The 112,065-nt window shown below is 43.3% G+C and overlaps 2 protein-coding genes across 9 annotated transcripts; both read right to left on the bottom strand.

Annotated features, from left to right (window-relative positions):
• Nucleotides 1–1,366: 1,366 nt before the first annotated feature.
• si:dkey-205h13.2 lies at nucleotides 1,367–6,543 on the bottom strand. The gene is made up of 11 exons (XM_037104389.1): nucleotides 5,525–6,543; nucleotides 5,269–5,299; nucleotides 5,128–5,157; nucleotides 4,854–5,025; nucleotides 4,513–4,616; nucleotides 4,259–4,430; nucleotides 4,063–4,166; nucleotides 3,417–3,597; nucleotides 3,209–3,312; nucleotides 2,914–3,085; nucleotides 1,367–2,456 (listed from the first exon to the last, which is right to left on the bottom strand). The coding sequence occupies exons 1-11, from the start codon at nucleotides 5,537–5,539 to the stop codon at nucleotides 2,345–2,347; spliced, it is 1,197 nt and encodes a 398-aa protein (XP_036960284.1). The 5' UTR covers nucleotides 5,540–6,543; the 3' UTR covers nucleotides 1,367–2,344.
• A 3,638-nt stretch (nucleotides 6,544–10,181) lies between these two features.
• Nucleotides 10,182–106,893, bottom strand: hspg2 (heparan sulfate proteoglycan 2). Of its 8 annotated transcripts, XM_037104097.1 has the most exons (87): nucleotides 106,367–106,893; nucleotides 77,249–77,378; nucleotides 76,890–76,949; nucleotides 65,149–65,258; nucleotides 64,929–64,987; nucleotides 64,011–64,183; nucleotides 62,821–62,946; nucleotides 62,487–62,684; nucleotides 62,288–62,407; nucleotides 61,055–61,186; nucleotides 60,496–60,640; nucleotides 59,715–59,872; nucleotides 59,476–59,616; nucleotides 59,209–59,372; nucleotides 58,932–59,111; nucleotides 58,616–58,812; nucleotides 58,111–58,258; nucleotides 57,091–57,218; nucleotides 56,761–56,847; nucleotides 56,264–56,322; nucleotides 55,904–55,965; nucleotides 55,557–55,697; nucleotides 55,171–55,344; nucleotides 54,721–54,900; nucleotides 54,512–54,630; nucleotides 54,289–54,400; nucleotides 53,132–53,245; nucleotides 52,809–52,936; nucleotides 52,523–52,609; nucleotides 47,526–47,596; nucleotides 47,307–47,371; nucleotides 47,084–47,224; nucleotides 45,614–45,805; nucleotides 45,219–45,257; nucleotides 43,849–44,142; nucleotides 43,691–43,744; nucleotides 42,290–42,373; nucleotides 40,913–41,005; nucleotides 40,736–40,828; nucleotides 40,384–40,614; nucleotides 40,179–40,292; nucleotides 39,953–40,080; nucleotides 39,391–39,477; nucleotides 39,152–39,210; nucleotides 38,233–38,397; nucleotides 37,940–38,050; nucleotides 37,250–37,350; nucleotides 36,700–36,880; nucleotides 34,181–34,240; nucleotides 31,482–31,604; nucleotides 31,232–31,384; nucleotides 30,269–30,429; nucleotides 29,931–30,008; nucleotides 28,142–28,277; nucleotides 27,602–27,753; nucleotides 26,408–26,552; nucleotides 25,700–25,843; nucleotides 24,881–25,015; nucleotides 24,578–24,759; nucleotides 24,182–24,377; nucleotides 23,836–24,015; nucleotides 23,493–23,753; nucleotides 23,200–23,362; nucleotides 22,979–23,076; nucleotides 22,624–22,890; nucleotides 22,410–22,522; nucleotides 22,163–22,310; nucleotides 21,947–22,063; nucleotides 21,723–21,740; nucleotides 20,039–20,123; nucleotides 19,813–19,957; nucleotides 19,615–19,717; nucleotides 19,420–19,529; nucleotides 19,212–19,320; nucleotides 18,378–18,476; nucleotides 18,021–18,242; nucleotides 17,600–17,844; nucleotides 17,324–17,495; nucleotides 17,081–17,203; nucleotides 16,654–16,710; nucleotides 15,117–15,192; nucleotides 14,942–15,020; nucleotides 14,496–14,543; nucleotides 14,140–14,210; nucleotides 13,945–14,028; nucleotides 13,600–13,703; nucleotides 10,182–13,028 (listed from the first exon to the last, which is right to left on the bottom strand). In XM_037104097.1, exons 1-87 carry the CDS (start codon nucleotides 106,433–106,435, stop codon nucleotides 12,856–12,858), a joined length of 11,139 nt encoding a protein of 3,712 aa, XP_036959992.1. In that variant the 5' UTR covers nucleotides 106,436–106,893; the 3' UTR covers nucleotides 10,182–12,855. The 8 variants fall into 8 exon arrangements, with proteins under 8 accessions (XP_036959992.1, XP_036959997.1, XP_036959993.1 ...); XM_037104102.1 differs by lacking the exon at nucleotides 34,181–34,240; XM_037104098.1 differs by lacking the exon at nucleotides 21,723–21,740.
• Nucleotides 106,894–112,065: the final 5,172 nt, after the last annotated feature.

Raw genomic sequence — 112,065 nt, forward strand, 5'->3', positions numbered from 1 at the left:
ACCAATTGGGACAAGTAGGCGGTTATGGAGAACAGACTTTAAAAAAGGCCCCCACACCAGAGAAAGGGGGGTGGCACTTGGTAGAATTCCTAAGAGCGAAGGCGTAGGAGTTCCGATAGGGCAAGAAGGGGCAAAAACGTTTGGCATTACTTTGCCCTAGATTGGAGAATATCAGAGGTGTGGCCGCACTCTGTTCGGATGCTAGGCTCAAGTCTGTTTTAATAAAGATTGCTCTATCATTCCACCCAGCCTTGCCTCCGCAGAATTTTTTATCAACATACTACACGCCGACACCTTTGAGGAAGACAGCCCAGAAACTACAATGCAAATACTGTCGAGCACCTGACAAAGGAAAACAGTAAACCTGAAATTCACTGAAATTAGCAGTATTTTTATTAGTATTATTATTATTTGAAAGTTCAGACCATACAGGTAGCTGTGACTTAACATCACTGCAAGTCTCTATGAAATAAATAAATGATGTATTGTTATTTAGTGTTTTCATGCCAGCAACATTTCCTCCTTTACATGAATATTTACAAATGACAGTGCGCTGTACTTGAGCACTAATAATAAGCTGTTGTCAGCTACTATGGAGGATGATTATAAAATATGCCTGACTGACTTTCATTATTGTCAGAGTGTAATATGGTGTGTGAGAGTAAGGAAAAGGGCCCAAACGCACATAGGTGTCATTTGCACCACTTTTTTGGAAATAACCAGTTTTGTCGCCATCACTTCACACAAATCATTAAACATGTGCTAAATAATATCTTGCACCAGAAAATGTTAGCAAACAAATGGGATCCACTGAATTTTGATGCATTATGCATCTTTCTGCATTGCTTTTTTACGCATTTTCTTTTCTTCTTTTTATGTATGTTGGTTTGTTTGGTCAGCACCATCAGCCTTGAAATCATAACACTGTGTTTGGTTTCCAGGTATTGGGTGCATAATGAAGGAACATATTGGGGCCCCTCAACAAACTGTTGGGGAACATGTATGTGTCCACAATAAATTAAGAAGACTTGTGAAATCTAAATCTAAATCCAAGAAAAGACTAAGTAAATGCTAGTAACTGAAACACGGCCTGTGATTCCACATTTTGATAGAGTCTCTGCGGCTGTCAGCACAACCTACATGGAGTTTGTGTTTGATAATCAGTCATGATGATCACTTAATTTTATTTTAACCATGTTTTGTAGAGAGAGTAAAACTGTTGTGGCCCAGATATCAGTGGAATGACAGCACTCACACATGACTGATCTGCAGGAGAGAGGTTTATTTTGTCCACATGTAGAATCTCCTCTATGAATGAATCACATGACCCGATGCTTACAGTAACCACATTGTGTTGATACTCCGTTATTCAATGACATTTCAGATCTCTGAAGTATGCGGACACGCAGGCTGCTTCTCCTCCAGCCCACAGTAGATTCAAAGCTGTTGTTACTGGAGTGGTTTTGGGCTCTTTTGAAAGGTTAAAAGCAGTTTTTTTTCCCCAAAAAATACTGACTGAGTCATATATTTATTTTACCCTCACCTAAAGTGTGTCCTGCGAAAAATGATCCTGCAGGTGACCTTTAGCTGCCAACACGTGATTTTCTGAAGAAATATCCAGGCACCTGGTGAAAAATGCCATTTTACAACCTAAAACTACCCCTGCTTGACCATAACAAAGGCAAACACTTGATATAGCTCTTACTTCCTTATTTATATTAACTTTATTCATATCAAATATTCAGAAATAAGCACTTAGGTGAAAACACAGACTAAGAATGAATTGCATAAAACTACACAAACTTCAGCATCAAGTTTGTGGCTTTACAAATTGATCAGTACATGGTGCATTAATCATCTTAAGACTGGCTTGTAAGTGGCTCAGGAAGAAGAGAGAGTGAATCACTTGTCCACATGATCACTCATTGACTGTTGCAGGATCTAGGGAGGGCATATGAGCTCATATCTACTCAAGAAAGTCGTCAATCAAACGACTGCATGCATGTCAAGAAAATAGATGCTGCAACCCTATTTGTAATTAAACCAGACGTCCTGTTTTCTAAGAAAGATGGCTGGAGACTAAATATATGTATTAACTTTGTAAAGACATGAACACATGAAGACCCTGTTACAAGAAAATGCGTGTGTTTGCTCTCTTCTCCATGTCCCGAGGAGAGACTGGCACTTACTTGGAACGATATTAAATAGGTTCCACTAAATGAGAAATTTACAAGACAGCACACTGCACAGTAACAAACACTAAGAATGATACAGGTTGATGGTTTCACGTACTGACATCATGCATTAACAGTAAATCCTCGAAAACATGTTGACTGCTGAGTCTTCACACTGAGCAGAAAGCCAGTGGGCATGTAAATCGGACCTTGTAGTCCTGGCAGCGATTTCCACCGGGCTGCTCAGCGTTCACACAGGAGAAGCCACGAGCTGCGTCGTATCTGCAAAATATACAGCATGTAAACATTAAAGGGATGCTCCACCAATTTAATACATGAATGTCAGCTCACACATCATGGGGAAAACTACTGAGCTTGTGAAAACGTCAGTGCAATACTAAATAATTCGAGTACCATTTAAAGGAATAGTTCAACATTATTGGGAACAGTGTTGCAGCATTCTCCTAAACAAAGGAGGTTGGTGTGGACTTTAAAACACACGCAAAGCCCACAAACCCTGACAAAGTTTTTAATAGACAAGATTTACACCCTCGACGCGAGGCAGAGTTTGGGCTCCCTCTATGGACGTGGTGCAAGCTGACACTTATAGTTTTGCAGCTTTCAGTCCAGATTTCAGTTTTAAAGAGGGTAATAATGTCTGTCAGTGTCTGACCTCAGAGACACTTTGTTTGATATCACCGTATAACTCTTTAACGTTTGTGTCTGTCCTCACACTCACACTTGAAAGATGTCACCCGTCCGGTGCGCAGGGACACCGGACACCGTCATGGCTTCGATGGCCACAGGCTGGGAGCAGACCTGACCAGGATATAGCGTCTGCACCCGGAGGAGGGTCTCGTAGTCCCCCCGCCTTGTGGGGTCGTCCAAGTCGAACCAGCGTGTCCTGCAGCCTGTCAGTGAGAAAACTGTTAAATTTTGTTTTTCCTTTTTGTCATTTTAGACATCTCTGTATACCAGCTTAACAGGTTTACAAGATACAGTTGTAGCGAAATGATTCCTGTGTGAAAACTCACCCTGACAGAAATCTGAGGGACAGGTCAGTATCACCTGATAATCCTCACACTGCTTGCTCTTCTGTTTGCCATTGATGCATGCAAACCCAAAGGTGACATCGTAGCTGGGAAAACAAAAGAGCAGAATGAAGCACCCGTAGTGAAAGGTCATGTGACTGCCAAACAAAAGCCACATCGAACCTGCATGATGACATAATAATGTGTTTACGAGAGGAAAGTGTCTCCGGTGTGCTTGGCAGAGATTCCACTGGCCGTCTGGGCTTCGATGCTGATCGGGTTCCTGCAGACTTGACCCGGGAAAGTTTTCAGCAACTGAAGTATGGACTCCACATCGCCCTCCTCTGACGGGTTATCACCGTTCAGCCACCGTGTTCGACACTGATCCGACACTTACAGATGGATATGTGTTGGTTAAAAATTGATTTCAACAAAAAAGAGAATGTTTGAAAAGTACGAGAAGTATGAGAAGAGGAGCAACATTGTTCTTACCCCATATTTATATTAGCTTTTGTCCTTAAAACATTACGTTTGCTAGATAATTTGTTAATACATGTTTTTTTTAAAGCATTTTAATTGTTTGATAACTATTGATTGAAGTTTATTAGACAGTTACCATCTGTTAATGATTGTAGTTATAAAGTGTTACCCTGAAATTTAATTTGTGCTGTACTTGAATAAATACTTCACACTGCAAAAATAGAAAATATGTAAACTTCCTTTACACTTCTCCCAATGTAAACTGCATGTTTTTGTGAATATTTGGAAAATAAATGATGATATTACTTTCTTGGGAATCAGACAGCAAATTATTTTCACTTGAACATGTTCAGTTCAAAGGAAATGAAGATATTTACCTTGGCAGAATTCTTTCGGACAGGTAAATCTGACTTTGTAATCCTCACAGCTCCTGCTCCCCTGATCTGCGTTCGCACAGGCAAACCCATAGGTGGCATCGTAGCTGCATCAGAGAGGAGAGAAAGGTGATGAGAGGAAGCCAAACATCCCCTCCTCCTCTTCTTCATGTGATCAGCCCGACGCTGTTAAACTCACTTTAAGAAGGTGTCAGAGGTGTTGGAGGCGGGCTCCCCAGAGACGGTCTGGACCTCGATGGCCATCGGCTGCTGGCAGATTTCTCCCGGGTATATTTTTTGGAGGTCACTGAGGACCTCGTAGTCTCCGTTTCTTGTTGGGTCGTCGTGATCAAACCAACGAGTCTTGCACTCTGAGGGATCAAGAGAAACCCACATTCGAAATCTCAACTCTCTGAGTGTGTGTCATGTTGTGTTATGATTGGTTATACATACCTGAGCAGAACTGTCCGCTGCAGGTGAACTTGACCTTGTAGTCTTCACACTGTCCTATTTTCTGCTCTGAGTTGAGGCATAAAAGGCCCTCTGATGCACTGTGACTGCAAAATATGAGCATCCCATCCTATTACACCATAAATAGAATCTAATCAATCTACAATGTCTGAAATATAAGTATGTTTTATACCTTAAAGTCATTGAGTACAATGAGCATTTTTCAGTGGTAAAACATGATGATTAGACTCGAGGAAATGAAACAGTTTTTGAATCAGACTTTGTGTCGCATCATCAATCATCGATCATAGCTTCATGAAGTACTGTGAAAGTGTCGTCTTTACGTGTGGAAGGTGTTCCTCGTGTACTGAGACTTGACTCCAGAAACCGTCTGAGCTTCCATGTCCACAGGGTTCGAGCAGATCCTCGTCCGATGTTTCCTCCTCAAGTCGCTCAAGAGCTCCGAGTCTCCTGCGCTGGAAACATCCCCCTCATCAAACCAGGCTGTCGTACAGGCTGCAGAGAGGGAGGGTCAACCTTAACAATGTGCTTTATTTTTTTGTTAATTCATCATTTCTCAAAAGATTCAGGCAATAATAATTATAATGTCGATCTTACTTTCCAGTGCAGTGGCAAATAACTGAAGGTCTGGAAAAAGAAAACGTCTTTGATCAGTTAAAAATGTTGTTTTTTGTTTTTCACATATAATTGTTTGTATGAAAAAAAAAAGAAATCAGTCTATAATTTTTATTATATTACCTGATGCCAGAAGACACCAAACTGCAAAGCTCTAAAAAAACAAAGTTCAAGAGAAAACAAACAACCAATTGAATAATATATCATAAAACATACATTTATTCTGATCATTAATGTGGAATATCATGTCTATATTATGGTATGTTCTTTGTTTTTTTTATGTTTCAGGACAAAGTAAGTTTGTATCAATGAGAAGAAATGACATGCATGGATGAAATTAGTTAAATAAAAAGTATAAAGAAGTCTAAAATCAAATTACCTGTAAGACCAGCATGATTTCTTTATCCAGTAATCCTCAGGAGAGACAATACAAACATCCACTCAAGTTCCTCATTCAAGCTGAAATACAACGAATGTTTCTCACGAAGTTCATGTGAAGAGGAGTCTGTTGATGGAGGGTGATGTGTGTGATCATCCTGTGGCGTATCAATATCTCTGTGTTGCTGCTCCTCCCACAGAGGCCGAGCCTCACAGTGCTCCTCAGTTATCACTTACAGGTAATCGAGGAGTTAGCACGACCACAAACCCACTGTTGCTCCAATTGTTCATGTTTTTTCATCAAAATGTGCCATACTTTCAGTTTTTATTTGAGGAGAAATTGTCATTTGTTTCAAAAGCTTCCATGTCATTTCATTCATTGACTCGAAATCAGTGGCCAAATGGTTAAATGAGACACGCCCCTCTTTATGGGGTTAAAGTGCTTTTTTTATTTTCCCTGATGATGACCCAAACCCAAAACACTGCTGCAGGCATGTTTTAAGTCATTGCAAGAATTCTAGTTTAAAGTCATTAAAAATGAACTGAAAAGTATCAACATTAAGTGAGGAAGTACATGTGTTGACATTCTGTCTTTTCAGAGGCATCTATGTATTGTGTTGTAGAGATATCTACTTAAGTTAGCATGCTAACCATCAAGCCCCTGGCCAGTGTGAACCTCAGAAGGTGATTGTTCAATAATTAACACCAGCAACTCTCCCCTGGTGCTCTGAGCTCCAGTTAGCAGTCAGCTAACATGACCGCTACCTGCACGGTTAATGAGCTTACTAGCTAAAGGTAGCTGCAGTTAGCGGCTGTTAGCAGTTTCTCTGGTGATACACTGCCTCTTTATTTGTTTGCAGTATGAATTCATCACGTGGCCAGTTCTTACGAATAATGCGAGCTCTGATGATAAGCTGATGGGCAAAAGGGGGCCAAAAACTAAATGAAGCGCCAACCAGGATTGCAAAAGCAAGAGGTGCAAATGAGGCGCAAACACGAAGCAGGAGTGACAAGAGAAAAACACAGGCTAACTGAGAGAGACTGGGAGAGAAGCACAGGCTTAAATATACAGGGACTAATTAACAAATGAAATGCAGGTGACCACACAGAGGGGGGATGAGACAAAAGGCAGGAAGTGGAAAGTCACAACAAGACACATGAGGACGGAATCTCCAAAATAAAACAACGGTTCCCCTTCATTCATGTCCGTCTTTAAAAACGATATTCAGGGTCTCATGTTTACTGGAGCAGTTTCTGCCTCCTGTAATCTCATTCCTCCGTCATCATGGCCATTATGTTAGAAGCACATTAGGTTATGCATTTAAAAATAGGTTATCCTACTTTGTTTTCATGATGTTCAGTGTCCGAAAAACATACTTGTATTATATTCCCCTCCTCAGTGGTATGTAGTGTTCAGGGAACGTGATACTTCCTTCTGTAAGTCTAGACTTCATCATGGTTTTTTGGGCGGGAGGATTTTATCACAATCCCTGAGGTTCAGAAAGAGAGAGAGAGAGAGACTTGACCACGCTCCTCCTCCTGTGTGACCTTGACAGCCATGTTTATGAATATCTAATATTTAAAGGTGCACTATGTAGATCTGATTGGTAGATTTCTAAGTCAGAGGAGAAAGATCTGCATTGACTGATTTTGTGAATGCCTGAACAAACTAAATAAACAAAATGTCCTTCAGTGATGACACAATTTCAGACTGTTCTACTTGGTTTATATGTGGCGGACCCTGCCACCTTTCTAGCTTCAAACAGTTTTCTGGGGGCCTTATTGTCCTCTTAGTACAGCTTGTTTACACAGTTTGTTTTATTGCCTTACTTGTATTGTAAATAATCAAATTCTTAGTTTGAATTTCTTCACCAAAAAAACTATGTGGTGCCCTTCAATCTATACAGTCACCTAATAGATTCATTCCCGTGTGCTAAAACAATAAAAATATAACCTATGAACCAAAAATAGACATATTTCCGGTGTCTGATACTCAACTTGAAGACTTGTGTCTCGCTGCCATTCACTGGAAAAGGTCAGAGTGTCACAGCCAGTCTGTCTTTATCTTCCTCTGGGATGGTTGTACTGTAACTTGCACAATGAGGGTTGAAAGCTTATCTCTGGAAAGTGACTATGGAGTGTGTATGGATAACAATTGAGGTGTTGACCAAATAGCGAAGCCCCGGGGTTCCTGCCATTAAATGTCACCTAGAGAAAGGCGTAAAATAACCCGGATCAGTGTAGAATAACTGCGACCTGCACGACGCTGTGACACAACACACCCAGAGGCAGGAGAGTGAAGCGTCTCTGACAAGAAGTGACCGCAGGGCTTCACTGTGATGGAGATTTGATATCAGGCAGCGTAACATGAATGATTCAGGTTTTCAGATTGTGTTTATTTGCAGTTATGTTGCTAAATGTTGGCAGCGTATCTCACGGGATCTTATTTCTGCTGTGAGGTTGATTTTGTAATGACACAGCATCCCAGACACACGAGGGAAACGTTAACACAGCTGTTAAAGAAAGGAGGTCAGAGAGATGATGGTGGTTCAGTCTGTCAAGTAAAGGTTTGCTTAATACCTGAATCAGACCCAGTGCTCCGATGCTTTCAGTCTAGAAATCAGCAGGTTCCTTAATTTAATATTAATGCATTTGAGGGGAATCATTGATAATTTACAACACAAATCCTGCAGATTCTTCCTTTAAGTTTAATAGTTTTTGAATTATTACCATGACATGTGGTTCATGTAGAAATGTCTGTGCAAGGGAAACCTTTAACTTACTTTATGAGAACATTTCAGAGCCTGTACTTTCTTACTTGAGATAAGAATCTGTTTTTATACAAGTATCTGTACTTCTACTTGAGTAATAAATGTGTGTTTTTCCACCTCTGCTGCACTTCCAGTTTAATTTGTTGGACTTGCGGGACACAGGTTACTAAATGACGGACCAAAAATCAGAGCAGTGGAGAACGTGATAGTCTGACTTTTACTCTCTGGTATGGGTGTAGCTATAGATTTGCTGGATCTTGCAACAGTCAAAAAAACATACAAACACAAGACACAACATGACAACAGGAGATGTTAGTTTTTAATATAATGAGACACTGAAACATCGACTAAAACCACACTAAGAGACTCTTTTTTTCATGGAAGCTTCCTAGTGATCTGCATCTAATAGTCTCTTGATAATTTAGTAATATAGGTGCAAATATAATTCAGAGTGAGGAATTTCTTTGACGTGTAATTGTGTGAATTGTTAATTCTGACGTATGACAGGTCTGTGAATCCACGTGTATACGATCAGGATCCGCTGTTTATGATGAAGTGACATTCTGTTACGTAAAGTCACAAAAGTTTGTCTGTGAGTGTGAAAACTAAGACACCACAAGCCCACCTGTCTCCTGAAAGAAAATCAGTTGTCATGTTTACGTACAGGTGTCGCCCCCTCTGGCTCTGAGGGGGGTCTCTGTGATCTGATTACACAACTGCAACCTGCTGACGGAGCTCACGTTGTTCATTTTGCTTCAGGATGAAGTGTCAACAGTCACTCAGGGATTCTTCAACTATAAACTTTTGTATTATTAAGTTATGTGTACCTCTTGTATAGAATAATCATAGTGTACATGACTGGCATTACTGTTGTTCAGCTGTTTTGTAAATAATTCAGTATTGACGATATAGTTTTTGGTAAAACTTTAACGTTACAACCCAAATAACGTGAGTAGTTACTAAGTTAAGGAGCGAGCGAGGCATTGATCAGGAAAGACCTGATAGTTAGAGCAAGTCCTCATCAGAACTATGGCCTTGTATATGTATATATATATATACATATATATATCTTGACTGTGAAAGCAGCTTATTATGATCCATATTTATGTTTCCCTGCAGTGATTATCACAGCAAGAAAGGAGGAGTTCAGGCAAAGAAGTATAAAGAGCGACGTGTCCACATTAGGAAGAGGTATGGAGATGGACGGGTGGGTCAAGACCACCGTTCATGTCCCGTATGAAAGTGGAGACTTATTTGTTCCTATTTGTAAGAAAAATACATTTTTGAGTCTCACTCGCACAAAATATAACCAACGGTTATTAAGAAATGAACTAGTTTGTGCCAGTCGGCGGCTGGTTCAGAGTAAATCAGGAGCAACTTGTGAAGAAAAGTTGCCAGTGTATCAGTTCAAAGATATTTATGGATGATTTATAAAAAAAAAAAACAGGATCTCGCAGTTTGTAGCAACTCATTGTGCTCGAATATATAGTCCTAAAATCATTGTTATCCAGGAATCAGTCATTAGTGCTTAATTCCTCATTCGTTCATTAGTAATTACTCACCTTTCGTTAACCTACTTACCGGCACTGCTTCATAAGATGCACCTTGTATTCTTCCATTGCCGAGGTAATTTAACTTATAAATACAGTAGACTCTGTAAGATGAGAGTGCTGGAGCCATGGGACAGGTTTATTTAGAAACCTGATTTGGGTGTAGCCTCCACAGGGGAACATTCTTAATAGGCAGTGTAATCGGACCGTGTGCAGGGTTTACCTGCGACAATGGATCGTTTGGGAACAATGAAATGATTTGGTTTAAAAAAGAATTCTCCATCTGGAAATAAAAACATCCCAGCGGAGAGCAGAGCAAGAAAGAAAACTCACGAGATTACAAATAGCACATGAATTTTGTCTTTAATTAAGAAACACCAAGGGGCAGGGGGAGCGTCAGGTCGTCCTGACACGGACAATATTTCATCTGGTACAATTTCATTCATTTAACCGAGTTATTCGCTTTTATTTCTGCCGGTCAGAGATGAAACAGTAAAATGTAAAAAAAAAAAAAAAAGAAAAGAAATCTAAATAAAACTTTCCATCATTACTAAAAGTGCACCTTTCATGTTTTGCAATGGCGGTTTGTTGACAACTTTGCATCGGGCGTGAGTGTACAGTGTGTAAATGAAAATCCAGTTTAAGAGCAGGAGCACAACAAGGTGCGAACACACCATCGTTCTCTGCTTCAGTGTCCTCAACGTGGACCTGCTTCCATGTTCATAACACATGAAACATGAGGATAGCTTTCTGTGGAATTACAAAACTATACTGGTTGCATTTGGAGTCTAAGACTTTTTTTTTTATTGAGTGAATAATAAGACCAGTTTCCAACCGTCTCACCAGGCACTTCCAGTCCAGGCACATATCAAACCTTTGCTGGAACTTCGTTGATGATTTCTGAAGACCTTACCAGGAGGGGTGGTAGGTGGGTGGGTGGGGGGACCGTATTCAAACATGAAGGGGTAAAAACAAAAGGGGGGGATGTGGGAGGCAATACACAATAACCAGAGGAGAGAGAGTAGCAAGCTTCTGTTGATTGCTCTAAAACGGCAGAATAAAGCCTCGAAAGAAAATACACAAGAGCGATGAAAAAAAAAGAGGAAAACAAAAAACAAAAAAAAACATAGAATAAATAAAAATGAAGCAACTCTAAGAGAAAGGATAGTGCTCATTTTTAGGATATTAATACACATATTTTTTTTTAAGCTTACAAAAAAAGAAATGTGGAAAAAGTGATCGTGCCGTTGTGGTTTTTCGTGTGTTTCTTTTTTTTCTTTCTTTTTGGAGTAAAGGTGGGGCGAGCATGCTTTTATCAGAGCGACACGACGTGGTCACAGCACCTGCAGGAGTTTTTCCACTGCACGACCAACAAACACTGTCCTGACTGAGTCCTACTGCTGCTGTTCGATGAGTCTCCCTCTGCAGAGAAAACAACCCACAGAGCCACAGAGCCTTCAGAGTTTTATAGCTTACCGAATGGTCACTAAAGCTACCAAACCTGAAAATTAAGTAACATCTTGAGGCAGTTCTGGGTTGACCCTCCTGAGGAAATTGGATAATGACACACACACACACACACACACACACTCACACACACACAAACACACACCTGAATCCATACTGGGGCTGAAAGAAGAGCATCCGATAAGAAATGGAAGCATGACCAACAGATTTACAAGCATACACACACACACACACACGCATTCTTAACTGATAGAGATATCTACCTGACTGGCAGATAGTTTGTTTGTTTACACATAAAACATTATCTTCAACGACCACACATAAAAAACAAAACAAAATTACACCCCTTTTTTCAGTTCACTGTTTTTTTTTTGAGATCTACTCAATCAGATAAGGCTGCGAAGGCAACAGATCATGCCGTATTCTTATAAAATCAACCTCAAATGCCATGCATATCGACAACATGTGACACTGGCGTGTTACTGCTTCAGATTCATCTTCTAAGTCATTTTCTACGTGTGACAGACAGGAAACCGTATGACTATGTGCTGTATCTTCATGTCTGACTGTAGCACCAAGGTTTCTTTTCTTTTTCATGATGAAAAAAAGAAAAAAGAACGACGACAGACACAGAAGACACAACAGCGCCTGTGAACGACCTGTGGAGCAAAAAAAAAATACAAAAAAAAAACAGCCGAGCCGAAAGCGGCGGCACGTGGAACATTTAGCGGTTGTTCGTTTTGTATCTGACGACCTGAGTTGTGTGTACTGAAGCTGCATGTGACCGTGACCGCGTGTGCTCCTCTCCCATCAATTTTTGTTTGGTTTTTTTTGCAAAAAGAACTGCAAGCATGCTCGCGCGCAACAAAAAAAAAAAGAAGGTTCCTCTACAGAAGTGAAGAAAGAAAGGCCTAAACATCTTCAAGTATTAATACAGTTAGGCCTATAAAAAGCCCTGGACACACAGTATTAGAACCCAGAATAAACTCTAGGAAAAGTTGAAGAGCAGTTATGGTTAGTTTGCATGTTTTCCCCCACAAATATAATATATATATATATTCATATGTATATAAATAAAAATTCAGTGCTGTAAAAACATCTCCAACTCCATAGGATCTGACCCATCGTAGAAGGCCTAATATGTTTAACTCTTACTCTTCTCATGGCTAAAACTACTGCTGGAAGTATGTAAACTGTATTGGTTCTCCGGTGTTAATAGTCCTTCATTGAGAATACAACACTGAAGAAGAGAAGACTTGTTAATATCATTTTTTCTGTTTCTTTTTTTTGGTTTTACTGCACACAGAGAAACATCATATCCTGTTGTGTCATCTTGCTTTTGTTTTTTTGTTTTTTTGGTAGCAGCAAAGCACCAAGTTTGTGTCAGCCTCTTTGTGTGTACGTCTCTCTGTGTGAGTCTGCTGTGCGTGTGTGTGTGTGTGTGTTTGTGTGTGTATGACATCACTCCATAGTCTCTGTGTGTGTGTGTGTGTGTGTGTAGGTGTGTGTGTTCGTGTTATGCGCTTTCATGTGTGCACTGCGATCTATGAGGAGCACGGCTGCACGTTGATGCCGTGGGCTGCGTGGGCTTGCAGGTCGATGGCCTGGGCCGGCTGCTGTCCCGGCCGGGCGTTCATCAGCGTCAGGTTCCTCACGCAGCCCGTCATTCCCGCCGAAAACTTCCCTCCCGTCATGGTGACCATATCTGGGGCACCACCTGTCACAGGACAAAACACACATAATAAGCAACCAGTTAAAAAAAAAAAAAACACTCTTTGGAGATCTGGACCTAGAAAACGGTTTTGAGGAAATGTTATTCTGTGATAAGTTTATTGACCAGATAAATCAGACAGATCAAATAAAAGGTAAAATGTGGAACATTAGTGTCCCTTTTGAGAGAACTGTGTTGATTGCTAATTAAACTGAAAACACTGGAAACAAACTCACTTAACCACCTTCTGTGTTCAGTGAAGAAAAAAAAGACATGCACATGAAGATAATGTCATTAATTTAGAAAGATCAGTGTAGCTAGCTTGATTTGTTAGCATTTAAAAGATGTAGCTGCTGTTGTAAAAGGTTATAAAGTGACTCAACAGCAGTGTGCAGCAGTGGTTTTATGAAGAAAGATGCTAGTTTGCTAAAACGGAGTGTTTCACCACCTGCATTTTCATCTAAATTAGCCAGACGCACAGTCCTCTGAAGACCAAAAAACTATGACTTATTAAATTAACTAACTAAATAAAACTACACTAACTACACTAATCTTGCCACACTTTCAGCCTGCTCACCCAGGTATATACTGCCTTTGGTGTTGACCATGACTTTTCTGCCCTTAGACTGTCCATGAAGCGCAGCTCCTCCATCAACCTGGATGTATCCATCTTTTCCAGTTCTGCGAGAAAAGGAGAAAGGTGAGGAACAGCGGACACCGAACAGGCAGAGGGGTAATATAACAATAACAAAACTACCTTCATCGTCAGAATCCTGGCTAAAGTTTTACCAACCAAAACACTGCAATTACTTTCAGACACACCTGTCATTAAGACTTTAATGGTATGCAAGAACTTCTAATGCTTACTTTGTGAATTTACATACAGTGTGAGACCCAGAGACTACAAGATATCTAATCATACCTGACTGCTGTGATCTTATGCCATCTCCCGTCGTTTATGGACTTCCGGGACAGGATCTCTGCCTCTCCGCTGCCCAACTGGTAACTGATTATCATACAAATCATCTGTGTTACTACAACATTTATACAAGGTTGAAAATAATAACAATACTCATCCAGATGCCAAAAGAAGTACGGGGTTAAAAAGCTGAGTCACCTAAAAACAAGGTGTCCGTTCTGGAGACCGAGGCTGATGAAGTCCTGGCCTTTGCCGTGTGCTCCAAGTTCCTGAAAGTAAATGTGTTTAGTCGGCGGAGGAAAAAGATGTGACTGAAAAACACACTGAACCACCGACCGGTCGCCATGTGGTAATTTTCCACATCAAGTGTTATAATAGCAAACATGAGGCGATGCATACAGATCGCTGTCAACAGAAGTCACGCACATACCTCACATTTCACATCACCTCCAGAAAAATACAACTTAATGGTTCAATATACATATTTGCATGGAAAGCACACGTTATGAAAACATGCCAAATACATAAGGAGTGTCTTGTGTTTGAGTGGATACCTTTTTACTAGCATGCACCTTTCGCAAATTGCGTGCACCACTGGTCTCCTGAGGAAAATGGAGGGCGAGTTAGAGAAGCAACATGCATTTATTTAGTGGTGTCAGATAGAGCCGGGCTGGCAGCCAACATGCCCGACGATGTTACAGCCTCAGTGGCACGAGTATGAATTAAGACAGTGTGATGATGAATGCTGCTCAACAGCCAATGAAACGCTGAAATCAAAGAAAATGCAGTTTCGTGTCAGTGATGTATTATCAGTGACGAGTGTTACGAGAACATCAATGATTGTCACTTTTTTACAGATGAGGTAATGGTGATGATTAAGAGGGCTGAAGTGCAGCAGCAAAGTTATGGTGAGGATGGAAAAAAAGGTGGAAGGGAAGGATGTGAGTGTCAGGATTAAACCGTGGCTCATTCCACAATCAGGACCAGGACCAGGACTCACCACTCCCTGCCACAGGATCAGGCCCTCCGAGGAGTCGGTGTTGATCTCCAGCTCAATGGTCTCTGGCGAGTCATGTGCACTGAAACAGAAAAAATAACAAATTGCACCCTCGATGGATCGTTACATCATGAACTCCTAAGAAGTCAAACAGCATGGAAGAGCAAACTCAAGTTACCTTCTTGGGAAGATGGATTTAGGAAGGGCAATGTATCCATCGTTGTGGAAATGAGCTGCATACTGGTAGGGCGAATCTACAAGAAGTGTAGAAAAAAAAAACAAATCAGAAAGACGTTTGAATAATAGCGAGGCTGCCGTGAGCTTTACTCCCCACTGTTATGGTGCCCTCCAGTGTTGAAAGCATGGAAGAAACCCTGTTAATACAGGCTTGTTAGATGGAACAGTGGAAAGAAATCACCCAGAAAAGGTTTTTGTTGGTGTTGAAAACTTAAACATTTTGTTATAATAAGACATTATTTTTCCTACCTATGAAAAGCTGAGTTCATAAACGATAAAACATACGTATGCTCAGTTAAATACCACCAGAGGGTTTGCTGCTGCAGCCTGACTGCTCTTCTATGAATCACATTGTGGCTTATGTAAGTTAATGTTAGCAGACTTGAAGAGATGAATTCAATAAATACAGTCTTGACTTCTGTTTTTACTTGATACAAAAATCTGTGACATGCTAAAACTAAACGTAGCGTTAGCACAACGGATGAAAGATTGTCTGCAAACTGACTCAGTAATCTCAGTTACAGTTAACATGTTAACTTGAGGATATGATGGATATGTCTGCACATCTCTAGTGTTTTATGCTTAAGTTGTAACGTTTGTTCTAGAGTTACAGTTGTTAATGCTACTGTTGGCTCACAACTGTATATTTCCTTTTATCTAACAATAAGGAGTGGACAGCCCAAATGTCTGGCGATACGCTGCCCCCAAAGCTGATTTGAGTAATACAATTTCAAAACAACATACATCTTGAGTACAACCGAACAAGACTCCATGATGCAAAAACGTACAACAAATCTCAACAACACATGAGCGCGTTTTTTGCCATTCCTCACACACACACACACATTCCCCTTCGCCATCTCTGACCTTTCACTGAGATCAGACCAAACTCGCCATGGGTCCATGCACAAATACCACATAAAGTACAGCATATGCTTGAAAGACATCTCAACTCTCCCACACACCACCACTGTGCTTTCAACAGAAGTTGAAGCTGAAGTTGTTAGTGACAGCGTATTTAATGGTCCGACAGTTTCAGAGAGAAAAAACAAGTGTACTTTTCGTGTGTTTTCTTGTTTTGTACAGGACAGGCATTCTTCAAGGAGACAGAAACAGGATTTTATGTTGTGAGTAGCCGTCTTACAGGCACTGACACGATGGTAGAGGAAAAACAAAAACAAGGGGAATTCCACATTTCAAAAAGGTCCAAAAACATGGAGCACAAATCAGCAGATGTCCCGACTAAAGTCTAACATCCGTCTACCTTTTGATATAGATGCAGAATTCCCCTCTCCCAACTTTCCAGTGGGGATGAGAGCCTCGGTTGAGTGCAGGTTTGTTTTTTTTATGCGCGAACATGTGTTAGGTGATAGACAATCTCAGGTTGAGCTTGGAAGGGACACGGGGCCCCATCGAGCTCAGACGGGCCCCTGTTAGTCACGGTCGGGTCAGGCAGGCTGAGTATTGAGATACTGTACCATTTGCCTCGCTAGCTTCCACATTCCGCAGGGCCTCCGGGAAGCTGGAGACGTGGCCTGTGTGCGCAGGATATAGCCACGAGAGTGCAGGGGTAAGAAAAAATACGTAATCACTCAGGGTTAGACCCTCCCAGCATGCAGTGCAACGCTGGGAGTGAACTGTCTGATGTTAGGAGGGCTTCCCACTGTGGGGAATGTGGGTCACATGGGCTCGTTTTCTGTCTGTATGTTGAGCCTTTCTGCTTTGATTATAAATATCTTTGTCCATACGATACATTAAGTGACATTCAAAACTGCTTTTGCTTCCAAAATTGTATGCTTATATTCAACAATGCAATCAAACCATTTCCCACCACATGTTTTTGCTCTTTCTGGCTTTGATTTGATGTAATACTTGGTGTGACTGGCCATGTAGTGGCTCACTTACTTTCTTCACAGTTCAGGCCCGTGTAGCTGGGCGAGCACACACACTGGCCGTCGACGCAGCTGCCGCCGTTCTGACACTGAAGGTCGCTCTGGCACGCGTCTTTAATCACCTCACAACGCTCACCTGCAGGGTCATGGGGTGAAAGGTTAAGTGTCAAGCTCGCACCAAAGGCTGGGCGAGTTCATAGGGTTCAGTATATAATATAATAATACGTGGAAAATGAGTTCAGGCATGAGCGCTAACCTTCAGATCCGTCCTTACAGAGGCACTGGTACTCATATTCACCATGCGACATGCAGAGACCGCCGTTCAGGCAGGGCCGGCGGTCGCAGGGGCTGTTGTCCACGCACTTGCGGATGGATCTGCTTTCTGTGAAGCTGTAGGACAGATCCACCTTCTTGTTGTTGATGGAAACCTGAGCAGGCGATTGCAGACAAGTTTAAGCCACCACATAGAGGAAAATATCGATTTGCTTTTGTTGTGTTTCTTCAGAGAGAGAGAGAAAGAGGAAAAGCTCACCTCTCCTATACACCCCTTGAACATTTCGCTGACGTTTGCAGGCTTAGGCAGGAGTTCCATGTTGGGGACTCCTCCCAGGTACATGGGGGTGTGGATGTTGAGGCCCTGGGCTTTTCCTGGGGACGTCTTCCTCTCCACTGGGCCCTGGTCCACCCTCAGGTGGCCGGCCCTCTTGTTTCGCTCAGCCACGACTCTGTGCCACTGGCCCAGAGTGACGGGCTCTGGACTGCGAAGGATGGCCTGGCCTGAAAACCAAAAAAAACAAACACAGAGATTTAATTTATACCTTTTTTGCAGCTCTCTCAGTGTTAACCTGAGCCTTTCTTACACATGATATTACTTAAAACACATACAGTAACTAAAGTAGCTGTATATACATGATTCATTCTGAAACCATAATGGATTTGTGGGGATACTTCACCTGTGCCCAGTTCATATCTGAACTCTACAACTCCCTCCACCATGGAGATGGCCACAAAGTCCTCCACCTTCATTTTCTTCCCTCCACAGAAGAACATCAGGCCGTCTCTTTCCAGGGGCTTGAACTCCACCTCGACACGCAGGTCGTCATGGATGTTGGTGAGGGGAGGATACGCTATGTACGACTCGTCACCATCAAACAGCGGAGTGGTCACCAATTCACCTGGAGGAAGTGAGTGGAGAGGAAAATGGATTAACAGATAGAATTTCTTCTTCAGGATCATTCATTACATATTGATACAAATATTGCATGTCTTCCTTAAAATATTGTGGCGACTAGAGTAGCTTCCCGTCTTACCGTCCATGCATTTGTTTCCAAACTTGCCCAGATGGCAGCGGCAGTCGTAGCCCAGGCCGTTAGGCCGGTTGATGCAAGTGGCGTCCGGTCCGCAGGCCTCTGTGGGAGTTCAGGTTACAAACAGAAACAAAAAATAATTATTTTACAAATTTAATTATTCAGTGTGTCTTCAGGTATCAAACACAGAAATCAAAGACATTTCTGAGATTATATTTAACCAAATTTAGGAATGATTCTTTTTGACAAATTATGAAGGAATACAGTTATTAGAGTGAGGTAAAGTAGCGACTTTACATTTTGCCAAAAGGTAAATGCAAATTCACAGTCATGAGTTACATAGTAGGTTTAAAGATGTTAGACAAATGTGGACTTTCACACAGCAAAGCTTGATTCATTTTGATGAGAGAAATTTAAAAAAAGGATAAATTAAATATTTTGAAATGGCTTTTTTTTGGCAATTCAATTAGATTTTTGGCCTCATATTCATGAGACGGAATTTAAAGGGTCATTTTACAAATTAAAGTGTGTTTACAGGTCTTTAGTTAGTGTAAAGCCTTTTACGGTTCCAGCAGAAGCTGCTTGTAATCTGATAAACTCCCTCCAGTGATGTCACTCAGCATCATTGTTGCATTGTGGGCGCCAGGTTTTTGAACAAAGGAAGAAGAATTTAAAAAAAAGGTGTGGACAGCTTTAGAAAAAAAAGAAAAAAGAAAGCCCGCAGAAACCCTGTTATTTAATTATAAAAGCATTAATAAAATTGCTTTGTTATTGATGCAACTGATTTAATAGCAACATCCAGGGTGATGTATTTGAGTGAGCAGGTGGAGCTCGTACCTGAGTGGCAGTGCAGCGACGAGTGGTGCTGGCAGTTGCTGCCTGTGAATCCTCTGGGGCAGCTGCACTTATACAAGCTGGCGTCTGAGTCCTCGCAAGCCCCTCCGTTCTGAATAACAACCGGAAAAATATTAACTGGCTATTAAAGAATTACACACAATCCAAATATTATATATACATTACATTACAGTGGGTGGATGCAACTGACCTGGCACGGTTGGTCCTTGCAGGTGGGGCAGTTTGTGACCCCAGTGGAGCTGCGGTCGAGGTCTTTGAAGATGACTTCATCGCCTTGGATGATCAGCTGACGGATGCAGCCTGCAGAGCAGCAGTATCGAATAAATATAAAGCTTTTTCTCCATCCTAGACTTCGTGTCTTGGTGTAAACTAAGCGATGTCTTACCAACAAAACCAGTCTTAATGCCAGCAGTTTTGGCGAGGGCTGTGTAGTTGGGGTAACCGCCCACATGCAGCTCCTCATTGAGATCCAGGCCCTGGAACTTGCCCTGAGGAAAGGAATTGCACACGTATTGAACATATTACTGACGTAACTAAACTGAAATGCACATGTGAAAGTAGTAGCTAACATTGACAGAAGTACCTGTGAGCTGCCGTTGATGGGCTCCCCTCCATCCACGATGATGTAGCCCAAGGTGTGGTTGCGATACAGCTCGACCGTGTGGAACTCCCCCAGTTTGATGGGGTTGGGGTCGCGTATGGTGGCCATGCCGGATCCCACGTCAAACCTGAGTCAGCATCACATGTGATTAAACAACAAGATCATCGTGCTGTGACTCTTAAAGTTATGAGAGAGAGTTTAAACCGACCTGAACTCCAAGCGGCCGCCCACAAGTCCCAGAGAGATGAAGTCTGCCCCTGTGGTCCTTCTCTGGCCGTTGTAGAGGATCATACCTGCGCCACGAAAACAAAATGAGTGAGTATAAGTAAAACCTTTATCCTCGAAGAATTTTCTACGATAATATCCATCTTAATAAGTCAATAAATCAAGCAATGTTATCTAAATAGGTGGAATCTTAGTGGAACAATATCATTAATTCGTTTAGTCTCAAAATATTACTTTTGCAACGTCCCGGAAATAATCGTCAAATCCCAAAGCTGGAATTTTTCATTAATGAAAACAAAGCTCTTAGATTTAACCTGAGACTGAGTGACTTGTTAGGATGGACATTGTTTTGCGATACACAAGCTCAACAACAGCTTTGAAAGCTGGATGGGGAAAGCAGCATGCCATGGTGAGGCAGGTTTACAGCCAACCAAAGCCAGGTTATAACCTTGTCGCGTCATCCGGGCGTCACTACCGAGTCCTCCTCCTTCTTCTGTCTCCACATGCCAGGAACACATGCTTTACATGAGCCACAGAGGGAAGTGGGGAACATGCCCTCTACCAAGTCTTATCTCTATCACGGGTGATGAAGAGGGGGAGTAGATTGCATAAATGTGCAACACAAACTTGACACATAATAGTTTGTATCACACATTTAAAACAGAAAGAGTCAAGCGTTTATCAAAACAGCATTAGCTGCCATTCACTATGAAGAATAAAAGTTGTGTTATTTATTCATTTTCACCAAATATCCTTCACCAACTTTGGCTATCTGTCTTTACTTTATTAATTAAAAATCACCAACAGAAACACATGTAGCTGTTGCATTATTTACTGTTTTAGCAACAAGTAGACTGGGATGTAAAAGAAGGGTAACACTTCATTTTACAGGTCATGAAATTTCATGGTAAGTAGGAAATAATTACCAAGAAACATATTTGAAATTGACCCCCAAATTACCACAATAGTTACCTCAAGATTTATTGAAACTGACCCTGTAGTTTTTAACAACAACATTCTGCTATTTTTTCAACAAGCAGTTAATAAATATCTGGTGTTATCTAACAGATTTACAGGAGAACTTACGACTGCTTTCTGCTTAAATTCTGCTCATCATTCATTTTAACTTCTGAACTTAACTGCTTAAGAGAGTTATTGCAGCTCAATATACAGATAGTCAACTGAAGTACATCTTTTACACACCTACTTTCACAACAATTAGTCAGTTGAGTGTTGATTGTGATTTGTATCTTTTGTTAATTAGACTTTTTGGCAGATAAAATTATCAAATAATGTAGGTATCATTTCCAATACATTTTGAGGTATTAATTTACAAATACTGTGGAAAAATAAATATCAAATACGTTACCGATAACCACCTGCTTACCATAAAATTTATGGCATTGTAAAATGGAGTGTAACCAAAAGTAGATTTGTAATCAAGCTACTACAGTGTTGTTGACTGACACTAAAGTGCTTTTGTGATCATGACCGAAAAAGCCTGTATGAAAACAAAGGCCATGCACCATCTCGCATCTCTTTCACAGCCTCTGAATAATCATCAGCTCTGAGCTGGATGCATCATGTGAAAGTCTGATGGAGCCAAAAAAGCAGAAGTGCCATCATTCACTCTTGAGTTCCTGTGGTTCTCAAGCACTGAGACTCACCGGCGTACAATATGAGACCTTCCCACCACGCAGGTGAGAGAGGGAGAGGTGAGGGAGAGAGGGGAGGGACAGAAGACGCAGTGAGATTATACATGAAGAAAAATATGACAAACATAGAACACAACATAGTACAGAAAGCATTAAGAGTCAACAGAGAAAACAAGTGTCAAATAATGAACTAGATCATTTAACAGTCAAGCTAATTTGAGGTTGTACTTCCTCACCATCAACATTATCCGGTCTGAAGTTGATCTTAATGCTGAAAGCCTTGTAGGCATTTTTGATGGTGGGCAGAGTGAGGTAGGACAGCGGCTCCTGGGCAAAGTACGGCATCACTCTCTCTGAAAAAGACCAATAATCTCATAGTAAGACACCTGTAAAGTTCAGAATCAAACGTTTTCTTTCATTTATCAGCAGCACTCTTCAGTCTGCAGACTAACCGTGAACCTGAAGCGTAGTAAAGGCTTCCACTTTCCCTTGTTTGTTAGAGGCGGTGCAGACGTACGTCCCAGAATCATCGTGGGTGACCCGAGGAACCGTCAGCACGTTGACGTCCTGGACACACTTCGGAGGAAGCTCGCCTTCCAGCTGAATACAGAAGCAGACGGAAACGAAATCAGCGTCATGAATAAAATCAGCATCAACAAACACTAACTAACAAACATTTATTGAAATGACCTCAGTTACCTTGGACCACTTTATGTCAGGTACAGGGTATCCTGAAGCCACGCAGGGAAGGACTGCGTCCGACCCAACTGTCACCTCCTTCGTCTCGGGCAGCGCAGCAATTTGAGGAAGGGCTGTGCAAACAGAAAGGATTTAAATGACGGTGGAAGGACAGATAATGGATAAGTGTATGTGTTTCTGTGCGTGTGATGTTTTATTTCTCTTGTGTACTCACACTGGACATTAAGGACCACCTGCGACTGGACCGAGCCTACGTCGTTGGTGGCCGTACAGCGGTACTGCCCTGCGTCGGCCTCCGTCACCTGCTCGATCTTCAGCATGCCGCCCTTCACCATGATATGAGCGGGAAGAGACCCACCGACTTTACTCCACTGAACCGTGGGCTCTGGGTCGCCAACGGCTTGGCACTCAAACTCCACAGAGTTGCCGATCATCACCGTCTGCACCGAGGTGCGCACGTTGATCATCACCTTCGGCAGGGCTGCGGTAAGTAAAATAACATAAAATGTGACTTTGGGCTCTGATGAAGCTGGGTATACACTCATGTGTATGCGGTGAACGCAACAGACCTTGGATGGTCAGCCTGGCGGTGTCCTGAGCCTGACCGTACACACCGCTGGCTCTGCAGATGTAAACACCTTCATTGCTCTGCTCAAGGTTCTCAATCCTGCAGAGAAACATTCAATTACATGAATGAAAACAAGCTATGGTTACGTTTTTACTTCACATATTATTAAATGTAACATATTCAAACATTCAAATCTTTTAACATGTGTTGTGTATGACTCACCTGAGCACACCGTCCTTGACGTGGTGGTTCAGTGGCAGGGCTCCTCCTTCCTTCAGCCACTCAATCTTGGTTTCTATACCACCTGCTGCTGAGCAGGTGAACTCTACAGCGCTGCCCTGAGCTTTAACTTCAACCTGGGGTGACACGCGCACTGCCAAGGGGGCTACAGAAAGGACGGATAGGGAGGGGAATTAGGTCATGCTGTGGTGTTTATGTGCTGCATGTCTGTCTTTTAGCTCCCATTTTGAGCTAATCATTATTAATAACATGTCAAACTTCCCCAGCAAACTTACATCTGACCGTGACTTTAGCGACCACTTCGCTGTTGCCCACTTTGTTGCTGGCCACACACTTGTAGCTGCCGGCATCCTCAGCGGTAGCCAGGTTGATCTGAAGATCACCTCCGCTAACCTCAGCCCTCGGGGGCAGGTTTCCATCCAGCTTGGTCCAGGTGTACGTCAGAGGAGGGGTGCCATGGGCCAGGCACTGCAGCCTGATCACCTCCCCGACCCGCACAGCCACGTCATCAGGCACAGAAGTGGCATAAGGAAGAGCTAGAGAAAGGAAAATAATGTTTTTCAGGGGGAAACTGAAACAAAATGAATGCAGTGAAATGGCACAATCCACAGTACTCACTCTCTACATCGAGCATGATGGTGACTTCAGTGGTGCCCATGTTGTTGGTGGCACTGCAGATGTATTCTCCAGAGTCTTGGCGGCCCACGTTGGGCAGCACCAGCGTGTTGTTCACCACCGTGTGTCTCCAGGGCAGAGGAGAGCGCAGCTTGGACCAGGTGATTATCGGGGATGGGAAACCTACAAAGGCAAATTAGAGAACAATATTTAAGTTATATGCTCAGGTATTTTTTTTTTCCATATTTCATTTTTGTAGCCTTCGCATACATGCCGCAGAAACACATAACATATTTAATTTTCCAAAGGAATTTCAGCTGTTTTAATCAGATTCTTTGGCCATCATTACCGTGAGCATCACAGCGCAGCACTGCATTCTGTCCCTCCACCACGATCATCAGCGGCTCGGGAACAGAGGCCCTGGGCACTGTGGGCACCTGAGAGCCTCCCTCGACCACAACCTCCACCCTGGTCTCAGTGGTGCCCTCGTTGTTGCGAGCCGTGCAGACATACGTACCGCTGTCTTCTGGTCGTGCAACCAGTATCTGCAAAATATGAAATAATCGATACATCTCAGCATAAAAAATGAAACACGATTTAAAAAAGGAGCAGAGCAAAGCTGATTTCAGACATCAGCTTCACTCTCGAAATCTTTAAATAGTAACACGTTTCTGGATACTGGACCTGTAATGGATAGCTTAAACTGTTCCCCAGACGCTGACGGTGTTATAAGATGTATCAGTACCTGCATGACCGCGTTGGACTCCATTGGCACAGGGCTGCTCAGCATGGTCTTGCGGTTGCTGTCCAGTCTGTGCCATGACACTGAGGGCCGGGGCTCTCCTGACGCCTGGCATTCCAGGTTAATGGGTTCGCCCACCCTGACACGCACAGGTCCAGCAGGGGTGACGGTGGCCACAGGAGACTCTGAGGGGAACACGTACAAAACACTCACATTGCTCTGTATCTGATCAGCCACTAGAGGGAACACTTCACTCAGAGGTTTGTGAAATGATCCATGTGTATAGCTGATATGTATGTGCCGTACCTTTGACAATCAAAGACACGATGGTGTGGGTGATGCCGAACGGGTTGCTGGCCACACAGCGGTAGGCGCCGTGGTTTATAGAGCGAGCAGTGGTGATGGTGATGACAGAGCCGTCAGGGCTGACTTTAACATTATCTGCAGAGGAAAAGAACAAATCCAACATGTCATCTGATGAAAACACACTCATGAAATTAATGGACAAACAGCAGTATAATGTCTTTTGTCGTCCTGAATGGAGCTCGAAGTTAAAAATAACCTGAATGATGCCATGAGGTTTGATTCAACATGTGCATTAGACTTTTTTCAACAGAAAGTCTGCATATCAAACTGGAATTGTGAGGTTTAAAAGACGGTGGCAGGCATTTAATAAAAGGTGTTATTTAGCTAAATTATGGGAAGTGTGTATGATCCAGTTTTTGTGTCCGCTTTCAGCCAACATGTTTCATGTAAGAGCAAAACTGAAGCACTGGAGAAGCTCTTTAAAAATGTAGAACATAATCATAAATAGGGATGTGAAGTCAAAATAAAATGTCTTCAGGGAAGTTTATGTCATATGAGATCTGAAAAAAAAAAAAAGACTGGATATAACACACAGACACTTCATTTATTTACTGAACACCCCAAAGCACTGACATGTCATGGCAGACTTGAGAAAAAGAGTTTTAAATTAGTCAATAAATGAAGTAACAGAAGAGTAGTTCATGGGTGGATTGCAGCTGCAATTGCTTGTAAATAATGACATCATTAAAATCAGAGCTCATTAAGCAGCTTCACTCCTCAGTATGTGTGTGTGTGTGCGTGTGTGTGTGTGGTTATTACCTGGCAGCGGCTGGTTGCTGGCCAGTTTCCACTCCAGTCTGACAGGCTGGGCTCCGCTGTACACCCTGCACCTGAAGCTGGCCGACTCCCCCACACGCACTGCAGCACTGTGGGGCTCAATGGCGATGATTGGACTCTGAAGACCTGCGGGGCAGAAACCAGCGGTTTGGGCTCCACACAGACTCAATTTGGACATTTCTGTTCACGATCTCACTTCATTTAGCTGACTTATTCCTCGCAGAAACATGAAGTAACAAATTGCTATTCAGTGTGGCTATGAGCTTCACTGGCAGGGACTCAAAGATCGCCGAAGTCCAGGAAGGAGCGACTGAGGATGAGATCATGGGACAGTAGTGAGGAAAATCGTTCAATCTGAGGTCACACTGGGCTCCGCTGGAAAGTACGGCTGGAAAGTTCATTCATGAAGTGAGGCAGTGTTAGTGTGACAACAACACCCTGCCATGTAATGCCTCGCACTAACGCTGCCAAGTGTAATTTCCTCTGTGAGAAAGTATGACTGTCAAGTTTAATCAGACGGACATCAAACAGATCTAAGTACGGGGAAAGATTTGACGACAGATTAAATGTCAAAATGGGCTCTTTGTTATTACTCTGTTCCGAATGTGAAATAAACAATCTTTACTTATTTATCGACAAAGAAAGTAACTACACCCCCTGTATGATACCTGCAAGTGCTGACTAACTTACGTGAAGAAGATGAAGTCACAGACACGGAGACAGAGGCCTGGTGGACATGAGATCCTGGGTTTCCAGGGTTGCCCTGCACCCGACAGATATACTCCCCAGAGTCCTCTGGAGAGGCGGACAGGATCCGCAGCTGACTGCCCAGAACCTGCAGACAGCAGACAACAAGTCACTTCAGCGCAACTTACAACAACAACTCATCATTCAGTCAGTTTAATAAGTGATACATCTGATTCTTCATCTTTTGGGTCGTTTTTTTGTACCTATATTGGATAGAAAAGCCCTCTAATACTGCTCCACTTTTATTGGCAAGTCATATTATGTAATATAAGACTACAGTAATACTCCCTATCAGTGGCAGTTCTCGGGGATGGGGCCAACAGGGGCCAGTGCCCTCGTAACTCTGAGTCTGGACCCCCCTGTGCGCCCCCCAAATGAAGTGTCTGCATCAATAATAAAATGACTGATTTTTTGCTACGATTTTGTACTGAAGGGAAAGGTGGAAATAAAGCATCTCAGCAGTTTTCTACCCAATTCAAAATGTTGAAATAGTAAACACTGTTTTAAGTTTCATTTATCCCTTGTCTGAATGAGGCATTTGTCTTTTTTTCCAGGGTTGTATGCGCACCTCTAACATAAAAACCAGCCCAAACCTGGCCCCCCTGTTAAAACTGGTCTAGAACTGCTACTGCTTCTAACATTGCCTACAAAAAACAATATGAATATGGTATTAAAAGCAACAATACGAAAGTTCCTTGGGAAAGATAGTTGATTGAGTCTCATCCGCATATCCTCAAACACTGACACTTTGTTGGCAGCTCTGGTCGAGACTCAACAATCAACTACATTTCTCCAGGTTACATTTAGTTGCTTTAAAATGTTTCCTCGAAAAAATTACTCATACAAAAACAATCCCTCTCAATCATCACTTATGGTGGCGCCTTGAAGGACCTAGCCCTCTGCCTGTTCCTTCTTATTTCTTAGTACTTTTGCTGTGTTCAGGACATTTCTTTTGTTGATTCTGCAGAAATATTTCTGATGGACGGGTTAGGGTTAGCATCGGCATTTGACGATATAAAATTGGAACTGACTAACAATCAGCGATCTTGCACTTTTGAATGATGAGTTTGCAAATAGCAACTGACAAATCCTGCAGTTTGTCTTTGAGAACTAGCTTCCTTATCTTTATTTGATTACCTGGTGGTTAGAGGAGAGGCGGCCACTGGCTCTCGTCCAGGTGACTTGGGGAGGAGGATTTCCGGGGGCGAAGCAGTTGAGCTCCAGACTTTGGCCTTCCTGGACGTCAGCTATAGATGGCTGGATGCTGACCACTGAAGAGCTATGTTCCGCTGCAAGAGCACAGACAGATGCACCACATATGGCCTTACAGGAAGTACTGATTGTTGACTGCTGACTGGGTCCGATCTGATCTTTGTTGACACAGTGCCAAGCTTGCCCAGGAATGGAACAAAACTCTGTATATTTGTTATTGGTTATGAAGAGGTATTCACTGTATACATGCATATTTATCTGCTCTTTTATTCATTACTATTATTATCATACTAACAATAACAATGTAACTATGTCACAATATATGTTACAAAGTCAGTACATCCACCAGAACAGAAATTATCCAAGAAACTTGGTCACATAAGAGATAAAACAAAGACAAATAACAAATTCACAACACTGCGTCTTCTGAACCAATTCACAAATAAATCCTGAGCCGATCCTCACCTTTGTGCACAGTGACTTTAATGGGAGCGCTATTTGAGCCAATGCTGTTGCTACCAACACACATGTAGGTGCCCGAGTCGGACATCTTGATGTTGGGGATGAGCAGAGTGCCGATGTCGGTGCGATCCATGCGGGCCTGAAGGAGACACACCACAAAGTGAGGAGATTAAAAACATATCTCAGTGACACCGCCTTATGACTGACATGATCTACAGTAAGTGCGGTAAGTCTGACATTTGCAGAGATTTTGATAGTATTTACATCATAAAAACACACATAACTGATACAGTATACTGAAGACAAATACATCACTTACCTGTCTCACGTTCCTTGATACAACACAAATATGACATTGCCGACATCATGACATTACTAGCTAATAGCGACACAGAAGCACTACAGCGCAGATCTTTAGGACAAGACAAAGGGTTGTTATTGCTACAGTTCAGTCTTTCTGTAAAATGGATTTGGATTCATGATCTCCATGACACTCTACTTTGTACCTACGACTGTGTACAAAGTAGTGCCAACATCTCTATGATGACTCATGGGGTTATAATTTGTTAATATACATCATGATCAGTGATAATTAAATTACTATGCTACATCATCTTTATTCTATATAAAGATTAATGATTGATTATTTAAAACACGATGAAGAAAATTAGGCGAGTTAGAACGGACAGCTTGTGACACATTCACTTGATTGGATAGAGAAGTACCAAGCAGTTCTTAACTGTAAAAGCAGGTAATGATCCCTAACCAGCACCCTGGGAGTCAAAATCCAATAATGATATACTTCAAAGCAAATATTAAGTAAAAACCAAAACCCTACATCACTTTCATCACCTCTCATGACTTTCTGGCTCATGAGGAAACAACAACTGGACTTGTTTGTACACTACTCCACATGGCAGTCAGAGGCCCAACAAGGCTGAAAATGAGCTTTCATAAAGTTTGGAAACACCTCAGAAAGGAGGGGAATCAGGAGGGGAGGGTCTGGGGAGGGATTACTGTATCCGGGGGGTGTCGGGGCATCCATGGACAAAGCTGCTTAGCTCCGGCCCAGTCAACCGTAAGGGAGGCTAAACCGAGCAGTGGCTGAGGCGGGCCCTGGCTCAATGTGTGTCTGAACCCATTGACGAGTTTTCAAAGCAAGCCGTTTGCTAGAGCATACAGAATTTCTGCGTGGTCGCACGGCAGAGCCCAGCTCCCCCTGGGAAAGGCTGACACAACGCAGTGGCTCTCTGAGGCAGAACTAAACAGGCCCCGGAGCCCTCATCGAGCCGAGGAGGGCTGCGCAGAAACCAGACTAACACAATACCACTTTGGGCAGGGGAGGGGGCAGCCGGCCGCGCCTGGCAGGGAGCAAAATATGTCTGAAATACCTACAGTACCTACTGTATACTCAGTCCTGTTAATACACTCAATGGAATGATGAGGGTCAACTGGGTGCTGAGAGCCCAAACACGTCAGGGATGGCATGATGTGGACAGTACATGACAAAAGACTATGGAACACTTTAATTAAACGCAACATAAAAACATGTACCGCATGCAAGTACACTACAAAAGTCAACCAGACCCAGCAAGTTGGTTTTAATGTGTTTGGCAGCAGCTCTAAAGGGACTTAGTGAGCAGCTGTGGTAAATTAATGGGATTTACAGGGTGTGAATCAAGGACACGTTTGATCATGCACTTAGTCGACAATATGTGAAGACGAGGTCAGTAGAGGACAAGTGATGTGAACTACGAGACAGGACAGACAGACAGTGGACAGATGGACAGACCTGCAGCTCCTCAATACGTCTCTGTAACACATCGACACTGTTGCTTTTAAACTGATGGAAACCGTGAGAGGGAATGGCCTGAGCAAACGTCAGAACAGGGTGGGATCAAAAAAAAACAAAGGAGGGGAAGGAGACAAACAGAAGGGAGGGAAAAATAAAGGTAAATGTCAAAATGCGGAAACAGTCATAAAAACTGACACAGTATGATGAAATACCATCGGCACCGGACACACCTTGGGGTGCAAGATGAAGATACAGCACAGCAGAATGTGAATACAGTTTTAATCAATCTGTGTTAAAAGTCATCATTCAGACGCTGAGACAGCAGGAGGTCTCACCTGTGGAGGGATCTGTCCTCCGTTTTTCAGCCAGGTGAGCTTCGGAGTGGGTGATCCTGACGCTCGGCAGTACAGCCTCAAAGTGTCACCTTCGTGGACTCCAATATTTTGGGGACTGACTTGGACTTGGGGCTGGCTGCCTGGGCCACTCGGGTTAGTCTCTGACCAAAAGAATGAATTGTGATCAAACTCGAAATATACATTGTTTCAAGTGTTATATGATTTCAACTAGTGCACCAGAATGTTCCTCTGGGTTGTTTTTGCAACTTGAGAATGAATTCATGTGAATCTTCGGAAACATTTTTTTTTTTTACCATGTTTCAACAGCACATGAACATACAGTGAGATTCTTCTGTTTTTCAAGCTAGTTGTTACAACAACAACAAAAAAAACATAGAACGACCCAAAACAGGTGTAACACTTTCATCTCGTTTCCATGATTGCATTCTACAGTGCAGAACTTTTACATATAAATTAACTTACATTATATTCAATCCCAAGTTCACACAATGCTGATTAATTGGGGGTGGGTAAATATTTCTATATTTCTATATTCTATATCAAAATCTGGAGTGTATTCCCAGCAATGATTGGTTGGCCAGGGCTGGCAGGGGGAGCAGCCACATTGATGTAGAAGGCTACAGCAACTAGATGCATGGGGGCGGCTACGTCGACAGTATTTGTGAAATTACCCTAACCCTACCCTAACCCTAACCCTAACCGTCAGAAGAGGGAGACAAGTTCAATAACTCCCTGAAGACTACCTAAGCTTAACCATAACCACTTCATGCTAACTCCAACACTAAACCCAAACCATAAACCATTACATTGAATCATTTGCATTGGGGGGACATTAATTTGTCCCCATGATGAAACGGGGTCCCCACAAGTGATGGGGGTCCCCACAACGAAGGTTTCACAACATGCAATATATGTTCACACACACATAAACACTAAACGTACTTTGGACAAAGAGGGAAACCCGCGCTGTGTGCTCCCCATGAGTGTTCAGGGCTTTGCAGGTGTAATCTCCCTCATCTGCTGGGTCCACTGCTGTGAAGGTCAATACGCCACCTCGTATCACAGCTCTGGGGCTCATTCTGTTCCCTGGACCTCCTGTAAGGGTGAATTTTTGTACACCAGCTGGTAAATTTACGCAACATTGTACTGCACTACACATCACACAACAGAATACAGAGACACTGGTCCATACCGATCCATTCAATGGCGGGGGTTGGGTTTCCGGTCACTGTGCAGCGGAACTCTGCCCGCTGGCCCTGCTGGACATTCAGCACCGAGGGTGCGATGGTGGCCACAGGCTGGGCCCCCTCTGCAGCTACAGACGGAGACACATCAGTCAAACACAACTCAAAATGGAGAGTGAGATGTCTCAGAGGCAGGTGGAGAAGTAAAGCATGGTAAAGCAGACCAGTGTGGTGGGGAAATGGAATATGAAACCCCGTCTGGTGTCTACAACCCCAGCTTGTTCATTATATGAAGCTGTGGGAATGCTTCTGATTACAGTGAATTGATTAGAATGAGAGAGAGAGAGTATGAAGGTCTCTGCCCCTGCCCCCACCCTCACCCTTGGCAGTCTAGATCCTCAGAGTAGACGAAACAGATGAGATGTGGCAGGCAGACCTTGGCATGGCCTCTGGGCACATTGCTGTGCCAGTTTGGCTGGCTGCTAGATCAATCCCGTATGATTCCAGAGTGACAGAGCAATAGAAAGGCCTCTTTCAGTGGGGCGGGAGGAGTATGAGGCTGTCAAAGCAGGCGGAAAACCCCTGGGACAGTTGTAGTCCGGGTGGAGCTTTGACTCTCTGACCTTGGTGACACAAGTACTCCAGGGCAGAGAAGTTTCATTGGACTGACTCTAGATGGGTTTTGTATAGATCTATGGTAGGATCACTGCGCCAGGAGATGAAACTTCAAGGGCAGATTCACCCACATAAAGAGAAAAAAAACATAATTTCTCTCTTTACTACCTCAAGTGGTATCCATCCTATTTTATAGTCTTGGTTTTTACTTATTCAGGTCTTCACATATATGTTTGACACTAGCCCAGTAAAATAGAGGAAAGTCTCTGTGAGTGCCATGAATGAGTAATAACCAACATTTATCCCAGTTCAGTACTGCACTGAGAGAAATATGTAAGCATTAAATAAAATACTATATTTTGGATTATTTTGGACAAAATAGACACAAAAAACAAAAGCTGGAAAAGGCGTTGATCTCTGAAACAAGCGTCTCTTTACCTTCAATCATTTCTGAAAATCATCAGTCGTAGGTTGCATGGCAGCATGTGTAAGAGCAGCCTCCTTAAGGACTCTCTGCCAAATTGTACTTATAATTACTTGCCAATTTGAAGCAAATCTGTGTTACATGAACAGTAAAAAATACATAGATTATGACGGCACACTTCACATTTGATGGAAATCTGTCTGTAGGTGGAGCTCTTGCATCCTTGTGTACTGCGCAGTGCTACGTTGAGCTAAATTCTAAGCAGGTAATGTTTACCATGTTCATCATGGTTCAGCTAGCATACTAGGATTTACATTACACAAAGCGCAGCTAAGGCTGACATGAATGTTTTGCAAGCAAGTTTTAGACAAAAACTTCTCCACATGGCGGAGCTAGATGAAAGTTAAGTGGTCAACAAATTTAATGAATATCTGTACATAATTGTTTTGCCATTTCATGTAATTGAGGTTCCGATATTTAACTGAATTGAACACTGAAATGGAAAGTAAGGACGAGGACAAATATCTCTAAACCTGTAAAGACACCTTCATGCTGAACTAAAACTAACTCATTAGCTAGATACCACAAGGGATTAGGGGGGAAATATGTATTCTTTGACTTTGGATGTTTGGAATCCTCTGACATATTTAATATAGTTTGACTTCCGCTAACTGTTACATAGATTTCACTTCCAGCGTTGTGACACACTGAAACTGAAACTAGGACTCTCACACTGGACACAAGTCTGCTGTCCACATTCAGCCCTGATGTAATGAGGTTGTGATGGGATGTATTAAGCACAGTATGATGTTTGAAGCCCAGATGACAGCTCCTTCCCAAGTATAGCATGTTTCCTGAGGAGGAAAAGGAAAGTGCAGAGCAACAGAAATAGAAGGGACATCTCTTATCTCTGAATGTGGAGACAGTGTCACCCAGTAAATAGAATTTAGCACGTAGCTCCAGATTATGAATATCTTAAAGACCTAATCATCCAGTGATATAGAATAAAAAAATCCCCTTTTAAGGGGTTCAGAGCAATTAAAACTCGCTGCATTAACGTGAATTTGTCATACTGTATCATCAACATCTTCTTTTCCAATTAAGAGGGACATTTGCCAAAATGAACCCAGTCATCAGTTTAATCAATGGGTTTGTCATGTACAATATCAGCTTCGTGAGAAAAGGATTATATTTAACATTTTTACAGTGAGACTTATTCTTACTGTAAAACACTGATTATGATCTTTTTTAACGGTGGAAACTTGACTCGACATTCACGAGGAGTTGCCCGTAAGAATGAACATGCACTTTTTCCTGCAGTGATGGACCCCAATGAACCCAAAGAGCCAGGTAGGAGCCAGTAAGGCTCATGTACAATCCAAGCATGGACTCTTTAAACAAGGAGAGGGACGTGATAATGTAGAGATACTGAAAACAGATCTTTAGATCTAAGTTCAGCTAAAGATGCTTATAGGACAGCACTGATGTTCTGGGCTGTCGTGTGGGAAAGTGAGAGTGTGACCGCTGCTTGGTTGATTGTACATGGGCGCTACCAGGCCACCTTTATATCCATGCTGCTGAAGATGAGTGCATGCATGACACAGGGAAGGAGAGGCCGGTCCCTTCAAGGAGCCCGGCAGAGAGGAAACCATGCCCATGCGGACTTACGCTTTCTGTGTCCTTCAAACATTTCATAGGCTGTGTAAAACATCTGAGTCTGTGAGGCCTCTGGAGTTGCGGGAGGGAGGAAGGAAGGAAGGAAGGAAGGGAGGGAGGGAGGAGGGGACAGGTAAACTGACAAGTCAGGTTACAGGGTAACAGCAGTTTACCTCCCAACTCCCCAGAGAAACGTCTCCGAATGTGGGCCGCCGTTGTTTTGTCCGATTGATTCCAAAAAGCAGCACACACATAATAACTTAAATTAAACTGGCACCAACTTTACTTTTCAGTTCGGCTAATGATCCGTTTTCCTACTTGCTTCATTATTTATCTTAATCCTTGTCGTTGGTGCCATTTAATTAATAGTTCTGAGCATTCAGTTCTCACACTTACCTGAGAAGTAGAACACCTTGAATTGAAGTAAGTCGCTTCAAATGACCGCTTGTATCAATTCATGCTTATCTCACACTTAACACCAAGACCAAAGAAAACAACAGTTCTCCAAAAATGCTTTGAATTCAAAATCAAGACACACAGACACACACATACACTGAAATATCATGACTGTTCAGCAGCACATGGAGCGATGGAGTTATGCAAGGTAGCCACACATGAGACATGCAGGTTAGTAGCGAGAAGCAGTTTAAAACATTGCAACACTAGCTGTTAAAAACAAAACAAAAAAAAACTGCCATACAGCTTGTGGTTATCCTGCGCTGGTCAAGATAATATTCAGATCAGCCCCATCCATGAATTAGCAAATCACTTTGATCAATTATTGTTAGTTTAATCAATTTTCTCTTTTTCACAAAATATTTTCACAGTTAAGATAAATACATTACAATGTGACATGTGTACATTACATCAGTTTGGTATTCTTAATAAAGAAATGTTTGTTTTTTTAAAAAAATGGATAAAATCTGTACAGAAGCACCTTTGGGTGTAATCTTTTGCAATCATATAGCCTTTGAGTCATGAATGAACAAATACAAAAAATAATGCAGCGATTGTAAAGTAATTCAGGGTTAAAAAAAAAACAAAAAAACTGAAGACGTTCTAAGTGTGACCTGTGGTTGTTGAGTTGTAAGATGTTCTCAGAGATGTAAAAAAATAGTTTTCTTATAAAAACACTTGAAATTGCCTAAATGTAAACACACAACATGCAAGGTAACCGCATTCACATGGCCATTTCCTTTGAAAATATAAAAAAAAAAGAAAAGAAGCTCTAATAATTCTGATATATTTGATTTCATGGAGACATTTCAGGTTAACATATTTCAGTCAATCAAACAAGAAGATGTGCCGACAACACTGACAGGATGTAAATAAAAAAAGACCATAATATACAATCGTAGATGATTATTGACACAATTATGATTAAAACAATATTATCCCTCTGTTTCTTCTGCATTTCAAGTCAGCTCTTGAGTACTTTTACCAACTAGGTCTGATAGGAGACAACTGATTCAAACAAAACCGACTTTTGCCGACACTAAAGGAATGAAGGAGTGATATTACAGCAGTATAACAGCATGTTAGGAAAGTGAATTCAGCCACAGGTGTAACCAACTGCATGGCTGATAGCACCATTTTCACCATCAGGATGATGAGTTAAACAGCAGATTTAAGGAGGGAATACTGTACGGAGTGGAACAACACAAAACAATCAGTGGTATTGGGGGATCGTCCTATTTCTCCTCTCTTCCAGCGACACTGAAGTCCTCTTTGAATGCCAGTCGCAGAGCCACTAAGCATCAATGGTGGCATCCACATTCCTCCTCATCATTAATCACTACAGCTCGGGTGGGAAGGGGGCCCCCGGGAGCCCAAAGACACCAGAATCCAGCACCCTGCTTGTGAAACCTCTAACAGCAGAAAACCAGCAACTCCACCAGTGATCGAGAAGCAACCACACCACCACCGATTAATTAAAAAAAAAAAAATTCAACAAGGAAGGAAAAATCTGCAGTAGCTTTAATAGTGTTGGCAGGAAGCATTAACCCAAAAAAAATTACCTATCCAAAAGAGTGCTCCTTTGGACCAAGTGTTGTGAATGCGTCAATAATTGAGTGCCCATTAGTTTAAATCTAAAACTAAATGAAGAAATACAGCTTGTGGGTTAAAATTCTCCAGATAACACGCGGGGTCAAGTATGTAAAGTCCAGGAAAAACCACTGAGCAGAGACGTAAAAGACAGCGAGTTAAAAAAAAAAAAAAAAAAAAGGGCAGTAAGAAGAGCTGGTGGCACGATAATGAGACATGTTGGTTTAAGCAGCAGAGGGCAAAAGCGTTGGGAGTTAGATCTGCAAGCTTATTATGCTGTTAACCAGGAGCTGAGTGTGTGTTTACAGTGCATGATGAGAGATGCAGTAAAACAGGGAAGCATGCGCCACTGCAAGCCGGAAGAGGGGTTGGGGGTGGGGACGGGACGGGACGGGACGGGACGGGACGGGACGACTACAGGAGCCAGAGCTGGTCGGGTAGCAGGGATTGATGGGTAATGGAATGCGGTGCCGAGGATCACGAACCTGGCACGTAGAGGATGGCGTTGCCTTCGTCCATGGCAAACATATTTGAGCCCGTGCAAACATAGACGCCTGCGTCTTCGGGCTGGACGTTCTGAATTGTCAGGATGCCGTTAAAGTCCACGGCCCGGTTGGGCAGCTTCCCGTTACCCCTGCGGGTCCAGACGAGGGTGTAGGCTGGTGACTGTGGAGGCAGGGAGCAGATGAGCACACAGAAATCACAAGAAGCATGCAAACTCAAACGTTTGTTGTCGGGCTGCTTCTCATTACCCATTCTCCTCTGATCCTCTACCTAGCAATGCATTTTAATAAGAGGTTATGTAGAGATTTCTCCCTTTAAACAGAGCCAGGCTAGCTGTTTCCCCTTGTTAGCAGTCATTATGCTAAGCTAAGCTAGCCTGTTTCTGGCACCATCTCCAAATTTAATCGATGTGATTGGTTGAAAACTGAATAGGATTTTCCGCAAAAAGCTGAATTATCTCTATAAACGTGCATGTATTCCTAATTAAAAATAATCAAGTAAATCAACAATGACCACTGCGGCCGGTGGTACCTTGCTCTTTGCAGTACAGATGAAGCTGACAGTGGATCCCACCCTGACTGTCTGGGCTTTGGGCTCTTCGACTGTCACCTCAATAGGCTTGGATTGGACATCTGGTGAAATGTAGAGACACAGTTTTTACAAGTCAAATTCATCAACAGGATGCTGTAAAGAAAATCTAAAACTGCAATGTAAGTTTTTATGTTGGGATAACCAGTGAACCATCTGCGTTGGTGTTATTTTTGCCAGCTTTTGTTTTCCACAGATGAAGTCAGACGTGGAAGCTGATAAACTGCTGATGAACATTTTAAAAATGAAGCTGCTAATCAATCCCAGTCTGCTAAACATCAACTTCAATAATTAGTGATATCACAGACAAAACTTTTTCCTATTCACTATAAAAGCTATAATAACCTTCATGCAACGTGAGGACATGTTAGCAGAATGTTTTACTGGCTCTGTTACGAATATCTTATCCCAGAACCTTCAAAACTCCAAAATACCAGGAATGAACCACACACACACACACACACACACACACACACACACACACAGTCAGCTAAACTGAAGAATGACGTCTTACATAATCTGTTCATAAGCAAACCCATGTGTGGAACGATGGCTGGTATCTATTTAGTGTGGTGCAATAAGCTGCACGAAGGAGAAACTTGTTTGCCTATGCAGCAGTGAGGCGATACACACTTGTGACAACAATTTCAGCGCGGCTCCTGTTGGTGCTGCGCTGGTCTCTGCAGGTACAGACGTAGACGCCAGCATCACTCGACTGGACGTTGGGGAAGTACAGCTCTGCTCCTGCACACACAGATGAACAACAGGTGTCATATTCACACTTGCAATGTGATCCTGTATGCGTATCTATATACGGAAATTGTGTATTCAGATCAGTTCAATCAGAACTTTTTTAACCGTACTTCAAACCAAAATAAAGTGTGCAGAAATCATATTTGAATATGTGCTACAAGAGTGTGACGTACCTTGTCTGCGTCTGTCAGCGCTGCTGGAGATGGGTCGTCCGTCCTCTCTGGACCAGTAGAAATAGTGTGGAGGGCTGCCGGACACCTGACACCTGAGAGTCACAGAGCCTCCCTGGGATGCCAGGACCCTCTCTGGATAAACCTTCACCACGAGGGAGGCCGCAGCTGCAAAGTAGAGAGGTCATAACAAACCCATCAGGGATACTCTCAGAATATCAAAACAAATGGCATCAGAGTTGAATTTCACAAAAAGAGCTCAGGCACTAAGGTTGATCAAATTTTTTTTTTTTTTGTCTCACAAAGCAAAACTGGACACCTGGACATGACCCAGTGGTCACAAGGTTGCGGCCAGGGGTTTAGTTTTAAAGGAATAGCTGGACATTTTGGAAAATATGCTTCCTCACTTTCTACCTGAGAGTTAGATTACAATATCCACACCACTCTCATATCTGTCAATTCACTTTGGCTATGGCTAGATTAGCATGAAGATCAGAAATGAGAAAGCCGATTAATTAATATTTTATATCTTGTTTGTTTAATTCAGACAAAAAACGAAATTGTGCTTTTATGGAGGGTAATTCGCTGTTTCGTGACCTCCTGGAGTCTCTGCTGGCTGGCAGAAATACTCACTGATGTCAAGAGTTTGCCAAGTGGCATTTCCGGTTTTACAGCCTGTCATGAGATTGCATTGTCATTTAGCTAGATGCTAGTTGTTTACTTCCCTTAATTCTCTTTGTGTATACTTGTAATAAGCCTGCCTTTATTTTGCAGGAACATGAGTGTAGCTTGATGTTAAACTTAAGGCCAGACTTTAACAGTTACTGCAACTCACACTACAGTGAGTAACAGTCCTGCCATTTTTCTTATTTTCTGGTATGAACACGAGCATTCGTGTTTCTAACGCCTAACGTAGCCTTACCATCGTACGGACGACACTTCTGTCTCTCCTGAGGGTTGCCAACATATCCAGGAGCACAACTGAAGATGCAGAAACAAGACATAACCGACGAGTTAAGTCAGTGACAGTATTTCATCCAGCTCAAGTTCTAACTGAAATTATTGAAAAGTACAGTTCATCCTGTTTTGACATTAAGTACAACTATTTAATTTTCCTTTTCTACCCTGACCAAGACAGCATGTTATATTAGGTTGTGTTACCGTTCACAGTACTGGCCGGTGTACCCAGGCTGACAGGCAGTACACTGGTAGCCTCCATTTCCAAGGCTCTCACAGGTGGGGGAGAACCTGGTAGAAAAAAAACACACACAGACAGGAAGCTAGGTTATAGGGCAGAAACACGGTTCATTACCAACTGAACTTAACAAGTAATTCAGTGTGACATTCCTCTTTTGCTGTGAATTGACTGGAAAAAAAAAACTTTCAAAGGCAATTTCATTTGTTTTCTCGAGTTTCCAGCATTGAATATTTTGAAAATTTAAACTTAAATATGAAAAACTTGTGGATTTGCAGTAGAAACGTCCTCACTGTTCTTCAGTGTACTGTAGCTTTTTAACTAAGTCCTGACTTGAAGCTAGTGAGGACACACAATCAGATGATTTCAGTGGGGAAGCGAACACACAATATTTCGTGTCAGTTGACTCCAGAATTCACGAGACAGTAGAATTTGCTGTAAACAGGATAGAGTGGGCTGAACACAGCGTTGTCTTGAGCTATAAATGGAGGTGGAATGTGAAGTCTTGCTATCTGTGCCAGGACTCACTGGTTGTCTGGGTCAGTGTGAGGGCAGGCGCAGGGCTGGCAGTCCTCCGGAGTGCCAACAACGGAGTCACCAAAGAAGCCAGGAGCGCACTGATCACAGAGCCCCCCCTGGGTGTTGTGCAGGCAGCTCTGGAGGGGGGAACATATCGCGTTTAGAGATCTGTCCGTCTCATCAGGGTGCTATATATCAGTCACAACAAGATCGTTGTGAGCCTAGTGCTTCATACCGTGCAGATGCCAGTCTCGGGGTGGCAGGAGTCAGAGTGGCCGTTGCACTCACAGAGCTCACAGTGGCCCAGGTACAAACCTCCTGCTGTGCGAGTATATCCAGGTGCACAGTCCTGAAAGCATTATGATTAGGACAATGAAACATCAACTAAGCACAGTTAGCCTGAAATGCTTCCAGCTGAGAGGTTCAGTATGAATCATTACCTGGCAAGAGAGTCCCTGGTATGCAGGTGGGCAGCGGCACTGCTCCACCTCGAGGGCCTGTGCCAAGCCACTGTAGTTCGGCACCGCAACTTCCATGCTGATATCAAAGATGCTGGAGGACCGCATCTCAGTGGAGTAGGATGCTCGAATCAGGATGTCATCCAGATCAGCCAGAACCATCATCAGGTGCTCTCGGGTGGCGGGCATGCCATCAGGACGACGCCAGTTATCCTGAAAAACAAAATGAAAGCTCATCGTTGAAGTTGGACCCGTGTGCAGGATTTTGTAGCATCTAGCAGTGCGCTCACAGATCGTGGAGGAGCCACTACCACTTGCTTTCTGTTCCACTCACCTCTTTGAAGACGACCTCAAACTGGTGAGTCTCTCTGCTGCCCTGCTGCCTCCTCTGCCAGGGCTGACGAGCCACCAGAGTGATGTCGTTACCCTGCAGGAACAACACTGACATGTAAGTATGTCACCACAAACACATATAACCGTGGCAGGAAACTGTGAATCGGAAGATACTCACAATAATCTGTATGTCACCATCATCGAGAAGCGTTCCTCTTGGACCGGCCACATAGGAGATGGTGTATTTAAGCTTCCCGCCGTAAGAACCCACCTAAAACATGGTAAGTACGAAAGAGGATTTAGATCATTTGGAAGTTCAAAGAGTGCTGCAAACATTAATACCAGATGGTTACTGAGAGTGCCATAGTGTGCAGCTGCATCAAATCCGTTGCACTAGAGGGATGTGAAGGATCAAACTGCTTTTAAACATGTGAGAGTTACCATGTTAACAGGATTTAGTTCACTTGTCATGGGGAGAACTACTAAGCCTGTGAAAACAGCTCCATAATGTCTTAATGCGCCCCTGGAGAGAGTTTTAAACGTCTGAAAAAACAAAAGCTCAGTGATGTCATAACTATTTCATTAGGGTTACCTGAGCTTCGGATGAGGCTTACATTGTTTTTTAAATGGGTCTTGAATTACAAACTGAGGGTGTGGGATTGAAAGAAGAGGGCATTTAGAACGCTACAGATTAGCATTACAGCTGTTGCGATCTTTGGACAAGAGGGCGAAGTTGGGGTAGATCTGAGAATCTCAGAACATGCAATGGCAGCGACTTGTCAATCACAAGGTAGCCCCCTCCCTAAAGCATAACCTCTATTTTACTCTAAATGGGACCACCATTTATAAAATGAACATCATGCTGTAAAACTCATTAGGAATTTTCTCATAGGCTTATATACAATCAGACTTTTTTTTTTGCAGCGGGTGTAGTCGTTGCTGGCTTTCACAAGATCACAGGTTGAAGGCACCTAACTTGGCTTCACTTCCATCATTATTATTATTATTATCCGTCTCATGGTTCTAATGAGATACACTGTCTAGCTGAATTATTGGAATTGTAGGATCTTGGGACTTGAGACTAAAAGTCAGGATATCTAAGCCTCTGCTGCTTCAATTTCTTTTTTAATGTTCAACTGTGAGCCCCCCATCCTTATGGAAGTGCGATAGTAAAACTCTAGAAGCTCTCAAATTACACAGTATTTGCATTTTGAACCATTTTCAAATTGAATGTTAACGGTGAAAAAGATGAGAACTTAGAGTAGTGAGGAATGTTTGTAGTTTCTATTTGTAATTCTAATGTAGCAGATGGAGTGTGTTTGGATTATGAACCGGAGAAATTACACTTGTCAACATGGTAACATGGAACAGGCCTCTTGTAGGAGGGTAGGGACAAACTTAAAAGGGAATAGGGAGTGTGGACTGGATCTATGGGAGGATGGTGATATGGGCAGAGGGGAGGATGGAGGATATGAAAGGTGCTGTATTTTCTGTGACCTCGAAGGGGTTGACTCGAGGTCAGGAAAGGACGTCACCCCAAAGTTTCCACCGTTACCTTATCCCCTGTGAACTGCGCTGGGAGCTGCCAGTAGAGCAGATCATCCTGGTGCAAGCTGAAACCTTTGTAGACCAGAGCGTACTGAGAGGAAGAGGAGGAAGGAGAGGCATAAGAAAATAAGCCACAGATGGAGCGAGAGAGACTGCGAGACTAAATCATAAGCAGGCAGAAAAGCAATACAAGCAAGCAAGCATGCCAAAGTGTAAAACCCTACAGGAATCTCAGGACAAATGTGTCACATAGAGTTAAACTCTTGTGCTATAGTAGGAGAGCTATTAAAGGCTCCGCTGACAGTTTGATAACAGCATAAAAGTCCCACTGTGACTTGTCTGACAAGTAAAACAACAACTCCCACTGTCAATAATGAATAAATGACAGCTTCAGATGTGCTTCAGTGAGAGGCTGTTTAAACCAGAACCAACTGTATAATGACAGGCTATTGCAAAACCAAAGTTTTTCTCAAGTGGGCAATTGCAGTGACAGTGACAGCAGTGAGTGGGAGCTACTTGTTCAACAATGGAAAACATACCACCCAGTGAAGGACGGGAACTGTGTGAATAATCCATTCTTTGGTGACAGTAAAGTAAGTATGAGCTCATAATTTGGTTATTCCATGCCAGCTCAAAAAAAAGAAGATGAAATATTTCAACTTTCAGATATTTTTCTGGTTATGGATCCTCTACATTTTGGCCCTCAAAGCTAGATAATTGTATTAATATAGTTTCTATCACATGCAGAATTAGGTCCTTTATAAAACAGTGCCAAGAATGCAAAATATAGTTTTGGAGTTGAAAAAGACACATTTCAAAATGTTTTCACTGTATGTACATTTTCCAGAGAAGGACTATTTTATTCCCTTGAAACTTTTTTACATTGTGTTCACTAATTTTCTTACTTTTCGCTGACTGTAATGTCATGTATTTTATTTCATAGGCATGTTTGTACATTGTTGATTTTAAGGTTTATCTCTTCACGTGATTCCAGTTGAGCCGGGTGTTTCATCACTTTCACAAAAATGTGCGAGGTTACAGCTTGTAATGAAGTGTGTAGCTTGTTCAATATTAGATGATGATGTTCATTTTGACTGGACAAAATTTTGATCTTAAATCCTTGGCACAACACACATATAGCATATATAGTATAGTTTATATGATTTTTTTTTTTCAGACAATCCATGATGTGGACTGGGAGGTCCTGGGTGGTGAGTTGTTTGGAGTGATCCAGTTTTAATCTGTGAGCTGCTGCTAGGAGTTTCTGACCTACACACTAACTGCCCTTGGCAGCTGGTTGTTTATTAACTTTTAAAGCTTAACTATTAAAGGCGGCATTATAGTTTCCTATGAGTAAGAGCCAAGTGGCGAAACATGAACTCAACCGGTCAAACATGCCACCGTCTACCTTGCTGCTCTCCCCAGAAGCACTAGAAGAAGTCTTGCTCAATGTGTTCTTGCTCTGTTGATCAGGGCCAGACCCCCAAAGAAAAATACAAGAAGTCACCACAGGATCAAGACACAAAAAGAGCTTGTAAACTTCTTGAAACCTGTGACTGAGTGTACCTGCAGACGAGGGTTGTGGCCGGGGGAATAGGATTGGGGTCTGGTTGGTCTCACTGAAGCGGAGATACCAGACGGAGAAGGATGGGGGCTCAGCTTACGCAAAGACCATCGAGAAGAGGAAGAGGATGAGGACGAGGAAGAGGAGGTTGGTACCCGAGAAGAAGAAGAGGAAGAGGAGGTTGAGGAAGAGGAAGAGAAAGAGGAGGAGGGAAAGAATGGAGGGGAACCAGCTCGTCCATTGGAGAAGTTAGAGAAGAGCGCCCAGACCTCATCATCCAGCTTTCTGACATTACCCTGGGAAGGCGGAAAAGTGGAGTACCGGAGATACAGAAGATTTGTAACCATGATAACAGTCAAAATGACCAAGGCTGGGTTTAGAATTTAGTTCTTCCACAAAGTAAACAAAGAAGGTGATCATGCTGGGTCATGCCTTTTAGTCTCTGACGCTTTGATGTGCTGTACAACGATGCTCAGGTGAATTACGGTCTGATCGCGCAGATAAAACACATACATCAACAACTTCTACCATTTCCAAAACTCTCCTAAGAGTATTCACACCAATCCAGACCTCTTTGTGACTCACACACATGCAAACACACACACAGAAACTGACAACATGCTCCTGTGCACTTCATCAAACCGAGGTGATTCTCCATGCTACTACATCCAAGAACCTGAGGGGATTCATCTCCATAGATGCCCACAATCTCTCAGTGTGTTAGCTCATAATGACAAAAACACTCTGCATCAAGTGCTCTCATTAGACGTGTGAGTGTTGCCTCCACTACAACAGCCTACAGTGGTGCTCATAGCAAATACCTGTCGAGCTCTTTTCGATCTGTGGGTGACTTTTCGTTCAGAGGCCATTAAGTTCCAAACTGAAGCATCCTTCCTTAGCTGCTCCTCTGGCAAGTGCGAGTCACTCTATTGGCATGGAGAAAGCAAGCTCTTTGATCACTTTCCTTATCACTGAGCTGATGGTATTTGGGAGTGCTATGGCGGTGTTATTCAGGCAAAGTTAAACTGTATGAAGCTCTTTAACGGACCATCAATGATAAATCCATTTACATGGCTCATGTGATGTGGAGCAGAAAGCAATATCTGTGTGCAATATGCACAGCGATGTAAACACTCTGCGGCGACCGGCAGCTCCAAACTGCACACACGGCTGTAAGACGCCATGCAGGAAACATCACAGAAATTATTCAAACCATTAAACCATTATGTGCAGCCATAATATATGGATATGCACCACATCAAAAGTACAACACAACGCCACAGCATAACAACAGTTATTTCAATCATGCCAGACAACACTGTACTTCAAACTGCAGTCACAACATGACGCCCACTGACTGGCATTACTGTACCTGCTCTGCTCGTTTCATACGAGAATATAACGTATTTTTCTATGAAGTGGAAGGGTGAACACAAAGAAAATGGAGACCTTAGTTAAAAGTGATCACTGGGGGAAATAAATCTCTTGATATTATTGGAAAACCCTGTGAAAACATAGATTTAAGAAGATGAAAGAAAATGTAGCAAAAAGGGCTGAAGCAAACAGAATGAAAAAAAGAATCTGCTTGAAAAGAAGGCTTGGCAGATTTTTTTTAAATAAGACAAAGCAGCAAAATGGAGACAGCATGTGGTCTACAGGTTTCTCACGCTTGCTGCACAACCCCTTATGTACATCATTAAGGGGTTCATTGTCTTGCTTGGGTTACTTCCTCTGACTCAGCCTTTGTGTATGCTCTTCGATACTGACCTTGTCGCCCTGGTAGACCCCTGGAAGCTGCCAGTAATGAGGCTCTTGTCCCAGGTAGTCAAAGTTGCTGTAGGACAGTTGAGTGCCTTCAGTGGAAACCTCCACGGTGAAACCAGTGGAGATGCGGTTGGTGCGTTGGCGGTTCACCAGAGCGAATCCCTGGAAGTTCCCTGGAGAAAAGACTGAGGACACCTGCGAGAGCACACATGAACACACAATCAAGCTCCAGCAATGAGAATTTGTGATTGTGATTGGAAACATGGCAGAGAAAAGTCAGTTCATGATAAAACTAAGACTGGCAGCTGACTTTATAAACAAAAATAAACTATACTCTCATGTTGAAATTGTCTTAATCCTCAGGGATGAATAAAGTTTAAGAGTCAAAACTTTAGACTTACTGTGGAACTAGAAAGATGAAGTATTAATGATGAAGGATTCATACTTACATGTCTTAGACCTCTATCATAAATCTGCACATTTTCATAATGTCTGACTTATCGGTTCCTTGGGCTGCCATTGATTAAATGTGAGGAAGAAAAGACATCCAATACAACAGTATAGTAATGCAACACCAAGCACTGATAAAAAGAGAATTTAACTAGAATTACCACCTCACAGTTTTATGCCTTCAAGCAGCAGTTAAGTTGCTGTTCCTGATCGATGGCGTTTAATAACATGCAGAATTAATGTAACCGCCGACTTTTGGATATAAAATGTCATAAGCTGTTATCGCAATTATCTGATCATTCTGGAGTCATAGTGGACACTTTCGCCAAATTTGAAGAAATTCTCTCTTGTGATATCATGTTTGCAAGAATGGGGCAGATGGACATACTGGCAAAGAAACAGATGGACAACAAAAAAACGCCTTCGGCCACAGTTGCTGCCTGTGTAGAGGCATAAAAAAGTAGTAGTGTGGGTAGTGGGAGGGGCCTTCTGTTGCTGTATTTAGTTGGTTCCAATCATACTTTAAAAATAGGGAATACTTTTTGTCAACTGGTAATCAAGACCGCTTGTGGAATTCCCCAAGGGTCTATTCTTGGGTCACTTCTATTCAACATCTACATGCTCCCCCCCTTCCTCAGATTACCTCAGATTACCGGAATATAATTAACATCTTACTCAACTCTAACTCTTTGAAGCCTACATGCAACCTTACAGACTTCACATAGATGTCATGTAATCCTTGCAGTTACTCATTTAGCAGAAATGAATGGGGAGTATTTGTCAATCTTTGGCCAGTGATCTCACTGAATTGGAACACAGTGATTAGGCCAGATTAGACGCAAATCTTTTCTCTCTGAAGTAAATGTTTAACCCACTTGCTGATACAGTCTTCACTACTGCACAGCTGATTTATCCAGCACAAAGATACTTTTGGTTTGGTTGTTCAGAGGTTTAAATGGTCTTTTTCTTGAAGTGTCATGTTGCTTTGCTGTGTAATTTTCATGTACAAGTTTAAGGCCTCACCAGGTCTCTGTAGTAGGTAGAGCTGGAGCACTGCTGGGTGACGCCCATACAGAAACAGGACAGGCAGCCATCTTTGTTTTCCTGGCTGAGATGGAAGGCTCCAGACTTACAGCTGGCACAGGACGGGCCTTCAACATTCATCTGCAACACACGATCAGGCAAATGAGATACGTGGCATTTAGCCCGTTCTAGTCCACAAAATGCATGTGTTTGTGATGTTCACCTTGCAGCGACACGCAGGACCACTGCAGCCTTCACTTCCTCTTTGGTCACAGTTATAGCAGTTACCTGTAATGGTAGATAAGATAGTTACAGAATGTGTGGGCCCTTTAAGATGGTTTGTCACATAAAAAGGAATCTTTACAACTTTCATAAATACAGAGAACAAGCCAGACGACAGAACAATATTTGTCCTGTGCTTAAATAAAAAAACAGTACGTGCCATTAACTTCATTGCCGCCAACACTACATCTCTGACCAAGCAGGGGATTACCGTTGTATCCTGCGGCGCATCTGAAATAGAAATAGACAATGTGTTGAGGTAAAAATTTCCAGTCAAGGAGGATACAAATTTTAACCCAAAGCACAATGACGCAGGAAGCTGGGAAGTCTGCAAGAGGTGATACATCTGATGAGTCCTTTTGGGTGTCTGCTTAACCCCCAAGGCAGACATCAAGCAAGAACAAAGGACTGAGTCATTCAGACAGGCGTCATACAAACAATTCTGTTTTTCCATCCAGTAAGTAGACATACAAACACTAAGCACAAGTCTTACACTCACCCTAAACATCAGACACCCAGCTTTTGCATTGAGTACGAACTGTTTTCCCAGACAAACAATGGAGATGGATGAAGCATTGCCTCCGCCAAAACATTCAACATGTCTCAGATGTTGATTCCATCTCTCATATGAGTGTGATACAGCCAAAACTGAGGAACACCTTTGCACAGAAACAGATACGATACAGTTTCACCAATAAAAGTTTCTGCACTTGAGAAAAAAGCAGAGATGAAGATAAAGATAAACAGAAGATGCTTAGCTTCTAAAGAGGAGAGTTTTTTTTCTGATATTGTGACAAAGCAAAGCAATATGCTGTCAACCAAAGAAAACAACGCCACTGTCACCAGAGCAAAGGCCAATCCAACCACAGATCTGTGCAGGCTGCCCTGAGGGCAGCTGCTGTCAGTCTTACCTCACCTGTCCTCTGGCAGGTCCGCAGGTCAACAGCCAACAAGAGGACTTCCATGCTACGAACTTGATTTGGAAAACCCTATTCAAACTAACTCATACAGTCGTTTCTAAAGTGTGGTTAATTCAGTCCTTTCAGTCAGTGTTGATTAGGAATATACATCACAATAGATATGGTCATGTGGAAATGCTAAAAATGGTCATAACTAAAGGCTTTGAAGAAAGGACATACAGCTCATGACACAGTCTCACATCTCATAAAACCTCAACTCAACAATCTCACAAACAATATTAAGTTTTTTCCAGCATGAAATACAGTAGAAATGGCCTTGAAAACTTGGTCTATGCATTACCAACATTTCTATAAATGCTTATAATGATATGACAGTTGTTCAGTGACCAAACCATGCTGACTGCTGACTATATTGCCATGAAACTGACTAGTGACATTCATGGTCTCCAGAAGCTGAATACAACTGTTTTCAGGTTCATTTAGTACCAAAATCTCAACATTTTAGAGATAATTTTATATAGTATTTGTAGTAAATGCTCTGGTTTCCCAGGGATAATCTCTGCACCTACCATGAGCTTTCTGGTAGCCTAACACTCATGATTTAGACAGATTTGAAACATAATTTCTACGATGGTGAACCGATGACTTTTGTCTGCAGCCAACATCGGACCTTAATGTCAAGACTTCACCAAGATACATAACAAAACTGGGATAATGCTGAAGTACATTCATTCATAAGAGATTCAATGGGTTGGGATGCAGTCGTGCTAAATGTGCTAAATACTAATATATTTACTGTGTTTACCATATCAGTTTAGCAGGCTAAATAAAATATAGTAAGTCCAGCAAAGGGAGATAGGACTGCAATTAGTATCCAAGTTATCAGCCATAAACCAAAATATTGAAAATTAAAATTAAAATTCTGACCCACTGGAGTTGCTCAGTCAAAAGTCAGGGAGAGTTCATCCTCTGGGGAGCATAAATGTCTGTAACAAATTTCATGGCAATACGTCGGTCTCAACTGAAGTGGTTGTAGACAGAATGACAATGATAAAACAAGAAAGTTTTATCTTTCAACCTGTTCATATTAGACTTTTAGTCTTGTCTGTAATATGCACGGGTTCTTCATCTTTGAAAATTTGGTATTTTAACTAACCTTTAATGATAATCAAAAAACAATTAAACCTAACAATGTAGGTCATATTAGGGCACTGCAAGAGATACAAAACATTGTCCTCAAATTACAGAGTGACATGTAGGATTAAGGCTTTTCTAGGACACCAGCACATATTTAAAACACCATGTGAATGCAGCAAACAAGAATGAGCATGAAATGCTGTGGCATGACACTTGTAAAACTTGAGGTAGTCTGGCCAGAACACAACGGACAAATGTATAAACACAAGAGGTACTAATGCTAAGCTGTCTCTTCATAGAAGGATTTTGTGCAATATTTTTGACTATAATAAAATACAGGTTGGAAGCCATTAGTATCAGAATCATAATACCACATCAGGATGGCATCAAACATCTGGATAGTCCCTCTAAAATAATATAACGTCAAATAATTAGTCCCTTCATAATGTTCCATTGATCTGGTTGCAGTAACAGACATAAATATCAGGATCAGAGTCTTGGCATATAAAAAAATATTAAAATAATAATGAAACAAAACACATTTGTCCCTAGTAATCAGGGATAATTTTGATAGGAATGGCCAGCCTTCCCAAGACGACATGAAGAGAACCATCTTGACTCTTTTTCTGCTTTGCAGACTTGTTATCTTTTTTTAAGAGCTGCAGTAGATCCAACACACCAGAACGAGAGCTTGTCTTCTTTCTCTGCTGTGTTTTTTTAGTAACCGTCTTTGCTGTGGTAGCCTTGGTTTTAGGGGGAGTTGATTTCCTTTTTACCGTTGTGTTGGATTTCTTCTTCGCAGCTGTAGCCTTGGTTTTAGTAGGAGTTGTTTTCCTTTTTACTGTTGTGTTGGGCTTCTTCGCAGTAGTAGTCTTGGTAGGTTGTGTGGTTGTGACCATTGTCTTTGAGGAATTCTTTGTTTTATGAGAGACAGAAGAGTTGCGCTCTATCTTTTTCTCATTTTGGTTGGTGTTAGTCTTTTGTGTCTTTGAGGATTTCTTAGAATCCCCTTCTGAAGACTCTCCAGCCTCTTGAACTTTTGTTGAAACCGGTGCATCTGACCTAAATGCCTTGTTACGGCCATTGTTTTTGACAGCTGAAGAATCCTTTTTCTTGGTCTGGTTGGCCTTTGCAGGGTTTGATTTGTGAGATGGCGGCTCCAGTTGAAATTTAGTGATTGTTGCTTCCTTTTTAGCTTGGTTTTGTTTTGTGCTGCTCGGCTGTGAAACACGTTTGGCTGCCACAGTGGACCTCCCACCTCCTGGCCTTTTTGTTTCAGGCTTCGCTGTAGCTCGAGACTTAGATTTGGAAGTCATCTTAGGTTTAGTGATAGTGGTCTTCAACTTGGTTGCTGTACTTGTTGAAGCTTGTCTCTTGGATGATATAGTGACTGACTGACTCTTTGTAGTGTTTTTTGCTGATGTAGTGCCGGCTCCTGATTTGAGTTTTCTCCCTCTCCGAGGAGCAGTGGTGTGTTTTTTCGCTGGTAGGCCTGGGGTAGGTATGCTTTTGGGCACTGTGGCTCTACTTGTCATTGGTGTTTCAGTCGGTATAGTTCTTACTGGGGGCTGAGATGTTGAGTAAGATGGGCGTTCGAGGACTGTCGCGATAGAAGGCAGAGCCCTCTTTTCTTGGAGGGAACGGGAAGAGTGTTTACTACGTTTCATCTTGTTCATTTCCTGAGCCAGGGCAGTGAAGCCATCGATCAGGATCTCTAACCGTCCCTCCAGTCTGCTCAGGCGGGCCTCCATGTCTGTGTAGCTCTTCTCCAGCTCGTTAACCTTCTTGTTCTTCTCCCCAGCCGACTGCATAGCGATAAGCTCCTTCAGCTGAGAGCTGAGATGAGTTTGCTGGTCCTCCATGCTGTGAATGCTCTCCTTCATGTCAAGCGTGTTTTTTTCTAGCATGCTCAGACGCTGGTTGAAGGTGTTCAAGTGGAGCCGGAGCAGGTGCTGGAAGGCGGAGTGTCTGCTCTCTGGGCTGGGTGTGAAGCGTGGTGGGTGTCTGGTGGCTGATCTGTTGGGGGTGATGGAGACAATGCCCATCCCAGCTGCTGTCGTGGCACGGGTGGTGCGATGGTGAGCTGGAGTGGAGAGCAAAGCCCTAGTAGGTATGATGATCGTTCCTTTGGTGGTTGGCCACTGGTAGTCATCATCATCATCATCATCTCCACTGCCATACTCTGCTATCTGTTTCTCCCAGCTGAAATTGAACACTGCTTCAGCTCCACATCCCACAGGAAGGAGGCCGTCAATCGGCTTCCCCAGGAACGGGTCCCCACAGCTGTCCGCAGACGGCCTCTCTTTTCTTAATGTCAAAACAGCAGAATCAGGCAAGATGAACAATCAATTATTTGTATGTTGCATCTTACACCCAAGTCACCTCGTCATCTTTGCAATCGGAGCGGCAAAGATTGATCAGACAGGAGTCCTCATAAATGCCACATCTACATTTATGTCGTAGAGACCCAGAAAATACATTTGGTCTGTGCACAGACAGAGATCACCTTAACATTTCACTACCAGCAAAGTGCAAAGCAGAAGCAGAAAGCGACCTCTGAGAAGGCTTTTGTGGGCAAAGGACAGAAGAAAGCATAAGATCGAAAGCCATCTAAAGGTTTCCTCAAGATGTACAGCACCATTTTGTCTCATTTGGAAAATCCAACAACAATGAAAATCTGGGTGATGACATTCTCAATACCACCGAAAGACACATTATTCTACCACAGCAGAAATGACCTTACAATTATGCAAATCAACATGTCCAAGAAAACAAAATCCACCAGCAGATCTGCAAAAACAAGACAGACTACTAAACCACAGGCACATCAGAATGGGTGGCACCAGTTTGCATCTCCCATCCCTCGAGTGACACCAATCAATCATAACCGGTGGGAAAAACAAGGAAGATGCGAACCACAGACATGCTTATATCCCTCTCCTGTGAATGGAACCACCTGGTGCAACTGCCAGCCCCGGCTAACCTCGCTGCCCGATCCGCTCAGTAACTCCAAACACTGAGCAGCGTCCACAGGACTGTGAGAGGAAGAAGGAAGAAAAGGGAAAAGCAGAAAGATAAGGAAAGGGGGAGTGGGGCGAACCTTTCACAGCGCCGGCCAGTGTATCCAGGGGGACAGTTGTCACAGGTCGGCTGGCCATCAGACTCCAGATAGCAGGTGGGGGAGAATCTGTACCGACAGAGGGCCACACACATTATGACGATGCTTGTTTTGGCCGGTTATTCATTTGATTAAAGGGGTTTACCAGCTTCTGCATTGCACACAGTTTACTTTGCCTAATTTACCATTAAACGGAGTAGTTAAGGGTAATTTACACAGACTGAATAAAACTGACACGAACTGAAAAGACTTTAAGACATGAACTCACTGGTTGCTGGAAGCCGTTCCAGGGCAGGGGCAGGGTTGGCAGGCCTGAAAACCGCCCGTTACAGGGTTTCCGTAGAAACCAGTCTGACAGCGCTCACACCTCGGCCCGGCGGTGTTATGGAGACAGCTCTTTTGGACAGGACGCACAAATAAAAAGAGTGAGATCGGCGGAACAGTTGAATAAACGGTATTCTACAATGACCGTGTGTTTCCACATGTCAGGATTTGCCAAGAAACCATTAGTGCATTCCACTTCAGAGATCAAGCAGGTTCAACCTTGGCAGCGAGTTGAGAGGGAAGAAGAGCAGTGTGAAAAAAACCTACCAGACACCTGCCAGTCTCGGGGTCACAGCTGCTGGCGTGACCGTTACAGTCGCACCTCTCACAAGTGCCCAGGTAGAGGCCGGAGCTGGACCGGGTGTAACCTTCATCACACTCCTGCAACCACATGGAAAAACACCTCAGGTGAGAGACAAGTGATGACACAGAGAGATAAGTCTTTGTTCCACTGCAGCAGGGAGACAGACTGCAATTATGATCAAGGACTGTAATGGAAAAAAAGACAGAGACTTTGCTGTGGACAAGCTCAGGCAGATCTGTGCCTTTCCTTCTTTTTCAAGCTAAAACTAAATTGATCAAACTAAGACAGAGCATGAAAGCTCATGGCTGACCTTGGAAATAGTACAGCTAAAAGAAAAAAAAATCTTTTACTGAAAGTCTGCTCAATAGCTGCTGACCTTCCAACCAGATCTAACAGTCTTCATCTTCAAATGCTCAGATGTCATGGAGACAGTGCAGGAACTGCGCTCCTTTGATACTTGGTACTGGATCGCGTGATAACGAATAAACCATCTCCAAGACAACTGAGCAGACTCAGTCAGCTCATACAGACCATGAGATGGAGATGAGAGCTTCAGAAATGTTGCTAAGCGGACGTTAAGTTAAGATGGTATTTTCTTGCATTAAAGGTTGAGATTTTGTACGTAAATATAGCAGAAAAAAACTGTCACGTTATGGCCGAGTAATGGTATCCTTAACAGGAAATAATGTCTCACTCTGTGCTTCTGTGTGTGTGTGTGTGTGTGTGTGTGTGTGTGTGTTGTGATTATAGACACTACAGTAGCACACTAAAATGTGTTGCCAAAAACATTTGAGAGACAGGTAGGTGGTAACAGAATGTTGATTTATAAACATGAGTCTGGTGAGCTCTGTTTTCATGCAAAACACAAAACGGGGGCCGTCTAGAGACAAAGTTTCTCATATTACAGCTAAACAATACACAAATATATGGTTCTGAAATCACTTCAAGCAAGAAATAGGCTACGCAGTAACAAAACCCTGATTTATACTTGATCAGCACTGCATCATTTCACAGTTTGATCACAGTTTCATGAGCATTTCTATGGACTGAGATGCTGTTGCTCGTGGGTCGTATATTTCACCCTTGAAATTAACTACTTCTTTGAATTCTGCATGCGTACCTGACAAGAAGGTCCTCTGTATCCCTGAGGGCAGGAGCACTCTTCCACCTCCAGAGCACGTTCGTTACCGGTGGGCTGAGGAACCGCGATGTCCATCTTGATATCTGAGATACTAATAAACACAAAAAAACACATAATGATCAACACACATTATATTTACAATTCACTGAAATGCTCTTGGGACAATTAAATGGTATATGAATGAGGCGGGCGGTGACCGTACCTGCTCTCAGCCATTTTGTCTGCGTAGGTGGCCCTGATCATGAAGACGGTAACGTCAGCCAGAGCCATCAGCAGGTGCTCACGAGTGCACGGCTGCCCGTCGGCGCGGCGCCATGAAGACTACAAGCCAGAGAGAGATGGAGAATAGAGAACATTAAGTCAGGCTCAGAATAAGATGAATGAGACTCCTTTGTGAACAATGACACACACCTCTCTGAAGGTCACAGTGATGGTTTGTGGGACTCGTGGGGGGGGCTTGGTCTGAGAGTAGTGTTCCAGGAAGATGCCGTTGCCCTGGAGAACCACATCTGGCTTACCGTCGACAACATGTGAGCGCTGAAGTGGTTCAAAGCGCACCGTGTATTGCAGATCTCCACCATAGGCCGTCACCTGGTAGCAAAAAAGGGGAAAGAGTGAATGGTGGAAAGGCATTTCACCCCATATGATACTGTGGGGGAAGTCACAAGACACCCATGTTGACTGTGAGTTCAAAGGAGGCTCCCTGTGTGGATAAGTGCAGCCTTTTCACTTGACAACATGTTGAGGCATGACTGTGTGGGACTGAGAGGGCAGAGAAATCTAGCTCGACTAACACTTCACGGTGTATTTTTCCTCTCCTCCCCTTTAGTCTGCTCTCTACTTTGTTGTTTTCCCCCTGACCTTATCTCCTCTGAAGCTCTCAGGCAGGACCCAGTAGTAGACGTCGATGGGGACACTGGTGAAGGAGCGGTACACAACTTCAGAGGAGCCCTTCTGGGAGATGCCTTCAGAGATAGTTTTACTGTTGGCGCTGTTAGAGAGGGAGAAGAGCTGCCCGTTCACCCCTCCGAGCACCTGAGAGAAACAAACGATTGTCTGAATGAGATGCGAGCTGAGATACAAATGTGAATGCTGCACCCGGGCACGATCGCTGTTTGCACACTGCTTCTCACCGTTCAGCATCTGAAAGGATCTGCTGACACAGCACGGCTGCACAAACACTGACTCAAACCTTGATACCAAAAATATTCACCCCTCCTTTTACCATTAGTAGCTTGGCAACCTGCCTGATCTCTATTCCAAGTGGAGCTGGCGCACTGCTTGGTGACGCCCATACAGAAACAGCGTAGACAGCCCTCGGGGTTGGCCTCTGATAGGTGGAAGAACCCGGCCTTACACTCGTCACACAGGGCGCCTGCCACGTTGTTCTGCACACACACACACACACACACACACACACACACACACACACACACACACACACACAAAGAACCAAACACATGCACATATGTAATCCATCTGACTGTCAAGCTGAGACACATCAGCCTCATGAGCCACAAATGAACAACAGATGACACTAAATGGTTGTAATATTATCCTCATGTTTCATTCATATATGTATATATATATATACCTTGCAGCTGCATGGTCTGCTGTTGGAGCTGATAACTCCTCTATTATCACACTTGGAGCTTTCTGCAGGGAGAGAGAGAAGATGACATATGGGGGGGAAAGGAAAGGAAAGTGCACCTGGGAGTGTTCCAGCCGTTCTGCATACCTGTGACATGACCACATACTACAGTCTACTGTAGCACCAGGGGGGGAAAAGAACCTACGGTAATCATTACACAGGGTTAAGGCCTCGGTGTGGACATGTCGCTGGATGACGGAAGAGTACAACAGGGGGAAACAATCCAGGTGCGACTTCTGTCGATTGCATGCCTTGAAATGAGAATTTCAAACATGTCTGTGCTTTTGTTGAAGGTGTACTCACGGTTAGGAACACATTTTCCATTAGGCAGGAGAGGGTTGCCCTGGTAACCAGCTGCACACCTGAAATAAAACAACAATGTAAGAGATACAAGGACCCAGGGTGCAGCAGTAGTTGTCCCAGCAAATTAATGTCTAGGGACTCTTTTTCTACACGTGGGGAGGTGGACCCTGGCATTAAAATGGATTAATCCCTACAAAGAATAAGGGTAAGAGCTGCTAGCTTGTTGGTGTTCATACTGCACACACCCAGGTCACTGCCTGAAATAGCCATCCAATGGCAGGCCTATACCAACAATCTACATCCGCAAAGTCAGACTATGAAACATTGCAACAAATGAAAGGTTTAAGTAAAAGTAAAAAACAAAGTCCCATTCATGTCAGTTATATGCTGCTTTATGGATTCTTCTGTCTCATATTAGGCATGATAAATATCTCCGGTAAGATTTTTAGTGTTGGCAGTGTGTAATTTAAAGTCACGGTCAGTATCGGTTTCCTCACTTTTCACAGCGTCTTCCTGTGTAGCCCGGCCTGCAAGCGTCACACGTTGGCTGCTGGTCGACATCCAGGAAGCAGGTGTCAGAAAACCTACAGCACCCGATGAAAAAAGCAATTAATTACTGATTAAAACAGCGGTTTAATGCCAAGTTCAACGAATAAACCAGCGCTCAAAGATCTGAATGAGCTCAGCTGTTGAGAACAGAAACCCGCAGAGCGAACCAGCTCATTCTTTCCCCACTGACGCCTTGTGTGAGGTATGTGGGTGCGTACGTGTCGGCCAGTATCCATACAGTGGATGCATGTGTGGTCTGTGTGGGTCAGTGACCTTACCGTCGTGAGGTCTCATAGTAAGGGCAGGGGCAGGGCTTGCAGTCATCGGGTCGACCTCGGCTCGGGTCGCCAAAGTAGCCTGAGCGACACTTGTCACACTGAGGGCCCTCTGTGTTGTGCTGGCAGCTCTGTGGCGTGAAGAACACACGGGTGATTCTCTTACGTGAAATGACTCACAAAAGGGCAAGCAATCGTTTGACATTTTGGGAAAAACACTCATTCAGTTTCTTTTTTCTCAAGACGAGATGATCAGAACCGCTTTTGTGTCCGTACAGCTGGGCGTTAGTTAGCCTAGCTTAGCATAAAGACTGGAAGCAAGGGTAAACAGCTAGCTTAACCAAAAACTTAACCAAATTACCGTATTATATCTTGTGTCTATATAATTTAAAAAGGGTAGTTTCCCCAACTTTTCATATTAAAGTATGTTCACAGATCTTGGGGGGGGGGGTACTACTAACTACTCTCTTTAACTACTGCCAGTGATGTTACTCAATGGGTGAGTTGCATTGTGGGTAATGTAGGCGCCAGGCCATTTGTTTTTAAGTTGTACATAATGAGTCCAACAGTTTTCCAGGAGTACACTACTAGACCAGTGGACTGCATTCCAGAAACTGGCACCTACATTACCCACAATGCAACTGACTGGAGGAAATTTGATCAGATTACATACAGCTTCTTCTGAAGCCACAAAAGACCTGACCTGTTAATGCACTTAAATCTGTAAAATTGGTGGGGTTACCCTTAAAAACAACAAGAGTGTCAGACTAGGCTTCATTCTAAGCTAAGACAATCATATGCTGGCTCCAGTTTCATAGTTCATACCCACCAAAATCACGCTATTAATTTTCTCAACTAGCTCTTGGCAAGAAAGTAAATAAGAGAATAATTTAATTTTAGCAAAAACATCTGTAAAGATCAACAAGCTATGTTTTACAATGAGGAAGTGATTATCTGCAAATTCCAGTGTATTATAAGTGACTTTGCAAGCTCATTCTTGCCAAAAACAGAGTGAGCCATTACCAGACAGTGTCCGCTGATCGGATCACAGGCGCTGGCGTGTCCGTTACAGTTGCAACCAGCGCAGGTGCCGAGGTAGGAGCCGCCGGGGACGCGCTCGAAGCCGGAGGAGCACGTCTCACAGGACAGGCCTGAATATCCAGGAGGACATCTGGGAAACATAAATGTGGGTGTTGTTAAGAAGGGTTTTCGATCCGACTGTTTCGATGACATAACCCGAATTAGAACACCACAAATTAAAACATTCATAATGTTGTAAACAAAAACAGCGGACTTGAACTGTTTTTTTTGTGCTTTTCATGAGATAGTTTACAGTCAAGATTCTGTAGCAAGAGAGAATGAAAGGATGCGCAATGAAGAGGCATACGAATGTTACTGTATTATCTTGTTGCTTTTAAATATGCCCACACGTATTAGACACGTCCCAACAGGCTGTTTGATTGGAGATTAAAAACTGACAGCTTGTAAGAATCGTTCCATTTCACGCCCCATTTTTTTTTTTTCTTACCTGCACTCTTCAACATTCTTAGCGTGGCCCATGGTGCTGAACTCTACGGTGGTGGTGTCCATGACGATGTCACTGATGGCCACGCTGACCATGTGGTTGTCGTAGATGGTGCGGATGTTGATGCTGTCCAGGTTGGCCAGCGTCATCATCATGTCCTCCCGGCTCACAGGGAGACCGTTGGAGTGCTGCCAGTGATCCTAAGACAAAAATAAATAAATAAATAAATAAAAACAGGTTTACTGATACTGTTAATTTATTTCAGATTGACTTATTTCTGCATGTTTTCTAGAAAAACTTCTCTTAACCAAAGACCTACTTCAGTGAACTTGATCTCCTTCTGGTTGACCACTCGGGGAGGGGTGGCTCCGCCTCTGCGGTACACAAGTCTGCGTCCGTTTCCAACCAGCATCACATCCGGCTTCTCCACAACCTCGGACAGACCGCGGGCCAATGTGTACCGCATCTTGTACTTCAGGGATCCTCCATAGGAGTCAATCTAAAAAAAACAAAACAAAACAGATGCCATGATTTTCATGCATACATCTGATTCTAAGTTAACAAAAAAAAAGTTTGTTAATAATTCTATGCTGTACCTTGTTGCCCAGGAAATGGCGAGGCAAGGTCCAGAAGGAGTCGAGGTTGAGGAAACGACGCGACAGGTCAACGAGCTGGAACTCTTCCATCTCAGGGTTAATGAGGAGCTGAGTGGAGGAGAGAGGAGGGATGCCCGGTCTGGAGGGGTAGGTGACGTTCACTCCTGGAAATAAGAATAACACATTGACTCAGCATGATTTATGCTCCAAAGAGTATCATTCCTATTAGCTCTCGATCAGTTTCATGAGGATTTATGGTTTCAGTGCCTTTGAAGTCTTCCTCGTCGGTGAACCGCAGGCTCATCTGGTTGCGGTAGCGACCGGTGGCCTTGCAGTTCTTGGTGATTCCTGCACAGAAGCAGGACACACAGCGGCCCTCCACACTGAAGTGACCATCAGGACAGTTGCCTGAGGACAACGAGAAAAAAAAGACACTTTTACTGTAACTTCAATTTGCTGTGGTGTTACTGATGTGTAAAAAGTTAATAAAAGTGAGGTGTCATTACCTGGATTTGGGTTTGATGTAAGAGTGAGCACTCCGTCGGGGATACCAAACACCAGGCCTTTAGCATTGATGGCCTCACAGGTGTACGCCCCCTGATCCGCCTCCTTCACATCACGGATGGTCAGGGTCCCTTGGCCATCCTCGCTGGTCATGGAAATCCTGCGAAGACAGAAATGCACCCCAAATAATCGCTTAAACAGTTTGAAACTCAGTAGAGAGTCTGTACCAGCTGTGGGCTCTCGCTTACACAAAAAATCCATAAAATTCAACAGTGATTGCCTAACCATGTACACAGCAGGCTACGCCCAGCATGAACATCCTGAAACAGCAACATTTGGTGTCGGAGAACACTGATTCAAAAATTAATGGGGTCCATTACGAGTCAGCATGGAAAGACTGATCTTACAGGCCTGTCGGCAGTTAGACTGTGGTCTCAAAGAACATTCGTCTTATTTCAGGTGAGGAAAGTGGAAAGAAGATAAATGCAAAACCATTTTCAAATCACCATGGTCCGCTGCTGATCAATTAGGCAGGACCGGCTCTCACCAGATGTCGATGTTTTTTTTGCGGCAGCTTGCTCAAACAGGGCAACGCATTTTTTTTAGCAGTTTTATTTTATTTTTAACATTCACAGCAGTTCCAGACAGATTCAAAATCATTTAGACCGCATTCTTCATAAACGCTGATAAATCTGCATGTTGTCAGAATTAGTTAGTTTAACTTTTAAGTGAGTTTTAATTACAGCGCAGCCAGCGGGGTGGAGGATTTCTCATCAAACCCACCTGCCGCTGACAGGAATGTGTCCCCAGTTGAGTCTCCAGGTGATGATGGGTGTCGGCACTCCGACAGCCTGACAGGTGAACGTCACCGTTGCCCCGCGCGCCGCCTGAACCGACTCTTCTGGCGGGCTTGTCACGGAGGGAGGGGCTGTGAAGTGTCAAGAGGAAGAGAACTGTTTTACCCACATAATAAATGCACATGTACAAAAAAGGCTGGCATGTGACTGGAATTTGACGATCCAGTGAAGCTCGTAAATGCCTGACAGTCAAAGGAAACATAATTCTCTGGCCACGGACGGACAATTCCCTTTCAGTTCTCAGGAATAGATGGCTCACAAAAAGCTCTGTGTCTCAGTCACACAACATGTGTGAAAAGAAGCTGGTTCACAGCAAATTAGTCACACAGCACACAAAGGAACTCAGAGTGTGACTGCAGAGGCGAGTCAAAGAAGCACGGAGAGAAAAAAAAAAAGTACGAAGAAAAGAGTGAAGTGTGTATGAGAAAGAGGGAGAAAGATTGTAGGAGCAGGGAGCTTTAGATGATCGTTGGTGCGAGACTTACTGCAGCCGTACTCGTCAGAGCGGTCAGGGCAGTCCGGCTCCTCATCACACTGATAACTTGCAGGGATGCAGGTGCGATCGCTCCGGCATTCGAACTGCTCAGGTGCACACCTGTCATCAGGACCCTTGGTGGCTGCAGAGATTTACCACACGTTTTACTCAACAGTAGCATCAAATTAAGGTTGAGAATTAGGTGAGAAGAAGTACCTGTGTGCTGAATATGAAGCTACAGTCGGTAGTCAATTTGTTTAGCTTATCACAAAGATGTTCTTTGACGTATTATGGTTTTATTTGGGTTTATTATATTTCTTTCCTCCTGCTTCCAATAGGGATGTAAGAACATTTATATAGATTAAACTAGAAGAAGCTTTATTTTTATATAGATTTCACTTCTCATTCTGAAGTAAATGCTGCACAGTCTGATGGCTGGAGAAAAATAACACCGTCCACAGATAGTTTGGTTCCCTAGCGCATCTGCCATTGTGCAACCAAAACAGGAAGGGGCATTGTAGCCGTCCCCAGGTAACGGAGGGGGGGAACAACCAAAATAACTGTGGAAACTCTACGCTGCAAAAGAAAAAGAAACCCTGCTGATAGAGGAGGCAAAGAAGGTGAAGTGGGAGAGTGATAGAACCGATGGGCATCCACTTCAATCTCTCCTATGTCCGCTTCTTAATACCTTTATTGATTTTTAAAGGTACTGTATAATTTTTTTTTTTTTACGATTTTTACGAAACAGTTTGCAGGCAAAGTTTTGTGGTTAAGATTAATATGGTGTTGTGTTCAAATCCTTGAATGCTAGACAGCAGTTTTCCATATATACATACATTTTTTTAATTGCAATATATCACAATACTTTGTAAAATGATTGTATGGTACATGTCTTATCACTGGAATCTTGTAAATACACAGCCTGAGCTTCAGATCATTAATGCTAACTGGCGGTAGCTTCAAATTTACTGGATAGTTATGAGAGTCGTATTGATCTCATCTTGATTGCTGCAGTAAAGCAAAATAGGCAAATTTCCCAAACTGTTGACCTATTGCTTCATTGGAGACCTTTAAAGCAACACTATGTGACTTTTACAGCGATTCTGAAGAAAGATTGCCCAGTATTAGTCTGTCAAATACTGACAGTCAATGAGATGAGACTCAACAATCAACTATCATTCTCCAGAGAGTTACAAATTATTTGTTGAGTGACTGAATGAAGAGTCAAGTCAGTGAGACTTACGGCAGTCTGTTTCATCCGAGTTATCCTCACAGTCGTTGTCACCGTCACAACGCCAAAGCTTGAGGGCACAGCGGCCGTTTTTACACTTGAACTCGTTGGGTTCGCAGGGAGATGGAGTACCTGTGAGGAGACGGAGGATAATTAGAGCGCGTGTTGTTATCTGAGAGTTTGCCTGCGGCACAAAAGCCGAGCTTCTTACCGCATCTGAACTCGTCGCTCCCGTCCGAGCAGTCCCTCTCTCCGTCACAGATGTAGTCCCGTGGGATGCACTCTCCGCTCTGGCACGTGGCTTGATCGGCTCTGCAGGGTCCAGGTGGGCTGGGGGGCAGCGGGGGCTTCTTGACGGTGGTGGTTGTGGTGGGTGGGGTTGTGATGACTACAGGCACCTTTTTTATGTCTAAAAGAAATCTCTGATTAATCTCAGCAGCTCATCTTAGTGCTGTTACAGTAAGAGAACATGTGTTGCATCCAGCCAGTCTTCCATGCTACAGCAGACCGTGTCACAACTTGCAGGCCAAGCTGAAGCCACTCACCACAATTGGTCTCATCACTCATGTCTCTGCAGTCTGGTCTGTTGTCACACAGGTATTCCATCAGGATACATGTCCCATCACCACACCTGTGCTCATCTGGCATGCAGGGTCTGATGCTGGGGGTTACTAAAAGAGATGCAGAGGGGGGAAAAGGAGGGAGGGGTGCGGTGTTTAAGGATCAAAGACATGCAAGCCAAGCCTACAGTACGGCCAACACACTACAACACACCGATTACTAGAGCCAGCGAAACTCTCAGGCATGTTGGTAAGACTACCAGACGTTTTCTGTTGGGCGTAAAACCTGGGCTTTAACAAAACCTGACAGACAGACAGACAGACAGACAGACAGACAGACAGACAGACAGACGCATAGACTACAGTAGACTGACTAGATTAAACAGATGAAACTAGACAGACAGAATTTAGACATTGTCTAAATCAGACGCGCACACTTGAGAGACTAACACAGACAGGACTAGACAAACTAGACTAGACATAAAAGACTACATCTGACAGACTAGACTGGACTAGACTAGACAGACTAGACAGGATAGATAGATAGATAGATAGATAGATAGATAGATAGATAGATAGATAGATAGATAGATAGATAGATAGATCCCATCATCTTGAGTAATAACAAAAGAAAACAAAGTCATCATAATCCTAACCTACCACTTGCCATGCCTGTGTACAGTGTCGTAAGCTGGCTGAGATCGCAGTGAACAGCAGCATTCCTAATCAAAGTCATGCCATGCAAAAGTCCTTCTTATTCCCTGTGCACTACTGAAACTTCACGGACCAAACTCACAAGTCTATTTGACATTGGCGCGTCCATGCAAAACATTCTTCAGGCCACGACCATGACCTTTGCTTGTACACGTCACAGTGAAGGTCATTGTAAAAATATTCAACATCATAAAGAAGGAAATGCTCGACTTCTTTCGAAAGACACAACAGTTCTCCTACGGTTTCTACACTACAGTCAGCTCAGTCGCCATGCAGCACACATGGCACAGTACAAACCTGGCGCTGCTATAGGCTCCACTGGAGGATGAGGTTCAACTAGAAACCAAAGGGAAATGTTAAGGACACCGCCTCCTGCTCTAGCGAACCTCCTCTTCTTGTTTAAAAGAGTCGGTCACATCGCGGCTGTGAGAAGTGGTGTTCCCCTTTTGCTGACATCTTACCTTCACCAAGCCGTCTGAACTGGAAGCCCTCGACTGATGTGACATAGGAAGCAATGGCTCCCTCCTTCACCACGTTGTACAGCACGCTGCGGATCTGCTCATCGTTGGTGTTGTAGTCAGAACCCACGTCCAACTCCACGAATACGTCCACGCCGTCCTCTCTGATCATCTTCCTGCAAAAAGCAAGAAAGGCCTGGTGAGGAGGCAGAGTCCGTAATCGTTGGGGAAATCGTTGCGTCGCAATTCTCTCTTGAAAGAATACGAAGAGTCAAAAATCTGAAACGAAATACCCAATTCTTGACAATTTGATTGCCTGTAACAATTTTGAAAGACTGAGCTGTGAATGTAAACATGTACGTCGGTATTCACGTCCTAAGTTTGGATACTTCTTGAGTGTTGGTGAGGATAACTGACCGTGAGCAACCACAGATGGATATAACCCGACTGGCACCCTGGCTTAAAAGCGAGCTAATGAGGTGCCGAGAGATTTGCTACTGTTATGTTCACACTACAAGCATTAAAATTACAAAGCGACCAAGCACGGTGAGCTACGACGTCGCCAATTCGCTGTTGAATGTTGAGGCCAGCTCATCGTCAGCTTCCACTGAAAATGACTTGCAGCTTGATCCTGATTCACAGGTAGTCTAAACACACCATAAGAGTCAGTACTTGAGAAGGTTAAACAGGAAAGCTTTTCTGAGGTAAGGTTCCTCTTTGGATGTTCCTTGGAGAAATTAGTCAGCTGTGACGAATTTCTGACTGCAGGCCGACACTGTTGGCCTCGAGCAGTGTGGAAAAAGGAAAAGAAATATCACCTTGCCAGAGTGAGACAACCAGGCAGCAGCAGCAGCAGCACACAGCTGCAGGGTATCTACTTTGAGTGTCACAGGGCTTGATTTAAAGGATTTGGGTTCTTACTTAATGAGGACCACGCTGACTGTCTGGACACCTGGAATCCTGTTGTAGTCCGACTCCAGCTGTGGAGGGAAAACCAGACTCGGTTAAGTTCAAATAAACAAGCCCGGACTTTATTTTTCAGATGTAATGTCACACATACTTGAATACTTGAAAGTCATAAATAACATGCCTGAACTTTAGAGTACTGTACATGATTTTATCTTCTGAGAACAAGACATACCGTGTCCACAACTGCCTCCGAGATCTCATTAAAGGCTGGTGAGAAGATGTCCTCGAGCTCGGGGCCGTAGACCAGGGAGTCAGTGAAGTTGACTAGAGCTCTGTAATAAACTATAAACACAGAGAGGCGAGGGGGGGAATCTGTCAGATAAACCACACAATAACAGACAGAGACCACAGGCTCAGCATTAATATCCATCTGTTGTCGGGTTTAGATATAATAAGCCAGATTCAAGCTGGTAAGTTTATAAAAGAGACAATGTGATATGGGATAATGTTTAGGAATGGCTTCCCTGAGGAGATCCTTCGGTTAAATGTCTCAGAAAGTAAAAACTGGAAAGCATGACTGCGGCCTAAATGAAAGCCACATACAAATTATGGCGTCTATTTCCATATCTCAATTGTGGTCGGGTTTGCGCTGAAACCGACCGCTGCCTCACATAGACTCTAACGAGACACACGCTCTCGCCCACACACACAAATATAACCATGAAATTACAATATCAAGGCTCGTCTTCCTCTCTGTATGCGTCACCGACATGTAGACACAAATCTGACATACTTACAAACAGCGGCGGACGGACGCTGATAAAGCCCCTTTGATGTAAAGACAGAAGTGAGTACACACTCTGAAACTCAATCAACGCAAACATTCAAATACACGGGCTGGATATCAGCCACAGGCGCAGGGCCGCGGGTTTGCATCAGACATCCTGATTGAGCACTGATGATATCGGAGAGTTGGAAGGCGAGTGGGAGGTTGAGTCAGCGTCACTACTGTGCCAGCGGCTCCAGAGGAAGATGAAGAAAATCCTCTGTGTGATTGACTGTGGAAGGGGGGCCTCAAACTTCCCTCCACATGTACAGAGTCAAACACATCAGGCAGCGGAGCAGCGGAGGGGGCTGAGCAGGGGTTTATCAATGGTCTACAGAGACACGTCAGGCGTTAACTGGTCTGACTGGGCATTAAACATGTAGGTCAACTGGTGGAATGTACAGCTGGGTTTTCCCTATCGTTGTTTTGGGCACTGACCATCATCAGTTATCAAAACTAACTTGATGACTTTCCTCAGATCTAAAGGTTGAAGTTAGTCCCCAGTCGATGTCTTTAACAGGTTTTATCATTGAGATCTGTGTGTAGTTTATAAATCAGCTCGAGCTCTTCTAATTCTTAATAATTGGTCCACAAATGATAAGAAGAAGCAAAGAAAAAAAAAGGTTCTTGAGGGAGGAGGCGCAAATCCACCGCCAGATATGTGCGCGTGCCACATCTTCCACAAACCGAGAGAAAACCCTGTGTAACACACTCCGTGGTCAGGCATGAATCATACGGAAGCTGCAATTAGTTCCCTTTGTTGTAACTTGCTTGGCGTGCCAGGTAAACTGGGGCGATTCCATTTACATTTATTTTTTTTGCTCGTTAGTTTTTCCAGGTAAACAAAGACAAGAAACCTCAGAGGCAGCTGGTTGATTTATTGTATTGTAATTTTCATTGTTAATTAAACTGCCACTAATTTATCAATTAATTTATATGACTATATATTGTCAAAAATTGTGAAAAATGTCAATCAGTGTTTCACTACGCCGAGACGACGTCCGCAAATATCTTGTTTCGTCCTCAGTTCCAAAGATAATAACTTTACTGTCACAGATTAAAGAAAACTCAGATTATCTCTTAGTCTATTTTTTGACAACCGATACATTAATTCATTGGGATGATGATGACAGATTAGGGGCAGTTAGAGCTGCAGCGATTGGTTGATTGGTTCTGGCCTTCTACGTGTGGAAACTTAATGCTTTCCACTGTTTTGTATGGAACTGATTGGATTTGAATTCTTGGATTGACAACATTTTGATAATCCTGGACGGGGGAGACGGGGATGGACATTTGTCAGTGATCCTTGTCATGTTGGGGACCAAATGACTGAATGATTAAGTTGGAGAATGACTGCTAGAGTGATTAAATCAGTAGCTACAACCCCAGTGGTCACTGGAAAACTTCTCGGCGTCATCATTGTTATGTTCCTTATGTCTTATGGATTGTTGCTGTGAAACAAGAGCTCGTAGCTCGTGTGCCAACTGCTACAGTGTCCTTGATGAAGGCAGTGAACCCAAAAAGCTGCTACACTGCGCTCGACCTCGTCCCCTCATCTCTCCGAGGAAATGTTGCGAGGCTAAGTTACATTTCTTTTCCTAATTCTCATCTTTTTCTCCTCTTGCAGCGCTCATACTGCCCTGCGTACACTCACCCCACCCATCTGCCACAGACGTGGGTTAGCACAGGACACGAATCATGATGTCATGATGATTTATTTATATGCAACCAGTGAGACAAACTCCTCCTCTTATATATCAAGGGCTTTCTCAACTGCACATCTCAAAAGTTTGGCATTTTCACAGGATTAACTGTCTCCTAAGTTGTGTTGACTTTTAAGCTTTATATCCAAATCTTCCATAGAACAATGCCAAACAGATTAACTCAACTAATCGATTTTCCCACTCCAGTTATAGATCCACTTCTGACACCTATATGCTACCTGTATAAAACATCTCGATTAGCTATAGGAATAACTTACCATAAACAAAAAATGTCAGCTCTATTATTATAATTCCAATGTCACAGGCTTAGCTTATGAAACTTAAAATAGCCCAGGCCCGCAGGGTGCCCTGTTCTCACACTCCTGCCAACGCTTTGTTAGGACGGGCCTGCCAGCCTCCGATTTCAGACTGGCAGTGTGAGTTTAGGGAGGAAGTCAATATTTGTACTGTTTCTTGCAGTCAGATGCAACTTGCCATGCCAAAAGCAAAGAGTCATGTTCTAAGTCGGCATCTGCTGAGCCTCTAGTTGCAAACATACATGCCCAAATATGTGCAAAACAAGAAATGTGCACCCAGACACACATACACATACAATCTTAATGTAAATGGTTCTCCTCCCTGTCCTTTCTCCCTGTTCCCTCCTTTGATAATTACATATCAGTAGACATGTGGACACTGACAGCAGATATTAATCAAGCTTACCAGGAGCTACTTAATTAAAAGTCTTAGATATCCTGTCTCACACTCAGGCTCTGTGTGTATGTGTGTGTGTGTGTGCGCGTGTGTGTGTGTGTGTGTGTTACAGGCCTGTGGGGAGCCGTGCTGCTTTTTATCTCCACTGCCTGAGCTTTGGCTGGTAAACATCTGTCCTCTCTAAACACCGCTAAATTCTCTGTCCTTGCACACAGCGCTGGCACTTCAAGACATCCCATTCGCGGTGAGGAAAGGCCTCATTTATGAAAAAGTAAACTGAGCGCTGCCTATGAAAACACGCAGCGAGGGCGAACATGTAACAACCAAACTGCAGGGTTTAGCGCAGCCTGGCAGGGTGCCTGCGTGCTCCCTTTGCAGACTGTTACTGTCAGACTTATAGGAATGATTGTTCGGCCTGAATGTGGAACCAGAAGACATCAAAGTTAGTCATCAAAGCGCCTCATTTGACCCGCATATAATCTAATCACTTGAGTGGGTACTCGCCGCCAGGTCAGCAGCAGCTCGTAGCCCAAACTCTCTCTGAGCTCGCCGCTCTGACGTTATGGCCTGGCGAGTGTGGGACCGCCGCCGCTCAAGATCCTTTGATTAGAGTGCCGGGTTGTGCCCCGCTGCTAACGAGCGGCTCCTTTACTCTAAAACCCATTCTCCTGTGCATCGCCCACTGTTTCCAGCAGCGGGGGGGGGAATCCCCTCATCAAGCATGGCTACCATCAAGAGTGATGAAACTGTCAAGAGTGCAGACATGACGGGGTGGGATGAAAAAAAAAAAGAAAAAAAAAAAATTCCACACTCTTAATTCACAAACTTATTTCGCTATTAAAGCTGTTCAGTGGAACTGTGGCGGCTTTGTGTGCCGGGCCCCCTCTGAACACATGGAGGCCTATGCAGAAGACAAAGACTTGATTGAGCAGTGAGCCCAGCCTGGCCTTTAAAGCCAAGCCGCATTGGGTTTGACCTTCAACCCCCAAGGCAGCGCCCACGGCATCGGCCCAGCACCGAGAGGGAGTGAGGGACAGCCAGAATGTATAAGGACGAGGCCCAAACCACATACATCAGAAACGTTTAATAATACATGACTTTGCCTTCCACTGGCTTTTTCCTCTTTCTTTCTCTCACCTCCATCTCTTTCTATCGCTCCCTCGCTGTAATATATTCATATACCAGCTGCCTCTTTCTCAGCTTAACTCGTGTAGACAGGACCCCTGCTACTTAACCCTTTTCCTGGTGGCCTGCCAAACAACTCCGTCTCCAAGTCGACTCATTGCCCTCCAGGGAACTCTTCAGAATAACTTCTGGCTTCACTACTAAGCTTGACCTGTTGTGCTCTCCCACGGTTTGCTATGTAAGCATCAAAACCCACCATTGTGTATAAAGAAGGCACTTGTTTTACACTCATGTTGTCGAGCGGTTCTGCGAAACAGATGGTTCGTATCATTGGGATGAGCCATCTGCATGAGGTTGAAATTACCAAAACCACTTTTCAAATTAAGTCGCGGAACACATTTTTTTTTTTTTTTTGCAAGTGTTGGCTGTCCACGACGATGAACATATTCCAACATATCTTTACAAAGATGTTTTCGGCTGGAAGTGAAAGTGTCGTCACTCCAGTGTGATGAATTACAGTATTACTCGATGGAACAACCCAATCATTTTCCACTGGCACCAGGAAACACTGGGAGACGCCTGAAAGACACTCGGAAAAACAGACTCGCTGCTCTTAAACACTGCATGCCCAAGCCGAGTCTTCCTTGGAATGTGATCTGAGCGTGTGTTTGGAAATGAGAGTGCATAACTGAGCGGAGCAGGTGACAGGAGAGTGAGCCAAAGACAAGAGTGGAGAGAAACCGCAGCTTATAAAAAGAAGAAAGAAGTGCTTGAGGAACTTACTGGGGTCTGGTTCGACTGGGCTCTGTATGTTTCCCAGATATGACGAGTCCAGCCAGTGTGCTGTGGCAGGCAGTGGGGGGCGAGGAGCAAGGAGCAAGGAGCAAGCGACAGGGGGGGAGGAGACGTGGCGCAGAGGTCGACAGGGCACAAAACAGGAGCCAGAGGCCAAGAATCAAACAAGAAAAGCGACACAAGGACCAGGTTGAAGGATCGAGTTAGCCAGGCAGGTGCAGAGAGGTTAAAGTTTAAGGGGAGTTAGAAAAAGGAAATGGTTGGAGAAGTGAGGAGAGAAAATAGAAAGTGACATTTAGAAAGAGAGGATAAGAGTTGTCACAGAAACAGGAAATCAGCCTGTAATACACAACAAACAGAACACATCTTTTTCAAATGTGCTGAAAGACATAATGTATAAGAAAACACAAGAAAACAGCCGAGATGTCAGCGAGACACCAAAGAAAAGTTGTCACAGCAAGCTGGGATTGTCAACTTCACTTTTGTTTTTAGCGTTACTAAACTGTCCCCCTAATCATTCCCATCCACATGCTGCGGACAGTCGTGCTCAGTGAGACAATGGACCCTGTGGTTTTTTTGTTTGCTAATGAGTCCAAGCAGTGTCTTCTCTGGAAACACAACAAAGTCTGCGTGCATGACAGCGTCAAGGAGAAAAGGTCACAGGGCATCTCGTTAGAATTGACTCCTCTTCTTCTCCTCAACGGGACAAAGAGGATATCCTACAAACCAAACAAAACACGCGCTGCTCTTCACATTTCTTTCACATCCACCCTGGGGCTTTCGAGGCGACAGAGGGAGGAGCTGCTTCCTGTTTTCCCTCCGAAATGGAAAGAACGGAGCACCATTATAACCACTTTTTCTACCAAAAGTTGAGCCCTCTGCACTGGCACGGGCAACAATGACCATGTTCTGTTTTGTGGTGACTCATTCACTCTTCCTCTGCGTTTGGATGCAGCTACGCCGGGGGGGACATGCTCCGAAATGTCAACTGAGGAGGCCTCTCGCTCACTCTGGAGCACTAGTGGGTTTTTGACACGAGCTCACAAAGTATCTATTCACTGTCTTGCAGTAGCAAAGACCATGCTCTCTTTTAGATAAACACATACTTGGATTTGTGTTTCTTCTTTACTAGCACTCTGCTGACAAGACAGTTTCAAACTGAGATCCAGATTCTTTCGAGAGTTCACTCCACAAACCTCTACAGACAGCAGCAAACAACAGGTCCTTCATACCCAGAGCGAGGCGGATCCAGCTGTGTTCCAGCTGCACAACCAAAAAACAATTTGGCTTCTGATAAAATAAAACTGTAGTGGTGGTATGTCATTCAGAGGACACGTTACATTGTTTTTGCTGATTTGTGCATGACGCTAGGACGCCTGAGATGTAATTTAATTCCTGGCTTTAATCTAAATGTAATTCGTGAAGTTTACGACATTGGTACCACTCCGAATGACACTGGCAAGGACTGCCATCAACGACAATATGTCATACAACAGGTCTTGAAAGGCCGTCGCGTCTCACAGGGAAAGATTTCAACCAGTAGCCTTTGTAACTCTCGCTCTGGGGGGCCAGAGGCCACTCGAAAACGAGGGGTGATGCTGCCAAATGATCAAACAATGGAAAGTCTACAGAGTCCGGCCGGGAAACGGTTGACAGAAAACTTGCCCTACCCAAACCTTCTGAGGTCTCTCCCCCAAGAATACTGACCCGGACTAATTAAAGCTAATGAAATATCCGCTACTTCAAAGGCTGCTGATCTGTTGTGATCCTTGTCGGAGTCAGAATGGGAGTGCGAGCCACAGAGGGGGGTAAACGCTTCATTATTAGTCTCCACTCTTTTATGTGTAGATGAGGTCGTGATCACTGACTGAAACAAAGGAACTGGCAGGAACTTTACAATTATGGACCTCTAAAGCACATGTGCTGAATGTATTATCCGACAGAATAAAAACAGCTAAGATCCCAGGAGACGTATTACTTGATAAGGATACTCTCTGGTGTTCAACATGGAAGCCACTGATCAAGTCAAATAAAATCTAAGACCTGGGAAAACCACAGGACAACTGAATACCCTGCCAGTAATCACAAGGTCTAAATCTGTATCTGTTTTGTAACAACAACAACCCATTGTGATTTTTTTTTACATTTTAAACTTGTTCTCTTCTGTTACGGCATCAGTATAAACATATGTATTAGTTACAGATCCCCTGACACTGCCGTGAGGAAAAAGGAGTTCATCCAAAGAGCCTTTCAACGAAACCCTGAACATCTCTTTCCTAAAGAGGAGCGGCATAAGCCAGTTCTCCAAGGCAACACATTTGTTTTTCGGTACAACAGAGTGTAGCATCATGAGGCTCGGAGCAGCAATGAGGCTTCAAGTCAGTGACTAGGACTCATCAGCAGCAGTCTTTCAGAACAACGTCTGCCCTGCGTGCATTGCACACGGTCGCATTGACACCTAACCGCTTGAAAATGAGGCTTCAAACAAACATCTTAACAGCACAGGCCTTGTGTTTCATCTGTCTCGCCCACAGAAGGGAGTGAGCCATCCGATTAGAACGTGAGGAAAGTTTCTCCTGTTGCTCCAGGGTCGGTGTGTGTCTGTGCCACCTTGAGGGCCCCCAGCAGTGCAACAACAAAGACCTCCCCAAAATAACTGCAGCTGCCAGCACCCGTCCCCCTGCGTAACTACCCGAGAGTCTCTGACACACAGACACACACAGAGGCAGTGCATCCGAAACACAAGCCCATGAAAAACTGCAGAAACACTGAGTGGGTGGCCTGACCTGGCCACAGTCTGCCCATGCCCGGGCCAAACTGACAGACAGGCTACATTACCCTGATCTATTGTCCACTTAGGCTGCAACATCTGTTCTCCTCTAGAGATAAGAAGAATATGAACCTGGATTGTGTTTTTCCAGCAGTCACCCACTGGCAATTGATGCAACTGAACCAGCTGAGGCAAGAATGTAGCAACCTGTCTCTGAGTCATCCTCGTGGATCAAGGACAGCCTGACCCTCAAAGTCGAGGACACAAAACTTATCTCTCTGCTCGTCCCTCTATGGATCGACTGAGAAACTCCCAAGTTTAATCTCAGGTCAATGTGTCACAAAGCACTGAGTGAATTAAAGTTTATTTGACGAGAGATAAAGCTCAGTTCTATTCTTGGACACCACATCGGCAGCGTTTATAGTTTGAAGGATTTCTGTTCGTTATAAAGTTGCAGTTCTTTTTTGACAGATCTTTCTATAGGTCGCTCTGGCGGTCGCTATTTCTGACTGCTGCATACCCGGAAAACTATCGAGCTGCAAGGGGTTAAGTCCGAGTGCCTAAACTAATCAATGCTGCTCATTTCTTCTGTTGTGATAAATAACTCAAAATGGGATTGCCTCATTTTTGTTGATACACTGAAACATTATAAATGCACAACGCAGGGTGCCCTTTGGGGTCTTTGGCAACCCAAAGCGTCAGTACTTGTTGAGCTAGGAATAAGACTCGTTCATCAACTAGTTGAAAGTAGGCATGGGACAATATGAAGAAATTGATTATCATTAAAAAAAATGCTTAAAGTGCCTAAAATGGTGTGAAAACATACTGGAATCACTTCATGTCGCATTTTGTAAAGGGATGAGCCAGTAGTGGCCACTTCCTCATCATCTGTAGTATTCCCACACATCTGATTTAACTTTTTTTTGTGGGGGGCACCATGGGCAAGGCTGAACCTTTAGTCATGGTGAGAGGATTTTGGGATTACTTGTAAGAAGCAGGCTGCCCCTCGCAAAATAAGTCGGGAAATCAATCAACTCGTGAAGATATCCGTGTTTGTCCAGATCACATAGCGATTGCAGGGAATTATTTTCTCTGGATATTATGGCCGTATGGATTTAAATATTTCCTCAACAGGTTTTTCTCAGGTTAAGAAATTGATAATTGCCCATTTTCTCGTGGCTAAAACCCTCAGTGGTCTCTGAGGCAGGGCGCTCTGGCAACCACTGGGAACCACTCGTGTAGAAATATGAATTCTCAAGCTTTCATCCAAAATTAGCACTGGGAAATTTTCTAGCCCCAGCGGACCCTCAACAGCGACCATCCCTGTTACTGTTAAGTGGACATAGTAACCTTTGTTTCCCTGGTTTCTAAACAAAGTGGCTCATATCCTTGGTGTAGTGGGGACGTCTGTAATGGAGCCTGTGGAACAAGAAAAAGCTCTCACAAATGAGATAAGCTGGATTTCGTCTCCCAGAAATCTCTTCGGGGATCTGAGTGTGTAGGTCAAGACAAAAAGGTTAGGAGGACATGGGACGCAACTTCTGTATCTCCAGAGAAGATTGCAGACTCTGATTAGGGACAAAGGGACAACAATGGACAAAAGAGGTTCAAAATAGCCTCATTTCGACAACATATCAGCCACCAGATGGTTTTTTTTCGCAGCCTCAGCGTGCAGGCCTGAGACATCAGGAAATGTGAATTCCTTCACCATCGGCGGACTGTAACACAACAGGATACAGGCCATAACCGGGGCAACCGTGCCACCTACGTCTCCCACTTTAAAGCAGTGGAGGGGGAAGGAAGGCAGAGGCTTGGGTGAGCAGTCTGCACAGCCGACAGGACAGAGACACTCAGAAGAAGTATTCGGCATTCAGCACAGGAAACCAAATTTCCTTCCTATTGCTGTCATGCTCAGATCTCTGTATGGAAATAGACTACCTTCTCCAATCACAGATCACTATGACGCAGAGCTGAATGCTAATGTCCAGCTGAGAAAGACAATATATTTAAGAAAGTTCTGCATAATCTCAGCCTCCCATTTAATTGCCACATTAAAGCAACACTGACCTTTATGTGGTTAGAGAATCCGGGAAGTTTATGGAAACAGCAATAAACTAAAATAATGGGGAATGTTTGTAGGCTCATGTGGCACCACAAAATGTGAGAACATTAGCAGAAAATATTTTCCCACCCTGTGCTGTAAACAAAACACAAACTGGCTTTGTTTTCTCAAACTTATAAATTCTTTTTGGACATTTTGCATCTGCAAAATAGACTTTGACCTGAGGGGCAGAAAAAAAAACACCTCAACTTTGCCGCAGGAGGCAGAAATAAAACATTCGTTTGTTTGGGTACATTTGTTAAGTACAAGTATGCCTTAATCAATCAATCTTTGTCGATATTAACTTATAATAGTTTGGTTGAAGTCTACTCCACCTTCAGTTAAGCCACATCAATCCAGCACAATCACATGCTGTCAGCACGACACACATTTACATCAACAGCATTAAAAGCTCCTCTGGCTCCTTTTACTTCCCAAAATCCAGCGAGGCTTCACAGCAGAGCTATTTCTGTGAGCGGGCCACATGATGCTATGTGCTGCAGCTCTGATGTCAGCTCGCAATGCTGCTACCAAAACAATTATTCTGCCATGATGTAATCGGCTACAGTGACCTGAGTGCCAGCGTCTGGCACCAAGGACAAAATAAGGAGCAGCAGCTATGAGCAGACGTAACCACGTCTAAGAAGGGGAATGATGTGTCTCTATTTTTGTTCCTACAGTTGAATGTTTAAGTCTGATGTACGTGCAGAGTCTGACACCAGAGGGCTGTTTTGTTTTTACATTTGTTGTTAAAAGTGTAAATCTTCTCTGCTCTAACTGAAAATCAGATTTTAAGAGGCGTGGCTACGAGCATGATTTGATCACAGCTGTGGTGTGGAAACTTGAAGTTTTCGGGGTGCGTGCACTGAGGAAGAGCTTTACAGTGAAGCAGGAAACATCTTGTGTCCAGCAATTAAACATGTGAAAAGAACATTTTTTGCATATTCATATATTAGGAATTTTTAATGAGGGAGAAGGAATAGGTGTCGTATTAGTCAAGACGTAAATTAGACATGAAGTGAATAATGTGATGTAAATGTGCCAACTCGACGTCCATCGACAGGTGAAATCCGATGCTCAACTATAAATCAGAACCGAGGCTGTGGACATCTAATGCAGGACCTCTGTTAACACTTGTGTCGGGCATAAATCCAGCTATAGATGGACATCAGCACTGGTCGCTACGGTGAAGAAGCATGCAGTCATATTGAGTGAAAGAAATCATTTGACACTAACTCTTCGCTGTTTTGCTGTCTGCAATAAAATGTAATGGCAAATGGCAAAAACAAGACAAATGGAGCAGGAACAGAAGCGTAACAAGCCGCAGTGAAACCACTGGCATGATTAAAGAGTTAGACCCTGCGTGCAAAGTTTAATACGTCATTTAAATATTTTCCCCCCGTTCCTCTGCGGTGTGATATATAACGGGGTGCCTGCATGTAACTACTGTGCAAGTCTACAAAATAATACAGGTGGGGCGGGGGTGGCTGGGAAAAAAAAAAAGGGCATCAGTGATTGGAACGCAAAACAGAGGTGCCCTGCTGCAGCTTTTATTGTTCGTCTGGCTTTCATGTATCTGATTGTGCTGTCACCTCAGCCGCCGGTTAAAAAGATGAAAGAGGCGAGGAGATGTTTATGTCTCAGAGACAAAGCTGAAGCCGTGTGTTATGACCAGACGGGCAGAGCTGGCGAGGAGGGAGGAGAGAGGGTATGGCAGGATGTGAAGGCATCATCATTCAGGCACAGACAGAAATCCTGCACAAACACACACATACACACACACACACACACACACACACACACACACACTGCATGCAGCCAGTGAAGTGAAGTCAGAGTCACAGATGGGGGAGCTTTACAGGGCTGAGTGATCGACCGCACATAAACAAAATCTGTCGCGGGGAATTGTTAGATTCGCTAGATGTTCTGGTCCCCTTACTTGTGCTCTCGGAGACTGGAGGCCATGGTGTGCTGCCATCGTCCTCTCCGCTGGGCAGATCTTTGAGGACACAAACACAAGTACAGGGATATGGTCAGTGTGCAGGTTTCAGGGCCAGAGAACGATCACACGCTTAGAACGCAGAATCTGCAATGAGCGCTAAATCCCTCTTGAAAACTGCAAGTTGGTGTTTTAATGTCGGATGAAATCATCAGAACTATGCAGCAACATTCCCCCTTGTTTTTTTTCGGGTTAGGGACGGGTTAACAATCTAAGGAATGCATAATGAAAAACATGTCCCATGAATCAAGGGCAGCTGTTGCTGTGGTTTGTGGTCACCAAGCCTCTATCGAGCCCACCTCCTGAAGCTTCATCGGCAGCGAAGTCCTCGTCGTCGTCCAGCAAGCTGTGAGACGCCTGGACATCTTTCTCCGCCTCCAGGTCTTCTGGCAGAGGGACCTCTCCCCACACCTTGGAGGCCTGAGTCACCTGCAGCAAACACAAGAGAGATTTATAGGGGTTGAAGTCTCCACGCAGAAAGGTTACACCCAGTGCTATACATGGACCCTGGAAGGGCGGAGGGAAAACAAAAGCAGAGACGGGAAACGGGGCATTGTGATGTGTTTACTTTTGCCATTCATTATCTCTTAGAGGCCTTCTGGAGTGTTTGCATGCAAATAAAAGTTAGTGACGCCCGTACGGACACGGCGCATTCAGGGGTTTCATTGTTTCGCAGCACAAATGTCCGAAGAAATCCAACTATCTGCTGTTTGTGTCTTTCTAATCTTAATGGTGGAATTTGGCAGCATATATTCACAGCTGACTCCAGTGACCCACATATGGATATGTACACACACAAGTCCAAGCAAACAATCACACACACACACACACACACACATACACTCCATAAAACTCTGAAAGCCAGAGGGAAGCTCAGATCAGAAGGACTAGATGACACAAATCTGTTTAAGTATGCGCTAAACTCTGTCGCCCCTGGGTGAAAAACACCCAGCATACCACAGCTTGTCCTTTACGAACTGCTCCGCACTCTGGAGAAGAGGAAGGAGTCCATCACGGAAACATTATGTCACAGCAGTAATAACCCCTCAAACAGATGCAGCCCCTCAGAGGACGAGTTGCTTCGAAATGTCCCCTCATCACGTCATTCAGCAGGTTGTATGAAAGGAACAACATCAGGGGTGTAAGTGAAGGATGGGAGAAAAACTGAACACGCAGCATCTGTCTCCAAGCCGCAGTCAGGTAAAATTTCATTCAGTGTGAGCATATACAGCTCCGAGGCTGGAACACAAACCACAGTATTTTTTTTGGTACCAACTGAAAGCAGCACCAAGCATCAAAAACTGGTTGCTAACAGATTCATGCACTTGAATTGTTTTTGCCTAATCAAAGTTCTGGCAATGCAACTTTTGTTGAGACATTTTTTTGACACCTTTTTTTCCTTTGTTCCTAAGCTAACCATTGTTAGCACGCAGCCTGCTCAGCCATGTGTCCTTTTTAATCAATTTGGGATCATTTGGCTTCAGGAGACTGTGTGGAGCTTTTAGAGATTTTTTTTTTGTTTGTTTTTTTAATGATTTAAAACAAGTCCACTTCTGTACAGCTTCAGAAATATGTTGTGGAAACTTCATCCGACTTTTCATCGGCATTAGGGTCAATAGATAAAGTCCGAATCTTCATTTTTAGGTGAATTTATAAATGTTCAAATAGACAGCCATGCTAACAAAACTTGAGGCTTAAGTTAGTCAAAGCATTAGATTAAAATGATTAATATCAACAAAACTCTGACTCATCTGAGGGACAAAAATGTCCGTTAGAAGGTTCATGGAAATCCATCGAGCAGATGTTGAGACATTTTACTTAAAAAACACAAATATCAACATCATGTTGGTACTAAAAGCAAAGACAGGGACCATCAACCCCCCCAAAAAGTATTCCTCATGGAAGAAAAGTGTTCTAAGGTGCACCAAAATGTTGGTATTGTACCAGTAGTAGTCTAACCTATTTCTTCTCAGAACATCTCAAAGTAAAATGCATTCAACTGTTTTCAAAATTTTACTTTTAACTCAACATTTTCATTACATCTAGCTATCTTCGACAAAAGTGCTTCAAAGACAGAACTTCCTCTCCTCTCGTACACCTGACAGTACACATTCTGAACGAGGAGACACAAAGCTCAGCCAGCCACTCTCATATCTGATCATCTTGATAAAGTTCAGTGTGCCAGCCCGACTGGAGCTCGGCGTGGGTCTATTATCTCTGCTCTCACCATCTCAGCATCCAGACTGCCCAGACTCTGGCTATAAGTTTAGATACGACCCTGGCAGGATGCCACCCCTGGCATTTCCAGTTGGCATGGCCCGCCAGTTCGTATTTCCACCCAACTCTGTCATGGTAGTTTTCCCATTTAAATGGTTCCAGCTAATAAATAACTCGATCTATCCCCCCAAATCCTCTCTCCCCTGACTGAACACCCTTACAACAACAATCCCGGGGCATTTTCAAAAGGAAACTGCTGACTAACCAAATTCTTTTCAGTAGCGCCGTCCAGCCAACCATTGGTGTGATCATCTCCTGCTTCCCACTCCCTTGGGACGGGGGTATCATCTGGACGTGCTGGATGCCATCTGGCCCCAAAAACCACCACAAACTTACAGAGGAGCCGTTGACGGACAAGTCCATATTTGCACCTGAACTTAAAGCTCATGTGTTAAGCTACCCTTGTTTGAGAACGCCGATTTGGCCTCATCTTAGGGGAGAGTCGGGAACTACATATTTACTTTCTCACTATGCTACTGCATTCTAGTTGAGAAGCCGCTGCGACCTTTACTCTCAGTCGAGGCGTTGAGACACGTCTGTGGTGTTAAAAAGTTATCTCTCCCTCGAGATAAAGGTCTTGACCGACTCCGTAATTCTTTGAACTCCACCCCACCCAGAGGACAACAGCCTCTGAAGCTCGCCTCGCTCTAGTAACTTGTTGCAATTTCCAGTGGCACATATGGCAACCAGGTAGACACTTGAAAAAAGAAAAAAAGAAAAAGGCAGGCACATACACATAAATATTGTGCACAGGCGAGCACACACATTCCAGCCAAAAGGAATTCCACTGTTTACTTATGAGTTAACCTGCTCACAACGAAGAACGTTTGCCTTGCAAGACAAAGTAGTAGTAGTAGTAGCTCTGTAAAAAAAGAGACCAACAGAATCAGTGGATAATGAGTGACAGGTGACACTACACAGAAGCCTGTGGACGGGCCTTAAGTTTGCCCAGCTGCTGTTAAGGAGGGCCAAAAGTAACAACTGCAATTTGGTCCATGGAGAATTAATTAGCGATGGGACGGGAGCAGCACATTCTGGAAAAAAGATCGGTCGAACTGAAATAACTGAACCAAGATCCTTTAAAGAGGGGAACAACCATCAGTTGTCTATAAATCCTGCAGCTGGGAACAAGATGTCATCTCGACTACATAACCGAGCTCGTCACTGTGCACGTTTACACAACAAGCTCACTTATTCATTTCACAGTCACCGGGCATTATCAGCCAATCAGATGTTCACGCTTCTTTGTTTCCTGAAAGGGATAAGAAACTGATAACAGCCATTCAAAGCCTCCCAATTCTCCACAGCATTTATTTGTAAGACCAGAAGAACAAATGTCTCATAATCGCCATGAGAATGGCTCCGTTGTCTATTTCTCTGTTATCTGACTTGGCAGGAAAAACTAAGCTAAGTGTTTTATCATAATATTTTAAGATGCACAGCATCGATACTGAGATAAATGGGCAGTGACTAATGTGGCATTCACTTTTCCATGTTAACCACAGCAGCTGCTGTATTCTAATGGGGCTGTTCCATACATGTGCTGGCTCAGTTTGATCAGCCCAGCGTGGAGGGGAGATTATAACAGGCCTACCTGCTTGAAGGTGTGTCTTGAACTGATGACGCACTCATCTTAAATAGTCGTCAACAAAACAGCTGTAAACACTCTCCCGCTTTAGGGTAGAATAGAGAACAGCTAACGCAGCTCCATGACTCGGTGATAAACACACTGAATCTGTAAATATGAGGCAATAAAAGATGCCCAATATTTTGTTTTCAAAACGTTTTACAATGAGGCAGCAAAATCAGGAAATGTTGTGTTTTCACCAGCAGTAACACAACACGAAGTCTGACAGTACAATCAGGTACACAGGAGAGGAACTACACTGCAAGCTGCAGAGATTCAGTCAGAAAATGACTTTCCGGCAATCTTGCAATCGCAACACCGACTTGTTTGAAGGGTGCTTGGAGGCGGGGCAGGCGCACCCTGGCCACACTCAAAATGGGATCCATCCTGGCATCGGCTTGGTTCGACTGGTAATCAAAGAATAAATCAGTGCAGCATGATCTGACTCGCTCGGCCAATTGTGCCAATGGAAAAGCCCCATAATGCTCCGTAACGGATGCTTGCTTTCAACCTACTGTGTGTTGAGATAACGTGCACTAAATTACTGAAGGCTGTTTGAGCACAAAGATCGTAAACAGATCTTTTAGACCAGTTCATAACTGCTGACAGTATGGGTGCAAACACTGGTGTTTTAAAAACAACAAAGAAAAGAAGAAACTTTTACTTTTAAGAAACTGGAACCAGCTACGGTTTGATAATTTTGCCTGAAAAATGAAATTGATAACCAACTAATTCCTGCAGCTTTAAGGGCCAGGTGGACTATCAAGCACACCTGATTCTGCAGGTGATGGAGCCAAACATCCAAAACCACTGGAATCTCTCAAACATACCAACATAAAAATGAACGTGACCACGAACACACAGACACACACACACACACACACACACACACACACACACACACCCACGCTCTCATGCACCAGATGCACAAATAGTTAGACATTATCAAACACCCCCACTCCAGCATTCCCACCCTGGTTACATCTATGTGACAGCCAGAGCCTGTCAGAAGCAGTGTGAGAAGAATTCTTCGAGGGGCTCGATTCGCCCACTCTGCCAATAAACCCGCTGCTGCAGCTGCAGGACAATCTGTGAGAAACATCTTAAAGGCATGACCGATGTGTTACAGACAAGGAGAAGCTGGGCCGAGCTTACACTGGACAAGAGTCTCTCAGGATTGATGTTCACTCGTGAAAATATGTAATGCTGTTTTCTGAAGGTTTAGCATTTAAAGCATCGCCTGAGCTCACACAACTTATCTGCTTTAGTTCCCACCGGAGCGTGTGATAGGCAAACATAGAAAGATGAAAGCTGAAAAAAAAAGGCAGCGGCGCACTATACCGCTCATTCCAATCAGGCGATTCGGTTGTGACCTTTCAAGCAAGCAGCGCACGGGCACTCGAGGAAAAAAAAAAAACCTTCACGAGATGAATCCCCGACCTCCTTGACCCACCCGTCCCTGCTCCGCTCGCTTTTACTCGCTCCCTCTTAAAGACCAACAATATCTGCTTAGACTTGAAGCAGCAGCATGTACTAAACAGGAATGGAATGTAAACTGCAGAGGGGCATTAAGTGGATGAAAGCTTGACACATACTCTTCTCTTTAGGTAGAGTGAGCTGAAAAGAAGGAGGTCGCCATGCACCACCAGGCACCAGCGAGGCCTGAGCTGCAGAGCCCCAGAGCCCCAGCACTCCCTTAACTTGACCCCGCTGCTTTCTGTGGAGTAGGTGCTGGAGTGTTGCATTAAATCAAGTCCATTACAGCACCTTGATAATGCTAAAAATGAATTATGCGTGCACACGTACACACAGAGATTTGGATGCCAAAACAAACAGAGACAGCGGCGTAGGAAGCTTTCTGAGGGGGGAAATAAAGATTCCCCTTGTCAAGATAATGCGGACTCTCAACTGATACCACAACCAGATTTACAGCTGGAGAACACACGAGGTGGATGTGTTGTGAAAGGGTGCTGAAAGAAGAAGAGGAAAAAGAGGATAAGCCCAGGAGAAATGCTCCTTTTTCATACAGGTAGAGGAGACTCAGACGTCTGAGGTTTCTGACAACAAAACTGTGTCAACAGGGCATCTCTCTGTATGTTTGTGTGAGAGAGACGGAGCTTCCTATGTGTTTGTTTAACCCTTGCTTGGAGTGACAAACTGCCACGTCTGACGCTAAACCTCCGCCTGGGCCCCCTGCTGCATAAAGGGCCCCGATGAGTGAGGCCCTTCTGCTCTCTGCAACTCTTTGACATTTCCACAGGGTTTAATCCAAATTGATAGGTCGGGGAGGAAGTGGAAGGAGGCTCTCCATTCAGCGGACAAACACTCTTTGACAACATGTGTGGATTGTCCTCTCAAAGAGTGTTCCATGACTAATACTGTGGGTGCAACAAACATGTCAGACTTTCTCAGAAAAAACAGAGGGGCACTGACATAGAGGAGGGAGGCAGGAGTGAAAAAAAAGTGAAGGATAAGTTCGCATTTCTGAGCGCATGCTTGGAGTGCCTGCCTCACCATCTTCCCCCAGGTCATTCATTCCCTCTCCCACGAAACGGCCATGCCATGCATTTTACAATTAGATTGGTCTCCCACTGGAAACAGGCAGCTGTGAAGCCGCACGTTCTTGACACGCATGATGCCTTTTTAGATATATTCTGGTTGTGCAAGTTGATGGACTGAGGCCATTAAATGTGCTTAACAGGAACCTGCAACGGCACAGAGAGGGCAGGAGCTTTTTCTTCTCTGGTGGTGCATGTTATAAAGAGCCAGTTAAATGACTTTAAATCAGATTTCAAGAGCCCTCCTACAGTTTAACACTGTCAGACTAATGATTGAGATCTATCAGGAGAAACAGATCCCGATCGGAAGAATAAATGTTTCTGCAATCCACGGATATGTTCTTGTACATTTTCTGCATGCAGTTTCAGGCTTACAACTGTGAACACAGTCTCGAACAGTGGTCACTGTGATATGGCACATTTTGTAGAAATGTCTATACGACACTATGACAGACGTATTCGTGGTTTGCACAAACATCTACTGACAACATTTTCTTCAGGCATCTGAGCTGACCAGGCATCATCTTTTTTTACTCCACGCATTCTTCTTTCTTGCCAATGCCTTGATCCTATATAACCCAGAATGCAACTGAACCACTGACAGTTCAGCTGGAGATTCTGAGTTGCTACACTAGCAGCAGGGAGTGAGACGGGGAGCAGCTACGGAGGTCACGTAAGCTCACTTCATGTCTGACTCCACACCATCAAATTCTTATTTCCAAGCTCGAAGACTTCAGTCTTAACTGATGCCGACTCAAATGACATCACTTGAGGCAATTAGTCTGATTTTTCACAGCTTCTTCTGGAGCCACAAAAGGCTTGATGCAACTGTTCACACATGCAGTCGTACTCCCAACGATGCTGTAAACAGACTTTCATGTGTAGATCGGTGTATCAGTGGAGTTCCCCGCTAATTGGTCGAAGTTGAAACAGCGAGAGACGGAAACTGTCACTACGCGAGCGTGGAAAAATCAAACCCACCACGACCGCGATGTGATCAAACAAAAAAGCTTTATTGTCTGTTGTGTTTTTGTGTTGGGCCTCCTATCTCCATGTGAGGTACAACCTGATATTTTAAAAAAAGCTCTCTGTGGAAAGAAAAGCAGCGCCTCCAGCTACACAGCCTCTGCCACACACTCCTCTCCCTTTAAACCAACACTCGCTGTTTAGGGAGGCATGTCAAAATAAGCATCCAGCCTGTGCGGACTTGTGTATGCGGTGCAGCTACACAGGGCGAGGAGGGGAGGATGGAAGTCTGCAGAGCCTCAATTAGATTTTTCTTTTCTTTTTTTCCTTTTTTTTTTTAAGTGCAATTTAGTGAGCTTTTTCTTTCTCGCTCTGCTGCCGGGATCAGCAGAACGGGACGGTGAACTAATGAATCCCTGCCATGTGCACACATTTACAGTGGTTACATGCTTGCAGAGCCAACAGGTTGCAATTTGGAGCTAATACCACGCTGGAGCCTTTAGCTTTTACTTCTGCATGCTTAATGTATCAGATGCAGCTAATTCCTTTTTTCTACATATATACATTTACACTCACTGCAAGTTAAAATCGTCACGGGTAAAAGTATTTGCAGAACAACTGAGCACACATTTCTATGACTGTGAACTCATTCTCCTGATGCACCAAATTAGCCTTTGTCACATGAAATAAACCAAAAAAACCCACAAATGGCTTAAAGTGATTATAAGGAACCATCTGTACTTAAATTTATGTGTGTCATCGCTGCCCCCCGTTTGAATCACCTCCAAATAGCACAATTTGCAAACCTGTGGTGAGTCACGATATTTGTATTTCAGGCCAAAGGTCACAGCCTGGCGACACCACGACCAGACAGACAGCAGAGCTCGTAAGCGGGCTGTGAAACCAGACACCCCGGACTAACACCAACCGAAAGGCTATCTCCAATGAGCTTTTTTCAGCCTCGATGATAGCAGAATCACAAGACTTGAATTTGCGTACGGGAGTCGGGGAGAAACTTCTTGAGCGCCATCCTGCACTTTCATAATTCTGCAAGTTTCAAGGAAAGTGAAGGACTTTATCTTCCAGCTGGGCATGGTAAAGTGATACTCCCAAGGCTCTTTTACAAGTAGCTGAAGGTGGTTTTTTTTTTAGAAGCTATACTGTATTACATTTTCACTGTGGGTGGGATAATAGAGCGTGAACACATTCCACCCAAACGTCCCAAGGCGTGAAGCCTCAGCTGACACCCTCAGGAGCCCCGTCTTTTCAATTATCACCCCAGCAGGGGCCCAAGCAGGACCCTGCGTCAACAGACCACCAAGAATCACTGCCACGGCTCGTCCACCACCGGCGAACAAAAGTCCTGAAACCACCCCCTCACTTACACATGCAGGTACTAAGAATGCAGACACACACACACGGATGGGTGCACACATGAACACAAACACTGGAAACACACCTTGTTAACAGGCACACAGTTATCAGCCGACTGTTTCGGCCTATTCTAGTTTTTAATAGGGCTCTGTGGTTTGTGGGAAAGGCCAATTTACTGGATTGGAGGTTTAGCTCTTAAAACTACTGTCGCTCTTACTGTGAGAAAAATATCCCAATGAATGTTAATGCTGGGATGGGGGAAAAAAAAAAAAAAAAAAAAAGACCAGGGCTAAAATGTTTCACTTTAAGAAATGAAAAGCGTAACTGGAATATTCAAACCAAATCCTGTCTCACCTGAACTGCATGTCACATCAAACATAAACACTGTGAGAGTATTTTCGTAGCGGGCTATAAATAGCGTGTGTGTTTCCGGTAGCATTTCTGAGAGAGTGACCTGCAGGGAGGAGGGGACTGAAGGGGGCCCAGCTCCAGTTCCCCCAGACGACAGCTGACAGGCGAGGTGCGGAGACCGGTGGCAGCTCGGAGGGGAAGAGCAGCTCCGGGGTTGGCCGGGCCCGGCCCGGCCCGTTTATTTATAACAGAAAGGGACCTCTTTGAAAGCACTGCTGTGTCACTTAAGATGTCTGCTTTTCTTCCCACTGGAGATCTCAGAGGGATCAGGCATCTGAGGTGCCCTAACATTAAGCTGACACTGCACTAAAGAAACACCTCAGGACAAAGATCGAGTTGAGCTTAAGCTGCAGCAAATGAATGCATAAGAACTGCAGGTTTCTGTGCACAAGAGAGGCGGGTAACTTTTTGTTATACGTACAGTATGTACAGTAAAGCAGCACTGAGGGAAAATATACTACAACTTTAAGCTCAGTTGTAATGTGTTTACATGATACATGATTTGCCAAAGCCACATTATGAAAAGATTAAGAGGAACCTTCTGCTTGAACCTACTGACTCCATAAGGTTTTACTTACTTGTGTACTAGAGGGGCCCTGATACACGGGGCCAACCATTGGACATTGGACAGTCTTGGGCTGTTGTTGAGTGTACCAGGCCCAAGTTTTTGCTGTGTGCCCTCCATTGTTTGCACTAGTCCTTTGTATTCAGTTCAGACTGTACATGTTGAACCTTTGAACTCCTTGAACTCTTAATTTTGTCGATGTCAAGACAAGTCACTAAAAACACAAATGTCAATGTCACGGTCAAAAGGAAAAGTCAGGGGATCTCCAAAGTCATTATGATTCATCCTCTTGGTACCATGAATGTCTGAATAAACAAGATGTGGACCTGCTGGTCAGGGAATCATCAAAGTCATCAGGAATCATCCTCTGGACACCATGAGTATCTGTAGCCAATTTCATGGCAATCCATCCAACAATTGTCAAGACATTTGACTAAACAACTGATAAAGTTAACCTCATGGAAGCCCTGGAGGAACAATCAGGGGAGCACTAATGGATTCATTCTCTGGGGCCTATAAATCTGTATAAAAAAATTCCCAGCAATCCATCCCATAGTTTTTGAGATATTACAGTCTGCGCCATAGTGGTGAACCAATGGACTGACATTACTATCCTTAGAGCCTTGCTGGCAGTTAAAAAATGATGTGTTTTCTGAAATGCAATTTTTTTTTTTTCACAATCTTTTTATAAACATAACGACAGATTCTGCTGAGTTGATTTAAAGGTTTGTGGGAAGTTCAGCTTTAGAGAGGATGTAGCGGCAGCAGCTGTGTGATGGCTCTGTGATTAAGCTCCGGTTTCCCAACTCCGATGGCAGCGGCAGTGTTAGATTTACCCACCACTCTTCCCCTTGCGCTCATTCTCGCCTCAGGACCAACTAATCTGACACCACCTGTTGACTTGGCCACACTCATATTGTCCTACATAATCACAGGCCAGAACCAGCTCAGTCTGTCAACTCACCCCCCCCATGAGTATCACACTCGATTAGTTCATGGTTACACTGTGTGGGAAAAGTAGACTAAGCAGACAAAATCTTCCTGAGTACGCAGCTTATGCAACCATTTCTGGAACTAATTGGATCCTTGGAGCGGCAACGTATGTCAAGTTTTACACTCAGGAGCAGGAATGAAATAATTTGCATCTTTACAATAATGGATGGCTCATGAGCTGACTGTGAGAGCAGAGAAAAAAAGCTTTGGTCAGGGAGAGAATCCCCTCCAGGCATCCTGGCCGGAGGGAGTGATTTCATGTTGGTGAAACCACTTTTCACCCGTTCCCAAGGTCATGCTATCTGGGATGGCGATCTCACAATTAACTAGGATTTGGCAGGGTACCATGGTGAAGCTTTTGGAACGCAAAGCGGTTCCAACATGTCGAGCATCTCAAACCATGAGTTTTGAGCGGTCTTTGTTTGGTAACCCAAGATGCACTTTGAGCCTATAACATCACAACAAAACCTGCTGTTCGCTGAACAGAACTCTTTGTTGGGTGCCATCTGCACATCAAAGTGTTTTTTTTCCTTTCTTTCTTTCTTCCCAAACTTTTTCAATAATACTCTGTTAGCTCTGCCAAGACTAAAAGACAGCACCGATGGGGACGTGAGAATAAAAATATTCTCTCAGCTGTTTATGCCATTAATACAAACATAATGGGGCTGTAAGAGAAAAGACGGCTGTGCTCCTCTCCAGATGTTCTCCCTGCAAAGCAAACAAGGCGATGTGGTCTGATGTTGACAAAATCATCAAAGCGAGGAAGAGGAGAGAAGGTATTCAGAGGTTATCCTCGTCTTTCAAGCGCCCCCTTAGTCCTCCTCCCCCTTGGAAAAATTACCTGACAGCTGTTTTTTGGTAACCTGTGCACCATGAGAATGCCAGAAGTGGGAGTAGACAAGAGAGCAGAGTGGGAGAAATCAGAACTGGCGCCGGCCTCGCTTATGAAGTACAGCACAAAATATCCATGGGCAACAAAGAAAGGTCGACTTTCATCACAGCCCACACAGACAAGAATAAAAAGGGTTCTCTAATCTTCACCATCAATCTCAAATGACCAGATAAAAATATTTACCCATGTGAGTATCATGGGTTAGGTGCCTACGGCCAACAATTAGGTACTACGCACCACACAGAGCCATTTACAGCGAGTACTTTCCACCGATGGGTCAGCTGCAAAAGATGATGGACTCTTCAGGCATGAAAAACAGCATTTACTGTTGCTGAAGTTTAACTTTTAGAGTTGAATAATGCTTTGGAGGGTACTCCTGCTTTCTGAATATGCACGAGGTCACTAAAGCCTCTTTCACACATAGTCACTGGTAAAATACTGGGATAAACTTCGAGGCACCACTGGTGACTTTTTTTACTGTTGACACATGCAGCTACATCCAGGAATGTTTCCATCTTGCAAGAAGAAGAAGAAGAAGAAGAAGAAGAAGAAGTAGAGGATGAGTCAGGTGAAAGCATTGGCAGGGCAACTGTAAGCAAGTCAAGAAACAAGAACCAAATATGTCCTCAGCAGAGACCTGCAGAGTGATTGGTTCGCTCGGATCACGTGAAATGGTCTTTTGTCAGACATAAATAACCCTTTACGTGTAATGTTACTGCTTCCATTGACAATACAGCCGTAGCGGCATCCTCCCTGAAATGTTACTAGGTCTGATGAAGGAAACTAACGTAAAGATCTCCATTCACACATGACCACATGCAAGACATGTTTCAGGGGTAGGCTGCATGTGAGAAAGGGGCTCGATTCGAGTAGGGAAACTGGCCTTTCAGATCAAAACAAGTCTGGTAAATGATTCTTTCTGCTTCATGTTTATATTAACTGACTCCTCCAATAGACAATTTACAGCATGTACAGCTAGAAAACAATGCCACGACCTTTGAAACAACACAAATGGAATGTATGAGCACTTTATTAACTGCGAAGGCCTGCAGTAATACAGGGGAGGATGAGGTTACCCCCCGCGCACTGGCTCCTCTCTCTCTTGCAGAAAGAAGAATTTAGTCGCAGCAGACATGGGAAAGCACTGTGGCTGAACCTTTTAAAGTAGTCACGGTTATGGGTCATTACGAATAACTAATATCATGAATGCCTCTCAGCTGTTACCATGTTTTTGCAGAACAATGGCAACCCACCAGCAACAAACACAAAGCCATTTCGGCATTCGCCATTTCCGTTCCAAATGCCAGCATATTTTCCGAGTCATCTCCGCTTGTTTTTTTGGAGTATGTTCTGGACAAGGCTTGGGAAGAGCATGCTGTCCCTGCCTTCTGGGAGAACTGGTGAAGGCTGAAAAATTCAGACCCAGAGGCCTGCTTGCCTCCGCAGTTCAACAGCTGCTGGTGGCTTACATCACCCTGAAATCCTGCTCTCATTTTGATCATGGAAAGTTGTGTATGTGCTTTTACACATAGCTTACGATTCTCAAAGGCAGGAGTGGGTCCAACAAAGATTTAATGCAGCAAGACATCAGCGAGAATGAAGGAAATGTTTAGAGGCAGGTGAAATCTGTGTCAAGGACCACCGCCGACTGAGCTCCAATGCATTTAGACAGGAGATCTGTGAGGAGAACAGAGGTGGAATTCCAGGGGGAGATAAAAATACCTCAGGAGCTGCGTAGCTGCAGGTATTATTACACCCTCCTCAAGAGGCCCCGCAGCCACCGTGGGTACAGGATAGGTCATGGAGTGTGGTCCAGTGATGAGACGCCTTAAGACCCCTCAGAAAAGTCATTTTGGCTCAAAGCTTTCCGTTTAAATTTCATCAACATGTAACCTTACTTTACTTGCTTGTCCCTGCACACTCTGCAGAACAGAGGAACTATGAATTTAATGGCCGTGCGTAGTAGACTGAATTAAACCAGGCCACCGTGTTCAAAGATGCTTTTGTGCGAGGCGTTCCCCGATGTAAAAACTCTGCACATGCATTTTCCAGATCTGTACAGTAGGCCGTCTGCTGCAGTGGTTGGCGGCACCCCCCTCACCTCCCCATTTGAGGTTAGGCCTGGACAAGAACCAATAAACACTGAAGAAAGCCATGTTTCAGAAAACGCTGTGAGTGGTGGCAGGCACAGCCAACTACTGCGCAGCATTCTGGCACACCCACATCTGTGCAGCACACGACTCAAGATCTGCTCAAACTGGGTAAGAGCATGCAGAGACTGCAAGAATGTGATTAGCTGAGAAGAATTACACACAGAAGAACATTTTCTGTTTACGCTTTTCTTTTTTTGACCTTCCAGAAAAGAGCTATTTACTTTTGTACTTTTGTTTTGACAGCGTCCAATTTTAATGACCAAAAATAGACATGAATGTTTTGAAGCAAATCCACCCACACGCTTGCTTGAAGTGAAGTGACCTTAAGCTTCGGCCTAACAAGGGGACTTTCCCGTAGGTTGTCTTCCATGTTTGGTGGTGGAAGTAATTTATTTCCCCCCCCAATCCAAGGATCAAGGAAGGATCTTAACCACCCCCCAAAAAGCCGGCGAGCTTTGCTTCTTTAACGATACCCTAAAGCAGAGAAATGTGAACATTCCTGAAGCCAATTATTAGGTTCGGCATGTGAGAGGGGATCAGGTGCCCACTTTGTCTGCATAAAATTCCTTCACTCTGACTGGCTCTCACCTTCTCCATTCACAGTTTTAAAGCCTTGATTCAGACTCCCTCTGTCACCCCTTAACAAAGGATCAAGGGGCAGGACACTTGCAAAGAACCGGATTACGTTCTGGAGGCTGGTGGAAGGTGAAGGATCCGGGATATCCGAGTGATGTGGAGGTTAGATTTCTCCAGGTGTACAAGCGCTTTTGTTTAGGCCAGTCAGAAAACCCCCAACCCCTATAAATAGGATTAGTTTACCTGTATTACTCAGGTTAACCACTGGTCATTCCATTTTTTCCGCTTGTATCTATTTTATAACCTCTATATCTATATCAGGACAGAAGCAGTCAGTCACACCCTTGTTAATGGAAGGGATTTATGAGAGAAATCACTTGGCTTAAAAGTTTAACAAGATTTTGCCAGCTGTTGTTAGAATAGTTAAACACTCGCACAAGACGTTCCTTATACTGCTGCACCGCCTCCAACTTTAGAAACAAGGATGGAAATCCAAGCCAGCCGAAACACATCCAAAGTCTCAGAGCAGACTTTGGATAAGCAAACTGAGAGAGTGCAGGATGAAGATATGGTCATAAACGGGAGCCAGGGGGAAAAGCTGTTGGATGGGAGATAAACAGCAGTCCCGTCATTACTGTTGTCCAAGGTCAACAAGGGGCTCAACAAGAGCCTCTTGAGACGTCTCTGACTTTTCCTGCAACATTTACAATTTCACAGACCTGACATCTCTCACAGCGTCTTACCATGCATGAGTAAAATGTGCTAAAACGTTCAAACGCATCAAAAGAGCCACAGGTATTTTTAATTTTACACCTTTATCCCAATATTTAGATTGGATTTATTCCCATCGGATATATTGGCTGACCGCCCTCACACTGCCCTTAATGCGTTTTCCATTAATAACCACCGCTTATCCTGTTAAACTTGAGATAAGACATTTCAATATGACTCATTCTTAATAGCCATGACTGTGTTCTGTATTTAGTTACTGACTGTATTGGCAAAATGACCTACAGTATGTTAACTCACCTAGACTGGGAATCTTCCTGTCTAGACTGTGTCCCTGCAGGGATCATTCACCACTCTGTTACACAGACTGAATAGCAGGTTGTGATGTGGTTTCAGCTGTTACGCTTCACAGATTGATTAAAAAACAAAACAAATACCCTTTGAAACAGATTCATTAAATGAGTCAATAAATATTGAAACCTCCAGCACGTCTGGTTTAATTGCTCCTCAAAATAGCAGACAGCATTTTTTTTGTTGGCTATGCTGATAAAATCACCAGCATGTATATCTGGATATAAGTGAGATAAAAGAGCACTTCAGTAAGCCTGACAGCGATCCCATTCTCCTTGATGCACTTGGGGGAAGGAATTCCCCCAAACAGGACCACGCCTGCAGGATCTTACGCTTTGCGAGCCAGATAAAATCCCTAAGCTAAATGAAACACTTCCTTTACTTCACGTAACCTTCCTCCAAAAGATACTCCCCAAAATAAACTGCCGGCGTGTTCACAGCAGAACAATAACTACATGCAAACACGATGTCATGACAGTGTAAACAGACAAAAACAGACTCAATCATAATGAGTAATTGTGAGGACGCAAGCAAATATGGAGGGGTGGGAGAGAGATAGAGTCTTATATGCGTTGCAATTTTCACTGGATGGACCGTCATGAATCGGTGTCGGTGCAGAAAAGTCCATTTTATACCCAATTCTCAACTTAGCCTCTAGCATTTCCCATTTTCTTCATTATCTTAATCGATAAAGAAAATATGGCAATTAAATTATTTTTTATTAGAGTGACTGAAATGGAAATGCCCCCATTATATTCACTTACATCTCAGTCTGAACTAATGAGGAACAATCCCACTACTGGGTCGCTAATTGGACCAACAAAGCTTTAATAAGGCCTCTCTTTGCAGACATTTACCTTTACCTTAATTTACCAGAGGCCATTTAACGATCCTGGTCCTGTGCTTTGTAAAAGGCTCTTATTACAATGAGCCAGGAGCAGGACATAAAGTCAGCCGTTAACCTAAAGAACGTGTGTCAATAAAACAGCAGCCCATGTTCCATTAATTTGACTGTCATAAACATTTATGTCATAGCGTCTGCATTTCTACTCCAACCTGTGTCATTGATTTACACGGTGGAGGGACACTATTAAATGGAATATAATGTAATCAGGACCATGGATTTTTGTGACCAGTTTTAATGCTGCAGGGGGAACAAATCTCAGCCAGATAATTAACTTTAATAACACTCTATATTCACGTACATAGGGACTTAAGAGAGTGTGTTTGGCTTTGTACCAAGTACACAACAAACCCGAGGGGCCAACATCTGACAACCATAAACAAAGTCTGGGAGTATCTTCCTCCCTGTAGTTGACAGACAAATTTCACCTGTCCTCATAATTCAACAACAGGCCTTAATTTGAAGGTGCGCTCACACCTACAAAGACATCTGTTTGCCAGGAGTTTATGCAATAATACAAGAAGCCAGAAGGGTTAACCTGGCTATTCATTGGAAGCAGATGTGAAGGATCCATTTCCTACTATAATAAGAGGTAATTATAGGCAAGGGGCCTCTGTGTATTCGTGTGAAAATACACTGAGCTCCGGTGGTTCATCATCGAAGTGAACCAGTCAGGTATACGAGAGAAGGCAGTGAAGCTAAGTACAGTCAGCTCTACATGTGACTCATCACTGTGCTAATGCACAAGCCAGCACAAGCCAGTTCATGACCTCTGAAGGAAAAATGAGCAGAAAGGGGATCTTTACAGAGTCAGCTTTCACCAGTCAGGTTACATCACTCTGTCTGACCCTGCTGACAGTTTTTTTAATGGTAAAACTTTGCTGTCTCAGACAATGAGCAACAACATCACTACACTTTTTTTTTATCCAACATGAGTAAAAGTGTTGTATTAAATTAAAATTACACTATAATTTCTTTTGCATGCATTTTTTCATGAGAACTTGAAGGTATTCACATCAGCCAACTCTCATTCCTCAGCTTATTTCCCTGGTATTCCTGCCCACAGGGCTGAGTGAGAGCAGGATGAGCGATGACTGACTGCATTCTAACCCTCAAAGTAAGATAAATGCTTATGTTTTAAAATCGTACATACCGCTCTGTTGGATGAATGTCATGGACAGCTATGATTATTGTTATGGGCTGTCTTTCACTGCTATTTTAAAAAGTTTAAAAGACAAACACGACAACTTGTGATTTTGATCTTTTGCCACATATCACTGTGGAAATATTCTTAATTCTATGATGCATCACAGTGCCGAAATGAAAGATCTTACATTTACACTATGACAGAGCATAATCATGAGTTAGCATCCTACACAAAATGATAGATTACTGATGTTAATTGTTGATCGTCTTCAGTCTTGCCTGGACAGAAATTGTTAGTTACTTTGCCAACATCACTCTCCTGAATTGTGGATGAACATGAAGCTAAAGTTAGTTTTACATGTCGAGGGATATTATGATGGGAGGAGGCGGATTTTATGAACTTACTGGGAAGCACAAACTGGGGAAAAAAAAACCTAATCACAAACCCCACTCGCCATTTTTACTCTCCGCAAGTTCAAGATTCACGGAGTAGCGTTATGCAGTTGAATAATCCTGAAGATTCCCATATACATACATATTTTACCATGAGCATAATGAGTGTTGATTCAGGGTTGATATTCAAGAGTGCTGGTTGGTTGTATGGTTATATGCAAATTGTTGTGTACAGTAAGCCTATATTATGTGATGGTAATTGACATCAGGGGAATAAGCTCCACCTCAGGGGTGCAGCAATAGTGCTAACTTCAGAAGCACAGCACCCAAGGCCGATCAGACCTTAATCTCCGCCTGTCTGGTCAGCCTGTTCTAAATAACAAATAGCCGTAAAAAAAAAAAAAAAAAACTCCCCTTTCATTCTTTCCTTATCTCCTGCAAATCTTGTTTTCCATTATCCCAGCACCAGGAAAGCCTTGGTGAAACAGCAGACTGAACTTAACCATGTGGTCGGATGGCAGGACTGATGTCTGTGCCAGAGAATCTGACTGCAGTCTGAAGTCGAGTGTTTGTGCCAAACTTTAGCCCCAGCTTGCCCCCCACCTACACCCCTTGTACCCATGACAGGGTCATAATAGAGCCTCAGCAGGTGGAGCCTGGTAGGGAAGACAGGGGCCTCTTCGTCTTGGCACAGCTGATAGAGCCTCCTCTATGCGCTCATAGTCCACATAAATCACACAGGCCCTCGGTTCAGGGAAAGAACCATTTAATTACTCCTTTTAAAGCAATAATTGCCTGACTTGGCTGGAGGTGCTGCCTGCATGAAGATGAACAGACAAGCACGGCCTTCACTGTCTCTGAAGAACATCAAGGTCAAACCAGATCTGTAATTTAGATTAGCAAATCCCATATGTGCACCTATAAAAAGAGATCAAAGAATATGATCTTGAATGGACAAGTGTCAGAAATGGACCAATATTGTAACAGCTGTTCCCTGATTTTAAAAAAAAAAAAAAAGAAGAAGAAGAAAATCAGTAGCGCTCAACAGCTGCTGTTCCCATTGCCTGGTCTTCAGTGATGTGGTGTTGTAAAGGCACTGTTGGTGGTCACCAGCTACTTACTGTAAACTGTATGTCTTCACTGAGAATACAAGGTGACTCATGTTTCCACAGAAGTGCCATAAATGTGATACACACAGTGATGAACTTTCGATTGGATCTCAAAACAGCTTTTTTTCCCGATAAATCTGCATATCCGTTGGTGTCTCTCTCTCTCTCTCTCTCTTTGTGTGCCATCTCGGATCCAACAGTAAGCTGTAACTCTCAGAAGTATATAAACAAGCCTTTAAGCTAAGTATTTAGATGAGTCTTCATTCCGAGGGATCAACAGATGGTTTGGGCGGAGAGAAAATTATATGCAGCCACTTCAGTCTAAAACCACAGAAATTCCCCTCGCCTTACCAACTGTTTTACAAGGCCTGCCTTCAGCTTCAATTGGCCTGCCAGGTATTGGGGTAGACGCGCATAATGTCAAGCCTCCGGGCACATGATGGATGCTAAGCTACTTTAGTCTTTAGGTGGGGTGGTTAAGGAGTGTTTGAAATTCTTTGTATTGAGCCTGCAATACTCTACAAGAATAAAGATAAAAATCTGAAATCCTTCTCAGCTTGTCCCTGAGGGTGATCTGGATCAGCCTCAAGAGGAGTGTATTTGAAAATGATCCGAAGGCTCAGTTGTGATGACTGCTTCCAGCAGCACACAAGGAGCTGTGATTTTAATCTAGGGAAACGCTCAACCACCAACAGGGTCCACATTCCTCTCCTATCAGTGGCTTGGTTTTTTTTTTTCGGTCCCACAACTTCTCACACAGAAGTGATTGTCTGGTGTGCTGCTGCTGCAACTTCCAAACCTAGTCACCAAACAGACATGCATCTCTTGGAAGCTACACTCAAATAAAGACTAAATCATCTGTGAGGCACATCCAGGTGTGTGAAAAAATACAAGAAACAAAATCACTGGGCAACAGACCATTCTCTAAACCCTTCCCCCATGGAGACATTGTTGAATCATAACTTAGCAACCATAACTGAGTACGACGGGCCTGTCAAACTTCAGATTCTTCCACATGCTAAAATGGTGTTTGCAGAGCGGTTTTTAAGTTTGGGGGGCTTTCAAAAATAAGTTGGTTCAAAAATAAGTACAAAAGTAAAAGAAAAGGATTCAACAGAGTTTGCTGTCTGCAGTCATTAGCATGTCCGGCTAGTTTGTAAATTAGTTATTTCTTAGGCCAAGAAAATCATCAAACTACAGTCGTTTCTGGGTTTCCAGGTTATATAGAAATACGAACTGCATTTAATTTGTGAGGTCTCCACATTGGGTGGAAGCTAGTCCTGGATGCTATCAGGGTTTTGGCTTTAAGCTAAACAGACAAACTTTAGGTTCAGATCTTAAATAAAGGTTTGTTCTTCCATTTTTCTCTGTATCATATTTACACTCGGACTAACTAGCTCAACACTGCAACACCAGATAAGTGTTGCTCATTGGTTTCAAAGTCTTCTTGGCTACATGTTTCATCAACTGCTAAGTGTTTTGACTTTTTGCCTTGGTTGCGCAGCTTTAGCATCAGTCTTTTAGCGCTTAATTATTTTCCGTATGTAGCTATTAAGTTAGGTTTATATTTAAGAATATCTTTCACCAGTAGCTAATCTTTAAAACAAAAGTCAGCTGGAGCCACTGGAGACAGCATTTTTTGACCAGCTCGTAAAACCAATGTTAGCTTGTCACAGTCACGATTTCAGCAGTAAAATTTGATGATTTGTCTGCCTTTGTCTGATATCCTTTTATCCTTTAAATGTGAGAAGTGGGAGGGGCCTAAAAAACAACCAATTACAAAATTGCAGTAGTATCAACAGGTCAGGCTTATGGTGTCTTTAGAAAAATACCATATTCCATGATTTGATTAATCAGATGAACCAATTTAGGGTGTATTATTGAGTCACATCTCATGGCCACATATGTAGAGCCCTGATGATGAATGTTCTGCTTCCTTCCTACAGGATCTCTTTGATTTGGTGTGAGTAATATTTACTTTTCATTAAAAGTACAGTATGTGAATGAGTGTGTGGCTTTGTGGGTCTGAATCAAAGACTTTTTTTTCCATGACAACACGGTTTGGTTCTTGGCATGGCACATGCATCTTCAAAAGCAGCAAACCTGGATGGAAAATATTTCCAACCAGGCACTTCTGCTCAGTCGAAACACACTGTGAGGGGAAATTCGAATATCACATTCTAGCTGAGAGAGGAAAATAAAAACAAGGGCTTGTACTTTGCCATAATTAAGTCCAGGGGAATTCATTAATCTTTAGTTACAGCATGTTACTTGCCAAGTTATACAAACTTCTGTGCGGCTTTGCAACCAGCCAACTGACGCTCTGAATTAAGTAAATCTCGTTGTGCATGATATAAAAAACCCAGTGATAAAATCCTTCATAACTTCACTGCAAGAAAGAAAAAGCCTGCAGGGGGGATGTTTGAAGATTGTCTTGTTGAGATATGAGTGCCGGAAAACAAGAGTGACTACAGATTATGGGGATTTTCGAATATAAACATACAAGATTGAAGTAGGGAAAAGTCAGTATGGGGGTTGGTAAAAATCCAACACAATACACTGGGGTATTTCTTTCAGCATATATAGAGCAGGACATCTGACGTGCACACAGGAAAGCCTGAATAAACTTTGCTTTGGGGGAAGTGGGGTCCTCTTGTCCTGTAGATAATTCCAGGTTTCATTTCCCCGACAGGATGGTGACTCAGCAAGGGACAAAAGTTTTTAAACCATCACAACCCACCACACCAAAACAATGGACTGCCGGCAAACCACTTAACCACAAACTCGTCTGCTTTCAGCTCCAAAGATATCTCATCATGGAGCCCATTATTTGTCTGGATTTGTAACTGGAGAAAGAGACAATCAGGTGTGTAGGAATATGATCTGAATACTGTAATACCACAAGTGCAAGGACTCCGACGAGCTGTAAGCGAGTGAGTAAATAGAGGAAAAGGACAGAGGGTGAAAACGACAAAGAGAGAAAATTCCTTTGAGAACACAAAGTGCCTAAGTGTGCGAGTGAGGATGTGTGTTTAACAAAGTAAAAGACTTGTTATGTCTCGTGGGACAGCAGCTGACATGATAACACAGAACAGACCGGCGCAGCTCTCCTCTCGTCTCTCCTGAGGGCCTCTGCAGCCTCGGTGAGGGGAACTTTCCAAAAATCAGAGTCAGTATGGCTCATATTTTAACAGTAGCTCTGAATGCTGACATTATGTAGCAGTTCACCTGTTGTATGCTATGCAGTTTGTCTGTGATGGTCAACTTTGAGCTCAAAGGGACAATGGAACGCCGCTTATAGTCCAAATTCCTACATGTAAACTCTGGGCAAATCTATCTACCCAGAGTATAAGTATAAAAAAGCCATAAAATGCACTTGGTGGCTCAACACACGATATTGTGCTAAAAAAGGCTGAGGCTAAAGCTAACAGGTCCCGAGTCAGCATCCTCGTTAGCTGATGATGCATTTTTTTTAAAAAAAAGCAGATACAGCGATGTTCTGGTATCGCAGTATACAGCTAGTTAGTCCTACGAGAGTGACTATTATTTCCTTTTTCCATTTGCTGTGTGTTTCTACTTTTAGGGTGGTGAGTTTGGCAATATCTATTTCAGATAATGACTTGAGCTGATGTGAGCTTGTGTAAACTGCATGTTTTGGTCTCATGCCAAAATATTGTGTAAACATTGCACATTTAAATGCATTTAGTCAGCAGGCGATTTGAATTGGGATGCCGCATCCATCGTTAGCAAACTGACCGGGAGTCATCCACCTCTTCATCCCTAGTATGACTAAGAGCACGGGCAGATGGGTCGTTAAGGTTGTAAGTAAAGTAAAAACATATCAGTAGGCTAACTGTGCATGGTGCTGAGGGAGCAGGTAGATTTGTAAATGTATTAAAAAATGAATATTTAGTTGTCACTCATTTTATGAAGAAACAACATTCAGCTCTTGCTTCTCAGCTCTGGCGCTCTTTAATTTGTGAAGTCATCTAATTAGACTCCTGAATAGCTGCAATCTTGTACGACTGCTGTCAGAACAAGCCCATAAATTAAATAAAGGTTAGCAGAAAGGGGAAGTCAGTGTTTTCCCCCATATTTACTTTTTGCTGAGCCATTACACCCTTAAGCCTGCAAAATTCCACTTTGCCGACCTCCCTCTGTGAACATTAAGGGTTTAACAACAGCTTAGGCAAATTTGCATCTTCTTAAGGTTACAGGAAGGTCTCGCAGAGATAGAAAGCCTCAGTGTTCCCGCAGGTAGAAACTTGTTGTACAGTAAGAGGAAACAGAGGCAGGGAGTGAGAAATCTTCATTTCTGATAAGACACCAGGGTGGGATTTCTTATAAACACTTCACGGGATGTGAGGGTCAAACCTAGTTCCAAAAGACAATGGAGGAAAAAAAAAAGAAGAAGAATAGCATTCCTTTAGCCAACTTAAGTACCCTGGAAAAATCTGTTCACAACACACAAAAACGTCTTTGGTGAAAAGGGCAGCAACACCCCCCCCCATCGGAGCAGCTGTATAAGTTGGGAGGAACCATACAAGACAATGCTGCAGCTCCTGTGAGCGGAAAAAAAAAAAAAAAAAAGCAGCAGAATGCCCAAGTGACTTCACATCAATGCCACCAGCAAAGACAATGGCAGACTCAATAGGGGCATGGACAACTATGGAGCACCTTCAAAGGGAGAGTGCAATACAGTTAACTTAGCATTTCAATGAATCTCTAATGAGTGTGAGTCGGGGTACAGCCTAGGAAAAAAAAAACCCGGTAATACAATGCGAAAAGATTGAGGGAAGGCTGTTAAAGATGAGGAAATCAGTCAGAGCATGTGCCAGTCTATTACAGTCTTTTGTTCTTCTTATCAGGCTGAGAGCGAGTGTTTAGATTTAAAGCTCACTGTGTTCCAGAGGAGCAGAGCGACCGCCAAGTGCTTCCAGTGAATGACCTGCTCGCCACTCATTAAGACGAAAATAAGTAAATCCCAAGTGACATTATGAATAATGCTTTTTCCAAACCGTAGAGCATTTTCAAATAATATCATACATTTTCCGGATCACATCATAAAAGCACTTCTTAGGGAGAAATATTGGAAGACTGTGATATGTGGCGCCACAAATAGTTTCTGGCGATTAGCTGTTTTTTTTTTATTGCTTGCGGTGCAGACTGCCGTGTGTCCTCAAGACATCCTGTGACCTCAATGTGAACTCTGTTGGATTTATTGCATCTTTAGCTCCACGGCACAGGAATGAAGAGTGATAAATAAACTTCAAATATCTTTTACTAAAAATGTAAAAAGACGCCAAAGGGTGACTGACATCACACGTCGTGGACAATGGATGTGTTACTCCAGTGAATCTTGCCCAGAGATCCCTTCTGTACATGGAAGACTGCAGAGAGAGTTCACTGAAGAGCAAAAAAAACAGAAACTGGTAGTAATTTACTTAAATCTTGCTCACAGGCACTGCAGTGAATGTGCTATTGGGCCTCACTGGACCTGTTCAGTTAAAGGATGGCCACTTTGATCAGTAGACCACACTGGCTTCTGTGCCACACAATCATTTTTAACAAGCATTGTAGAATGAAAAGAATAAAAAAACTGGTGTGTTGAATGTGCTGTGCCCTAAAAGCCGAAATAAATGACAGGTGTGTTAATCGGAGCGGTTTCATGGCTTAAAATTGAATACGAAGAGGGAAATCCAAATGAAACATTTCTTCCGCGTAAAGCTCATAAACTGCGGTCTGAAACAAAAGCCATCCACTGGCATACACTTCAGAGTGAAGAAACGTAAACGTGTGAGGAGCAGTGAATGGAAAGAGTGGGACTCTAGTTACAACAGGCACTACTTAAGAGTATGTGGGCTCATGTCAGCACATGCACAGCGTTGCTGCTGTACCAGCTGAGGTGCAGCTGTGTTTGGAGTCAGCTCTTCTGTCCGACACGGACGAGACGCTGGGCATGAAAGAGCAACGCTGCAGCGGCAGCCGCGGAGCGCAGAGCGTCTATTGTGAGAGGAGATTTGTTTGTGCATGTGTGTGAGGGTGTGTCCAAGGCAAGTGTGAAATATATTGTATGCATCCTTAAGGCTTTGATGCATCTCTGCCATCTGAACATATCACCACATCAAAATCCCGTAATTAAATATATAACAGTAATACAGGCTCAGACATTAACTGGACAGAAGACAGAAGTAAAAGAAAGAAGTGTTGCATTCTAGTCTGGGTGTGAGGCCGCACAGTGGATATCTAAAGGACCATGCCAATATATTTGGCTTTCAGTCTGTTTATATTCATCCTCAGTTTAATTACTGACTATGGCTGCCTGGAGGGTAGCAAAAGGCACCAGCAGAAGAGGATCTGTGTCACTAAACTTACATTTCTGACATCGTTACCATGTCTTGAAAAATACTGATATTCAGTACAACCCTCGATACCACAGGGAAGAATTGTCACTACATTGAGGACATACAATTAAGCGTTTTTTGCTAAAAAATACATATGAGACTGGAGGAAGTAAGGTTATGTGGGCCCTAAAGAGGTGCATGTTTCAACTTGCTTTTGGAGAGGAGAGGGAAAAGTATTAATGGTGTAACCATACTTTTATTTTAGTACACTGCCTCTTAATATACTGAGCAACAGACTGAAAGAAAGCCAACACTGGGCTCACGTCTCTGTAGAGAAGCAACAATGCACAAACTGAAAAGGTGTTGAACAAATGTTTGTGCAGTGCCAGACTCTACTGGAATGACTGCACTGCATCCGAAGACATGCACAACATTCAATACATGAAACCAAATGGCAGGAAGAGCAGCAACTGCATTCATAAATTAAAAGTGAAAAGTTTGGGAAACTGTGCAGTGGGAGCTAATCCGGGCTGTGAATAAATCAGCAGGAACCCCCTGCTGAACTGAGAAACAGAGTCAGGTTCAGAGTCCTCACCTCTCTGACCTCTATACCGGCCCAAGTCACACCTCACTGCAGAGTCAACAAATGCCAGCCTTCCGGCCTGCGCTCCATATGTGCCAATGTGCTTGAGGAGGGGGCGAGCCACTTCAGTGCAGCATTGTCCCATCAGCCAAGATGGCCTCTCTCCTGGGGCTATAATTCAACAATGCAATGTTTACTGAACCCAGTCTTCAAGCAATTATGTGAATGGGACTGGCGGGGGCAGACCTTCCCTACTGTTCAAACTTTGGAGTGGAGCTGCTGTTTGCACTGCTGTGCTTTGCAGCTCCACAGAGTCCTCATCGACTATGAATGGGAATTAAACACCAGGTAGCCGGGGCACCACACAGAGAGACAGACCGCCTCGGCTGGTCAATACATCACCCAAGACAAACTCAACAAATAACCTGACCAAGCTGTTGCTGCAGAACGCTTAGCATTAGCAATGTATGAGTTTAAAGAAGAGAAGAATATACACCAGTGACACACGCTCTGCAGACTATATAGTCGTAGGAATCCAGGCCGCCCTTCCCCCAACCCCAGTCCAACCCCCAATGAAGTCAAGGGACACTTATGACAGTCTATACTGGGACGGATCTCTGTGCCAAAATTGTCGGCGGTGGTGCTCACAGTTGGTCTGATGTCATACATCAGAAAACAAAGTGGCCTCACTCTCATAAGTGAAAACAGAAGTCCATTTTTTCTGTCCATTTTTCTACTTGTAAATCACCACTAAGAGAAGACGTTTTTGCAGGTTTTTATTGAATGTTAAGCTGTAAAAACCGTCCACCTGGATAATTTCCCGAGCTTGTGGTTCTCGGCTGGTGGTTCACAGCAGGTTACGGGGGAAACTCATTTGTGATGGAGAGCTCTTAGCCACCATGGGATTTTATTGGCTTTGATTGTTTGAGTTGATGCGCATGACCCTGACATTCCAGCAGCGAGAGAGGAGGGCCCGCAGTAACACCAGTATGTGTGCTTAATTGAATCAAGGGTCAGTCCGCCTGTTGCAGTTCAATGTCATAATGCAAAAAACAGATGCTTGCGGTTCCAGATAATTTAATTACATCGGTATTGTTGGCCTGGTAGTCAATCAACGCCGGGGTTATAGCGTATAGGCCATCTCCTGTTACTGTCCAGGGTCAGGACACCAGGGATGAAGATAGCTCTCTGGGGAACTGGGTAGCTTTTATGAATCGATGATATTAAAGATACATAACTCGGCTTTGAGGATGTGTGTAATGCAGCGTTGGTCTCGGCTCTATGAAGTGGCACAACGTGATCGATCATGTCATCTACAGGAAAGGCTCGGCGCTCGATAGCATGTCACCTCTGGATGTTGAGTATACCTCGGAGCCGTCAACACTATAGCTTTTCAAACAGCGGAGATTATTATGGCTCACACGCGCCACATCCAGCAGGTGAGATTTATGTCTGCTAGCCACCGTGACTATGTCCTCATCATTCAAAAGGGCTTCGCTTCAGATCAAATCAACACAGAGGAGTCAAAGATATCTCAGCCATGACAGCTCTGTTTATTGGAGGGCGTAAAGGTGAGAGAGCAGACGGGATCGCTCCATGGTGGAGGGGGAAGTCTATTCTCAGCAGGGAGGCGACGCTCATCCTCTGTATGAATCATAAAGCATATATAGCTGGGCACATACATTTAAGATTGAAATTGTACTAATTACAGAGGAGTTAAGATCTTGACAGTGCACGAGTGGCACTCCAGAGCTGAAGTTAATGGACAGAAAGACAATTTGCAATCATTTTGATTTCTTGTCTAGGTCTTTAATCAAGCAGAAATGTGATTTTAAGTTACATAAATTTGGGGTTTGGGATATTAGTTGGAGGAAATGAGCAGTTTGCAGTTATTTGTGGACTAAATTATTAATCTTTTTTTGAAATGAAAATAATCAGGTGTGAAAATAACCTACAGTATAGTAAACATTACTGGTGACTGGATGAATACATGATGTCTACAGGTATCAGAAACAAAATTTCAAATATTTTTTTTTTTTTTTGGACCTTTTTCAAGAATTTTAACAAACAATCAAACACAAATTCTTTATATTAAACAATCTTCTTTATAAACATTTTCCTCTTAATCAATCATTGCAGGTGAGTACAATAAGGTAAGTTGTGGTCGCATGCAGAGGTGAGACACGCTCATTAGGTCATAAAAAGAGAGAAAAAGATGGATAGATGAAATTAGATAAAATGTTTGTGGTAATAACAACCTATTAAGATTATTTAAAGACATTTGAGGCCTCATATTTGTTTATAAAACTGAATTCAAGGTGTTTTAAGACTTTTTAAGCACCTGCAGACACACCGTAATAAAACCAAATTCCTAATATGGTGCAGTCTCTCAACAGCAGGAGGGTTGGGGTTGTGATTTTTTTGTTTATAACACCCTCTCCTCACCTTTTTTTAAAAATGTTCTTTCATTCAATCATAGCAGGTGAGTACAAAGGTATGCGGTCCCATGCAGAGCTTGGTTTTATGTAAAAATATGGTTTGCCAACAGGTAAGTGTAAGTTTGAAGTAAAGAGAGAGCATGAGGGCCAGTGATCAGAAATGTGGACTTTAAAAGAAAGCAAAAGATGGAGAAAATGAAGACATTCAATTATGGTCTCAATTAGGACCTCATAAATTCAAATGTATGACCACTTAATGACCTTTCAGGCATCGTATTTGTTTATAAAGCTGAATCCAAAGCATGTTAAGACCTTTTAAGGCCCTGCAATAAAACAAGAGGATGCCGCTTAGAAAGAAATCCCCCAATATGGTGCTTCTCCCAACTGCTTTTGTTCCCAGAGATTTTTATTCTGATGGGATCTGCAGGACTGATTCATTTATAAGAGAAACATTGGTCAGAGGACACATAGGGAACAACGAGACACAGAAAGTAATAAATGCATATTTTCATGCGCGGTATCCTTTGCACCTTACATGCACATGTAATGACAGTCAAGTGTGCAGGGTGAAGTGCTGCCTGGCTAACTTTTGAGCAGCTTTGGGGCTATGTGGGACTCCAGGGGAGAGACTATGAATAGCTTTGTTTCTATGGACAAACTTAGCTTGAGCTTCGCTCAACAGCGGGATCCAGTTTGTCATATTACTTCTAAAAGCATCTTTACGGTACATGCTAGTGTCGGGGGGCTGGGGTCTGTTTCCACAGTCCCCGCTTTGCATGTACACCAGAGCTGGACGCTAGTACGCTGGTGCACATGCAAAGTGGGGACTGTGGAAACAGACCCCACAGTCCCCACTATTTACTGAGCATAAATAGCAACATAAACGCATGCCTCTCTCTGTCTTCTGCCTTTAATAGGTCATAAAAGCCCTGATTTGTTTCTTTGGCATGACCTCTTAAGTGCGTTTTGGGGCTGAATGAAACATTAGAAGAAGAAAAAAAAAATCCACAGAGGAGAGTTTGACTTACAGTCACCAGCTGGCATGTGAGTATCAAAGAGAGGATAAGTCCACAGATCGATGTGGTCGGAGTGCCCATTTTTTTGTCCACCAACCCAGCGCCGGGCTGCCAATGCTGGGGGAAAAGGAAACACACCAAAAAAAAAAAAAAAAAAAAAAAAATAGAAAGAAAGAAGGAGCCGAGTTCCTTCACTCCTCCTGGCCACAGGAGCGGTGCGATGCCTGCACCCTTTTCACTCTTTTCTTCACTGTGGAGGAACCCGACTGCTGCTCCTCTGCGTCCCACACCCGGTGGGACTTCATCAACAGGTAACGCGGATCCTTTTGCACGCGCTCGCTTTTCTCGTTACAAAAATCGTCGGAGAGAGACTCCAAACTTGCTCCTTCTTCTTCCTCTTCTTCTTCTTCTCTTTCTCCTACTTTTTCTACTGTCCCTCCCCAGTGCGCACCGAAACTTGGGACTTGGTGTGCGGCTATACGCGGTCTTGTAAAGTCACTGGGAAGTCCTGAGCTGGGAGAGAGAGAGAGAGAGAGAGGGAGAGAGAGAGAGAGAGGGAGAGGGAGGGAGAGAGAGAGAGAGAGAGAGAGAGAGAGAGGGAGAGAGGGAGCTGCAGGAAAAGTAAAAGGCGGAATGGAATTCAGGGAGTGCTGAAAGAGAAGACGGCTAATCCCAGTGTGGGGAGACGCCACCGAGCAGACCCACGATGGCTCCACACATGAACACACACCGCTCACGTGCGTCCACTGCGCAGAAAAACACCTTTATCCTCCTCCTGTTGTGAATAAAGTCTGTCTGTGCTGCCAGAGACACCGAGGGCATGGAAATGTTTTACCTTTGTATTTAGTCACTCCACTACAAGTAAAAAAGTAGAATGAAGGTACAAGTGTTTAAAGTAGGTCATAAAACAGTATGACCTTTTTTAATGTTTACTGTAAGTGTATGAAGTGATGGAATGTAACGTAGTACTTTTACTCAGGTGCTGTACTGAAATACACATTTACTAACAGGAGGCAAATGTTGAACTTTACACTCTACTGGGTTTTTTCTGATGATTTAAGTTACAGTTACTCAACAGATTATTTGAACACAATATCTTACTCAGATTTGCCTTTTCGGTACTTTATGTAACAATGGACCTATAAATGTAAGTGTAGAAAGTAACTAAGTACATTTTGCTCCATGTCCCAGGAAGCCTACTAAACATTGAGTAATACCACATTGTTAAAGTACTCCCCTACAAGTAAAAGTCCTGCTTTTTAATACTTTCAGGATAAAGTAAACTAAATCTGATTACTCAAGTTCTGTACTAAAGTAATTATGAGGAAGGCTACTTGTATTTTATTTGAGTATCCCCATTTTCTTTTTATTGTACTTGGTTTATTTGACATTAGTTACTAGTTACTTTTGCACATTTTGATTGTCAACACAAAATATATGTAAACAAACTAGTTGTTAATTACCTTTACTTAGATTTGTTACTGTACTTCTTTTGTGTTTTTACTTTATTTCTTTAACACAGGACTTGTAATCTGGTATTGTTACGTTTACTGTATATTTAGGCCTTTATTGGAGGATAACTTGATGTATTCACCTAAAATGCTTTTTTTTTTGTTGCCATGGTGGAGCTGATTTCATAATGCATCATCTGTTTATAAACACATCAGGAAGTTCATGTGCAGTGTCTTTATCTGGAAAGTAATCAGCAACTATCTCAGGCAAGATAAGGTCACAGTTTATCTGAAAGATCCAGGTCAACAAACTTCATTATTCAGAAAAAGTGAACCGTAGAAGACTAGATCTGATCCTCAGAGATGTATCCTTTTCATTTGATTGGCCTGCTTCACGCCTGTAGAGTACTTTTCCTGCCCTTGAGGGCCATTTCTTTCAAAGACCTGACTCACATTCCACTTCACTCAGTGTTTTACTTAACAAAATTAATGCCAATGAAATGTTTTTTTTTTTTTTTGGGATGGGATTATGGGATTCATTAACACACTGAGATTCCTTTATTTTGGTTGAAAATAGAAGCATTCCTGCAGACTTTCATTAAAAAGGTATAGTCCCATCTGGACACAGTATACTTGAGCATTAAGTGCCCTCTACTGGTGTTAGAGGAGGCACTACACCAAAGACTGAATTGACTTCTTCATGCAGTCGATACAAAGGGTCGACTCAAGCCTCAACTAAGATTAGAAACACAATTAACTGTCCAAAATGTAACATGTGGCAGGCTGAGTGTCCGGACTGAAGGCTGGAGGCCCGTATGTTTGTGTCCATTCATCGAGTAAAGAGCGGACTGTAACACGCAGAGATGTGAGAGAACAGCTGTTGCTAATTAAATGCTGAACCCCGAATAAAAATAGCGAGGAGCTGTTCTTATTTGCTCACCAAAATAGGCTCAAGAGGAGACGACCACAATGGGCTTATCACGATGGATGGGTGGATGGTACGGGATGAACGCAGCACCTGTGAGGTCTTCAGGATGTGTCATTAAAAAATTCAAGTTGAAATTTCCAAGTTGAAAAATTGCACACAGTCAAACACTCCCATCTCCCTTGGCGAGGCTTTCACAGTACACTGATTTCAATAATTAGAAAAATGCTAAATGCAAATCTGATGTAAAGCTGACCCACAGTATATATTATGTACCAGCATGTAAATATATGTATAATTTTACAGGACAGAGGATGTTGTTCACTGCACAGATTGTAAAGCCCACTGAAGGAACATGATTGTGATTTCGGGCTATATAAATAAATTGATTTGATTCTGATTTGATTTGATGTTTGCTTGTACTTTTAATACATTTAAATTACGTTTGGTACTTAAGCATATCTAGTATCAGAAACTTAACGAGTTTTAGGATCTTTACTTTAACTCAGGTGTAACTCACCAACATAATACACAATGTTATTTTTACTACATTAACTTCACTTGATTCAAAGCTTTCAAACAGGCTGATAAAAGCATCTGACCCGGCTGCACTTCCTGGTTTTAAATCCTGGCACAATTGATGTGTGTGTGTTTTTTAACCTGTATTTATTCAGGGAGGGTTCATTCTCTGTTTCAGGAATGCCCTGATCAGATTCAGACCTGGAAGCTGCTCAGTACAACCGCAGTCTGATCTGCCCGGCCACTGGGCTGCTCCACAGAACATTTGGGTTGGTCAAGGGCACCTCAGTAGTGATGCTGAGGGAGGGGGAGGCACTTTCTCTCACTTTCTGCCTCCCAGATTAACCTTCCAGTCTGGGGAATTAAACCGCCAACCCTCTGGTTGCATGCTCGCCTTTCTAACCTTTAGGCTTTAATTGCTGTTATAGGGGAATAGATGGATACCCTATTGGCTAATAGTAGCCAACATGTAACTGTTCACAAGATAAATCTTGGGAGTCACTGGATGGATAAAAACCTTGCCTGTTTCTTGTGAATGAGTTCATTATTTTACGTCTCTAAAAGCACCAAAATATTTACATTTTTATGCTGAGCTGGTCACAACTGGTAACTGTATGCAGGGGATGATGACGAGGTATTAAATGATTTTTATTTTTAGAGTTCACAAGCCAAAAAATGTTGGTAACCATGCCTTTATTTCAGAGTCTGAAACTGCAGGCCTCAGAGCAGCTGTTTGCTCCTCTGCTCTTTAGCCTCTTCTCGAACACCGCAGAGAAATCTTTCCCGCTCTTCGGCTGCGAATGCATACTGGAGGCATCTCGCTGACCACAGTGGTGTGATTTAGGGACTCCTCCCTTGTCTCCTGTCAGCAGAAAAGTACTGGAAAAACTGTGTCAAACATGTTTAGTATAAACTGTCTCAACCCATTATTATAGGTCCCAAAACCAACGTGGCATTCAACTAAATTTCGAGGATACCGCTGCATCCTCGAGTCCTGCGGACACTGGCCATTTCCTGTGTGACTCAAAAACATCATCCATAGTGTTTGGAGTTCAGAGTCTAGTGAAGTACGCTGCTGTTTAACGAGCATGCCTGCAGTATATGATGCCCCAGTCTAATCTTGTTTAATCCTATGAGGAACACAATGTCATAAAAAAAATCTTATTTTCATTTATCTGAAGTTCCCTGGCTTCAGAGAGGCTCAACACATGTTGGGTAGAGAGAGAAAACAAAGCAAATAATCAAATCCACATATCAAAGTCAAGCTTATCGGAAAGCTTTATGTAAAGACCGAGAGGCTACTTCATCCAGCAGGGAAGATCCGTCATTATATAATGTTTAGGAGCGGTCTATAAGCACAAGCCAAATCTGATTGACTAGCTATATTCCCACAAGCTGAGCCATCAGCTATGACGATAAAGATGTCCGATGACTCACTTGAGCTCTGTGTTTTACATGAGAATAGCTGAAGCACAGTATGCGTTGCCAAATGGAGCTGGACAGCTGGAGGAAACAGCTGTGAGTATGAGCAACAGATCAGCCAGAGAATATGAAATGCTTCCGCTCTCAGCAGGGGTTCAACGCCCTCGGACTCTGACACACATTAAGTTACACTGGAGGCGGACATGCAGGAGTCCCCCCCCCCCTTTATTTTATGCAGCTGACGTTTAGGGTTCATATTCATCCTTATCTCCAGCCTCAACTTCAGCAAATAACCCTACAGTATCATGTTTTGTTAATAAGAGGAGCTTATTAACGAAAACACGTCCAAAATTCTCCCAGAATTAAAGGTCTCTTTATCTGGATCCACAACAAATATCATGGGGTCTATTCTGGGCTGAGAACCATCCTCCAGCCAAGTTTCATGGAAATCAGCTGAGCAGTTTTTGTGTAATCCTGCTGACAAACCAACCAACCAACATACAAGGAGGTGGGTGAAAACATAAAATCCTTGGTGCACTTTGAAAACATACCGTACATGGCGAGTCAAGACTATCTATAGCTGTGACTTGCAGGTGAAAACCTGTGATCATTAACCAAAATAAACATATAAGCATGAATACACACATTCAAACACAGACACACCTGGAAAAGTAGGTCGGAGGGAGAATTATGGTTCTATAGTGTGATGAATAACATTTAGATGTGAATAAAGTTTTGCTGTTTTATGTTGCACATGCTTTAATAGTTTAGACTTTTTCCTCACTGAATTATTTCCTTTTTTGTCGAGGTTAAACATACTTTTTTTTGTTTCCTCTAAATGGCTTCAGTGGGCTTCCAGAACACCCTCCTCCTTTCTTGAACTGTCCAAGTGTGTGATTCACAGGCCAGAAGACCTGCTTCTACTTTTCATGCCTTCAAGTTACATATTTTTCAAACCCCTTACTGGCATTTCTGAAACATAGTTCTACGTCACTCCACATTTATTCTCAATAAATTAAAGGCAATCAAATCTTTGTATAAACAGCTCCTGGTCATTAGAGAACTGAGATACGCTTGTTCTGGAAGAAAAATAGAACTGCTGCTCCCGACTTCATTAAAATCGACCTCTTTAACTCAACTTGCTGAGACTGAGCATTTAGTGCCCTCTCCTGGAGTTAGAAGGGGAATTACATCTAAGACTAAAATGAATTCTTTATGCAGTGGATCCAGAGGATACAAATCAAGCATCAAGTATCAATAAAAAACACAATAAACTGTGTTCATGCTAAAAAAAAAATATAGAATATAAACTCCTGAGAGCGCACCTTAAACACAAATTTAAAAACAAATATTCCTTATGAAGCTGAGATATCCTGTCCAGAACACTTGGTCCT

Source organism: Acanthopagrus latus, chromosome 7 (assembly GCF_904848185.1).
Source record: "Acanthopagrus latus isolate v.2019 chromosome 7, fAcaLat1.1, whole genome shotgun sequence".
In the NCBI taxonomy this organism is placed as follows: domain Eukaryota; kingdom Metazoa; phylum Chordata; class Actinopteri; order Spariformes; family Sparidae; genus Acanthopagrus; species Acanthopagrus latus.

Excerpts from the sequence above, each read along its gene's own strand:
- si:dkey-205h13.2 (XM_037104389.1), bottom strand. Across the intron at positions 5,026-5,127 it reads ATTTGCCACTGCACTGGAAA|CCTGTACGACAGCCTGGTTT; the intron begins GTAAGATCGACA and ends CCCTCTCTGCAG. Across the intron at positions 3,313-3,416 it reads ACCGGAGACACTTTCCTCTC|CTACGATGTCACCTTTGGGT; the intron begins GTAAACACATTA and ends TTGTTTTCCCAG.
- hspg2 (XM_037104097.1), bottom strand. The coding sequence starts at position 106,435 with ATGGGCACTCCGACCACATCGATCTGTGGACTTATCCTCTCTTTGATA. Across the intron at positions 56,323-56,760 it reads ACAGGAAGACGCTGTGAAAA|GTGTGCAGCTGGTTACCAGG; the intron begins GTGAGGAAACCG and ends GTTTTATTTCAG. Across the intron at positions 15,193-16,653 it reads GGAAGCTAGCGAGGCAAATG|ATTCGCCCTACCAGTATGCA; the intron begins GTACAGTATCTC and ends CACTTCTTGTAG.